Source organism: Onychostruthus taczanowskii, unplaced genomic scaffold (genome assembly GCF_017590055.1).
Source record: "Onychostruthus taczanowskii isolate IOZ18803 unplaced genomic scaffold, ASM1759005v1 scaffold56, whole genome shotgun sequence".
Lineage (NCBI taxonomy): Eukaryota > Metazoa > Chordata > Aves > Passeriformes > Passeridae > Onychostruthus > Onychostruthus taczanowskii.
The window spans coordinates 5,240,848-5,362,743 of NW_024503235.1; the positions used below are offsets into that span (position 1 = coordinate 5,240,848).

The following is a 121,896-nucleotide window of genomic DNA, read 5'->3' on the forward strand; positions in this document are numbered from 1 at the left end:
AAACACAGCAGGGCAGGGTGGAGGGGGTGGGAGCAGCACAGAGACTGTGGGGATGGAACACGGGAACCCCACAGAGGTCCCTGCAGCACCTGGATCAACATTTGGGTGGCACATCCATGAGATGTGAGGTAGGGATGGCACCAGCACCATCCACCCATGGCTCTGATCAAAGACCCCAGAGCCCATACACTGATTTATCAGCATTTTCCTGACCTGATTGCTGGGATTTTAGTGCCTGGTGTCCCTTCCAGGTCCTGCCTGTCCCTAAATGCATTGAGGTGCTCAAATGTGGAGGAATTTGAAAGGATTTTAGCAAATAGAGAAAAGAGAAGAGAAGAGAAGAGAAGGGAAGAGAAGAGAAGAGAAGAGAAGGTAAAGGTCAGGGCATGGTCCTGAGCTGATCCCAGCCAGGCAGGGACAGGCTGGGCACAGAGCAGGCAGCAGTGGAAACTCTGAGCCTACTGCCTGATTTATCCAGGCAGGAATTCGCTGCAGCTGGGACAGGACTGTGCTGCTTTTTCCAACTGTTTGCACAGTTTTGATGCTCAAAAGAGCAGAAATACAGAAAAGCATCATCCAGGAGGAGACTGAGTTCTCTGATGCAGGTTTCTCCTGTTAGCTGTTTTTGCAGTCTGTCTGCTGCTCATGTTTGTCCTAAAAAGGGTCTGAATCTTCTCCAGGCTGAGCTTGGAGCTCATTCCTTTGCGGCATGTTCCCACTCCCTCCCTTCCATTGTCTCTTGAGGATTTTGGGCACCCCATCAGTGCTGGGCACAGGAGCCCTATTCCCAGTCCTGTTCCGCTCTTTTTGGTTGATCCATCCTCCCTCTTTATGGTTGATTTTCCTCCAGAACCACGTGGCCACTTGTGCCCAGCTCCCACTTTTCCTGTTTTCCTTCCCCTGCCCAAGCTGTTCCTCTCATGCCAAGACCTCTCTGTGGTGCCTGGCCCTGGACTGAGGTCTGGTTCTGCAGATCATTCCTCCAACTTGGAATTCCCATCCTGTGGTTTCTGGCTCTGCAGATCATTCCTCCAGCTTGGAATTCCAGTCCTGTGGTTTCTGCTTTTTGCAGATCATTCCTTCAACTTGGAATTCCCACCCTGTGGCTTCTCCCAGTGCTGGATCCCTGGATCCCCTCTGCCACTCCAGCTGTGCCAACCTGTCTGTGCCAGCCTGGGCCAGAGCTCTTGGAAAGGCCAGCAGGGCACCATTCCCAATCCTGAGGATTCCAGGAGCTGCTCAGACAACCCCAAACCTTGTGGTGCTTTCCCAAGTCCTGTTGCCCACACCAGTGGCTGGAGGGTTTCTCTTTGCAGGGCTGTGACTGTTCCCACGCAGAAAGCAAATTCCCACCACAAAGATGCCAGAATTCCATGCCAAAAGTGCCTCTGGCGCTGATTTTGGGATGCTGGCCAAAAATCAGGAGTGATGCCATGGATTTCAGCACCTCCTGCCTGACACACACCTCGTTGAAAATTGCTGTGGGTGACAGAAGAATCAAGTTTAATTTGCATTTGTCAGACAAACAAAGAATGGAAAAAATCACCTTAACTGCTCTGTGTTTCATGGAGGAAACAGGAAAAAAGAGATTGGGGGTTGGAAGCAAATTTAGCCTGACTAAAATTCATAGGAGTAAAAATGTGTGGAAAAGAATCTGGAAGAATGGCCAAGCCGTTCATTCAACAGAGCTGCATTAAAGATCACAGAAAGGAAAGATGTGGTGATAGCCGTGTAACTCCTCTGAAAATAATTACTATATTGCCTTTATATTTAAAATAATCATTAGATTGCCTTTTAAATTTAAAATAATTATTATATTGCCGTTAAATGTAAAATAATTATTAGATTGCCTTTTAAGTTTAAAGTAATTATTAGATCTCTTTTTAAATTTTATTTTTATATTACCTTTAAATTTAAAATAATTATTAGATTGCCTGTAAAATTTTATTATTATATTATCTTTATATTTAAAATAATTATCATATTGCCTTTTAAATTTAATCTTTTTGGTCTTCCATTGATTTCCCTTTCTTAAAAAAAAAAAACCTTTCCTGATCCATCCCTTTATACTTCCCAAGTCCCATGTGCCTTGATTCATCTCAAGTTGTTTTCCCACTTCAAACCATCCCAATTTTTGTTCCCCTTCCAGGCAGTGCCATTTCCACCTGACTGAGGAGAGGCTGTCTTTGAGCTGAGCCCTTTCTGTAAACCCTGAGCACATTTAGTCCATCCAGCCAGATCCCTGCAGGAGTTTGCTGCAGTTCCTCAGCACCACGTTGCTGATGAGGTGTCTCCAAAGAGATCCGCAGCCTTTGCCGGGAGCTGGGAACCAACTGGAGCGCTGCAGCCCTGAGCTCTGCCCATGGCGTTATCCACGGCCATTCCCACGTGCCATGCTTGTCCCACCCCGTTCCCACCAAAGCTGGGCAGAGCTCCAGATCCCTGTCCTGACAGAGGCTCCCATATGGATTCTGTATGGGCAGGGATGGGATGAAAATCATCCTGCATTGGCCACCTTTGTTTGGTGGCTCCAAAGGTGAAAATCCACTCTCTGCCACATCCAATGGGGACAACCTTTTCCCTGGATCTGGATCAAGCTCCTGTGGGATCCACATTCTCTGAACCTGAGAGAAGCAGAGAAAAGAATGATCAAAACAATTCTTATCTCATTTGCTGCTCCTGTGTTGTGCCAAGGTAGAATGCAATACGAAGATTGTTTACCCAAAGTGATGGGGGTTTGTTTCCTTGGCCTATCAGCGTTGACACATTCCCTTCATAGAGAAAAGCAAGGCACAATTCTTCCCAAGAATATTTCTGAGATTCACATTCTCTGAACCTCAGAGAAAGGGAAAACACAATTCTTATCTTATTTGCTGTGTCTGTGTTGTGCCAAGGTAGAATGCAATATGGAGATTGTTTACCCAGAGTGATGGGGTTTTGTTTCCTTGGCCTGTCAGGTCCAAGCACGTGTCCAGACTGGTGGTCAGGACAGTCACGAGATTTTTGTTCAGTTGAGTTGAGTTCTTGTGCAGTTTCAGTTTAGATGTAGTATAATATAGTGTAATATAGCATAGAACAATATAGTATAATAAAGTGATTAATTAGTCTTCTGATATCATGGAGTCCTCCTCATCATTCCTCCTGCCAATCAGCCAAAATTACACCGATGAGCTCGCTCCAGGATCCTCTGCTCCATGGGGAACACTCTAAGTTATGTCACTGCCATGTGTCCTGTGCTGCAGTGACAGTGCCACTGTTGCCATGACAGCTGATCCCCATCCAGGGGTGGCACATGGAACCGACCCTTCTGCTTCTCCCATGGCAACCACGGGGACAGAGTCCCCTCTGTGTCCCCAACACTGCAGGGGCATCCAGAATGGAATCCCAGGATAGTTTAGGTGGGAAGGAACCATAAAACTCATCCAGTTCCTGGTGAGACATATCCTGGCCCAGGCTCTGGAGGAATCCCTGGCAATGTCACCAGTGCTGCTGTGACAGTGGATTGGGGCTGGTTTGGCTCCTCCACACTCCCACAGGCAGGAGGAGATGAGGATGATGCCTCAGATCTGCCCTCATTGTGTCCTTCCTGTCCCCTCCCTGTGGCCCTGCTGTCCCTGCTCCATCCTGGGGACACCTCCAGGATGGCCCGGGCTGGGCAGTGGGAGAGGGAAAACACAGCAGGGCAGCTTGGAGGGGGTGGGAGCAGCACAGAGACTGTGGGGACGGAACACAGGAACCCCACAGAGGTCCCTGCAGTGCCTGGATCAACACATCCATGAGATGTGCCTTCCACTGTCCCAGGCTGCTCCAAGCCCTGGCCAGCCTGGCTTTGGACACTTCCAGGGATCCAGAGGCAGCCACAGCTTCTCTGAGAATTCCATCCCAGCCCTCACAGGAAGGAATTCCTTCCCAATATCCCATCCATCCCTGACCTCTGGCAGTTTAAAGTGGGAATGGGAACAACTCAACACATTTTTACCCATCTGCTAGGATGAGGAATGAGCTGGTTTGGAAAGGGTCACATCCTGAGTCTGGGCAGGGCAGCGTGGCCATGCCTCCTGGCAGGGCTGCTGAATGTTTTTAGGATGTCCAGTGCTGCTGCAGGGCTGCAGTGCCAGGCTGTGCTCGCATCCAGCCTGACCTCGGACCTTTCCAGGGATGAGGAATCCACATCCTCCCTGGGCGAGCTGTGCCAGTGCTTCCCCATCCTTATATTCGGGAAGGACCTTGAAGGACGGTGGCACAAGTGTCGAGGGGATGGGATTTGTGAAAACCCAACCATTTTCCCCTGGAACGCCTCCCCTTTCCCAGCAGGGTTTATTTTGGACGGCCCTGGCTCTTCGGCTGCTGCATTTCTGCTGCTGCCGGCTCCCCGCTGCCTTCCCCTGCAGTGATGTAATGCTGGAGCGAGCACACGTTCCCAGGCATCTGCATCCGCAGCTCGGGGACACGTGCGGGGCCGGCGGGGGGTGAGGCACCTCGGAGAGGGCTCAGCCACCTTCACCTCGCTGCTCCTGCAGCCCCGTCCCCAGGGACTGCGGATCTCAGCCTGTGACGCACGGAAATCAGGAGAGTTTGGAGCCTGGAAATTGCTAAAAATGGGGCTTTTTGCCCGAGCTGGTGGCTTGTGGAGGGTGAACTGGTTCAGCTTTCAGACCCTGGTTTGGCTCAGCTCTGCTAAAAACATTCCCTGTTTTGGTCAGACATGCTGCTGCAGTTGTCCCCCCTCCCTGCTCTCTGTGGGGTCTGCAGGAGGGACCTGCACCTTCTCCCTGTCCCCCCTCCTCTCCTCTCCCACCCCACCAAAGGGCTGAGGGAGTTCTGTCCTTCCTTCCCCACGGCTTTGGTGTCCCATCTTCCCCTTCCCTCTCCAGGTCAGGCCCCCATCCCTCCTCTGCCTTCATCTTCCTCAGAGATTTGGGGTCTCTCCCTGTCCCAGACCCTCTCCATCCCACCCAGATATCACCTGGCACCTCCTCTCTGCCTTCTCACCACCTTCCCCCTGCATGGCTGCTCCTCTGGGATGGATTCCACACCTTCCCTGCATCCTGCCTCTCTCCAGGGGAGGGATGGGATGCAAGGATTGCAGGGAAGGGTGTAAGGATGGGAGGGGAGGATGCAAGGATGGCAGAAAAGGGTGTAAGGATGGCTCAGCTTCAGAGGAATAAACTTCAGGCCAGGCAGGAATTCCTGCAGCAGCCTTCAAACCTCTCCTGCAAAGAGCTTTATGTCCACAAGGATCCAGCTAGCAGAGCGATGCAGCTTTGCTGCCACTCCAGTCAATAAAATGCAGTAAATAAAACCTTTTATCATTTTAAGTGGCTCATTTTTCATCTGGAGGGATGTGGGAGTCCAAGAGGGCAATAAACTTCAGTGCCCGGTAAAATGCTTTTTTAGGCAGGTTAAAGAAAGCAGGTCCAGACCCAGCTTGTTCTGACAGGCACAAGGTGCAGATCAGGGAGGGAAGGAGCTGTTCCACTCAGAATCCAAGAGGCACAGCAGGATTTCATGGATTCAGCTGCAGCAGCACACACTTTACCCTGCCCTATCCCTTCCCGGCAGGATTTATTCCCCACAAAGCTTTGAGCCAGAAATCTGCTGAGATTTCCAGCAAAGAACCCATGAAAACCTGGTTTGGAAAATGTGTTCAGAGCTGGTGTTCAGTGGGGGCCGAGCGAGGAAAGCTGAGAGTGTTTGTCAGGATAGAGGCACGGACACAGTCACGGACTCATGGAATCAGGGAATCAGGGAATTAGGGATGGTTTGGGTAGGAAGGGACCTGAAATCCCATCTGGTGCCACCCCTCCCCTGGCAGGGACACCTCCCAGTGTCCCAGGTGCTCCCAGCCCCAATGTCCAGCCTGGCCTTGGGCACTGCCAGAGATCCAGGGGCAGCCCCAGCTGCTCTGGCAATTCCAGCCCAGCCCCTCCCCACCCTGCCAGGGAACAATTCCCAATTCGCAAGATTCCACCCAGCCCATCTGCTGAGGGCTCTTCCCCAGATGGGAACAGTGGCAGGAAAAATCTGCTGGGGCATTCCCAGTCCTCAGAGCACATTTCAGGTGGGGACACTGCCCACCTTGGGCTCCATCCCTGCCCTCTGTGCCCACAGGAGCCAACCTGTGCCTGGTGAAAGCCCCACAGGAAGAGGTGGTAGCAGTCCTAAAAGAGAGGTCCCACATTGTGGCATTCACATTCTCTGACCAGAGAGAGACATAATTCTCTCTCCCAGGATTTTTTCTGGGAAGGCAGTGAGAAGCACAGCAAGAAGAGAAAACAATTCTTATCTCGATTCACTGCTCCTGTTGTTTTACACCTGTGGAATGTGTTTACCGAAAGTGATTTTTCAATTGGATTCTGCTGAGGTTGTTTTGTTTCCTTGGCCAGTTGGGTCAAAGCTGTGTCCTGGCTGTCTCAGACAGTCACGGGTTTTTCTTTAGTATCTTTTGTATCCTACAGTACAGTATCTCTTTAGTGCCTCTTTAGTGTAGTATCTCTTTAATATAATATAGTTATAATATAGTATTAGTGTAATGGTATAGTGTTAATAAAGCATTTGTTCAGCATTCTGAATCGTGGAGTCAGAGCACAATGTTCCCAGCATTGGGGACGCCCTGCATCGACACCACATGGGCTCAGGGACAGCTCTGAGCCAGGGGGAGCTGACAGTGTACAGGTGAAGGTTCATCAGCTCAGCAAATGAGCAGAGGAACGACCTGAGAGTGTACCTATGAGCAGTGTGGTTGTCAGAGAAACAGAAACTGTGCTCAGGGAGATGGAACTGTGCAGGAAATAGAAGGAAAAGCCCATCAGGGAGCAGCAGTAGGGTTGCACTGCTGGTTTGAGATAGGTGCCCCCCTGGAGCCAGCCCCACCCAGCTCCCTTTGTGTGAAGGCAAAATCCTGGGTGAGCCCCCATTCCTGGAGGGGTTTAACAGCCCTGTGGAGGTGGCACCTGGGGACTCTGGTCAGTAGTGGCCTTGGCAGTGCTGGTGGATGGTTTGACTTGATCTTAAAGGGATTTTCCAACCTAAATGAATTTGGGATTCCCTGAGTAGGGATTTACCTGCTGTGCTTTGGGTGGGAGCAGAGGTCCCTGAGGTCTCCCGTGGCTGCAGGGAGAACATGATAGGGAGCGAGGCCAGAGCTCAGGGATCTGCAGTTCCTCCCGAGGGCAGCTCCCATCTCTGCTCTGGGACAGGCACAGCACCCAGGGCACGGCTGGAGCTGGGCCAGGGCAGCTCAGGCTGGAGATCAGGGCAAGGTTCTTCCCCCAGAGGGTGCTGGCACTGCCCAGGCTCCCCAGGGAATGGGCACGGCCCCGAGGCTGCCAGAGCTCCAGGGATGCCCAGGGTGGGGTTGTTGGGGGGTCTGAGCAGGGCCAGGGTTGGATCCATGATCCTGTGGGTCCCTGGAGCTCAGGATAATCTGGGATTCTGTGAAGCACCTGAGGTTGTGCATTCCTGCTTTCCCCCTCACCACGGGATGGTTTTCCAGATAAAATCCAGCTTCCACTGGAACGTGGACGGGCTGAGAACACCCCAGAGCCTGACCCAGACCACCCTCCCTCCCTCCAGCCAGACAAACTCTCCAACAGCTGTGGAACTCAGAGGCCAGGCCAGAATCACTGCCAGCCCCTGACAAGAGGTGATCTATGAGCAGTTCTGTGTTTGATGGCTCATGGCAGAGAGAATTCAGCTGAAGGCAAGAAGGGAAACATCAGGGAAAGCAGGGGAGCCCTGCAGGAGGCAGCTCTGTGAGTAATGCTGCCTCCTGAGTGAAGCTCTAGTGTTGCAGAAACAACAATAAATCCAGTCCCACTTCATCCAGAGGACGGAGCAGAGCCCACTTGGCCTGGCGAAGACAAAGCTGAGGGTTTCACCACCAGAAAAGCCTCTGGGAGGTTTGTCATTGAGGCCTGGGAGAGCCCTTCAGTGAGGAAACAGCTCCTGGATTTACAGCCCGAGGCTGGATGGGCCCTTCCTGCTGGGTGGTGTGGGAGAAGTGGGGCAGGATGAGATGCTGACTGGGACTGGGGCATGGTTCCATCTGAGCTTGTCCCCACTCCTGTCCCACTCACCTGCCCTGAAGCTCCTTGGGTCACTGTAAAGCTGAGACCTCCAGTTCTCCATTCATCCCTCAGCTCAGGAGGGACCTGGAGGGGCTGGAATGAGTCCAGGGCAGGGAACAGAGCTGGGAAGGGGCTGGAGCCCCAGGAGAGGCTGAGGGAGCTGGGAAGGGGCTCAGCCTGGAGAAAAGGAGGCTCAGGGGGGACCTTGTGGCTCTGCACAGCTCCTGACAGGAGGGGACAGCCGGGGGGTCGGGCTGTGCTCCAGGGAACAGGGACAGGAGGAGAGGGAACGGCCTCAGGTTGCACCAGTGAAGGTTTAGGGACATCTTTGGGCTTGGTTTGGGTCACACATTCATTTTTCTGGTCAAAAATGGGTGATTTTTGGCCAAGAATGGCACCTCTGGGGGTCAGAGATGGGATCAGTCTCTGGGATTCCTCCTTGGTGGAACAGCAAGGTTGGGTGAGGGTGGAGGTGTGGTGACCTGGAGGAGGGGTCTGTCTGGAGAATGGAGAAGGATCTCCAGAAAGATGCACAAGACACTGGACAGAATTTCTAGAACCAAAAAAAAAAAAAAAAAAAAAAAAAGGAGAATGAGAAGGAAAATCAAAATGAAAACAAAAAGGAAAAGGGAGAAGGTAAAAAAGGAAACTAGGACAAAGAAAAAGAAAGAAGAGGAAAAGGAAAAAAAAAAGGAAAAAAATTAAATACAAAAAGAAAGAAAAGAAAAAGAAAAAGAAAAAGAGAAAGAAAAAGAAAAAGAAAAAGAGAAAGAAAAAGAAAAAGAAAAAGAGAAAGAAAAAGAAAAAGAAAAAGAAAAAGGGAGAAAAAAATCCTTTATTTGTTTTCAGCCTAAAATTCTCAGATTTTGATTTTCTATGGGAAAAGATATTGAATTTCTCCCAATCCTTGCCCAGGGGACAGGGATTATAATTTTTCTGCCTATCTCTGTCACCCCAGCATTTGCAATCTCTCAGCACTCCCTGCTGGGGCAGGTCTGGGGCTCCCACCCTTCGCAGGTGCAGGGAACACCAGAACAGCCAAACCCAGCGGGGTCCTGGGCACCAGAATTGGGGAGAAAATTCCTAAAACTCCTAAAAGTGGATTTTGGGAGCTGGTTTGTGAGGCAGAGCCATAACTGGCCGAGGGGAGCTTGGCTTCCTCCCTGGAGAGCTGTAAATCCAACTGCTGGCCAGGAGAAATGCCAGATCATCCCTCTGCTCCCAGCCCTGGAACTGCATCCAGCGGGCACCGCCTCGGGAGGGAGGAGGATCAGCCAGGCCGGGACTGGTCAGAGGTCCCAAAAACAGACCTGGGCTTGTTTAGTCTGGAAGTGCTGCAGGGGAGACGTGAGAACAGCTCTGAGCAATGTGTGAGAGGAGGCTCTGCAGGGAGAGCAGACAGAGTGTTCTCCACATCATGGGAAGGGTGATTTAGGGTCATTTAGGATCATTTAGGGTCATTTAGGGTGATTTAGGAAGAAAACCCCGATGGGAGAGTTGGGGAGTCTTGGCTTTGCAAGTGGAGGTTGGTTGGGTTTTATTAGAAGTTGAGGGGTCCAGCCAGGCTGGTGTCCATGGGGACATGGGTGGGGTGGCAGGGCCACCTCCTGGCATGTCCCCAGCCCAGAAATCTTTGAGCCCACAGCTCCTCCTCAGAAATTTTGGGTGGTGAACCCCACCAGTGCCACTGTGATGCCCAAGAACTCCAGAACACAGCCACAGATCCCTGAGCTCCTCAGAGTTATGGGACAGAGAGGAGCAGCAGGGACCAGCCCCACCCCATGTCCTGACAGGTGAAAGGGAGTGGGAGGTGCGGAGGTCACGATGCCACAATGTCACATTGGCCCTGCAGGCTCAGCTGCTTCTGCACCCTGCAGGATGCCAGCAAGAAAAGCCCTTAAAAAAAAACTCTGGAAAGGGAAAATCCTGGCATTCCTAATTTCTGCTGTGTCCCTGTCTTCAGTTTCAAAATGTAGCTGGGGGTGTGTGCTCTGTCCCCCCTGTCAGAGCTGGGCAGCTGGCTGCTCTCCACACCCAGGCACATGAGGAGCAAACAATGGCTCTGGTTCTGAGTGGGGCTGCACAAACCATCAGGCACCTCATTAATCTTGTGGTTAATTCTCTGCAGGAGGCTGCCTGCAAGGAGGAATAAATTCTCCATTTTAATTACAGCAGGAATAACAAGACTGGCCTTTCCAACTCCTTTTCATTGCTGGTGGCAACCTGTTGTCAAACTTGTTGTCCCTGGGTGGTTTTCCCCTCTTTGTTGAGCCCTGCACAGCCAGGGAGCACAGACCAGCACTGATTCAATCACATGCTGAAATCAGTGCCTTCTAAATCCTGGAGAAAGCCAGGAAAACCCCTGGACACAGCTCAGCCTCCCCCAGCACCCCTGAGGCTGTAAACGCTCCAAATCCCCATCTCTGCCCTCTCCTCCCTCCCAGGGAGCTGGGAATGGCTCAGGGAGCTCGGGCTGAGCCAGTGCAGGGCTGTGACTGATGTCTCCAGGCTGTCACAGCTCTGAGCTCCAGGAAGGGCACTGCCAGGGCTTGGCAGAGGTCACAGCTTCACTTTCCCTAGGCTTCATCCCAGCTTCTGTCCTTTCCTAGAGCTGCACATTCGGAGCTGGCTCTGGATCCAAAGTACCCCAGCACAGCTCTGCTCCTTGTTCTGCCCAGCATTCCCGCTCCAGGCAGGGCTGGGAGCACCCAGAGCTGGGGATGGCATCAGCTGGGCAGTGCCCTCCTTCCAGCCCAGCAGGAGGCATTTCTGCCTTTGGGGCCTTTCTTTCTCTTCCTCTCCTCTGCTGTTTTGCTTTAGGAACTGACTTTAACCTGGCAAAATAAAGTGCAGCCGCTGCTGGAACGGGGCTGAGCTCGACACCCTCTGTCCTGCCTGGCCATGGGACCATGCTGTGGTGGTGGGGACACAGCCCAGCCTGCCAAGACAGGCTCCATGGGGCCAATTAATCAATTAATTAATCAATACAGCCATGGCTGCTCAGGCTCACACCCAGGCAGGAGCTGCTCCTTCTGCACAGACACAAACTCTGGGAGTGAGCACACAGAGGGAAGACCCAGAGGGGTCCCAGCCCTGAGCTGCTCCCCTGGGGAGCTCATGGGACTGTTCATAAATCAGAGTCACATCCCTGTGTCCCCAGAGTACCCCAGCTCAGCCCTGGCAGCCCTCATGCCCCAGAGCTGCCTCAGAGCACCAGAATCCTGAGGAAGCTTTTGTTAATGATGCTGCAGAAGAGGGGAGGGAAGATCATCCCAAGTTTCCTGCTGGGGGCAGGGGCACCCAGGGATGATTTAGGGTGGCTTTGAGGTGGTTTGGTTGGCAGCAAGGAGCAGGAGGACCTCACATGAGCCCAGCTCTGCTGAGACCGTGCATTTGTGAGGCTTGGTCTTAATCTGGCATTTCCTTGGCCCCTTCCCTTTCTGCCTCTGCTTCTGTTCTTCAGGTGCTGACAATGAACTCGGGGTTCTGCAGTGGGCAGGGCTGGGGGGAACTTCCCACTCATCTAAAAGATCATAGAATATTATAGATATAGAATATAATAGATATGGAATGTTATAGATATGGACTATTATAGAATATTAATATAACGGAATATTATAGGACATCCTGAGTGGGAAAGGACCCACAGGATCATGGATCTAACCCTAGCCCTGCCCAGACCCACCAACAACCCCACCCTGGGCATCCCTGGAGCTCTGGCAGCCTCGGGGCCGTGCCCATTCCCTGGGGAGCCTGGGCAGTGCCAGCACCCTCTGGGGGAAGACCCTTTCTCTCTTCCCCCATCATCCTTCGCTCAGAGGCTGCTAGAACAACCTGAAGAGGTTTAGTCAGGGTTTAAAGCTAATTTAACCCTGGGTAATTCTGATGTGAGTATGCTGTGCTGCCTCCTCTCCTCACAGCCCCATCAAAGACAATGCCAACCAGTAAAATGCTGTCTCAAGGCAGCCTTGGGCACAGCTTTGTCCCAGTTCTGTGTCCCAGAGCATCCCTGGGGACATTTTGGGCATGGAGGGCAGCCTTGGAAGGGTCTGGCAGAGTAGGGAGGGTGGTGGGTGCAGATAAATCATTCCCTCTCCCGATATTTTACAGCCCCAGGCTCACCAGGATCTTTCCCAGGGGCAGCATCAGCTGGAATTTCTCCTTTGCCTCCCAGCTGCTTCCTAAGGATCTCTCAGGACCCTCATTTCTGGGAGGATCTGCTCAGCTGCAGAAGAGAAAGCATCTTGTTATAGCCGGATAATGAGATGATTTGCTCTCACAATTAAGGGATAACTGTTGTGTCAATATTAATAGAAGCTTTAATGATGTATAGTTATGTTATTATAGTTTAGATGTCCCCTGTTCTCCCCTTAGTTCCCTTTTCCCCCTGTCTTGCTGCCATCAGACAGCCGGGGTTGTCTAGGACAGGTAAAAGAAGCTGTGCACGTGTCCCTTGTATGGGGCAGGTGGGAATGGAAAAGCTTGGTGCTTAGGGGGTGAGGCATGGCAACACCTGACCTCAAATCAAGTTAGAAGAAAGCAGTCTCCACCGAGAAATGGCAAAGAAGAGCTGACTGACAGACCCTGGGAGGGGCCAGGGCTGGCTGGTGCAACCCCCAGGGGTACAAAAGACAGAGCATCCATCTTGAAGATGAACTGGGCATGTGGTATCCATGAGGGCAGCTCTCAGCACTGTGAATTTTTCCTAACGTAGTCCTTTGTTGTAATTTTTGTTAAGGTTTAATAAACCTTTTTAAATTTTCAAAGTGAGCAGTTGTTTCTCACAGGCTGATCAACCCTTTCCTCAGAGCAGATCTGTATCTGTTAAACTCCAGCTCCAAATCAGAGCGAGCTGGGTGGAGGATCAGCCCCAGGAACCCCTGCCTGGGAGACTGAACAGTTTGAGGAGGGAATAGCTGGGAATTCAGCAGCTCCCTGCCTTTCTGCAGGGTGTTACAAAGGCAGGGTTGGGTTAAAATCCTCTTTGGGCAGAGACAAGGGATCAACACCTCGAGAGAAGAGCAGTGAGAGGGATGGAGAGGCTGGAAGGGAAAAAACAGAGCTGGTCTGTTCCTCCTGCTGCTGCAGGGTTTGGAGAGCATGGCCAGAGCTCTCTGCCCCCAGGCAGGGCTGGGAGATCCCACTGGGACTCACTGGGACTCCCTCAGGGCCAAATCCCCCTCCTCTGGGGTAGCCCTGTGTCCAAATGCTCCCTCTGCCCACCCTGCCAAACCCTCCCTGCTCTTGCTCCCCCCAAAGCTCCAAATTTGAAGAGCATTCCCCCAAATTTGAAGGGGGAAACCTCCAAAAAAGCTACCCCAGGCCACATTTTTATTTTTTTCCACTCTCTCCTTTGCCACACGTGGGTGTCTGGGTGTGCAGGATGAGCTGCTGGGGTTTAAAATTATTTCCAGGCAAAGCAAGCAGAGGAATCTCCCCCCTGTGCCTGATTTCACAGCACCCCGGAGGTGAAAGCAGGAAACCCCAACCTTGGGCACAAACAGCACCCAAAAACCCTGGGAAGAGAATTTCCCACTGGATTTTCCCCCTCTCCATGTGGATTCAGGCACACACGATGCTCATAAACTCCTTTTGCTCCTCAAATCACCAGGAACAAGGCACAGAGGGAAATCCCTGGAGTTTTTCCCCCTCTTGCAGCACATGGGAGATGCCCAAGCCAGAGCTGGAACACCAAGCACAGGTTTTGGCATGGAAAAAGAAAACAGTTCTATTTTTCCAGGGTTTTTTTTTTCCCACTCCTTTGGCTCCACCACGTTAATCACGAGGCTCTGTGGTCACTGCAAGTCTCACCAGAGAGGGGAAAGCGTCTCACACACGTCTGGAGAGGGGGAGGTTGGAGTTTTCCTCCACTCTGTGTCCACAGACACCTCATTTCGGAGCACCACGGGCTTTCCTGGCCACGCTGGGCCGCTGCCTCCTTGCCTCATCCCAGGGAAGCAGGTGATAATGATGTGCTGATCCCAAGCTCCAGTGAAAAACGCAGTTATTTGTTTTGGAGCAAACACGGAAAACTTGAGCCGTGCAGCCTCAAAGCCCAGCAGGCAGAGCAGCAAACAGAGGGTTGTTTTTGCCAGCTTTTCTTGCATAATCGCTGTTTTCTCCCAGATTGGGCTTGCAGGATTTGGGTGCTGCCGTTGGAGCTTCCAAACTTCCCGATGAGCTAGGACTTGGCTGAGGCTCACCCTGGAGAGCCAGCCCCGGAGCAAATCCTGTCACTTCTGCAGCTATTTTTATCAGCAACCAAGATCTCGGCTATTGAGTTGGCCTTTAAGGAGGAGGTGTGGGGCGTGTCACTCATTACTCCTGAATTTTTGGCTTGACAAATCAGGTTTTTTTGCTTCTTTCTCCCCTCACAAAGGCAAGGGGAGGATAATTTTCCTAACTCCCCTCCTGGTGTGAATTTACTGCAGGGTTAAACACTCTGGTGCTTTGCAGAGCTTCAGAAAGTCAGCGAGAGAGCCACGGGTTGGATTGTGGGGGAGTGTTCTGTGTTGGGGTCGGAAGGAGGGGGTGAGGCCTGGTTTGAGATTGTCACCGTGCCATGGACACCAGCCCAGCCGGTTAAACACGAGCAGGAGCCCTGAGAGCCACAGGATGTGGCCTTGGTGATCTGAGGTGTCCTGGAGCCAGGAGGGACAGCCCTGTCCTGGGAACACCAGGAACGGCCAGGCCAGGCCAGGGAGGGACTGTCCTGCTCTGGGCTGGGCTGGGGTGGCCTCACCTCCAGTGCTGGGGGTGCTCTGGGTGCCTCGATTTAAAACTGAGCCATTAGAGAGTGTCCAGAGGGTGGAGAAGGGTGGAGGAGCAGCTGAGGGCTCTTGGTGTGTGCAGCTGGAGCAGGGCACGCTGAGGGCAGAGCTCAGGGATCTGCAGCTCCTCCCGAGGGCAGCTCCCATCTCTGCTCTGGGACAGGGACAGCAGCCAGGGCACGGCTGGAGCTGGGCCAGGGCAGCTCAGGCTGGAGATCAGGGCAAGGTTCTTCCCCCAGAGGGTGCTGGCCCTGCCCAGGCTCCCCAGGGAATGGGCATGGCCCCGAGGCTGCCAGAGCTCCAGGGATGCCCAGGGTGGGATTACTGACACAAGCAGAGAACACAGCCTCCAGCTGCCCCAAGGGAAATACAGGTTGGATATTAGGAAAAAGATTTTCACAGAAAGAGTGATAAAGTTCTGGAATGTTGTGCCCAGGAGGTGGTGCAGTCACCACCCCTGGGTGTGTTTAACAAAGCCTGGATGTGACACTGGGTGCCAGGTTTGAGTTGAGGTGTTGGGGCTGGGTTGGACTCCATGAGCATGAAGGTCTCTTCCAACCCAATGATTCTGGGAATTCTGTGGGAATTGTTGGAGGGGTCTGGGCAGGGTCTGGGGTTGGATCCATGATCCTGTGGGTCCCTTCCCCTCAGGACATTCTGTGACCCTGAGTTGCTCTGGAGGGTGACAGTGACACTGTCTCTGCAGGAGTCAGGGATAACAAACCCAGCTTCTCAAGGCTGTTCTCAAGGATTCTTTCCCTGCCCTGTTGATTTCTCAGGATGTTTTTGAGAACTCAAGCCCCTTGGCCTCCCTGGTGCTCCAGGCTGCAGAGAGGAGAGCACAGAGCATTTCCAGCTCTGTGCAAACCCCTGCAGGGGCTGCAGCATCACTTCATCCCCTCTGCCCAGTTCCTGGGCTCTGAGGTGATCCCTGGAGTGTCCAAGGCCAGGTTGGACAGGGCTTGGAGCAGCCTGGGACAGTGGGAGGTGTCCCTGGGGGTGGCACTGGATGGGATTTCAGGTCCCTTCCCACTCAAATCCCTCTGGAATTCCATGAAGCAACAGCACTTCATGGCCCAGCTCTTCCCATGCATGTCCATCTGTGCCTTAACATTTATTTCTAGTTCAGTCTCTCTCTCATCAATGTCATCTCTGTTCTATAACCTTCTTAAGTCAACACACCTTATCTTAATGTTTGCATGCACATATAAAAAACATGTGAACTTTCTGTCAGATTTTAAAAACTATTTACAAATCCATTTCCCACACCTTTCCTTGGATATCTGCAGCTAACTGGATGCAGGAGCCTCCAAATCCAGACTCTGACTCCAAGATTTGCCTTCCAAACCCTCCACCCCCTCATTTCCCCATCTTTGTCTGTCATGCCAAAAATTAAACTTTAAAAAGGCTGATTTTTTTATTGAATTTTGATTTTTTTTTTAATTTTTTTTTTTATTTTGATGGGGAAAAGAGAATTTCCTACGGCTCTCGGGGGCAGCTAACTGGATGCAGGAGCCTCCAAATCCAGACTCTGACTCCAAGATTTGCCTTCCAAACCCTCCACCCCCTCATTTCCCCATCTTTGTCTGTCATGCCAAAAATTAAACTTTAAAAAGGCTGATTTTTTTATTGAATTTTGATTTTTTTTTTAATTTTTTTTTTATTTTGATGGGGAAAAGTGAATTTCCTACGGCTCTCGGGTGTTCTGGAGCTGCCCAGTCACCCAGGCTGCCCCATGGATCTGCTGCTGCCCTGAGGTTGTCACCCAACACCCGCTGAGGAAGTGGCACCAAAGGAGAGAAACCCCATCAGAAGAAATTCCCAAATTGTTTCTCTGCAGGTAATAAGTTAAATACAGATGGGAATTTTGGACTTGAGAGGAAATCCAGCCATTCCTGCTTTTTTTCCCTACTTTTTTTCTGCTCCTGTGTGCTCATGGGAGGGTTTAGAGGCAGTGAAAAATTCACTTTTTAATGGGGCACTTCTCCTCTCTCCTATTCCCACCTGTAGAGACACATGAAGACACTGAACTCCTTTGCTTCCCAGAGCTAAAAGAATTCTAATCAGGACCTTTTCTTCACAAAAATATAATTTTTAAATTGCCTAATAATAATTTATTTTGCTCCATTAAATGCTACAAGTGAAAGAAAAGGTCCTGAAGGATGCTTAGAATTGGAACTCTTAAAATTACTTGAAAAATATAAAATATATCATTAAAAAAACCCAAAACAACTTTTCCAAACTGGAAGAAATCTGCAATTATCCCGGGCCTCCCTCATTTTCCTTTTTTCTTTTAACTTTGGGGTTAAACCAATGGTGCTTTATCCCTTCACAAGGAAAAGAAAAATTACAGAGGAAAGTGGCTGAAAATGAGACATTTCTCTCAACAGCCCTGAATGAGTGGAATTCTGCTCAGATCTGTTGGTTTCTGTGCTGCAGAATGTTTTTTCTTCTCAAAAATATCAGTTTTAACTGCCTAATAATCATTTATTTTGCTTCATTAAAGAATGCAAGTTGGAGGAAGGGTCCAGGAGGATGCTTAGAATTGGAACTCTTAAAATTAAAAATTACTCTTGCAATTGGAACTCTTAAAATACTTGAAAAAATATAAAATGTACCATTAAAAAACCCAAACCAACTTTTCCAAACTGGAAGAAATCTGCAATTATCCCAGAATTTTCATTTTTTCTTTTATCTTTAGGCTTAAACCAATGGTGCTTTAGCTCTTCCCAAGGAAAAAAAAAGAGATAAATGCAAGAGGAAGGTGGCTGGAAATGAGAAATTCCTCAGAGCTGCCCTGAACGGGTGGAATTCTGCTCGGCTCTGTTGGTTTCTGAGCTGCACCAATTAGTGCTGGCTGAGGATTCTTCCCTGAGTTTCTGCCCTCTCTGATTTTTTCTTTAATTGCTGTTTCTGGCTATAATTGTGCAGAGAGGCCCATTAATATTCCCCAGTAAATCAGGGATTCACTGGAGCAGCTGCAGGGTCCTGGCCTATTAAGGAGCCCTGAAACTCCCGTTGGAAAGCTCTGCTTGGAGTTATAATTTTAATTTCCATCATTTATGCTGAGATTTTCTCTAATGGAGCATCCACCTCGGGCTGGTTTTGCTTTTTAAGGGTTGAGGGAGGGAGGGAGGGAGGGAGCTTCAGCCAAAACAATTCAGCTGTTTCAAAGAACCAAATTAGAAGGAAAAAAATTCTCTTGTTTTCCTCAGCCTGGTAATTCTGGCCAAATTTGTCCAAAATTTGTGAGCTCCCCGTGCTTCCCATGGGGGATTTTATTCCCATTAGTGGGGTCCAGATCCTACAGCTCCAAGAGCAGAGTCCTGGCTTCCCCTGCCCTGGAGGATTCACCAGTTTGGGGTCTTGAAGGTGAAAATTTTAGAGTTAAATCCACTGGGAACAAGGGGCAGGGTGGAGCATGGAAAGTGGGAATGTAGGAATGTCCACAGGGATTTGGGATTGGGAATTGCAGGGGTTGGGGTGGGACATGGAAATTGGTGTCTTGGGCAGGAAATGAAAGATGTGTCTGGGGTGTGTGTTCTGTCCCGCTTCCTATTCCCATATCTTTGCCTGAGAGTCCCTTAATTTCAAAATTATTACAATTCATAGCGAGGATCTTTACATTTTCCATTTCAGAGGAGGCTCCTGCCCTCCTTAGCAGACACCTGTCTGCTCAAACCAAGACACTTGGGAACAGAGTTATAGATGTAGGAATATCCACAGGGATTTGGGATTGGGAAGGGCAGGGGATGGACATGGAGCTGGTGGGGTGGGAATGGAAACTGGGAACAGAGTTATAGGGATATCCACATGGACTTGGGATTGGGAGAGGGGCAGGGGATGAACACAGAGCTGGTGGGGTGGGAGATGTGATTCCATCCAGGACCAGCTGCACAAAGGGATGGGAAGAGCTGCACTGGGAAAAACTCCTGGAGTGGGAGCCAGGGCACGGGGAGAGAGCATCCAGGGAAAGAGAAGGGTTGAACAGTGCCAGGGATTTAGGGATGCTCCAGGATGGAGGGGAGAGGGCAGGGAAGTGGCTGCAGCTTCATTGGATCATTGCAGGGGAAGATGGGTGAGGTTCCCGTACGGTAACCAAGACAGGAGAGGTCCAAGCCCTGCTCCTTTCCCTCTTTTTAGGAACATTTACCCTCTTTTTAGGAACATTTACCCTCTTTTTTGGAACATTTTCCCGTTTTTAGGATCATTTTTCCTCTTTTTAGTATCATTTTCCCATTTTTAGCAACATTTTCCCTCTTTTTAGGACTGTTTCCACTCTTTTTAGGACAGCTGGAGACAGGCTGGATGCCACTTCCATGATTCTGTGCTGTTCATCTGCATTTTATGTTGTTATCAGTCAATAAATTCCTGTGTTCACAGTTGGGAATTGTGAAGAAAAACACTTCAAAGTCATAAAAATATCTGTGGGGGAATAAAATCATAAAATATGAAGCAATATTTGAGAATTCCACACTTGGATATTCATGTTTTCCAACAACAAATCTGCTCAGAGAGGATTTTTTTCCAAGAGATGTTGCAATCCATATTTTTGGCATTCAAAAAAAGTGTTCCAGGAACAAAGTCCTTGTGAGCTCCAGCCAGTTTTTTCTTCAAATCATAAATGGGAAACTGAGGCCTGGGAATGGAGGGTTCCCCATGGTCCATGAGCCCAGAATTCCCACTGTTATCCCAGTAAAGCCAGTTTAAACAGAATAGAACTCCCCAGTAGAGGTAAGCGTTGCTTTTTATCTCCATCAGATGTTAAATATCCTCTTTCAAACCCATTCCTTTCAAATCCATTCCCTGCTCCTACTTCACTTGGGGAGAGATGGGAATTCTCCCTGATCACAGAGGAAATTGCTTTCCCTTTTGTTAGTAATAATTAGGAATGCAATTTATCCCCCCTTCCCTTAATTATGAGTGCAGGAAGATCCATTTGCCTCGTTAAATATTTATTGTTCCAGCCTAGGTAGGAAGGAGCACGGCCCTAGAAGTGCAGCCTTGGAAATCCATCCCTGTTTTCCAGAGTAATAACTTCATCTCAGATCATTTTCCCCACTCAACCTGCAGCACAAATCCGCCAGGATTTTATAAACTTTTACTGCTACTGGCTTTGGGGCTGCAAAAACCTGGAATTTCAGCCTCTTGGCTTGGAGATCAGGAGTGAAACTGAAGTGGGGAAGATCCCCGAGCAAGGCTGGGATTTATTGTGTGGGGTTGTCTATAAATCAAAGACGATTTAATGTCCATCCTGCTCATTCCCGTCTGGAGTTTGTGGTGGAGCCATCCAGAATTTGAGTCATGTGTGAAATATTTCTGTCCATCTGCTCCAACAGGAGAAGAACAACTCTTCTGAGAGCTGCTTTTGTCCAGAATAAATCTCCAAGGAAAGCCCAGCAGATGTGGAGGGTGGGTGCTCCATGCAGACCTTCGGCCACGTCCTGCATTGTTCGCCCAGGACCTCAGCTCCGAGGAAGATTCCCAGAATTCTTGGATTGCTTCATCTTGAAGCAACTGAGAAAACATCTTGGGCTGTTTGACCTGTTGGGTCGTGAAAATAAATATTTGGAGGGAAGGAATTTCTGTGGGATATTTCCCAAATCCAAGAGCTCGTGTGTTGCTCTGGCTCACGAGGTGACAGGTCCATGTCATGTACATGGCAGGGGGACCTGGGCACAGGACCACTGGTGGTTTTTTCAGCTGTTCCTCAAGAGGAGCTCCAGGGCAGAGAGCTTGGGGTCACCCTGGGAGAGAATTCCTCCCATTTGAGAAGGAGGGGATGGAGGGAATTTCATGGATAAAGCCCTGATGTCTGCTGCAGGAGCTCACAGCCGTGTGGCCCCGCAAAAACAACATTTCTGTGGGGCTGGGTTGAGTTTAGAGCTAGATCCTGCTGGCAGGGCTGCAGAGCTCTGCATGGGCACCCTGAGGGTGTCCTGCTGCCCATCTCACAACTCCCTGATGTGGAAGGGAACCTTTCCCAGGCTCATTTCCAAATTCCCCCTCTCCTCATCCCTGGCAGGGGCAGCTGATTGTCACTAAAATGAAAGTGTCAGGATTGTTCACATGGCAGGGATCCAGGGCTGGACCCTCCTTGTCAGAGGAGACCAGGGACAAACAGCACTGAGGGAGGAGGAGGAGGAAAAGGGAAAAGGAAAAGGAAAAGGAAAAGGAAAAGGAAAAGGAGAAAAATAAGAAAAAGGAGGAGAAGGAGAAGATGAAAGTAAGGCAGAGGCAGAGGAAGAAGCATCTGGAGGCTTCAGAAGGGCTGGAGTTTTGTCCTGATGGATTCTGTGTGTCCAGAGTGAGAAACATTCCATCATGATGGACTTGGAGGCTCTGTGGTGAGGGAATCAAAGGGTGGGAGGAGGAAATCTCCCTGGGGATGGTGCTGTGGGGTGGAGAATCACAGGGGTGAAACTGGGAACTCGAAATGTGAGAATGGGGGACACATCTGCTCCTTCCCTGGAGGACACGAGGCAGGTCAGGCAGGAATTGCAAACAGAGCTCAGGGCAGCCTCAGAGCAAAGCTGGGCCTTCCCTCGGTCCCTGCTCCAGTGTGGGCAGGATGGAGGGGCAGCGAGACAAGAACTGCTCACATTGGGAAAGAAAATCCTCTCTGGAATGAAAAGTGGTCTCACTGCTCTCCTTCCTCTGGCAGTGAGTGGAGAACCTTACAAAACCTGAGAAATCCTGAAAAACTCTGACAAACTCTGACAAAACCCTGACAAAACCCTGACTAAAAAAAACCCTCGAGCCTGTTCTGAAAAACCGTACAAACCCCTAGAAACCCCTAGAAACCCCTACAGACCCCTACAAACCCTTTAAAACCCCTAGAAGCCCCTACAAACCCTTTCAAACCCCCACAAACCCCAAACTCTTCTCCATAAACAAACATGGAATGTTCTCCTGAGGTCACCTTTACTGCTTGGCAGGCGTAAGGGCCAGAAAAAGGGAAAGGAAACCCCTGGGCTCTTGACAGCAGTGGGTTTGGGTTTTCCAAGGTTTCCTTTCAAACCTGCACTCTGCAAGCAACACTCAGATTTGTGCCATCAATCTCCCAACAGCTGAGCCAGCTGGGCCTAGGCAGCTGGTCCCAGAAATTCTGTGAGAATTTGCAATTCCAGGTGGAATCGTGGGAGATTCAGGAGCTCCTCCCTCATCCTCATGAAGCCAGAGCATTGTTTCTGTTGGTGCCACATTTAGAGGGGCTGTTTGCTGCCCCCTCTCTCTGCCCAAGTTGTGTTTCTGGTTTAAACTCCTTTTTAAAGGGTTTAAAACTGGACTTCAAACCTGCTCTAGGGTCTGCTGTCCCGTGTTTTTTATCCCTAGATTATAAATGGGAAACTGAGGCCTGGGGATGGGGAGTTCTCCATGGTCCATGAGGCCAGAATTCCCACTGTTATCCCAGTAAAACCAGTTTAAACAGAATAAAACTCCCTAGCAGAGGTGAGCACTGCCTTTTATCTCCCATCTAAATGCCCTTTGTCAAACCCATTCCTTCCAAATCCGGTCCCTCCTCCATTTTCACCATGTTTGAGCACTTGGAACCTCCTTTGCCCCATGGTCACCGAGGGGCTCTTGGAATTCTTCCTCGGCCTGATCCAGGATGCCTGGTGCTAGAGATGAGTCATGAGATGGTTGGCTCTCACAACTGAGGGGTGAATATTACGTGTATGTTAAGAGAAGTTTTGTAGATTGTTGGGAAAGATGAAAGTTTGACAAGAAAGTTTCACAGATGTGCTTGGCAGAAAGATCTCTGTATGTAGAACCTGAGAGCAGATCAGAGATGGAAACAAGTTTTGATATAGAAGAATGAGAGATGCCTAAATTGAGAATTGCTGAGCCATCAGAAAGATCTCTGTATGTAGAACCTGAGAGCAGATCAGAGATGGAAACAAGTTTTGATACAGAAGAATGAGAGATGCCTAAACTGAGAATTGCTGAGCCAGTCGTTACTGGACAATGAAGAAAGCAAAGGTTAAGTCAAGCTTGAAGGGGTTTTATGACTAGAACAAATGACATGTTGACCACAAACAAAAAAAAATGTTTTTACCAAGCAGAAATAGGTCTTAGGAAAAGCAGAAGATACCATAGGCAAACAAACATGCCAGTGTGGCAAGTAGAAAAAAGGTCCAAGAATTTTCCACTGCAAGAAAACTGAAAAACAACTTTAAGCTTAAACTGTAACACACTAACTCGTGTGATTGGATAGTATTGACCATAATATGGTAATGAGAGATAGGGCATAGGTAGTTGTTGGAACCCAGGGCACAGGGAATATTTATTTCTCTGCCTGTCCTGAGGGGTCCTGACCCCCAGAGAAGCACTGCTTTTAACCTTCTCCCGTGGAGAGGGCTTCCAAGACTTTGGGATGGAGTGGACAGGATGCCTGGTGCTAGAGATGAGTCATGAGATGGTTGGCTCTCACAACTGAGGGGTGAATATTACGTGTATGTTAAGAGAAGTTTTGTAGATTGTTGGGAAAGATGAAAGTTTGACAAGAAAGTTTCACAGATGTGCTTGGCAGAAAGATCTCTGTATGTAGAACCTGAGAGCAGATCAGAGATGGAAACAAGTTTTGATATAGAAGAATGAGAGATGCCTAAATTGAGAATTGCTGAGCCATTCGTTACTGGACAATGAAGAAAGCAAAGGTTAAGTCGAGCTGGAAGGGGTTTTATGACTAGAACAAATGATATGTTGTTCACAAACAAAAAAGATGTTTTTACCAAGCAGAAATAGGTCTTAGGAAAAGCAGAAGATACCATAGGCAAACAAACATGCCAGTGTGGCAAGTAGAAAAAAGGTCCAAGAATTTTCCACTGCAAGAAAACTGAAAAACAACTTTAAGCTTAAACTGTAACATACTAACTCGTGTGATTGGATAGTATTGACCATAATATGGTAATGACAGATAGGGCATAGGTAGTTGTTGGAACCCAGGGCACAGGGAATATTTATTTCTCTGCCTGTCCTGAGGGGTCCTGACCCCCAGAGAAGCACTGCTTTTAACCTTCTCCCGTGGAGAGGGCTTCCAAGACTTTGGGATGGAGTGGAGTCCACAAGTGTGTGAAATAGATAATAGAGAATAGTGTTGTTTGTCACAGGGTGAGAAATTTAGAGTTTTGGGGTTTTTAGTATGGAGGTAGATAGGAGACAAGATGGAGGATTGCAAGAAAACTGAAAAACAACTTTAAGCTTAAACTGTAACACACTAACTCGTGTGATTGGATAGTATTGACCATAATATGGTAATGAGAGATAGGGCATAGGTAGTTGTTGGAACCCAGGGCACAGGGAATATTTATTTCTCTGCCTGTCCTGAGGGGTCCTGACCCCCAGAGAAGCACTGCTTTTAACCTTCTCCCGTGGAGAGGGCTTCCAAGACTTTGGGATGGAGTGGAGTCCACAAGTGGGTGAAATAGATAATAGAGAATAGTGTTGTTTGTCACAGGGTGAGAAATTTAGAGTTTTGGGGTTTTTAGTATGGAGGTAGATAGGAGACAAGATGGAGGATCTGGGGCATTGTCTGAGCTTCTTCTTCTTCTTCTTCTACTACTCCATTTTCTGCAGTGTTGGTGGCACAGGGTGATCAGGTGAGGGAAGCTGCATTGCAGAGGTTACGTGGACAGACAAAGGATTACTTATTGGTAGAAAGGTAGAAATAAACTACATTTTAAGAGTTAATTGGATAAAACAGCTTTAAAATACCTTGGGACCATTTTTGCTGTACTTTCTTGCGCGCTAAGACTGGTGCAGACGACGTGCACATCTTTTGATAACAATAAACAGCAACCTAAAGACCAAAAAAAGTCCTGTGCATCTCTCAATCCTGGCACAGAACTGTTAAAAGGAGGTTTTCCCCCATCAGGGGAGCCTCTGGGGCCCAATGAGAGGCGCACACCCACAGGTAATAGTAAAGGTATTGATTGGTTGTTATGTATTAAGATGCTCAGCAAAGAATAATATATAATGCATTGTTGTGGCAGCTGGTCAGGGGTGTGGTGGCTCAGCTCAGATGCCCAGCCTTCCCAGAGAGAGGTCCCACAGGAGAGAATGTTCCAGGGGTCTCAGGCAGTCCTTCAGCTACAGGGTAACCTCAGCGAGGGGCAGGCAGCCCAGCTCTGAGCAGTGATTTCAGCTCTGAGCAGTGATTTCAGCTCTCAGTGATTTCAGCTCTCAACAGTGATTTCAGCTCTCAACAGTGATTTCAGCTCTGCCCTGTGAGGTGTCCCCAGGCCAACACAGGTACAAAGAGACAGGAGTGTTGTGGAGCAGTTCCACAGAGTTTCTTCATTCCAGCACCCTGAGAAGGACACCAGTGACAGCAGCTTCCCCCTGAACACTGCAGAAACTGGGAGTTTGTGGGGAAAAGCGGGGTGGTACAAAGGGGAAAAACTAATGAATCTACATGAGACCCCAAAGCGTGCTGGGAACTCACCATGACCAAGGAGGGTTTCTCAGTCCAGGAGGGTTGAGGAGATCTTATCCCAGTCCATTCAAGGACATCTCTCCAAGATTTGGCATGTTTGTCTGTCTCCACAATGCATTCTAACAGAGCTAAAGGGACTTCAGGCTTGCCTACAGCTGTAGGCAAGGCTCTGTCACCCATGACCCCAGACTGCTGTAATTTACAATAAACAGCATTTTGGAGAGCTGCCTGGAGTCCCACATCTCTCGGCTCAGGCTCTTACAGCAGGTGTGTGATTATGTTACTGTAGTGTGTCCTTCCCCCAGCATTGTTATCATGGCACAGCCTTGGTAATCTGAGCATTTGGGTATTGAATGTAGGATGCCCCTGATGCAGGGAAAGGTTGGTATGTGACTCTGTGATTTCCAATGTTGAACAATTGTTTTATTAAAACTATACTATATTACATTAATACTATATGATAACTATACTAAAGAGGTACTGTACTAAAAGAGATACTAAAGAAAAAACAGTGACTGTCTGAGACAGCTAAGACACAGTTTTGAGTTAATTAGTCAAGGAAACAAACAATTTTTAGTAGAATCTGACAAATTACTTTAGGTAAACAATCTTCTTAACACATTCCACATGTGTAAAAACAGCAGGAGTAGTAAGTAGAGATAAGAATCGTTTTCTCTTCTTCTCTTTGTGCTTCTCTAGGAAAAGTCTTGAGAGAGAAATATATCTGTCTCTGTTCAAAGAATGTGAATGCCACATCTGGGGAGGGCTGGCTCATTACTATGGCAGCACCTGACCGCCAGCCAAGGTGTAAGAGAGTGATCTCCACCACTGGACAGCAAGGAAGGAGTTAACCTGACAAGACTTTAGGAGGAGCTAGAAGTATAAAAGGTGGAGCATCCATTTTGAAGAGGAGAATGTGGCTGATAGTCAGGGTGGTTCCCAGCACTGTAATTTTTCCTTATTTAGTCCTTTTGTTGCATTTTTTGTTAAGGTTTAATAAACCTTTAAAATTTTAAAAGTGAGCGGTCGTATCTCACACTAGGGAAAGGGAAAGAGCAAGTTGAGCTGTCTGTCTGTTTAAGGAAAAAAACTAAATGATCCTGTCTGGGATTGCTGTGCTGTTTGCCTTTGGATAGGCAGGAATTCAGCCCAGCATGGGGAGTGTTTTGTACTCATGGGATGGTTTGGGTTCCAGCAGCTCCAGGTCCTCCTGATGTTGGTCCGGGGCTGAGGCAGCTCTGCAGGTGGGGTCTCACCTGAGTGGGGCAGAGGGGAGGGTACCCTCTCTCATCCAGCTGGCCATGCTGGGGGATGAGCTCAGGACAGGAACAGAATTCCCTGCTGGCTCTCCAGCCTGTCCTAAGAAACCATGAGGGTTGTTTTTTTGGTTTTTTTTCTATCTGTTTGCGGGCTTTCTCCCTGTACCCACCTGATTTGGGGTTGGGGGAACCCAGCAGAGCTTGAACGAGCTTCGAGGCCTCCTCAATCCCTTCCCCTCCTCCTGACCTGACGGATCCAAACAAAACACAAGGAGGCACAGCAGCTTTTTTTGGGAGCACAGCTGTTGGCACGCACACTGCAAACACACATCAAAGGCCTGGCGAGGCCTCCGTGCCTCTTGAAACCTGCCCCTGCTTTTCCTGGCTCCAAGGGCAGCTTCCTCCTCCCTGGCCAGGTGACAATTTCCCTCCAGGACCTGTTGCTGGGTGAAACAGCAAGATTTTATCAGCTCCCACTGTGCTCCCCAGGTGAGGCAGGCACAGCTGGCTTGGCTCTGCAGCTCCAAGAACACTTTCTAAGCACTCCTGATTTAATTTTCCGACAGTTGTTATCTCTCATCTGCAAACACCTCCAGTCTGACACTCCGTATCCTGCGGGTGAGGGGAGCAGCAGTGAAATCAGCAGTGTCAAAGTGGAAGTTTCCTGCTGGAGCTGCAAATAAAGCTCCCTCCATAGCCAGGGCTGCTGTCCTGATGTGACTCCAGATACCAAATCCTTCTGGCAACTTGGGAAGCTGCTCAGAGCCCAACATGAGATATTCCTCCTCCAGGTGACTTTCCAGCTGTGCTCTCCCAGTCCTCACTGCCTCCAGGATTGCTGCTTCTCCCTGTGACTGGCAGCAGTCAGATGAGTTCCTTCACATCTTCAGCATCCCTGGCAGTGCCCAAGGCCAGGCTGGATGGGGCTTGGAGCAGCCTGGGATACTGGAAGGTGTCCCTGCCATGGCAGGGGTGGCACTGGATGGGATTTAAGGTCCCTTCCAACCCAAATCATTCCAGAATTCTGGGATTCACAGGGGCAGCAGCTCTCATTGCTGGAATGTTCTGCAGTCCTGTGAGGAGAGGCTGAGGGAGCTGGGAAGGGGCTCAGCCTGGAGAAAAGGAGGCTCAGGGGGGCCCTTGTGGCTCTGCACAACTCCTGACAGGAGGGGACAGCGGGGGGGTCGGGCTGTGCTCCAGGGAACAGGGACAGGAGGAGAGGGAACAGCCTCAGGCTGGGCCAGGGGGGCTCAGGGAGGATTTTTGGGAAGAATTCTCCATGGAAAGGGCTGTCCAGCCCTGGCACAGATGCCCAGGGCAGGGGTGGATCCCCATCCCTGGAGGGATTTGACAGCCCTGTGGATGTGGCACTTGGGGACAGGGGCAGTGCTGGCCTTGGCAGGGCTGAGTTAAAGGTTGGACTCGATGATCTCAAATGTCTTTTCCAACACTGATGATTTTATAATTCCATAAAGGCATCAGAATCTGGCCCTTCTGATCCACGTCCAGTGTCCAGCTGGGCTCTGTGACCTCTCGTAAAGCCACCTTGGGTTCCTGAGGGTTCCAGGGCATTTTATCCTTGGAAACATCCAGTGCCACCACTCCCATCATATGAGACCAGCCCCTTCTTACCTCCTGTCTAAATACCCTGCTGGGTCCACTTCTGCTGCCATCCTGCCTCCCAAAATTCGAATTTCACCTCTGGACATGGGATAAGATTAATGATAAAGTCACATCTGTCCATACATCAGCAGAGAAAACAGCTGGATTCACACTCAGGAACATCTGCTGATCGTGTCTTATAGGAATATCATCCAGGAGTGATGATTTGACTGGAATCAAAGATAATGTGTTTAAAGGCTTGTAAAATCTGACCTGAATTGCTTTTGGACTGTTATTACTGCCAGAGAATTGAAGCTGGGAGCTGCTGACACCAAAACACAAGCCCCATAATTAGTAACAAACAGCAGCGTGGTGGGGTTTGTTTTATTGCCTCATAATTTGAACCAGAAACTGCTGGTGGTGTCTTCTGGGATAAAAAAAATAAAAAAAACAAAACAAAACAATGTTCTGCTCCAGACAGTTTGAGAGGAATACACTGGATTTGATGGCAGTGAAGGAACAGGCTCCAAGGCCTGGAGTTTGTTGATTTCTCTGCTGCTGTTATTTCCAGTTAAAGTGTCATCTCACTTGGATCTTCCATCCAAACTTCTTTGGGAATGTGTGAACCTCAGTCCCACCAGGAACTGTCTCGCACAGTGTGTTCCATGTCGGGAAGCAAAGCCCAGGCTGTCTCTCAGCTTTGCCTCAGGCAGCTGCTGCCAGCAGAGACCTCACAGAATCCCAGAATCCCTGAATCAGCTGGGCTGGAAAAGACCTTTGGGATCATCACATCCAATCTGTGACCTGACACCACCTTGTCCCCAGCCCAGAGCTCTGAGTGCCACATCCAGCCCTTCCTTGGGCACCTCCAGGGATGGGCACTTGAAACCCCCCTGGGCAGCCCCTGCCAAGGCCTGATCCCCCTTTCCATGGGGAAATTCCTGCTGTGCCCACCCTGAGCCTGCCCTGGCCCAGCCTGAGGCCGTTCCCTCTCCTCCTGTCCCTGTTCCCTGGAGCACAGCCCGACCCCCCCGGCTGTCCCCTCTGTCAGGAGTTGTGCAGAGCCACAAGGTCCCCCCTGAGCCTCCTTTTCTCCAGGCTGAGCCCCTTCCCAGCTCCCTCAGCCTCTCCTGGGGCTCCAGCCCCTTCCCAGCTCCGTTCCCTTCCCTGGACACGCTCCAGCCCCTCCAGGTCCTTCTTGTCCGAAGGGACCCAAAACCAAGCCCAGGATTGGAGATTCTGGCCTTGGCAGGGCTGGGTTAACAGTTGGGCTCGATGAGCTCAGAGGGATTTTCCCACCTCAGTGATTTTATTATTCCAACCATGGACACAAAGGGTTGTGCAGATGGATTTCGGATTTGGGGCTTTGAGGGGGAATGTTGTCCCTGAGATCACAGACCTGCCAGGAGGATTTGGCTCTGCAGGACAAGGCATCTGAAACCCAGCAGCCCATGCTGGGAGCTACCAGGGAACAGAGGATCGGGCAAAATCCTTTTTGTTTTATTCCAGAAATGGTCATTGCCATCACTCCACACTGGAAAGGTTTAACAATATCAACGTCCCTACTGTATCCACAAAAGAGCCAACCTCTGAATGCTGCCAGGGCTTGTCTGGAAGCCATGGCCTGGTTTCACACCTCGGTTTTCCCTCCTGGATGGCCCCAGTTGCTCCACCAGCCCCCCCACAGCTCCTCGGGGCTTTTTCACAGCACTCCTTGGGGTAGGAACAGATTTCCTGGAAATCTTCCAGTCCTTGTGGCTGTGGGCACAAATGAGGCCCTGCAGATGTCCATGTGCACAGAAAACCCTTCCAGCTGCTCCCAAGACACCCTTGCTCCAAGGCCTGGCTGTCTGGAGGTGGGGATAGTGGGGCACACAGTCCAAAGGGAAACCTTCATGTTTTCCTTCTCCAGGTTTATCCCTGCCATTGCTGGCAGCCCACAGCACCACCAGCCACCATCCCTGCCTCCATCTGGCCTGGAAAAGGCTCCTTTTAGCCCAGGATCCTGGGATTTGCTGCCAAGCCTCGTGCGGGGCCAGCTGGTCCTGCTGGGCTGAGCTGCTGGAGCAGAGGAGAGGATGGAGCATCCCTGCCCTGACCCTCCATCCCTGCCCTGATCCCCATCCCTGCCCTGACTCTCCATCCCTGCCTTGATCCCCATCCCTGCCCTGAACCCCATTCCTGCCCTGATCCCCATCCCTGCCCTGACCCTCCGTCTTTGTGGGAAGGGAAGGGAAGGGAAGGGAAGGGATGCCCATGTGTTTGGCATTAGTCAGCCCCAGCCTTTCCAGGGCTGGATCCACAAATCCCAGGGAAGCAGAGCTGCCAACAGCATAGCCAGGAATGAGTTCAGCCCCCTCTGGCAGCCAAGTCTGGCTGGCTTTGGAGGATTCCTTGGCTCTCCAGCTCTGTGCTGGTGGTTTGAAGGAGCTGAGCAGCTCTGCAGGGAGCTGATGTGCTGCTGGCTCCCAGCCTTCACTGGGGGGTTGGAAACTCCCAGGATGGGCCCCTCAGGACACATCCTGGGGAATTTTATTTGCGAAAAAAACCCAATCTTGGTGCTCAGTGTTCAGGATAAAACCTCTCTTTTATGGAAGCTGAGCTCAAGGGGTTTAGTTGCTGAGGGAAAAGGCACCTTCTATGGAAATAATGTTTTCTGCTGGGAAGATAAGAAGTGATTTCAGGTCAGGAAGTGTTTAGGTGGAAAATTCCTCCCTGTTGGAAAGGTTACCTTGAAATCCCTGGAGACTGGGGTGAGTTGAGAAGGGAAAAGGAGCAGCAGAGATTTGAACCCAGCTCTAAAAGAGGCTCCCAAAGGGGAGCAGCTCCCTCCCCATCGCCCCAGGGGCTTCATGGAAACCCGGATTGCTCCAGAGCAGCAGATTGCACGTGGGAAGAGCAGGATGGGGAGAGGAAGATAAATGTGGAGCTGGACTGTGGAGAGGCACAGCGAGCTGTCAGTTCATCTTCTGGCAAAACAGCTCCGTGCTTGCTTCCCTGTCCTTTCCATGGGGGGAATTCAGCCCAGGGTGACTGAAATGAGGGCAGGCTGTGGCACGTGACAGAGCAAAATCACCTTTATATGGACCCTGTGCATAACCAAGGTTGTTTTCTGCCACATCTGCTATTCCAGGGCTGCTGATACGGAATGGGAAGGTGAAAAAAGTCCCTCAAATCCACGGTCTCTCCCCATTTTCTGTGCAGGAGCAGTCTGCTGCAGAGCTCTGAGGAACAGGGAGGAGCCATTCCCATCCCACAACCCTTGGGAGAATGAGGATTTTTAGAGAGATTTGCCCTGGTTTGGGGCATGAAGGTGCTCCAGTGCCTCCTCCCACAGGAGCAGGACTGTCCCCATCCCTACAGGGGGCCTGACACCTCATGAGCCTCTCTCCTTCTCCAAGACTCCAAAGCTTTTCCTCACCACTGAGCAGCAGTGGAGGCTCCAGAACCACTTCCCAAAATTGCCAGAGGAAGAATGGTTTCAGTTTTGCTTGTTTGTGGACAACTACTGGCCTTGTTGGGCCTGTCCTGAGCCCATCTGCACACGAGCTGGGACAACCTGGCTGTCACCCTCACCAGAGAGCTGCTGAGTTGCTCAGAGGAGTGGGAGAGCCTGGGAGAAATGTCTGGAGAACTCAGGAGCCACGGATATGGATGAAAAGGAGATTTCCTGGAGCCACCCCATAGCCTAGGAGGCCTGGGAAGGATGTGGTGGCCCTGGAAGGAACCATGGCACTGCCAGCACAAACAACTGGGTCTCAGCAGGTTTGTTCCTGAGGTCAAGCACAGCATCCCCTGCCTGGGTCCTGCCAGCTGCTGGAAATGCTCCAAATCAGGGCCTTGTTTGTGCCTTTTCCATGTCTGGAGGCTCTCCACACATCCATCCCCCTTGGTGGAGGGGTGGGTCACTCGTCCCTTGCCAGTGTCCGTGTTTGAGCTGCTGGAAGAAGGCTCCTGGCGGGGTTCCTGGTGACAGGCTGCTTGTTCGTATCCATGCACAACTGCCCACATCCACGTGTGTGTCCGTATTCATGGATGTGTGTCCACATTTACAGATGTGTGTCCTTGTTCATGGATGTGTGTCCATATTGAGGCTGTATATCCATGTTCATGATGTCTGTCCGTGTTCATGGATGTGTGTCCACTATGGACTTGTGTCCACATTCATGGTTTTGTGTCCATGTGCATGGATGTGTGTCCGTCTTGATGGATGTGTGTCAATATCAATGGATGTGTGTCCATGTTTATGGATGTGTGTCCATATCCATGGATGTGTGCCCATGTTCATGGATGTGTGTCCATATCCATGAATGTGTTCCCATGTTGATGGATGTGTGTCCGTGTTCATGGATATGTGTCCACATTCATGGATGTGTGTCCATATCCATGGATGTGTGCCCATGTTTATGGATGTGCATCCATATCCGTGGATGTGTGTCCACATTCATGGATGTGTGTCCATGTTTATTTACGGATGTGTGTCCTTGTTGGTGGATGTGTTTGCACACGGATTGCTCTCCAGAGGGTCCCCATGACCTCTCCTTCCCAGGAATCCACCCCAGATTTGCTCAGATTCTCTCTGCCACCCCCCTGCCCCTGGGGACAGGGACATTTGTCACAGTTCCAGATGTTTCCAGTATATTCCTTGGGGTTGTTTTTAACTTCTCCCAAGGGACACTCATACAGTTTGGGTCTGGGACACTCAGTGTGTCATGAAGCACCTTCCATCTGTCCTCAGGAGGTGTCAGTGGTGTCAGAGCCTCCAGGCTGCTCCTTCCCTGACCTGAAATCACTTCTTATCTTCCCCACCTTCCATGGTCCATCCCTGCACGGGACACCATGATTGCTGGAATTTCAATTCCTATTCCAACCAGGTCTCCCAGGCTCTGCTGAACATTGGTGGCTGGATGTCCTCCACACTGGACCTTCAGAACTGTGGGGGGAAATCTGATTTATCTGGGAATGTGAAAGGAGGGATGTTTGGGACATACTGAATTCCTGCCTGTCCTAGAGTTCCTGAAGATGTGGTGGGACAGAATATTTTAGGGGAAGTTCTGGAGTGTTCCAGATCATTCAGAATCACATCAAGGCTGGAAAAGACATTCCAAGATCATCAAGTCCAACCTTTGAGTCACACCATTCCCCCTAAACCGTGGCAGAAAGTGTCTGCTCAGGTTTTGAACACTTCCAGGGATGGTGACTCCACTTCCCTGGATAAAGGAGCTGTAAGGACCGTGCCCCTCCCCTGTGACCCAGGAGAGGGTCCCAAAACAACGTGAGAGCTGTGCCACCAAAATCCTCCTTCTCTGCCCAATTTCTTCACCCTCAGGAGGAGAAAGGGGCCAGGAATAGCTCAAAGAAAGGAATTTTCAGGATAAAATGGGAAAGTGAAGGGAAAATCAGGTTCTGCCCATCAGAGGATGGCACAGAAGAGTCTCCTGCAGCTGTGATTCCCAGAACTCAGATCCCAGAGGCTCCATGAACCAGGTAAAGCTGAGTCCTGCATCCCACAGGCACTGGAGAAAGTTCACTGACTCCAGGGCCAGCTCTCCAAACTTTTATTGTCTGGGAAGGGTTGGGACATTTTGGAGTGGAGAAAAGGCCACCAAAGGCCACAATGTGCGGGATCACCCAGCCCTGCCCAGGGCTCCGAAGGAAAAGCAGGAAAACAACGAGGTGAAGATGGGATCTGCAGCAGGGAATGGTAATATTTCCTTTTTTTCACTGTTCTATAAATCATTTCCCCAATCCATCCCCTGTGGCAGATGAGGAGATGACTTTTATTGTCCCGCTGTGACAGTGCCATGACAGCTCGGCTGGGAGAGGATGGAAGGGAGGCAGGGGTGACTCACAAACACCTTTAGATTAAATAGAATAGAGAGAAAAAATCGGGTTTTTCACATTTTCCACCGTCCAAGGCCAAACTCCAGGCTGTGGTTAAAAGCCAGTCTTTATTTTCCATCTTTATAATTTGATTTAATAAAAGATGTTATTTCTTCCCCTGAAACATTGCCCCTTTCATTATCTCTTCCTCAATAAAGCACTCCTTGGTGGAATTTCAGGATAATTATTGGCTGCTTTGTTCCTTCTAAGCACTGCTCAATCACAGGAGTCACACAATCAGTGACAAACACATCCTTAAGGATGGAAGGAGCTTTATTTAAAGCAAGGATATGATTCACACTCCATTTTTATATTTCAAGTGCTTCAGAACATGGAAATACGTGGGGAACAAAGATCCTGCAGCCAGATTTCTTCAGAAGCAAAAGAAAAAGGGCAAAATACTGAAATTATTTAGATTTCAACTTGAGATAGACCATAGGAAAGCCGGGCAGATTCCTCGTGCCGTCAAGATGGACAGTCCAGCCACAGGAGCTCTCATGTGGGATTGAAGGAATTCCTGGGAATGGGAACAGCTCAGGGATTCAGGGGTTCCTGGGAAGGGGAACAGTTCAGGGATTCAGGGAATTCCTAGGAACAGTTCAGGGATTCAGGGGATCCTGGGAACAGTTTAGGGATTCAGGGGGTCCTGGGAAGGGGAACAGTTCAGGGATTCAGGGGATCCTGGGAACAGGTCAGGGATTTGGGGTGTTCCTGAGAAAGGGGAACAGTTCAGGATTTTGGGGTGTTCCTGAGAAAGGGGAACAGTTCAGGATTTCAGAGTGTTCCTGCGAATGGGAACAGCTCAGGGATTTAGGGAATTCCTGGGAACAGCTCAGGGATTCAAAGTGTTCCTGGAAAGGGGAACAGCTCAGGGATTTGGGGTGTTCCGGGAATGAGAATAGTTCAGGGATTCAGGGTCCTGTCAGGCCCGTCCTCCCTGGCACAGCCCAGAGTTCCTGGGAAAGGGGAACAGCTCAGGGATTCAGGAGGTCCCTGGGATTCAGGGAAGCCCTGGGAACAGGAATAGCTCAGGGTTTCAAGGAATTCCTGGGAACAGGAACAGCTCAGGGTTTCAGGGTGTTCCCAGGAAGGGGAACAGCTCAGCTGTGGCCACATCCACCTCCTCTCCCAGTGTCCACAGCAACAAATAAGCTCCAGCAATCCTTCCTGCCCACTTGCACCAATTTTCAAAATCATATTAGGACCCATCTCATCCTCACTTAAAAACAATGCCAGGCAGGAATATGAATCTGGGCTGATGCTCTGAGCTCCAGGAGGTTCCTTCTGGGACTGGATCTTGTGATTTGCTTCACTGAGACTCTGCCTTTGGAAAAGGCAAAGAGTTACAGCTTCACAGAAGGGTGGGAAGAGACCTGAAATCCCATCCCATCCCATCCCATCCCATCCCATCCCATCCCATCCCTGCCATGGCAGGGACACCTCCCCCCGTCCCAGGTGCTCCCAGCCCCAATGTCCAGCCTGGCCTTGGGCACTGCCAGGGATCCAGGGGCAGCCACAGCTGCTCTGGTAATTCCACCCCAGCCCCTCCCCGCCCTCCCAGGGAACAATTCCCAATTCCCAAGATCCCATCGAACCCCGGCCCTCATGGACACAGCCAGCAGAGCAGAGGGAGCCGGTGGAGCTGGGGAGCGGCAGCGCTGGGGTCAGAGCCGATCACACCCTGAGCGTGACTCAGATCGGATCAGCTGTCAGCCTGGGGCCCTGCAAGCAGCAAAATCCCTGGAAGACACAGGAAGGCGCCAGGCTGCTCCACGATGGGTGTTGGGGACACGACAGAGGCACCCAGGGAGCTGGGAGCGGTCCCTGCCGGGAGGGACAGGCAGGACACGGCTCCAGCAGCAGAGGGGATGAGCCTGAGGGGGATGCAGCATCCCCGGGGCTGCAGGGATTTAACTGTCTGCAGAATTTAATGCCCAGAGAGGGAAAGGTCTGTCAGGAGTGATTTATTTGGGGTCATCCTGGGCTCAGTGGGTTACAGATCCTGGGGGAAGCACCAGGAAAAGTCCAGGACGACACAAACAGGAGGGGAGCCGCCCGTCCTGTGCCTGCTGCAGCCGTGGTGTGACCCGGGCAGGCTCCAGAAGCTGCTCCAGCCGCGGAACCTCTGCCCCGGGGCTGTTGGTGTGCTCGGGGCGCTCCTTCCCACGCGGGGGATGCTCCCGCTGGCTGCGCTGGACCAGCCCCACCGCTGGCCGGGGGACGGAATGTGACCGCGGCCACATCCAGGCTGCAGCTCCCCCGGCGAGAGCCAGAGCTGCTCCTTTATTTTTGATATCCCCGTGACATCCACAGCGCAGGGCTGTGAGAACGGGGGGGCTGCCCGAGCAGCTGCTGTCCCCGGGGAGCCGCGGGGACAGGATCCGGGCACCCCCGGCAGGGAGGAGACTCTTCCAGCAGATTCCTTTCCCTGTTCAGGTCCCTCTCTGAAACATCCACCTTCCCTTACCTTTAGCTTCTGGGAAAAAAAAAAATCGAGAGCCAGAGCTGCTCCTTTATTTTTGATATCCCCGTGACATCCACAGCGCAGGGCTGTGAGAACGGGGGGGCTGCCCGAGCAGCTGCTGTCCCCGGGGAGCCGCGGGGACAGGACCCGGGCACCCCCGGCAGGGAGGAGACTCTTCCAGCAGATTCCTTTCCCAGTTCAGGTCTCTCTCTGAAACATCCACCTTCACTTACCTTTAGCTTCTGGGAAAAAAAAAAATAAGGTATTTCTGTTCCGTTCCCGGCAGCCGCGCTGGCAGCGGGGGATGCGCAGCCCCGCTCCCCGCGCCCACTGTCGCTGCTCGCCGTCAGCTGAGCCTCACTCACGCAGCCCCAGCTGCTTCGGCGTGCGTGGGGAGGCACCCCCAGCACCCCCAGAACCCCCAGCACCTCCAGCACCTCCAGCACCCCCAGCACCCCCAGCACCTCCAGCACCCCCAACACCCCCAGCACCCCCAGTGCCCTGCCCGGGGCTGCAGCAGGGGACAAAAGAGGCAGTGGAGTCTGGGACACGGAGAGTGTCACCCTGCTGCTGTCACTCAGCCCCGCAGCCCCGGTGGCCTCGGGCATCCCTCGGGCTGGGCCCCAGCAGAGGAGGGCTGGGGGCTCTGGTGGGGTGTCACACACAAATCTGTGCTTGCACGGGTTTAAGCAATTCGACAGAGTTCTCCTCCCCCGAAATCCGGGAGGAAAAGCGATGTGACACCGAGGGAGAGGGGCAAAGCTGGCACCAGCAGCAGCCAGACCACCCCACGAGGGACCCTGGGCACCTCTGCAGTGGCGTCGGAGGTGGGAACTCAGGGCATCCCTGCCAGGGTGGAACCAGCACTCAGCTCTCCTCAATTCCCAGCTTTATGCACCAGAAGCAACAAAACGAAGCTTGTAAATCCTCCAGCCCTTTGGTGCCTGAGCCTTTAAATCCTGCAAATCCTGGCTGCAGCCTTGCAGGAGCAGTGACTGCAGGGACACCAAGGCCTCTCCTCCCTGGCACAGCCCGGAGTTCTCCCTCTCCAGAGCCCCGGTGAGGACGTCAGGGCACAAAGGGACAATTGTTGACGCAAATGCACAGGGATCAGTCTGCATTCCTGCCCCAGCCCAAATCGTCTGCACACTGAGGGTCACTGCTTTGCACTGGGAAGTGTCCCTGAAAAAAAAATGCTGCAGGGCTGGAGCCCCTCTGGAGCCAGGCTGGGAGAGCTGGGGGTGCTGCCCTGGAGAGGAGAAGGCTCCAGGGAGAGCTCAGAGCCCTTGCAGGGCCTGAAGGGGCTCCAGGAGAGCTGCAGAGGGACTGGGGACAAGGATGGAGGGACAGGACACAGGGAATGGCTCCCACTGCCAGAGGGCAGGGCTGGATGGGATCTTGGCAACTGGGAATTGTTCCCTGGCAGGCTGGGGAGGGGCTGGGCTGGAATTGCCAGAGCAGCTGTGGCTGCCCCTGGATCCCTGGCAGGGCCCAAGGCCAGGCTGGACATTGGGGCTGGAGCACCTGGGACGGGGGGAGGTGTCCCTGCCAGGGCAGGGGTGGCACCGGATGGGATTTCAGGTCTCTTCCCACCCAAACCCTCCTGTGATTCTGTGATTTTGTGATTGATTCTATTATTTTTTCATTCTATTTTTCTCTGATTCAGAGGCTGGGATGGGACTGAAGCCCTGTGCAGCAATGACCCCACACATGCAGTAAAGGGTTCAGTGCATTCACCCCCTCCAGGGTGAGCCACACCACAGTGAGGGGTGTCCAGTGTGGCTTTGGGTGCCACAAATGCCAGCTTGTCACCGGGCTGGGTCCCTCTGTGGCAGTGGCCACATCTCCAGCTCTTGAACTCTCTTTAATGGGGTACAGACACCCCTTAATGGGGCTGGGCTGGTGGAGGCATGCTGGGATTTGGGGTGAAGTTGGGGTGTGAGGCTTGAGGAGGGGTCAGTGACTGGATTTGTGGGTCACTGTGTCCTTTTAGCCAAAGGGACACGGATGGGAAGGGGAGTGGATGGAAGGGGCTCAGGGATTTCATTCCCCAGTGTTGTTCTGGAGTACAACTGTCCCCAGAGGGCTCTGGGGACAGGGACAGGACTGGCGGCCACCAGGAGCTTTGCAGGTCACTGAGAAGGGTGGGGAAAGGCTGGCACAGATGGCTGCCATGGGACAACACTGCTGCCATTTGGGGACAAACCCCAGGGCTCACGGAGCCACCTCCATCCCTGCAGGAACCAATCCCTCTTTCCAGCCCAGCTGGGACAGTGGGACCTGGATGAGCCCACCCTGTCTCCTCCCCAGACACCAAGAGGGACAGCTCAGGGTGGTGCTAGAGCAGCTTCTCCTCCCTGCCATGTCTCCATCATGGAATCCCTTCGCCTGGAAAAGCTCATCCAGTCCATCCACAGTGCCCCATGAAACCCCACAGCCAGGGGACGGGGAATTTCTGCCTCAGCCCCTTGGAGATGAGCTGTTTGTGCCTGGCACTGGAATTCCCTGCTGGAATTGGCACAAAGGGAAGGAAATGTTCACTGTGCTGCATTCAGTCCCGTGCTGTCCCCAACCCCTCCCGCAGGACGTGGGGACCTGCACATCCAGCTGGAAGGACAGCAGGAATGAGTCAGGGAGGAAAAGGGGGAGGGAGGCAGCTCCTGAAAAGCCCTGGTTGTTACAGGGAAATGGGGAGGAGAAAAAAAAAGGGGGAAAGGGAAAAGGGAAAAACAACGCAGCTCTGGCACTGCGGAGGGGACCCGCAGAGGAGGGGGCGTGAGGGCAGCCTGTGCTTCCCAAAGCACCACCTTTGGGGCCAATCCCAAGGGTTCCCCACCTGCCCGTGCCCTACATGTGATCCCAAGGGTTTCTGTGTGATCCCAAGGGTTTCCATCTAATCCCAAGGGTTTCTGTGTGATCCCAAGGGTTTCTGTGTGATCCCAAGGGTTTCCATCTGATCCTAAGGGTTTCTGTGTGATCCCAAGAATTTGCCACCTTCCTGGGCCCTATGTGTGATCCCAAGGGTTTCTGTGTGATCCCAAGGGTTTCCCACCTTCCTGGACCCTATGTGTGATCCCAAGGGTTTCTATGTGATCCCAAGGGTTTCCGTGTGATCCCAAGGGTTTCCCACCTGCCCAGGCCCTACATGCCAAGTGGAGGATGCTCCTGGCATGGGGATCTCCAGGATCAGGGATGAGTCCTTGCAAAGCTGGGACAATGATGTGTCCCAGGATTCTGCTGTTGGAGCTGTAGGATCCCTGTAATGGGAAAATCACCCTACAGGCCCCACCATAGGAAGCATGGGGAGGGATTTTGGGAGGAGGAAAGCCAGAAAAAATGGGGAAAATTTGGTCCAGTGGAAAGAAGCAGAGGTCTGTCAGGAAAAGGTTTCCAATCCTCACTCAGCCCTCAGGGATCTTCAGAGCTGGGGGTTCCAGGGCTCCTTCGTGGAGCCAAATGAGGGAATTCTGGAGGATTTACAGCCTCGATCCAAGGGAAAGTGACAATAGATGTGTTGGGATCAGAAACACAACAGCTTTGAGGTGTGGGATGGAGAAATGGCCCCCTGAGGGCAGCCAGGCAGGGCCCCCCACAGCGGAGGGTCCTGGAGCGGGGCAGCCCCAGAGCAGCCCCGGGATTGCGGGATTTACCTGGGTGAGGTACGGGAGAGTCCTGAAAACTCTCAGAAAGCCTGGGAATGCAGGGAGAGGATGGGATTCCCCTCAGGGGACAGAGCAATGGGGAGGACCCTGTGTGCTGAGGAGCTCTGGGGTGCCCGGTATGTCCCTGCTATCCCAAAGCATGATATGGGATTGGGATAAGGGACTGGGATGTGGGATTGGAATATGGGATTGGGATATGGGATTGGGATAAGGGACTGGGATATGGGATTGGGATATCGGATTGGGATATGGGATTGGGATATCGGACTGGGATAAGGGACTGGGATATGGGATTGGGATATGGGATTGGGATATGGGACTGGGATATGGGATTGGGATATGGGATTGGGATATGGGATTGGGATATGGGATTGGGATAAGGGATTGGGATAAGGGATTGGGATATGGGATTGGGATAAGGGACTGGGATAAGGGACTGGGGTATGGGATTGGAATACAGGACTGGGATATGGGATTGGGATATGGGACTGGGATACAGGATTGGGATACAGAATTTGGATGTGGGATTGGGATACAGGATTGTGATATGGGATTGGGATTTGGGGCTGGGATTTGAGACTGTGATCCAGGTTTCTCTGAGCACAAACAATCCAGTCTGGAGGGATGGACGAGATCACTGCCAGAGTGACAGCGGGGTGGGGACAGCAGCAGGACATCGTGTCCCAGCAAGGACAGCCCCGCTGTCCCCCAGAGCCCCAGTGACCCCAGGGCAGCTGCTCCCCCTCGCTGGGAACGTGCTGCACACACGAGCACTGCCCTGCTTTATTCCTGTGTGATTAGAGACCAGTTTGGGGGTTTGTCCCCAAAATCTCCCGGCAGGCTGCGGAGCCCGGAGCGTGTTCGGGAGCATGTGCCGGAGCTGGAGCGGGGTTAGCTGGGGCGAGGCTGCTGCTGCCGCCTCGGGAGCTGCTGCAGATACAGATACAGCCTGTTCCCACTCCCAGCACAGATATTTATAGATACAGATGTTTCTCCAGCAGCAGGGTTCAAGCTGGAGGTTTTCAAATTTTTTTTTCTTTTTTTTTTTTTTTCCTCCCTGTCTTCCTTCCCATCCCTCCTTTGCTCTTCAAAGTGGTGCTGAAGGTAGAGACAGCAGCTCCGAGAGCAGTAGGAGGGCTGAGGCATCAATCCCAGCTGCAGGGGGCTGCAAATGAAGGTTGAGGTGTCCCCGTGTCCTTGCGCAGGGCCGGGGGCTTCTTCTCGGCACTCCCAAAGCACCCCCGGCATCAGGGCGGGGTTTGGGGTGGGGGCTGCCTCCGGGTGCTGCAGCTGGAGCGCCCCAGGGAGCGATTCCAGCCCCTGAGCGATCCCCAGGGAGAGATTGGCGAGGGCAGGAGGGGCGGAGCGCGGGGCAGGGTCCCGGGGCACCCCCGATGTCTCACAGGACCCCCCCGCTTGGGGCAGGGGCTGCGTGATCCTACAGAACAGGGATGTTTGGGGCTGTGTGGGGCAGCGCCCTTTGCTCCCCTCTGCAGGGGGGCTGTCCCCTCCGAAGGGTCTCAGAGTCCCCTCCGCGGGGTCCCCGTGTCCTCTCCCCGGTGTCCCCTCCGCTCCCCTCCCCAGGGCAGGGCTCAGCCCTGGCACTGCCATCATCACCCCCAGCAGCCCCCGCCGGTCCTCCTCCCCTCAAACCCCTCCGGGCAGGGATTTTCCAGCCCAGCTCGGCTCGTTCCTCCCATGGCTTCTACCCCACCACCCCCAGCACCTTCGAGGAACATTTTGGGAAGGAGAAAAGCTCCGGGAAATAAATCCGCGCCCCAGGGGAGCAGCGCCGGGCGTCGCTGCCTGCGGCCCCAGCGCTCTCTCTGGGGGTTGGGCAAGGGCTCTGCTCCACAATTAATTAATTATCCATGCCCTGTGCTCCGTCTGGGAGGCATTAACGGCTCCAGATGCGGATGGCGGAGCTCTGCGTGGCTCTGTAAACATGCTGCAAGTCCAATTTGGGTTTCCTCGGGTGCCTCATTTAAATGAATTATGTAAACGCTTTCTCCTCCTCTTTTGAGCAGGAGCCAGTCCGGCTGCTGCCCGATGTGTTAATCCCAGGAATAAAATAAAAAACAAGGGAGGCCATGCATTAAAGGGAATAAAAAGATGCTGGGGAGCCCCTGGAAGCACCGGGATCGCCGGAGCCAGGGTGGCACCTCGGTCCCCACCACCCCGACCTGGGTGTCACTGAGGGGTCCTCCCTTCTCATGGTCCTAAACACTCGGTGACCCCAGCAGGGTCCTGTGCCCAGCCCTGGGGTTAAATCCAGTTTAATTTGGGAACGCAGTGGTCACAGCCAGCTCCTGTGACTGCTGAATGGCTTTTCCTGGGCTCCCCAATGTCACCCTGACCCGCCCCATCCATCCCTCTGGGGTGGCCCCCAGAGAGAATAATTAGAGCAATTAAAGTCACCTGGGGAGATAATGGGGGGGGGGGGTGTCCCGGGTCTGATCCCACCTCCAGGCTGGAGCTGTGACTCGGGGCAGGGACAGGGAAAGGCAGGCAGGGAACCCAGCCCAGGGCGGTGTTTTCTGCTGAGCTGGAGGTGGCAGATGTTCGCTGATGAATTATTCACCCGGAAAATTATCATGGAAATAGAAGGGGTTGGGTTGGAAGGGATCTTAAAGCTCAACCAGTTTTACTCCTTGCCATGGCAGGGACACCTCCCAGGTGCTCCCAGCCCCAATGTCCAGCCTGGCCTTGGGCACTGCCAGGGATCCAGGGGCAGCCACAGCTGCTCTGGCAATTCCAGCCCAGCCCCTCCCCAGCCTGCCAGGGAACAATTCCCAGTTGCCAAGATCCCATCCAGCCCTGCCCTCTGGCAGTGGGAGCCATTCCCTGTGTCCTGTCCCTCCATCCTTGTCCCCAGTCCCTCTGCAGCTCTCCTGGAGCCCCTTCAGGCCCTGCAAGGGCTCTGAGCTCTCCCTGGAGCCTTCTCCTCTCCAGGGCAGCACCCCCAGCTCTCCCAGAAATGCAGCTGCTGCTGCCTGTGGGGATTTTCCCATTTGGAGGTGACAGTCACCAGATAAAGGAAGTTTTTAGTCCCTCATGGCTCTGTGCCCGTTGCCCTCTCCCAGATCTCTTGTGGCTCTTCCCTTTTCCATCAGCCCCGTGATGCCCAGCCCGGCTGGGGAACCCCAGGGGCAGCTCTGGGCACCATGGGCGGGGGGTGCCACCTCCAGGGGACTTGGGACACTCCTGCAGCCTCTGCCGTGACAGGCTGAGCTCAGCGGTGGTGCCCAGCTGGCAGGGAGCTGCTTCCCTCCCTCCTCCCCCCTGCAGGACACGGTGTTTGGACTCAGGTATGGATTGTACTTGCTGAGAAGCAAATGCAGAACAGCCACAACTCTGTGGAGAGTTCAGAACATTCCCAGAGAGGGAAATGAGGCTCAGACTGCCTGTGAGTACCACTCACATCATGCTTAGTTCTGGGGGATTTTGTGCCATCAATCCATCTTTTTTGGTTTTTTTCTTTTCTCTTTCTTTTTTTTTTTTTTTTTTTCCTTTTTTTAGCTTATTCCCAAAATACAGTCAGGAAGGCAAAAGCAGCCAGGCTTCCCCGTGGCTGGAGCTCCTCGGGGTGCCTTGCACAGCTCGGGATGAATGTGGGCAGATAAATCCAGAGGGATGGGCCAGATGGCACCGCGAATAACCTGCCCCTGGGGTGCTGCTCTGCTGGAATCCCAAACCCAGGGAAGCCACAGGCAGCACAGCCAGGGTCAACAGCCAGAGTCACCCCCCGTGCCCTGCCTCGCTTTCCTGGCTCATTTCAGGGTGCACAGAGCTTGGCATTGGGGTGGAGCTGCCAGGGGGTTCTGAAGGAAACGGGGAGCAAAGAACATTCTCCTGGAAAGAAATGGTGGAGGGAGACATGATGGGGAAATAAATCTGGCAATCCCGTCCCTGCCAGAACCTTCCCTGCGGAATGCAGGGTGAAGGGATACAGGACGTAGGGTGAAGGGTGAAGGGACACAGGGGTGCAGGGACACAATGGTGTAGGCTGCAGGGACACAGGGGTACAGGGTGTAGGGTGCAGAGGGTGGGGTGTGGGATAAGGGTTACAGGGAGCTGGATGAGATCACCGGGTGGAGCAGGATGGGGTCCCTGGGTGCCGGATGGGGTCCCTGGGTGCAGAATGGGGTCCCTGGGTGCAGGATGGGGTCCCTGGGTGCCGGATCGGGTCCCTGGTGCCGGCTCTGTGTCGCTGTCGCTCCGCGGGCTCGCAGCGCCATCGCGCGGCTGGAGCCGGCCCGCACGGGAACGGAACGGAACGGGAACGGGACTGGGAATAACGGGCGCACCAGGAGGGGCTGCACAGCCGGGGACCCAGGGCTGGGCACGGTGGGCAGCGGGCACTGCCGAGGGCAGCTCTCACCCGTACCAGCGCCGGCACCTCCCGCCAGGGAGAGCTCCCAGCCGGGGCCACCCCCTGCTCTGTGCCCCAGCACCGTGCGTGCCCCACACGGAGCTCACCCCATCCCCGAGTGCCCCTGGGCATGGTCTGCACCCCGCCTTGCGCACCCCCTTTGCTCACCACCACCTCTCGGGGTGTCACGGGCTGGCAGTGGCGTCCAGGGCTCCGAGTTTCCGTGCCCCAAAGCAATGCCAGCCCTGCCTGCAGCCCCGGGCAGCCAGCTGTGCCCCTGGCATGGGGTCAGTTTAAAATATCCCACTCCCTCCTCTGTTGGGCACCCACCCACCAGGAAAGACTCCAAACAGCCAAATCCAAATAAGCGGTGTTTATTCCAAACGAGACTTTATTAACGAGGCAAAGAGCTGGGGCCAGGCCAGTGCAGCCTGTGGGACACCTGACCTGTGCCCCAGAGAGGACAGGGAGCTGTGCTCCTGCTGGGACAGCCCCGAGGAGCTGGGGCCACCACCGAGGCTGGCATGCAGCAGGACCTCTGCCCCGAGCCAGAGGATTTGCTTCCCTCCAGGCTGTTTGGGGACACAACACCTGGGTCCTGGTACCCAGCCAAACCCCAGAGATCCCAAAAGGCACCAACGGGGACTCATCCCCCATGGGGCACCAGCAGCTGCTTAGAACCAAACCCTCCCCAGGCAAGGCAGCGGTGTCTGCTGGGCAGAAGGGTCTGGAGGCACTGCCAAAGGCACTACACAAACACGGAGATGATGAGAGCTTTAAAACCACTCTCAGGTCCCTCTCAGCCCTTAATTTTCTCTGCTTGGCACTTCATCCCTTTCAAATTAAAACAAAGGAGCTGCAAGAAGGCACAACCCAGCACAGCAGCTCCTGCGTGCAGAACTGAGGCTGAGGCAGAGCTGGGGCTGTCCCCAGCCTCGAGGGACAAAGCCACGATGGCAGCAGCACGTCCAGGGCCACCTCAGCTGAAGTCCCGGTCCGGCAGCAGCAGCGGAGCCACCAAGGTCCAGAGGTAGAGCAGGAGTCCAGCCCAGCTGGAGCAGATCTTCACCCACACGGCCGTCCAGGGGCTGCTCAGCACCTGCAAGCTCTCGTCCGGCCTGAAACAGCCAACAGGGTGGTGGCACCCATCACTGTGACACCCTGCCCGTGCCCCGGGAGGGAGGGGTGCCCCCAGGGAACATGAGGGTGCCCGGTGGCTGCTGCCACCCCGGGTATGACCCCAGCACTGCTGCCACCCCTGGGTATGACCCCAACACTGCTGCAGCCACCCCTGGGTGTGACCCCAACACTGCTGCAGCCACCTCGGGTGTGACCCCACTGCTGCTGCCACCCCTGGGTGTGACCCCACTGCTGTCCACCCCTGGGTGTGACCCCAACACTGCTGCAGCCACCTCGGGTGTCACCCCACTGCTGCGGCCTCAGCCTTGGTCCCTGCTCCCCCTCCTCCCAAGGGATCTGGGCTGCAGCAGAGGATGCTGACAAGCCCAGGCACAGCCCTAAAAATAATTAACGCCGATAAGGGAGCACATCCAGCAGCCTCACACCTCAGCGGTGCCCAGCACACGGGCACCAGCACCCCGGGAGGAGGGAACCTGCAGGAACGGGGACAGCCCTGGGTGTCCGTGGCAGCTCTCACCTGTACCAGTTGGTGAGGGTCATCATGATGTAGAGAGCGGCGAGGAGGAGGCAGAGGTGGAAGAAGGTGTAGCTGTAGGAGACGCCGTCCTGCTCGTTGTCGTAGGCGCGGCGCAGCCCGCCCTCCTCCGCCCCGCCCGGCCCGGCCCCGGCCCCGGCCCCGCTCTCCTCCGTCAGCATCAGCTTGTTCACCTGCGGGTGGTCCGAGGAGCGCAGGCTGCGGGCAGAGGGGCAGCGGGATCAGCACCACTTGTGCACTGCCCCCAGGACAGGGCTGTTGTGCTTGGGGCAGTTTGGGGGGATGTAGGCTATGGGGAAACCCTAAAAACGGTGACTGTGGTCCTTAACCAGCTCTGCAGCTCTCCTGCAGCCCCTTCAGGTATGGGTCAGGGCAGTTTGGGGTATGCAGGTTGTGGGAAAACCCCAAAATCTCTGTCACCCTGGTCCAAAGCCCCTCTCCAGTTCTCTCAGAACCCCTTCAGGCACTGAAGGCTGACTGGAACATCGTCCAGATCAACAAAGAGAATGAAGAGCAGGGTTTTGCCCCTGGGTAGAACAACCCCAGGCTCCAATGCGGAATGGGAACCACTCAGTTGGAAAAAAGCTCTGGGAAAGGCCCTGGGGGTGCTGCTGGGCACCAGGGGGGAACACGAGGCAGCAAATGTGAATGGCTGCAGAAGGTGAGAGGTGTCCTGGGTTGGTCAGGCAAAGCTCTGCCTGCAGGTCGAGGGAGGGCATCCAGTGATCCGTTCTGATAAGGCCACCCCATGGCAGGGGTTCTGTCCTTGGGGCCATCCCCAGGACAGGCAGAGCAATTTGGGGCTGTGGGGAAACCCTGAAACTGTGACTGTGGTCAGGCCTGTGTCCCTGGGGACAGGGATGGCTGGACAAAGAGCCTGTGGTGACAAAACCCCTGGACCAAGGTGTGACCTCCCCTCCAGCGGCCCCTCCCATGGCTCTGTGCTCGGGGCTGGGACTCAGGGCTGGGGCTCTGGCTCGGGGCTGTTTGTGGGGCAGGGGGATGTGAGGGGCAGCAAGGACAATTGCCATCAACCTGCAGCCCCTGCCAGCCTGCCCAGGGAGGCCGAGGGAGAACCAAAGTGCAGCCCCTGCCAGGAAAGTTCCTCCTGTGGGGGCTGCAGAGGCACTGCCCGAGCCCAGGGGACAAAGGCCTGGGTGCCTCTGGCCCTGCCAGCCCTGCCCAGCCCTGGCCATCTGTCCTGCAGGCTGTGCCCCCTGTGCGTGCTGCTGGCCGCATGCCCAGGGCACAGGAGCCGAGTGCTCACCTGATGAAGAGGGTGCAGAGGATGAAGATCACCAGCCCCACGATGCTCGGGGCGTCCCACCAGGTTGTCAGTGGCTCGGTGGCCGTGGCTGAGCCAGTGCTGTTCCTCACCAGCAGCGTGGGGTTACAGCGCTGGCCTGGGGGGACACATGGGTGAGCCCCCAGGGACACAGAGGGACAGGCACCCACTGCAGTGAGTGCTCCTGCCCCAGCCATCCCTCCCCAAAGCCCAGGCGGTGTCTGGCTTACTCGGCACGTTGGCCAGGGCGGCCCAGGTGACGTAGATGGTGTAGAGGGTGATGAGAGATGCCTGCAGCAGCCCCGAGTGTGGCTGAGCCTCCTGCAAACACAACAGTGGGTGCTGGGGGTGCTCCTGTACCCCGGGGTGACACAGCTCAGGGTACTCCTGTATCCTGGGGTGACACAGCCCCGGGTGCTCCTGTACCCCAGGGTGACACAGCCCTGGGTGCTCCTGTACCCCGGGGTGACACAGTCCCAGCTGCTCCTGTACTCCAGGGTGACACAGCCCTGGGTGCTCCTGTACCCCAGGGTGACACAGCTCAGGGTACTCCTGTACCCCGGGGTGACACAGTCCCAGCTGCTCCTGTACCCCAGGGTGACACAGCCCTGGGTGCTCCTGTACCCTGGGGTGACACAGCCCTGGGTGCTCCTGTACCCCAGGGTGACACAGCTCAGGGTACTCCTGTACCCCGGGGTGACACAGTCCCAGCTGCTCCTGTACCCCAGGGTGACACAGCCATGGCTGCTCCTGTACCCCGGGGTGACACAGCCCCAGCTGTGGGTTGGTCTCCACTGCCTCACCTGGATCTTGGGCAGGATGGACACAACCGAGACGATGAGGCAGAGGATGAGATTGATGCTGATGAAGGCCTTGCCCTCCGTGCAGCCCTCGGGCTTGGTGTAGTAGACGTAGAGCAGCACAATGGCTGCGATGGAGGCGGCATAGAAGATGAAGGTGACGGTGCAGAGGGCTGGGGGAGGACACCAAAGAGGCTGGAGCAGAGCCCCCAGTCCTGGCCAAGCTCAGCCTGACCCGGCCCTGGGATGAGCTGAGCCCCAAAAGCACGGGAGGTGCCAGCACACCCACCTGCGTACCAGCCCTTGGCGCTGCCCTGGTCTGCGTTGCGCAGCCACCGCTGGCTCCAGGAGTGCGCGAAGTCGATGAGCAGCACGAGCTGGATGAGGATGAACAGGAAGGAGCCGACCACACCGAAGTAAAACCAGACTTGAGGGGACGAGAAAAACCAGCTGAGAACAGGACAAGTGAGACTCAGGGGCACAGCCCTGGCTTTGATCCCGTGCAGAGGTGCCCAGGAGGGCATGGGCAGCTCCTCACCTGAGGTGAAGGTGCCGTCGGGGATGTAGAAGGCCCCCACCGTGATCCCCACCAGCACCAGGAACTTGAGGAACCAGAAGCTGTGGGAGGAGAGAGGAGGCACGGTGTGCACCTGGCAGGGACAGGGATGGGGGTCCTGCCCGTCCCCACCCCAGCACGCAGGGACCGTGGGCCCACACGCACCCGTTCTGCAGGGCAGCCCGCGGGTCCTTGCTGCTGCGCACGCACACCATGAGCACGGCGAAGAGGAAGAAGAAGGCGGCCATGGCGAAGCCCATGCGATACACGGCCTTGTGGCCCAGGAAGCTGCTGCAGTCCACGTTGGTCTGGACCCCCAGCACCGACCCACTGCCTTCACAGAAACCGGGGAGCTGAAATAGTGACGGGAGCGTGAGCATCACCTCAGCACATCCTACAGGGATTGATGGTTGTAGGAAGGTCTGGATCAGAGATCTACTGGTTGGATCAAAGATCAGCTTCTCCATTGTGAAGCAGCCTCATCTGTGTCTGACCTGGACCTCTGGAAGTGTCCTAGGCCAGGTTGGATGGGGCTTGGAGCAGCCTGGGACAGTGGAAGGTGTCCCTGCCCATGGCAGGGGGTGGAAAGAGATGGGCTTTGAGATTCCTTTCAACCCAAACCATTCTGTGATTCCACACCCATCATGAGCCCTGGTGCCACCAAGGATGGGCCAGACCATGATTGCTCCAATGCCACTTGTCTGAGGTGACACAGACAGAGCCACCCAGCTGGTCAGTGGAAATCTGGCATGAAACCAGGTTTTCCCCAAAGCCCAGCTCAGCTGGCAGAGCTCTGCTCCTTCCACCTCTCTGACTTGCAAGTCACAGTTGAACCCCAAAAAACAGGATGTAGGAAACTTTCCAGGGAGACATCTGGGAAAACTAAATATTCCATTAAATGATCCCACTGCGTTTTCCCCTCGGTGGAAAACCAGGGCTAATATTGCTGGCACCCAGTGAGATGCTCAGAAAAAAAGAGGAACAAAAGCACATCATGACCCAAAAATTCACTTTTTTCGCTTCAGCCCCAAGTCCCCACCACAAGCTGGGTTGTTTCTTCCCAGTGACCTCCAGGAGTTCTTTACCTTGTGCAACTCCTTCTCCACGCCCGGGATTATCATGATGATGGACACGAGGGTGCCGAGGAAGAGGAAGAAGGTGAAGAGGAGGCGGGAGATGGTGGAGTTCTTGGCCGAGGGGCAGCAGCCGCAGAGCAGGCATGGGGCAGAGCCACAGAGACACGACACCTGCAGGGAGACCAGCCCGTGATGAGGGGGAGAAACTGGCCCCAAAATACGTGTCCAGCTCAATCCTTAAGGAGATCAGCCTGGGAATCCACACTGCTGCCTAGAGCGACTTGCACCACAATCCACAGCCCACAGGACCTCATGGAAATGGCACCAAATTCCCCAAAAATGTTGCTGAAAACCGAAAGAGCTGCAGGAACAGCCAGTGGAAAATGACACCCAGAGTCTGCAGACACCCTCATGTTTTTTGCTCCATGCAAGGATCTGGTCAAAACAAGCCCTGCCCTGCAGGAGCCTGATTTTTGTACAAAAATGAGGTTTACAAAACAATTTCAGGCTGCCCTTTCAATCCAATCCAGGATGGGAAGATATTGATATCAGCACCATGGGGGAAGCAACTCATCCTGCCGTCCTTCCCCTCTGCAAAGGCCACTTGACAGGTGGGGAAACTGAGGCACAGCATCTCCTAGGGTCCCCAGTGGGTTCTGGCATCCCAAATCCAGCATAGGCAGTGCTGCCAGGTGCACCCCATTGCAGAGACTCCCACTGTTGTGCCAGAGCAGGGAAATCCTGGCTGAGGAAACCCAAATTCACTGATAGCAAAGCATTGGTGGGAGTTTCCCGCTCAGGGACAGTGCAGAATAAACCTTGTTCCCTTGGAACAGCTCCTCCCCTCCTGGACTTCAGCACAGCAGGCAGGGGGAGGGCTCTGCTCTCTCCTGCTCTTGAGGGATGTGCATGAGTTGTGTGTTTATTATGGCCACGTGTTTCCAAATCAGGGCCTGAGCTCAGTGTTAATTAAAGATGGCTCGGTATTGACTCAAATGCATTTCTCACTGTTGGAATCAGCGTCAAAAATGGACATGGCAGAAAACAAAAGCAGGTGTGGAGCTGTTGTGTGTGGCTCCCTCAGCACGAGCGACCACTTTGATGCCCCCAAATCACCAAAGATAGCTTTGAATATTTTTTAAGCATGAGTACACCATTACTTGAGGAAAATCCCCTCCTTCCTGACTTATTTCTCTTATCCCATGTCAGCCCACATCCCTGCCCCATGAACAGCTGTGTTGAGCTGATGGCACCCACAGGAGCTAGGGTGGGTGAGAGACCCAGGTGATCCCAGGGGAACTCTCATCCTGCCCTTCCAGGAGCTGCTCAGAGGCATCATGTCGTGTTTTCAACTTGGCAGCATGGGAAAATGGCTTTCAATTAAAGACTGCTTCATTTCAGCCTCATTAAATGCACCACGTGCATCAGAGTGCATTAAAATGCACCAGCATTACTGTATTTCCCTTCAAATTAAAAAAAAAAAAATGCAGAGCAACAAAAATCCCTTTAAATGCAGAATTACTGCATCATCTGATGCAGCAAAGCCCCTCAGTGCTCCATCCACACCTCCAGCTCCTCCTCTTTCAGTGCCAACTGAAACAAAACGCCCCAGTCCCAAAATCAGTAGATCTGGACAGGAAAATCATGAGGTTTGGTGTTGCTTAGGAAGGTTTGGATTTGGGGGTTCAGACCATCCCATTCCACCCATGCCCTGGCAGGGACACCTCCCCCTGTCCGAGGTGCTCCAGCCTGGCCTTGGGCACTGCCAGGGATCCAGGGGCAGCCACAGCTGCTCTGGCAATTCCAGCCCAGCCCCTCCCCAGCCTGCCAGGGAACAATTCCCAGTTCCCAAGATCCCATCCAGCCCTGCCCTCTGGCAGGGGGAGCCATTCCCTGTGTCCTGTCCCTCCATCCTTGTCCCCAGTCCCTCTGCAGCTCTCCTGGAGCCCCTTCAGGCCCTGCGAGGGCTCTGAGCTCTCCCTGGAGCCTTCTCCTCTCCAGGGGAGCACCCCCAGCTCTCCCAGCCTGGCTCCAGAGGGGCTCCAGCCCTGCAGCAGCTCTGTGGCCTCTTCTGGACTCTCTCCAACAGGCACAAGGTTTTTGGGAGCCCACAGCATCCCTGGAGGTTTGTTTTGCAAGATGACTCTCACACAGCCAAACTCCCTGGCTGTATCTCAGGTTTCACAGGCTCTTGCAGCTGCTGAGGTAACGGGATACAGCATCTCCATCCCACTGCTCTGCTCCATCACACAGGAATCCTGTGGATTCCTTTCAAGATATCCTTTTAGGATCACTCCCTGAAAGCTCCTTCGCAGTGAAGCCGAGGAACCCTTTGTGCCACACACTGACCCCTCCAGCTGCCTGGGCACTCCTAATTTCAGTCTTTCTCTTTAAAAAACAATGGTTAACAGCAAGGAAGACACTCCCAGCAGTGCTGGGCACTCTGATTCTCCTTCCAAAGATTTTTAAAGTTGCCCCAAAATGTGAACACGGTGAAGGGACAGAGAGCAGGATGGAAAAAGCCAGTGAGGGAAATGGCTGCAGCAGCAGGGGAGCCGGGGGTTAATGAGGAAGTGTCGGTTTTCAGCTGCTGGTGGATGATTAAACTCTCCGGTTTCACTGTCGACTTCCTCCTTGAGTGCAGCTCACCTCAGCGGGACTCGCACGTCAGGGCTGCTCCCATCCCTGCTGCCCGGGGCCCGGGAGAGCGTGGCCAGAGCAGGACCGGGGAAAGGCCACATGGGCCCCAAATACAGCCTACAGCAACAGCACCCCAAAATCAGCACCCCAAAAACAGCACCCCAAATACCGCCATACAGCAACAGCACCCCAAATACACTCATACAGCAACAGCACCCCAAAACCAGCATCCCAAATACGCCCGTACAGCAACAGCATCCCAAACCCAGCACCCCAAATACCGCCATACAGCAACAGCACCCCAAATACACTCATACAGCAACAGCACCCCAAAACCAGCATCCCAAATACGCCCGTACAGCAACAGCATCCCAAACCCAGCACCCCAAATACCGCCATACAGCAACAGCACCCCAAATACACTCATACAGCAACAGCACCCCAAAACCAGCATCCCAAATACGCCCGTACAGCAACAGCATCCCAAACCCAGCACCCCAAATACCGCCATACAGCAACAGCACCCCAAATACACTCATACAGCAACAGCACCCCAAAACCAGCATCCCAAATACGCCCGTACAGCAACAGCATCCCAAACCCAGCACCCCAAATACCGCCATACAGCAACAGCACCCCAAATACACTCATACAGCAACAGCACCCCAAAACCAGCATCCCAAATACGCCCGTACAGCAACAGCATCCCAAACCCAGCACCCCAAATACCGCCATACAGCAACAGCACCCCAAATACACTCATACAGCAACAGCACCCCAAAACCAGCATCCCAAATACGCCCGTACAGCAACAGCATCCCAAACCCAGCACCCCAAATACCGCCATACAGCAACAGCACCCCAAATACACTCATACAGCAACAGCACCCCAAAACCAGCATCCCAAATACGCCCGTACAGCAACAGCATCCCAAACCCAGCACCCCAAATACCGCCATACAGCAACAGCACCCCAAATACACTCATACAGCAACAGCACCCCAAAACCAGCATCCCAAATACGCCCGTACAGCAACAGCATCCCAAACCCAGCACCCCAAATACCGCCATACAGCAACAGCACCCCAAATACACTCATACAGCAACAGCACCCCAAAACCAGCATCCCAAATACGCCCGTACAGCAACAGCATCCCAAACCCAGCACCCCAAATACCGCCATACAGCAACAGCACCCCAAATACACTCATACAGCAACAGCACCCCAAAACCAGCATCCCAAATACGCCCGTACAGCAACAGCATCCCAAACCCAGCACCCCAAATACCGCCATACAGCAACAGCACCCCAAATACACTCATACAGCAACAGCACCCCAAAACCAGCATCCCAAATACGCCCGTACAGCAACAGCATCCCAAACCCAGCACCCCAAATACCGCCATACAGCAACAGCACCCCAAATACACTCATACAGCAACAGCACCCCAAAACCAGCATCCCAAATACGCCCGTACAGCAACAGCATCCCAAACCCAGCACCCCAAATACCGCCATACAGCAACAGCACCCCAAATACACTCATACAGCAACAGCACCCCAAAACCAGCATCCCAAATACGCCCGTACAGCAACAGCATCCCAAACCCAGCACCCCAAATACCGCCATACAGCAACAGCACCCCAAATACACTCATACAGCAACAGCACCCCAAAACCAGCATCCCAAATACGCCCGTACAGCAACAGCATCCCAAACCCAGCACCCCAAATACCGCCATACAGCAACAGCACCCCAAATACACTCATACAGCAACAGCACCCCAAAACCAGCATCCCAAATACGCCCGTACAGCAACAGCATCCCAAACCCAGCACCCCAAATACCGCCATACAGCAACAGCACCCCAAATACACTCATACAGCAACAGCACCCCAAAACCAGCATCCCAAATACGCCCGTACAGCAACAGCATCCCAAACCCAGCACCCCAAATACCGCCATACAGCAACAGCACCCCAAATACACTCATACAGCAACAGCACCCCAAAACCAGCATCCCAAATACGCCCGTACAGCAACAGCATCCCAAACCCAGCACCCCAAATACCGCCATACAGCAACAGCACCCCAAATACACTCATACAGCAACAGCACCCCAAAACCAGCATCCCAAATACGCCCGTACAGCAACAGCATCCCAAACCCAGCACCCCAAATACCGCCATACAGCAACAGCACCCCAAATACACTCATACAGCAACAGCACCCCAAAACCAGCATCCCAAATACGCCCGTACAGCAACAGCATCCCAAACCCAGCACCCCAAATACCGCCATACAGCAACAGCACCCCAAATACACTCATACAGCAACAGCACCCCAAAACCAGCATCCCAAATACGCCCGTACAGCAACAGCATCCCAAACCCAGCACCCCAAATACCGCCATACAGCAACAGCACCCCAAATACACTCATACAGCAACAGCACCCCAAAACCAGCATCCCAAATACGCCCGTACAGCAACAGCATCCCAAACCCAGCACCCCAAATACCGCCATACAGCAACAGCACCCCAAATACACTCATACAGCAACAGCACCCCAAAACCAGCATCCCAAATACGCCCGTACAGCAACAGCATCCCAAACCCAGCACCCCAAATACCGCCATACAGCAACAGCACCCCAAATACACTCATACAGCAACAGCACCCCAAAACCAGCATCCCAAATACGCCCGTACAGCAACAGCATCCCAAACCCAGCACCCCAAATACCGCCATACAGCAACAGCACCCCAAATACACTCATACAGCAACAGCACCCCAAAACCAGCATCCCAAATACGCCCGTACAGCAACAGCATCCCAAACCCAGCACCCCAAATACCGCCATACAGCAACAGCACCCCAAATACACTCATACAGCAACAGCACCCCAAAACCAGCATCCCAAATACGCCCGTACAGCAACAGCATCCCAAACCCAGCACCCCAAATACCGCCATACAGCAACAGCACCCCAAATACACTCATACAGCAACAGCACCCCAAAACCAGCATCCCAAATACGCCCGTACAGCAACAGCATCCCAAACCCAGCACCCCAAATACCGCCATACAGCAACAGCACCCCAAATACACTCATACAGCAACAGCACCCCAAAACCAGCATCCCAAATACGCCCGTACAGCAACAGCATCCCAAACCCAGCACCCCAAATACCGCCATACAGCAACAGCACCCCAAATACACTCATACAGCAACAGCACTCCAAAAACAGAACCCAAATAACAGCACCCCAAAAACAGCACCCCAAAAACAGCACCCCAACAATTTCACCCCAACAACAGCACCCGTACTCTACCAGCCCAACTACACCAACACCAGCCCAACACAACTGATCAAACTACACCAGTCCAACACCACCAGCCCAAAAATATCATCCAGCAACATCACCCCAAACCCACCACCCCAACAACACCACCCCAACACCAATCCAAAACCACCCACCTAACACCACACCAATGACACCAACCTACACCACCAGCACAATTACATCGTCCCAACAACACAACAGCCCAACTACACCAACACCAGATCAACTACAGCAACCCAGCTACAGCAACCCAACTACAGCTACCCAACTACACCTGGCCAACTACACCTGCCCAACTATACCAACCCAACGACAACCCAACCACAGCCCAACTACACCAACGCCAGCCCAACACGACTGACTGAACTACACCAGTCCAACACCAAGCCAAACCACCAACCCAACTACACCACTCCCATTACATCATCCCAACTCCACCACCACAACACCAACCCAACATCACTCCAAGAACACCAACCCACCCCACCAGCCCAACTACAGCAGCCCAATTACATCATCCCAACTCTACCACCCCAACAGCCCAATTACACCAACACCAGCCCAACATGACTGACCAAACTACAACCAACAACACCAACCCAAAAACAGCCACTCAACATCACCGCAACAATACTGACCCATACCAGCAACCACATTACACCACCTCAATTACATCATCCCAACCACACCATCCCAAAAACAACAGCCCAACTACACCAGCCCATCACCCCAAAAACTCCAAACCAACACCAACCTGCCTACAGCACCCCAATAATATCAATTCAAACATACGCACCCAACATCACCCCAAACCACCAAGACACACCACCAACCCAACTACACCACCCCAACAACAGTCCGACTACACCAACACCAGCCCAACACAACCAACCAAACTCCACCAGCCCAACATCAACCCAAAACCACCCAGCCAACATCATCCCAACTCTATCACCCCACACCATCACCCCAACAACACCAACCCAAGAACACCAGCCCCACTATGTCACCCCAGTACCAACTCAAAAACACCCCCCAACATCACCCCAATACCACCAAGCCAACCCCAATTTATATCACCCCAACTACACCAACCAACGTACAACAGCCCAACAACATCACCCCAAAAACACCCACCCAACATGACCCACAGCACCACCCCAACAACACCAACCCAACTACACCACCCCAATTACACCACCCCAGCTACACCACTACACCTGCCAGCTGCCTTCACCCTGGCAGTCCCAGGTACACCCAGAGTGAGTCAACCCAGAGCGATGCCGAGCAGCCAGCGTTTCTCTGCTGCCAAATTAATGAGCAGGCAGGTTAATCAGCACCCATCCCACCACATCCCCACAGCCTGGGAAGCTGGTGGCCTTCCTGCCTGGCAGGCATTGGATTGGTGCCACGAGGTTGAGTGTCCCCAGGGGGTATCTAAGGTCTGTCAAAGCCTCCAGGGTTTGCTCTGGCTGGGGCAGCCTTCTGCTGGTAAGCCCAAGCCTGTCACGCAGGAAGGGAGCTCAGAATGACCACACTGCTCACGGCAGCCGTGGGCAAAGCCTGGGGAACCACAGGAGGCAGGGACAGAGAAATTCTCCTTTTGTGATTCAAGGTTTCATTCAGGAGCAGCTTGTAGGGGAAAGCGCTGAAGGAAGGGCTTGGCAATCTTGTGGTGCTGTGACTCAAGGGATGCAGGCAGAGCAGAAGGAGTTAGTCAGGATGTTCTTGTTAAAAATAACAATTAAAAAAAAAAAAAAAGACTGGGGGGTTGTTCAGTTTGGTTTGGGTTTTTTTTCAGTGTTGTGGTTTTTCAGCTCAGACTGGTGCTAGAACAGCCCCTTCATCAACCAGGTCCACCAGAAGGAACAACAAAATTGAACAAAAGCTTGTTAAAAGTAATTATTTTTAATAATTACACAGACTAGGGGGAATGTTTCAATCAGTTTGGGGTTTTTTCAGACCTGTACAAAACCAGCCCCTTCATGAACGACTTCCACAGGAAGGAACAGGACAATTAAACCTATACAGTGACTCTACTGTTACCACAGTCTGAGCCACAACCGTTTTTGGGGAAAAAAAAAAATCCAGAATTCATACAGAAACCTCCACAGCCCTGCTCTTGAGTAACTCCCTCCTTTCCCAATACCTGTCCATAAGGAGAAACACAGGAATGTGTTACAGAGGGGGGGCCTTGCAGGCCACCCTCCCTCCCATCCCTCATTTCCAAACATCCTATTCGTTAAACCTCCAGCACGCAGAGGTCAAGCTGCAAAACAGGTCCCATTCCCAGGTTTCCAGGCTGGCAGCTCCCAGGCTGGTTCCACTGCCCTGCCCTGGCTCTGTGCCCAAGGTGAGGCACCGCCAGGGCAGGAAGTGCTGGTGTGGGCAGGTGCCTGCGTCACCCAAACCACACACTCCACGTCACAGGGCACAGCACCCCGAACACACAGCCTGTGCCTGCCCTGGCCCATGGCACCCCAAATCACCCGCCCTGAGCCTGCCCTGGCCCATGGCACCCCAAATCACCCGCCTGCAGCCTGCCCTGGCCCATGGCACCCCAAACGCACAGCCTGCACCTGCCCTCGGCCATGGCACCCCAAATCACACACCCTGCACCCACCCATGGCATCCCACACACGGCCCCCTGCACCCCTATCCTAGTTCCTTCTCTTCCTGCATCCCCAGTCTGGGGTTCAGCAGAGGGAACCAGGCAGGACCCCCAGCCTCTCATTGCATTCTGGGGCCAGAACCCCCCACTCCTCCTGGGCCAGCAGGACATGGCTGCTCTGGCTTCCCACCTCCCCCAGGCGCCCTGGGGTGTGCCACCCACCCCATTCCCCTCCACCAGGGGCCCAGAGCTCTCTGGAGCGAGCTCTCTGTGTCTCCCATGGATACCCCGGCTGCAGTGGGACCCCCTGCTCCGACAATGCCCCACACCCCTCCAGCCACCGAGGGATGCACCCCTGAACCCCCGCATATCCAGGGGTGCAGCCCCTGGGTGTGCCCCACATCCCACTTGTACACAGGGGTGCATCCTCCAGGGGTCGGGTCCCCTGAATCCCCCCGGCTACACAGGGTAGGGAACATTCTCTCGGGGGTCCCCTGCATCCCCCCATTTCCAGGGGTGTGTCCTGCGGGGGGGGTCCCCCGTATCCCCTTCGTAGTGCTGCATCCCCCAGGGGTACCCTGCATCACCCTCCCGGCATCCCTTGGACCCCTCCGCGTCCGGGTGTAGCGGGGCACATCCCCGGGCTGTCCCTCACCCCCCCCCGGCTCTCCCTGGCCCCTCCCCCGGACGCGCGGCGGCCGCGACTCGCCCGCCCTGGGCCGCGCCCGCCGCTGCGGCCCCGCGACAGCGCCGGTGCCCCGCGCCCCGCTCCGGGCGGGCACTCACGCAGCTGAGCAGGGAGCAGACCCCGAGACAGGCCCCCATGGTGCTGCCGCCGCTCCCGGCTCCCGCTCCCGGCTCCCGGTCCCCTCCGCCACCGCCGCCGCCGCCGTGGCTCCCCCCGCCCCCGCCGCCGCCGCCGTGGCTCCGCCCGCACCGGGGAGCTCGGGGCGGCCGCGCCCGCCGCGCCTCCCCCGGGGCGGCCCCTGCGGCGGCGGAGGGACGGCGAAGGGGGTCCTGGCCCCCTCCCGTCCGCAGGGGAGTCCCTCCATGGCTCCTCCATCGTCAACCCAGCCTCCTCTCCATCCTCTCCATAGCCCTCCCTCTCCCTTTCATCGTCCTACATCTCCCCTCCGTCCCCGGTTACTGCGGAGGGGACCCCACCCGCACCATGGGGACATCGCCAGGACTGGGGGGATGGCCAAGAGCCCCGTCTGGGCTGGAAACAGCCCGCGGGAAGGGGTCATGGAATTCCAGAAGAGTTTGGGTTGGAAGGGACCTTAAATCCCACCCAGTGCCACCCCTCCCACTGTCCCAGGTGCTCCCAGCCCCAATGTCCAGCCTGGCCTTGGGCACTGCCAGGGATCCAGGGGCAGCCACAGCTGCTCTGGCAATTCCAGCCCAGCCCCTCCCCAGCCTGCCAGGGAACAATTCCCAGTTCCCAAGATCCAATCCAGCCCTGCCCTCTGGCAGTGGGAGCCATTCCCTGTGTCCTGTCCCTCCGTCCTTGTCCCCAGTCCCTCTGCAGCTCTCCTGGAGCCCCTTCAGGCCCTGAGAGGCTGACTGGAGCCTCAGGAAGTTCAGCAAGGTGAAAAGGCAAAGTTTTGGCCCTGGGGAGAACAATCCCACACTCCACTATGTGGTGGAGGGCATTCAGCTGGAAAAGAGCTCCGGGAAAGGCCCTGGGGGTGCTGCTGGGTGAGGGGGGAGCACGAGGCAGCAGCGAGTCCCTGCTGCAGAAGGTGAGAGGTGTCCTGGGCTGTGTCAGGCCGAGGGAGGGGATCCCATGGCCAGCGCTGGTGAGGCCACCCCAGAGTGTTGTGTCCAGTTCTGGGCTCTCCAGAATCAGAGAGATGTGGGCGAGCTGGAGAGACTCCAGGAAAGGGCCACGAAGGTAATTCAGGGTCAGGAGTACCCCATGGAAAGGGTCTGGAGTGTCCCATGTATGAGGAAAGGCTGGGAGGCTGGGGCTGATCGGCCTGGAGAGGGTTTGGTCAATCTCACTGACATATAGAAACACCCACTGCTCCACCAAGCCACTGGAGGAGTTTGTCAGGTTAGCTGAGCTTGGCTTCCCCTTATCTGTCATCCTTAATGTGCCCGGAAATGCTTCCCGGGGATTAGCTCCTTCACCTTCCTAGGGACTGAGGAGAGGCTGATGTGTGCACAGCTCCCTGGCTCCTCCCTGCCCTTCTGGAAGGTGGAAGTGACATTTGGTTTCCCGCAGCCTTCCAGACTCTTCTCTCCATCCCCAAGATCGGTGAAAGGTTGTTGAGAGCAGCCTCACAGTGCCACCAGTCCCTCCCTCACCCCTCGGGGCGTCCCAGCAGGACTGAAATGGTTTTCAGTTTGCTGAAGCATGCCCTGGTCTGAATCCTCTCCCGTGGGGGATCTGTCTCCCCTGGTGCAGCCTTTTCCCGTGGGATCTCTGAATTCTCTGGAACCTGAAGACCAGGCTGGCAAGGGGCAAAGGCAGCATTCCTTTTCTCAGCCTCAGCCACTCCCCACCTCACAGAGCAATGGACCCGTGTTTTACCTCATCTTGGCCTTTCCTCCTGCAGGAGCCCTTCTGCTGGATTTGACACCACACCTTCCAGCTCCAGCATTCCCCCCACCCCCAGCCCACCCAGCAGCCTGAACCCACTCCCCTGCAGGGCCAGACCCGGGGCAGGGGGCTGAGGGTTGCACAGAACAGGTTTTTCCTGCTCTTCCTGCCCAGCCAGAGCCTGGCATGACCTCCCAGGGCAGTGAGTGCTCTGCCATGCATAATTCAGGGCTGGGATAAACCGGGAGGTGCCAGCTCTCTTCCAGACCCTAAATTTAGGCAGAGGAGAAAGTCCGTGAGTATGTGACAGCAGCAGACTCGGGGGCACAGGGCTGGGGCCACATGTCCCCTGTGTCCTTGAGGAAGAGGAGGGTGTCACACTTCTTGCTCCAAGGTAAAGCTCCGGGGTTTGGCGCCTGATCAGCAGTTGGCACAAATCAACAAACGATTATCTGAGCCTCTGTGGGCTCCCAAAATCCGTTGGCAGGGCACAGCCCTGCAACAGGAGAGGTCAGCACCCGAAAACTGCGCTCTGATCTCAGCTGCTCTCAGGTTTCTCCTTTCCGGAGGCGCTGAGCGAGTGCGAGCTCATCCTGCCCCGGGCACGGGTCTGGCAGCGCCCCGCGGCCCCGGGCCACACCGGGCTGGCTCTGACACAGCCCCGGCACGGCTCACGGGGGTCTGGCAGCTCCGTCTCCTCCTGGCTGGGTGCCAGAGCCCTGTGACATCCGCAGCGGGAATGTCCTTCGGTCCCTGTCCCGTCGGAAGGACACATTGGCCGGGCAGGTGTTTGTCCCCTCGGTCCTGCTGTCCTCGCGGGCACATGAGCTCGCTGGCACTCCAGGAGCAGGAATCCTTCCATGTACCCTGGAGGGACCAGTCCCGCCCCCGTCACTGTCCCTTGGTCCCTTTGATGATGCCACCAGATGGCAGTGCCGGAGTGAGGCCCTGCCGGACACCGGGGACGGTCACCGAGCTCCGCTCCCGGAGCGCCACGGGCACGGCTGCCAGCAGGGAGAGGGTCCCCACCCGCCTGGCAGCGGTGTCCCCCACCAGAGGCCACCCTACTGCCACCACCCCTCGCATCAGCCCCCCGGTGCCCCCATCTCGATGTCCCCATCTCGATGTCCCCTTCCCGGGAGGGGCCGTGGGCAGCGAGGGCCGCCCCGGGCCGGGCGGGACCAGCGCTGTGACAGCCTTGTGACAGCAGTGTCACAAGTGACAGAGCCGTGACGGGCCCCGCACAGACCAATTTCACTTACCCCACACAGGGAGATGAGGATCGGGAAATGTGGGATGGCACCAGAGCTCAGGGACATGGGGCTGCCTGCAGCCATGCCAGCCCGTGTCCCACTGCTGGGAACATCCCTGTATCCTAAGAAAACTCTTTTTTTCTCCCTCTGCTTCTTCTCCTGCATCCCTCAGCATCCCCCAGGCATCTTTCCCCTGGTGTGATTCATCAGGGAACCCAAAACCTCAAATATGGTTCATGAGGGGCTCAGGGCCCCATTCCTGCCCCTGTGGGGGGCTGTAGGGCTGGGGGAGCAGGGCCAGGAGCAGCTTGCCAGGGATGCCTGGGAAAACAAATGCTCTCATGTGAGTGTATCTGGGACAATACCAGCTTAGCTGTGGGGGCAGCCAGCAGGAATCCTGCTGCTCCCGAGCCCTGCTAGTCATGGATAAACCTACATTAGAGCAATTAATAATAATTAATAATTAGGACTGCATTTGGAAATGCAGCTAAACCCAGCAATGCTCTCCAAAGCATTGTCTAGACAGAGAAATGCAGCCGTGGCACAAGGTACAATTTTGGGGTGGTGGGTTTGGGGTTGACAAAGCCCTGGTCTGTGGGGCTGCCCTGCCTTTGGCATCCTCGGGGCTCCGGGGTGGGATTTAGGACACACAGGACCCTTCCCCTCAGCCCGCAGCTGCAGTCAGGCACATCCCAGCCTTGGGGCTTCGAGTCCCCTCACCCACCCTGTGCTGCAAGGAGGGGCAGGAACGGAGCCCCCCAGGTGCCTTTGCTCAGCTCTGCTGCCTCCCTCGGGGTCTGAAGCCCCCAGGTGAGAATGGGGACAGGCACAAAGCCAGGCTGGGACAGGAAGGGTGGGTGCAAAAGGGCTGAGATGGAAGCACTCCCTTCCCCTGGTGCGAGGATGCCTCTGAGGCGGGTGGGGAATTGGTTTTCCTCTAAGCTGCTCTGTGATAAACAGACACACACACAGGAGCAACAGGCAATTTCTGGGCCTTTAATTACAGCCAGCCAGGGTGTTCAGGGTCACAGGAGCCAGGATTCAGAGCCAGGGAAAATGAGGGGGATGATTTTCAGGAGGAACACTGCAGGAATGTGCAGAACCTTCTGTGCCTGAGCTCCTTTGTTGTCCATTTCATCCACCAGGACCCTCCTGTCTTCCCACTCCAGAATATCTCAGATCCCAGAATTGTAGATAACAGAATATCCTGAGCTGGAAATCCACAAGGATGAGTGCAAGGGACCCACAGGATCATGGATTCCAACTCCTGCCCAGACACCCCAACAATCCCACCCTGGGCATCCCTGGAGCAGTGCCCAAATGCTCCTGGAGCTCGGGCAGCCTTGGGGCCGTGCCCATTCCCTGCGGCACCAGCCCTGCAGAGCTGCCCAGCACAGGAGCCTGATGGAGCCCCAGAAAACCCCCTGAGCCCTCTGACAGCCTTCCCACCCCCTGGCATTGCTTCTGGCAAGCTCACTGAGCAACTGGGACCCTTTTCAAGGACCTTTTGCCAGTTTGAGATGTCTCAAAGGCCACTGGGGTGACGCAGAGGCTGAGGGACTGTCACTAAACCTTGTGGTGTGCTGGGGTCTTCTCCCCACAGCCCTCCCATCCAGGGGGATGAAGGGCTGGAAATGCTGTCCTTGAATCCTGCTTTGTCCTGGGCTTCCAGACACAGGGACAGCTGGGAAAGCTGCGGTGCCTCCCCACTGAGCTCGGACAGATGCTGTTTGTCTTTCTCTTGGCGGTGCCCAGACGCCTGCCTGGTGATGGATGGCAGTGTCACAGCAGAGATTCTGCGCTGTCACAACCACTGGGCCTCTCATGGGCTGGAAGATCTGCAGGGTTACTCCACCATGAGCTGCATTTCTTCCCCAAGGGTATGAGTCACAGAGGTGGTGGGGTGGGGAGCCTGCATGGGGAAACAGCAGGGTGAGACCTTGCTCTGAAGGTGTCCTTCACCCACCTGGCAGGAGGAGCTGCTTCTTCCCTTCCCTTCTGCCTGCTCCTGCTTAGATTCTCAAGCCCCTCAATTTTCTTTCCTGGTATCCAAAGCCACCCAACATCACTCAAAGCCACCAAAGCCACCCAAATTCACACAAAGCCACCCAACATCACCCAAAGCCACCCGGCCTTCCTCCAAACTCCCTCACGGGCCTCCCTGAGCCCTTCCATGCATTCCCCACATCCCCTGGCTGACAGGATGTCTCCAGTTGGGTGCACAGGAGCCAGGACAATGCTGTGGGGATGTAAATTTGGGAGAGCTGCCTGAGGCACGTGTGGTTTTTGAGCCTCCTCTTCTGCAGCCTTGACGATTCTCCCTCTCGAGGAAGGGTTAATGAGCCATGGAGATCCAATTAGACTTCTCTGCTCGACCTTTCACCTCCTTCTTGCCAGTTAAAACCAAAAACAGAAAAAAAACCCACAAGTGGCTGCGTGGAGACAATTAGATCAGTGTCTGCTTAATGAGTTCATGGATCCAGCAGAAATATCTCTGTTTGACAGGAGAGGCAGGAGCCGAGCCGAGCCCACCCCCGAGCCCTGTGCCCTCTTTGCAGAGCCTTTGTGGGGTGCAGATGAGCCCTCCGTGGATTTGGGGCTTGCTGCCTGCACCCCGTGGGCTGCCGGGGCTGTTCTTTGTTAGCCACAGCAGCCAGCCGGGCTTTCCCACCGTGTTTTTTCAGGATCAGGGATCCTAACCAGCTCCAGATGCTCCAGATGGGTGGGAGCAGCGCGGAGACCCGCGGGGTGGGAGCAGCCCTGGCGCTGCAAGGCGGGGAGAAGCGGCCGGACCCCGCCGGGAGCACCAGCGGTCACCTGGTGACAGATGCCACCAGCGCGGAGCTGGCGGTGTCCCCCCGGTGCTGGCAGCCCCCCCGGCCCGGCGTGGCTGCGGCGGCGCTGCCAAGCCCCACGTGGCCGTGCCGAGCAGATTTTGCTTGGCTGCCTGGGCTATATTTAGCCGCCTGTAAAAGGGGTTAGCGAGCAGCGCTGGAGCCAGTGGCACAGCTAAGAATGTCAACGTAAGAGCAGCCAGGGATAAAAAAAGCCCAGGCCGGGCGCTGGGAGCTTTGCACAAATCCCCGTGGCTGCGGGAGGTGGAGGCGGGCAGGGCTGCGGGCGGTGCCCGCATCTCCCGGTAGCACCGGGCCGTGGACACTCCCTGTCCACCCATCCCGAGGTTCCTCACAGTTTTGGGGCTGGTTTGCAGCGTCCCTGCGCTCAGCTGGGCACTCAGGGGTTGGAATCGGGTGGGTTTGGTGAAACCCCCGAGTTCGGGGGGCGGGTGTGCCCCTCTGTGCACAGGCAGGAGGCACAAGGTGCTCTCCGGAGCTGGGAGGTGTTTGTGAGGCTCCACATCCCCATCCAGGCATCTGGAAGTTACTGGAGCATGAAGAATAGATTTGAGTGCTTCTTTTTTTGCCCATGAACACTTTTTTTGGGGATGCTGCCTTTCTGCCCGGTTAACTCCAGCACACCTTTCCTTGCAACACTCCCCTCACTGCCCTGATCTGACCCCTAAAGCAAGAACGGGGCAAATCCCATCCCATCCCTGCTCTTCCTGCCACATCCCAGCTCTTCCCACCCTATTCCAGCTCTTCCCATCCCATCCAGCTCTTCCCAGCTCTTCCCACCACATCCCAGGTCATCCCACAGCATCCCACATCTGGGGAATGTGCCCAATCCCATCTTCTCCCACCCCATCCCAGCTCTTCCTGCCCCATCCCAGTTCTCCCACTCCATCCCAGCTCTTCCTGCCCCATCCCAGCTCTTCCCAAGCCCTCCTGTGCTGCTCTGAGCTGTCCTGACCTTGTCTGGGCTCACTCCTGCCTGTGCAACCCAGGCTGCTGCCCAGAAATGTGGGATTTCAGCCAATCCCAGAGCCAATGCACAGGCAAGGTGGTTTCCTGAGCTAATGCCCAGAAATAATTTGCACGTTCTGCTGGTCCACTGGGGCAGGGGATGAATATTTTGGTGGCTGAGCCCCGAGAGAGGCACTTTGAGTCATTCAGTGCCCCTTTTTTCCCCCAGCTCTTGTGATGAACTGGCAGCAGGATGAGCCTCGGGCTGGGATTGCATCTGGCTGCGGGATCTACCTCACCTTTGGGTCAGGATGGAGCTTCTGCTGCTGCAAAAACAGCAACAAATCATTCTTTTGGTTGAAATTTTCCATTCTGCCGGGGACAGCAAAACTGCAGATGAGTTGCAAAGACCTGTGCAACTCACTGCAGATATTCCAGCTGCCCTGACGGCCTGAAATAGGGAATAAAATCAGGAAAAGCATCTCATGTGCTGTCCCCCAGAGAGGCAGGATGCTCTGGGCTGGGCACACGCTGCGGGGGGAGGATCTCAAAAAGCTCCTTGATGTCCTGGGGGCAGAGGAAACTGCAGAATCCTGTGCCCTGCAGATCTCCAGAAGCTCCCTGATGTCCTGAGGGCAGGTGGAGCTGCAGAATCCTGTGCCCTGCAGATCTCCAGAAGCTCCCTGATGTCCTGAGGGCAGGTGGAGCTGCAGAATCCTGTGCCCTGCGAAGGACAGGGCGGAGCAGCACACTGGGATGCAGATGGCAGGGTCCTGGAGGGTGCCTGGGAAGGGCACTGCTGCAGCTCCGAGATGTCCAGACTCTGCTCAGTGTGACGCCCCAGCCTGCCTGGTGACAAATCTTCTCCCTGGGAGATCTTTGCTGGCATTTTCCCTCTGCTTTGAAATCCTGCAGGCAAGGAAATGCTCGCTGCCTTTGCCCCTGAGATCGCACAGGCAGGAAGGTTTTCCCCAAGGGTGTTTCCTGCAGATCCATCCCTCAGGAGCCACCTCCATCACTCCAGGGTGGCCTCGAGGCCGTGTCCTGCTAGAGCTCATGGAAAGACCCAGCCCTCAGCCAGGGAACAACTTGCAGGTCCCCAAACCCTGTGACCCATGTCCCAAAATAGCCCCTTAAGCGAGCACTGACGCAGCCCCTGGGCTCAGGAATAACCTTCCCTGCACGTCACCTGTGTCCCCAGCAGGCAAGCAGGGGCTCAGCCGGGCTGGAAATGAGAAGGTGCATCTAAAAGAGGAACAGCAAAGGGCTGCTCTGCCCCAGAGTGACTTTTAGGCCAGATCAAAGCCTGCAGTGCTGGGCAGGGGAGAGGAAAACAGCTCTGCTCCCTCCAGGAATGCCAGGAGCTGCCCCAGACCTGCAGCTGCCCGAGGGTCCGTGGGGTTTATTGACCCTCCTGCCCCAGGGGGATAAAGCAGCTGGGCAGCAGCAGCAGCAGGAGAACAGATTCTTCCAGACTGATTTTCTCCCAGTTCTGGAACCTGGGTTTTTAGGGGATAATAGGATTCAGAGCAGAGCAGAGCAGGGAGCAGTCTGAGCCCATCCTCACTGGCTTCACATCCCTGATGGATCAATCAGGGGCTCTCCCAAAGCTCACGAGGCACAAATGATTTATTTTCGGCCCCTCATCAGCAAGGGCCCATCATCCTGCTGGGAGCATCCTGGGAAGAGGATCTCAAGGTCTGCAAAGCCCCAGAGAAGCAGCTGAAGGAGCAGAGGGAGTGCAGAGAAGCCTTTGGCCTCACACTGGGGCAGCACCAAGCACCACAGCCCTGCCCTGGACCAGCTCCCAATGGGAGCTGCCTGAGCAGGGAATAATTTTGGAATAATTTTGGAATAATTTTGGAATAATTTTTCCTTTCCCAGCTGCTGTCCTGAATCCCTGGGGTTTGTGCCCAAGACTTCTGGGAGCTCCAGCTGGGGCTCTGGGCTGCTGCTGCTCAGCATGCCCTGGATGCAGGGTTGGGAGAGGTTATTCCGTGTCAGCAGGAATATGGATGCAGAAATATGGAATCACTGGCAGGATATGGAGGCACTCACACACTTCTGGTGTGCCTCAGTTTTCCCAGCTCCCCCAGCCCAGCCATCCTAAAGGATCACATTGGGGAGGAAATTGTTCAGCCTTGGAGGAAATGGATGTGTGTGGTGTGGCCGCCCTTCAGCCGTCCCAGGGCAGAGCATCCGCCGGCGCCGCTCGGCAGCTGGAGAGAGGGAGAACTCTCCAAGGTGCTCCGCAGCACAGCGGGCTCTCCTCCTGTCCCTTGCCATGCCCACAGCATCCCCTCCCTCGCTCCCAGCCGTCCCCTCGGTCCGCGACAGCAGTGTCACATCCGATCGAGTGCCAGGCAGGATAAACATCGCCGCTGCTCGGCCCGAGACTGCTCCGGAGAGGGGAGACAGTCAAGGAGAAAGCGAAGCGTGAGCAGCTAAAAATAGCGGCTGGCGAAGGCTGGGAGCTGCCACCCGCCCGCCACCAACGAGAGCGGCCAGCGCCACCCGTGTCCCTCCCCTGGCTGCCGGGGACGGCGGCCGCAGCCCCTGCCGAGGTTTTGGGGTACGGGGGTGCAGCCACGAGCAGCGGCCGTGTCCTGGTGGCGCCTGTCCGTGTCGCTGTCCCCTGGCGGGGCGCGGGGCTCGGGGAAGCATCGCCCGTCCCGGGGCAGCAGCACCGCTGCCGTGTCCCCATGGACGCACGGGCTCCAGGGGCAGGGACGGGATGGACACCGTGCTCCAGGTGCTCAGCATCGCCCGTGGCCATCGGCAGAGGGAGGAGCTTGGCCAGAGCCGGAATTTGGGATCACGCCCCAGCCCCGCTCCTGCTGGGAGCAGCGTCCTCTTGCAGGGATGGGGAGCAGGGACCCCCTCTCCCGTGGGGGTCCCTCCCAAAGTACACCCCGCTCCCCCAGCCCTGGGGACAGCCGCCTTCAGGGCCAGGAGGGACAACCAACACGCGTTTCCCAGCGGCAGGGATGCCGATGGAAGCGTTGGGAGGTTCCTGCTCCCGGGTGGAATTCTAGTCTCTTAATTCCCGCTCTGCCTCCCCCACCTCGCTGCCCTGACCCAGCTCGGGGGTGGGGTGAGAACCCCCATCTCACACCCTCGGCGCTGGCCGTGTCCCCCCCTCAAGGTGACACCGGTGTCAGGCCAGGAGGAGCCGGTGGCATCTGCTCCGCGCCCAGGCTGTGCCAAAGCGTGAGCAGCTAAAAATAGCGGCTGGCGAAGGCTGGGAGCTGCCACCCGCCCGCCACCAACGAGAGCGGCCAGCGCCACCCGTGTCCCTCCCCTGGCTGCCGGGGACGGCGGCCGCAGCCCCTGCCGAGGTTTTGGGGTACGGGGGTGCAGCCACGAGCAGCGGCCGTGTCCTGGTGGCGCCTGTCCGTGTCGCTGTCCCCTGGCGGGGCGCGGGGCTCGGGGAAGCATCGCCCGTCCCGGGGCAGCAGCACCGCTGCCGTGTCCCCATGGACGCACGGGCTCCAGGGGCAGGGACGGGATGGACACCGTGCTCCAGGTGCTCAGCATCGCCCGTGGCCATCGGCAGAGGGAGGAGCTTGGCCAGAGCCGGGATTTGGGATCACGCCCCAGCCCCGCTCCTGCTGGGAGCAGCGTCCTCTTGCAGGGATGGGGAGCAGGGACCCCCTCTCCCGTGGGGGTCCCTCCCAAAGTACACCCCGCTCCCCCAGCCCTGGGGACAGCCGCCTTCAGGGCCAGGAGGGACATTTTGGAGCCTCTCACCAACCCCACGCGTTTCCCAGCGGCAGGGATGCCGATGGAAGCGTTGGGAGGTTCCTGCTCCCGGGTGGAATTCTAGTCTCTTAATTCCCGCTCTGCCTCCCCCACCTCGCTGCCCTGACCCAGCTCGGGGGTGGGGTGAGAACCCCCATCTCACACCCTCGGCGCTGGCCATGTCCCCCCCTCAAGGTGACACCGGTGTCAGGCCAGGAGGAGCCGGTGGCATCTGCTCCGCGCCCAGGCTGTGCCAGGATGTGCCCAGCGGTGCCAGCCCCCGTGCAGGGCACAGCGCGGGCTGTGCCGTGATCCGCTGGATTTGCCAGCCGCAGTCAGGGTCTCCCAGCCCCCCCGCCCCCCACATGCCACACGGGTGCAGCCACGGATTTTTTAATTCTTTTTTCCCCCCAAAGATTCGGAGCCTGTCATTGATTTTGGCCGCACTAAATGGAGCTGTGTGCGTTGGGGTCAAATTGTCCTGGTGGTGGAGCAGAGCCCCCTCAACCCACCCCACCCGGGGGGCTCTGCAGCCGGGGAGCCGAATCCAGAGGAAATCGGAGAGGAAATTTCCCTTTTCCCCGAGCAGGGCTGGTGGCCACGCCGAGCTGCGAGCCCCCCGCCCGGGCTGGGGGCTCCAAGCGGGGCAGAGTCACCCGGAGCTTGGGAGCCGGGGGGATGTCACAGCGCTCCCTCCCCTTGTGTCAGCGCGGGGGGACGCGGGGACACTGGGCGGGCGGCGGCGGCGGCGGCTCGGCCCCGGGTGCCCCAGGGCCGCCTGGAGCCGGAGGCTTCGCCGCGGCTCCTGCCGAGCGCGGAGCATCCTTCCCCCGGCAGCCGGGCTGGCACCGGCACCGGCATCACCGTCGGCACCGGCAGCGGAATCAGCATCAACAGCGGCACCGGCATCGCCCCCGGCACCGACATCCCCATCGCCCCCGGCACCGGCAGCAGCATCAGCACCGGCAGCGGCAGCATCACCTTCGGTGTCACCGTCACCACCGGCCTCGGCACCGGGATCGCCGCTGGCACCAGGTGAGGGGCCGGCGGCTGCTGGGGGCAGGTGACGTGGTGGCACCGAGGCCCTGGGCCACCGCGGAGGGTGTCCTGGGCTCAGCGGGGCGAGGGACCAGGTGCCCACCCCCGGGGCTGGGTGCACACCCCGGGAAGGAGGTGCCCACCCCGGGCACCTCCCTGGGAAGGTGGAGAGGCCGGAGGGTCAGGGGGTGGTGGTGGCCTCGGGGACAGATGGGTTTTTGGGGGGATGAAAGTTGGCAGCAGCTGCGGTGGGGTGTGTCTCGAGGGCTTGGGGTGTCTGTGCCACCCCCCAGGGCCAGGGGGCTCAGGGGAGGATTTGGGGGAGCAGTGCTGAGGCACCGAGCAGGGCTCGTCTGTCTCCGGGTGGGCACTCAGATCAACCCTCGTGGCGGCACCTCTGTCGCAGCCTGACACCCACCTGGGCCACCGCTGCCCCCTCCCCCTCCCCGCTGCCCTGTCCTCCTCTCAGCTACCGCTCCTACCCCACCCCCAGCTCCATCCCTCAGCTTCCCGGGTTGGAGCTTCCCAGACGATTTGGGCCCGGGGAGCTGCGGAGGTCCCCAGGCACGGGGAGCCCCCCAGGGCTGAGCACCCCGTGCAGGGGACACGCTCCTGTGGTGCTTCCTCCCGGGAGGAAAGGGCTTCCCCCAGGGACAGCCCCTCCTCCCCGCCTTCGGGGCATCGTTTTGGCAGATTGCCCCTGCAGATGCTTGGATCGGGTCCCTTTGGTCCCCGGAGCTGGCTGCTGTCCCCTGGCCGGGTGGCAGCGCCACCGAGGAGGTGGCAGAGGCAGGATGTCCCGCGCTCACCCCGAATGCTCCCAGCCCATGACCTTGGGGTGTCCACCAAGAGACACCTCAGTCCTGGATGCCACAAGGGGACCCAGCCCTGCCACTGTCCCCTGTCCTCACCCTTCCCCTGCTCAGCACCATCTCCCCCCAAAAGTAGGAGATGGGGGAGAGGAAAGGTGGTGGCAGAGCCACGTTCTCACTTTGGATTGAGGGAATCCCAGCGTTTCTGCCCGGACTGGGATGCTGGGAGGCAGAGTGGGGATGCTCTGGGGGAGGCTCTGGGTGTTTGGTTGTGAGGACACCTTGGGGTTCAGCTCCTGGGGCAGCTGGAAGCGCTCTGCTGGGTGCTCCAGACCTTGAGGGACCTGGCACAGTGAATAGGATGGGGACCCCGGCCCTGCTCTGCCCTTGGCTCCTGGAATGGGCAGTTCCAGCTCCTGGAATGGCAATTCCAGCTTCCTTGGCTCCTGGAATGGACAGTTCCAGCTCCTGGCTCAGCCCTGGGCCATTGGGACCGGCTCTGCTCCATCATGGATTTCCAGCCGTGCCTCTGATCCCAGAGCACCTGCCCGGATTTCTTCCCTCCTCGGCTGTTGGTCCTCTCCCTGCCAGCTTCCCGGGCTGGGGTTTTGTCCCAGGGCGGTGGCAGCTGGAGGATCCTGATAGTGCTCCCACCCTCGGTGCAGGGAGACATCTGGATCACCTCCATGCAAGGCCTGACCGCTGGGTGGGGGTTGCTGCCTCAGAGCTGGGTGTCCTGGAAGTTCCCACCTCCCCTTGGCTGAGCTGCAGTGGCAAGGATCTGGCATCCAGGGGCTGGGGGAAGCCGTGCCCAGGGCTCCCTGGAGAGCTAGAGCTCCCAGGGAAGCTTCATCTGCCTCTGCTCCCTGGAATTCTGGCTGCCTGCACTTATCCCAGTGCTCTGGCAGGGCTGGGAGTCTCTTCCAATCCCAGCTGGACCAAGGTCCTCCCCAGGTGCCACCAGGGGCAGATGGAGAAGGAGCTCCTGCAGGGAGATGAGGTTCCCGTGGTACCCGAGCTCTGCTGTCACCCAGCCCGTGGCACTCCCGGCATGGCACAGCCTGGGACGTGCTTGGTGGCACCCAGCTGGCACCCTGTGACAGCCCACAGCTCCCTGGGTTTCCCCTGGCACTGATCCCGGTGCCACCCACGGCTCCACAGGCAGGAGAACCGAGGGTGTCCCTGTCCCCATCCCCGGATCCTGTCCAGCAGCTCCACCCGGGGCTGGGGCAGAGGCTGAAAACCCTTTGGGGAGGAGGGAGCCGGAACGTGGCGGGGAATGGAACTGCTGTGCATGTGGGTGACACGTTTATTATGCAAAATTACCTGGTTTTATTATGCAAAATTACAGTTTGTGGCATGTTGGAGCAGGGAACTGAAGGTTCTGCTGGGAGCTCCATTACCAGGGCTCAATCACCCTAATTACCCTCATTAGATCCCTTCCTTCCCCACGGAGATGCAGAGCCAGAGCTCTGACTCCCAGAGCAGGGCTGGGTTATCCAGGCTGGGTTATCCAGGTTATCCAGGCTGGGTTATCCAGGTGCCAGCTCCATCTCATGGGGCTGGGGGTGGCTCCCATCCCCCTCAAAGGTGCTGTGCTGTTTCCCCCTTGGACTCAAAAAGGAGCCGGATGCAGCTGATGGGACTGAGGAATGTGGGGAAGGGAGGCTCACCCAGCACCTTTGTAGGGTCCCTGATGGGCACCCAAACTCCCCAGTAGGAATTCCTGTGCTCCTCCCACCACTCCAGCTGATTACCTTTAATCAGTTAATTAAAGGGAATTAACTGATGGGGGTGGAGGATGGAATAGGAATAGCTCTGGATCAGGTCACGGCCTGCAGTCTGGAGAACACCTGGCTGGGCTGGGAGTGGCTGGAGCAGCTTCCATTCCTCCCTGAGATAGGGTGGGATCCTTCCTTCCTTCCTTCCTTCCTTCCTTCCTTCCTTCCTTCCTTCCTTCCTTCCTTCCTTCCTTCCTTCCTTCCTTCCTTCCTTCCTTCCTTCCTTCCCCTCCCTTCCTTCCTTCCTTCCTTCCTTCCTTCCTTCCTTCCTTCCTTCCTTCCTTCCTTCCTTCCTTCCGCCACTTCCACCACTTCCTTCCCTCCCTCTCCCCATCCCCCCCCAAACCACTGTGGGGTGAGGGTCTCTCCCTGCTGGTCCCAGGTTGGATCCCAGAGCTGTCCCCTCCCCCTGGCACTGGGAATGAAGTGCTGCCAGCCCTTGGGATTTGCCGTGTTCCCACAGGGAATAGCCATGGCTGGTGGCTTCTGGGTGCTTTTCCCATCCCAGTGCTGCAGAGGGGACACTGCTGCTGTCCCTCCCTTGCTTTACCCAGCACACGGACCAGGGCTGGCCAGGGAGCTGATCCCTGCCAGGGTGCCCTCCTGCCAGGCAGCTCCATCGCCGCCAGCAGAGCCCCGAGTGCCTCCTGGCAGAGGGGCCTCGCCCCTCACAGCCCCACAAACCCTGCTCCATGTGCTGGGAAAAGCCAGAAATCCTCGTTGTGAGCACAAAGTGATGGAAACATTCCCCAGGGAGAGCAGCAGGGGTGGGCAGCAGTGATGTGTGCTGGGTTGGGAGCCTCAGAGGGTGGGGAAGAGGAGCTGGGATTTGTCCATTCCCTCTCTGGGCGCCGTGGGCAGCACAGCTGAGGCTCTCCAGGTTTTTCATGCCCTCTCCTGGAGGTTTGGGATGCAGGATGAAGCCCTGCAGTGTCAGCCCATGTCCTCGTGCCTCTGAGCCTTTGGTCCTTTGCTCTTTAATTAGAGGAACTCAGGCCTGTCCAGGGCTGGAATCCAGGGTGTCCAGAGGGAATCACACATCCAGGTTTGCCTGCTGCTTTTCCAGGATGCCCCAAGCGCTGCTCCCAGGGGAAAACCACCTCAATTCTATCCCAGTGTGGACTCATAGGAGATGCTGAGCTCAGCAGGGTTGTGCCAGGAGGAAACTGCTGAGTCCTCTGGAGCGCTGTTCCCTGCCCAGTCCAGGCCTGTGGGATCCTGGGGGGATTTTCTCTGGGGTCACTGCCCTGTGGAAAATCCAAGCCCTGATGTGGTGTGAGCACCCCCAGGTCTGGAAGCACCTGGATTTGGTTGGCAGAGTTTGGGTTTGCTCAGGGAAATTTAGGATTGGGATGTCCAGGAGCACAAGAGGTTCACTCCCACACTGGAGCAGGGCTTGCTCTGGTTTGTGTTTCCAGCACTAAAAGCCAAAGGGACAGTTTATACAAACAGCCTGAAATCCCTTCTGGACAGACTCAGCTTGGATTTTAGGCACAGCTGAACTCTGCCATCATGCCCCTGAGTGACAGAGAAATAACAGAGCCTCTGCTCCTGCCGGCGGCTCCATTCCGCGGATGGCAGCAGCAAACCCCTCCTCCCGTGCACATCGCCCTGCTGGAAGCCGGGAATTGCAGGGAATGGAGATTACCAGCGTCCCATTTCAGAGCCCTTCCTTCTCCTTGCCTTCAACAGGAATTTAGGTCTCAGTATCCCACAAGCCCAGCTGAGCCCCTGAAGAGAAGGGTTTATGCTCTGCCTAGGCTGGTATTAGCTGGGACACAGCTCAGGTTTTGTGTGGATAAAAATTCCAAGTCCTAAAAAAATATGTCATAGAATCCCTGGTTGGAAAGGACCTTAAATCCCACCCAGTGCCACCCCTGCCATGGCAGGGACACCTCCCAGCCATGGTCCCAGTGTCCCAGGTGCTCCCAGCCCCAATGTCCAGCCTGGCCTTGGACACTGCCAGGGATCCAGGGGCAGCCACAGCTGCCCTGGGCAGTGAGACCCTAAATTGTGCAAAAGGAAGCAGAGGATGAAGGCTGATCTTTAAAAGGATCCCTGGGAAGAGGCCTGGTGGAATAATTCAGGATTTGGGTGTGAGCAGGCGTGGGACTGAGCCTAAAGCTGGTCCTGGCCATCTGCAGGGCAGTGATGGGGACCAGGCAGAAAGCGGGGGAAGGGATGTGAGGATGATGGAGGGGACAAAGAGACCCTTCAACATTTCCCAAATCCATGGGTGAGACAATCCAAGCACAAACAGGAGTGGTGGAGAAGAGAGAAAGACAGTCTGGATATGAGGATGAGTGTGCAAGAGCAGGAGGAAGGTGACAGCTCAAGGCAAGACACAATAGGAGGGGGCTTAGAGGGTGATGGGAATTCCTCTGGAAGTGGAATTATCCCAAAAGGGGGATCTGCTGCTCCACGGAGTGGGAGCCACTTGTCCAAAGCCTTTGGAACATGGGGTTTGCTGGGAAGGGAATCCTAGGGAAGAGACAGCCTTGAGGGTACCAGGAACTGCCAGAGCTTTGGGGAGCTGCCAGTGTCACCCCTGCTTAGAAATCCCACTGGAACAATTCCCCAGAGCTTTGGGAAAGAGCCAGGGAGGAAAAGAGCCAGAGGAAAATTGGGGGAAAACCAGTGGGAGACCTTGCTGGTGTTCCAAGCAGGATGCAGGTTCGCTTGCATCCCTGCACTGCTTCACCCCAGATCATCACTCCCAAGGTGCCAGAGAAATCTGAGCTGGCCCAAATTCCTGCCTGGCCCACCTGGAATCCTGGGGATTTAGGGATGAAAATGCCAGGCCATGGTTGGAGAGGTTCTGCTGCCCAGGGCAGGCAGGGGGGTGCCAGCAGCCCATGGGAATAGTTCTGGAAGCTGCATCCCTGCCAAGAGGGATCATCCTCTCCAGACCTTCCCGGTGTGGAGCAAAACCTGTTCCAAAAGTCATTCTGCACCTCCACGTTCAATATTCCTGCACCAGCCCACATTCCTGAAGCTTTTTTCCCCTTTCCCAGGAAACAACGTGTTCAGGACAGTATTTATCCTCCTTCCCTCTCCGTGGGATCCTGGAGCTGTCCGTGGGCAGGTGACACAGCCCGTTCCCACCTGGCTCAGCATCCCTGGGGCTCCAGCAGCCTGCAGCCACTTCCCTGGAGAGGAGCTGAACCTGCTGCCTCCCCAGGAGAGCTCCTGGCTCTCCAGATTTTATCCTGTGTTTAATTATTGCCATCTGCTGCTCCCAGCTCCGGGGCTGCTCGGGCTGTCTGGTGGCTGTTGGGCTCTGGTTAAGCCAAGCCCATTGGATTTCCCTCCCGTGTGGACTCCTGGCTCATTTTCCTGGATGATGCTCCCATTCCCTTCTGACCTGGGGCATCTCTTTCCTTCCCACTCCACTCAATTTTAGAGTTTCATCTCACTAAATCCTTCCCATTTTTCATCGTGTTCATCAGCGTTGAGGGGCTGCTGGTGTATTTTTGGAGGGTTTGTTCCAGGCTGCAGCATTCCCACCACAGATCCCATAAAATGTTGAATTAAACGAGCAGGAGGAACCCCCCAGGGAGAGACAGCCAAGATCATTAAATGCCCCAAACTCCCTTCCAGAGGAGCTCCTGACCCACTAACAACTCAGAAGCTGAAGAAGCAAATCCTTGTGATTAAATGAATCCTCAAGATTCCTGTAACACCTCCCAGGCCCTAAATTCCTGGAGCATTCCTGGTTTGCTGTCTCTGGTGGGGGGAGAGTTCAGCTGGCTATCCCAGCACACATCAGAGGTTTGTGTCCATGGTGGTCCCTGGGCTCCAGGTGCAGTTTGGGGTCCCTGCCACCCCCAGCAACCCCAAAAAGTGGTGTTGGAGGGGACACACTGATGCTTAGGGGATCCATGCAAGTGTTTGACCCTGACCTGGGTTCCTTTGACTGCTCCAGCCCCAGGTGGGTCTCACCTTTCTCTGCCCCTTCAGCACCTTCCTCCCCTCCTGCAGGGCTCTGTGTTCCCAGGGAACCTGACCAAGGAGCTCATCCCTGGCCATCTCCTCCCTCCACCTCTCCCAGCACCTTCCCTGCCCATCTCCAGCAGGGATTAAGGTTTATTTCTGCCCTTCCCTCCTCTATCCCATTAGGGGCATTAAAGCAGGAGCCAGCAGCCCCGAGGACTTTCCATGTGACTCCAGGAGCTTTTTTAGGCTGAGACCACACTAAGCCACCAAAACTGTCCCTGCTTAGAGGGGGAAATCCTCACTCCCTGGGTTTATCCAGTGGGATTTGCCCCATTTGGGTTGGAATTGTCTGTGGGACCTGGAAGTCGTGGCACGGGGCAGGTGTTGGTGGCTTGGCCATTGTCCCCAGGGGTGCAGGGACAGCCCGATGGGCTCCTGGGACAGCGATGCTGCATCCCAGGAGAGCTCAGGGTAGTGACAGCCCCGGGCTGGGTCAGCAGCAGGGTCCTGATCCCCCTGGGGCTTTCAGAGCGGGGTCCGACCCCATCCCCACCGCTGGGAGCCGCGGGAAGGGCCCGGGCAGCATCCAGCGATGCCGGGGTTCGGCATTCCCGGCCCAGCGCCGGCGGCAGCGGGAGCGCTGCGGTGCCGGGAGGAGCCTTGATCCGGCCGGGGCTGCGGCTGGGCTGTCTGGGGCAGAGAGTGAGTGTGTGTGAGTGTGAACACGGGTGTGTGAGTGTGTGTGAGTGTGAACACGGGGGTGTGAGTGTGTGAGTGTGTGTGAGTGTGCAAACATGTTTGTGAGTGTGTGTGAGTGGGAACACGGGTGTGTGAGTGTGTGAGTGTGTGTGAGTGTGCAAACATGTGTGTGTGAGTGTGTGTGAGTGTGAACACGGGTGTGTGAGTGTGTGTGAGTGTGAACACGGGTGTGTGAGTGTGTGAGTGTGTGTGAGTGTGCAAACATGTTTGTGAGTGTGTGTGAGTGTGAACACGGGTGTGTGAGTGTGTGTGAGTGTGAACACGGGTGTGTGAGTGTGTGGGAGTGTACAAACGTGTGTGTGAGTGTGTGAGTGTGTGTGAACATGCAAACGTGTGTGTGTGCACACGTGTGTGAGTGTGTGTGAGTGTGGGTGTGTATGTGTTAGTGTGTGTGCACACGTGTGTGTGAGTGTGTGAGCATGTGTGTGTGAGTGAGAGGGTGTGTGTATGCAAACGTGTGTGAATGTGAGTGTGTGTGTGCACACGTGTGTGTGTGTGTGTCTGTGTGTGTGTAAATGTGTGTGTGATTGTGACTGTGCACACTTGTGTGTGAGTGTCTGTGTGTGTGTAAATGTGTGTGTGATTGTGACTGTGCACACGTGTGTGTGTGCACACGTGTGTGTGTGTATGTGTGTGAGTGTGCAAACGTGTGTGAATATGTGTGAGTGTGTCAGTGTGTGTGTGTGTGAGGGTGTGTGAGTGAGTGTGCACACGTGTGTGTGATCATGGCATCAGGGATCTGTAGGGATCCCCAGGGAATCAGGACGTCCTTGAGCCTGGAACCCCCGAGATCAGAGCCCAGCCGTTCCCTGAGCCACCCCCTGTCCCCAGGTGCCACATCCCCGTGGCTGCTCGGTCCCTCCTGGTGGCTCCTGCACAGCCCTTCCCGTGCAGGATTTCTGCCTAAAATCCCCAGAACCTCTGGAAAGCGTGTGCTCGTGTGCTCACACCGCCACACACAGGTGTGTGCTCCCAAACATCCCCGGGACACGGTGGGACACCCCCAGGCATGTCACACGTGTCCCCATGGCAGGCTCAGGGCTCCCCCGGGTGCTGCTGTGGCACAGGCAGTGCCAGGAGAGGGACGCGACCTTGAGCAGCGGGGGATGGGACAAACTCCGGGACAGGGAGGTGACACGGCTGTGGCACTGGGAGCCAGGAAGTGCCACACGTGCAGACACAGGGACAGGGAGTGTCACACGGCGTGGCAGGGGGTGTCACACACGCACAGGCTGCCAGGGAGTGCCACACATGCACACAGGTGTGACAGGGAATGTCACACATGCGCACACCTGTATGGCACATGGAACAGCCCAGCCAGAGGTGACACACACAAACACAAACATGTGTGACAATTCACACACTTGTGACAATGCACACACATGTGGCAATGCACACCTGTGACAATTCACACACATGTGACAATGCACACACATGACAATGCACGTCTGTGTGTGTGTAAACACACACGTGACAATTCACACACACATGGCGCTGCACACACCTGTGACAATGCACACCTGTGACAATTCACACACCTGTGACAATGCACACAGATGTGACACTGCACAGACATGTGACAATGCACAGACATGTGACAATGCACAGATGTGACAATTCACACACCTGTGGCACTGCACACACCTGTGCTGGAGCAGTGCAGGTGGCTCCAGAGGGCAATGGCCGTGCAGTGTACAGGGAACCTTTGTCCCCACCCCTGCCTTTGTCACCGCCACCCCGGCCCCCGTGCCTCAGTTTCCCCCCTGAGCAGCACCCGGGTCCTGCCCCTCATGGCACAGCCACCCCACCCAGCACTGATCACCAATTAACGAATCACTAATGACCTCCCGGGTTAATAATTTCTTTCTCCCCCTCCCCGCAGCTGTAGCCACCCCTCCTGTGCACACAGCACCTGCACCCAAGGACCTTGGCTCGTCCTCCCTGCACTGATTCCCAGCAGGAATTCCCAGTGACTCCCAGTAGGAATTCCCAGTGACTCCCAGTGACTCCCAGCACTGATTCTCAGCAGGAATTCCCAGCTGAAGCCAGTGAGTTCACACCCCCACCACCTCCAGCTTGGGGACACCAGTCCCAGCATTGCCACCAACATGTGGCCCGGAGGGGATGGGGTTGCTGGGGTGCTGGTTTGGGGTCCCTGTGCTCTGTGGGGGGTGGAGGGGATTTGGGGGGTGGAGGGCCCCTTGTCCCTGCCAGGTCCTGTGCCACCCCTTTGTCACCCTTGTGCCACCCCTGTGCCACTCCCACCTCCCATGGCAAAAGCCCAAAATGTTTCCAGAGCTGAGCAAACACCTCGAGAAGGTCCCAGCAGTGTGGGGATCTGGATGGCTCCATGCCAGTTGGATTTTCCTGGTTCCAGGGGCTTCCCAGGAGTGCCCCTGCCCACCCAGGGCACCCCAGCATTGCTGCTGCTGGCCTGGCTCAGCAAAAGCCATTCTCCAAGGGACACAGTGATGTCCCCAGGTTGGGGACTCCATGCAGTTCCCTGGCAGCACTGGCTCAGCCTCCCTCCCTGTCACCTCTGCATGCCCATCCCTGCTCTTCCGCTGTCCATCCATCCATCCATCATCCATCTATCATCCATCCCTCCATCCATCATCCATCCATCATCCATCTATCATCCATCCCTCCATCCATCATCCCTCCATCCATCCCTCCATCCATCATCCCTCTCCCTTCCATCATCCATCTATCATCCATCCCTCCATCCATCATCCCTCCTTCCATCCATCCATCCATCCATCCATCCATCCATCCATCCATCCATTCCACCATGAAGGAGGCTCAGGGTTTTGTGGGTGCTCCCATGGGGTCACAGCCCTTTGTCCCCCCCCAGACTCGCTCTTTGCTCCCTTTTCACCCCCCTTGCCCCGGCCCCATTGGTGATCCCCTGCTCTCCCTCCCCCAGGTCAGAGCCAGAGGGGACCCAGCCAGGACAGATCCCTGTCCCCCGTGGTGTCCCTCACCTGGGCACGGGGCAGACGCAGTGCCAGGCCAGGCTGGAGGGTGCCCGGTAAGGCTGCCTGGGCTGGGGGGGCTGTGGGACCCTGGGAGCCCCCTCCCTCCACACCGCAGTGACCAGCGGAAATCAAAGCACCCAAAGGTGCCAGGGTGGCGGTGGCGAGTCCCAGGGGCAGCAGGGAGGCCCTGCCTTTGCTCCTGGGGGAGCAGAGGGAGTGCTGGGGGGAGCAGAGAGCACCAGAACACCCAGCCGGGAGCACAGCCGAGTCCCTTTAGCTCGCCGTGCTCCAGGGGTGACAGAGGGGACATCTCTCGCCAGGGTTAGCATGACCGAGGTGGAACCTGTGCTGGACTTCGCATCCTCCGGCAGGACGGGCCGGCGCAATGCCCTTCCCGACATCCTGGGCTCACCCGCCGGCGTCAGCCCCGCCGACCTGCCCCTCAAACTGGCCGAGATGTCCCTGAGCGCAGGTGGGTGAGCAGGAGGAGCGGGGAGGATGTGGGGTGAGCAGGGACAGGGGTTCCCGTGTTCATCTCGTGTTGAGGGACAAGGAGACAGAGGGGCTGGAGCGTGTCCAGGGAAGAGAACGGAGCTGGGAAGGGGCTGGAGCCCCAGGAGAGGCTGAGGGAGCTGGGAAGGGGCTCAGCCTGGAGAAAAGGAGGCTCAGGGGGGACCTTGTGGCTCTGCACAACTCCTGACAGGAGGGGACAGCCGGGGGGTCGGGCTGTGCTCCAGGGAACAGGGACAGGAGGAGGGGGAACAGCCGTGGGAGGCTCAGGTTGGATATTGGGGATAATTTCTACTTGGAAAGGGTGTTCAGGCATTGGAACTAACTGCCCGGGGGGGGGTTGGAGTGCCCATCCCTGGAGGTGTCCAAGGAACGCCTGGTCACTGGGCTGGGGACAAGGTGGACATCGGGCACAGCTTGGACTCGGTGCTCTTGGAGCTCTTTTCCAGCCTCAGTGATGCCGTGATTCCATGCTCTGCCCCCATGCCATGACCCTCTCCCCGTCTCTCCCGGCAGGCAGTGCCCAGGACATGCAGTCGCCCTCAGCGGAGGTGCCCCCTCCGCAGCCCCCCAGCCCCGAGCTGAAGGACACGTCCTAACCCCGCCCGGGGGGACATTTGTGACCGGCGGAGGAAGGAGGAGGCTGTGGGGCACCAGCCCAGCTTTCCTGGCTCAGCCGGAGTCCGCTGGGATTTCCTCGGTGCTGCGAGACCCCGGAGCGTCCCCCTGGCCATGGGGGAGCAGCGCGTGGCGGGGACATGAGGGGACATGGAGGGGACCTGCCGTGACCAAGGGGCGATTCCCACCCACGCCCTGGGCCAGGACTCGGGGGTGGGGGGGATGTTTTGGCCTCCCCGGGGGGAGGAATATTTTTCTTCTATTTGGCGGAGCCGAGCGCGGGGGGGTCCCGGGGGGCCCTGCTGGCCGCAGGAGCAGCCACGGGTGTTTCTTGCTGAGTGTGGTGTTCACTGTGATGTTTTTGGGTACCCCCTTGTCTCCTGGCATTTCTTCTGGGTGATTTAGGAGCCACTCCCAAGTTTTGGAGGGGCGAGGTGGGGAAACACAGCCCGAGAGCCCCCCAGCCCTTAAGCAACGCTGCCAGCACGTCTCTGAGGGATCCCACTGAGGAGCAGAGCACCCCAGAGTGGTCCCCGCTCCTGGGGACGGGGGATGCTGGAGACTTTGGGGGTGGGAGCAGGGCGATGCTGTTCGGAGCACCCCCAGCCCCCGAGCCGGGTCACCCACTGTCCCCACGCCGGCTCCTCTCCCCAGCCCCGGACGGGGCCAGCAGGGTCCTGCGGCGTTTGGGAACGCAGGGGACACGGAGTGGGGCTTTCCCAGGCTCTGGCCGTGCTCCCCAAATCTCTGCTTCTGCCAGAGGGCGGGATAGGACCCTCCTGCCAGGGCACTGAGGGACTGAGGGAGGGCTCCTCCGCCGGCTCTGGGGGTCGCCGGCCGCTGGCCGGATCTGGAACTCCTGGGAAGCCCCTGGAATCGGGAATTTCCAACTGGCAAGGAGCCATCTGGATGCCCGCGCTGCTGTGACCTTCTTGAGGCCTTTGCTCAGCTCTGGAAACACTTCGGGCTTTTGCCATGGGAGGTGGGAGTGGCCCACGGGTGACACGGGACCTGGCAAGGACTGGATGGTTGGACGTGGAGCTGGACCCACCCCATCCCTCTGTCCATCCCATCCCATCCCATCCCATCCCATCCCATCCCATCCCATCCCATCCCATCCCATCCCGGTCGGTGACCTATAGCTGTCGCTGTGGGACCAGCAAAGGAATCCCGCAGCCCAGGTCCCCTCTGGCCGCGGCCCGCGGACCAGGAGAGCCGTGCGGGGCCACAGGCGGGGCCACCGTCCCCGGCACCCCACGGTGTCCCGGCCACCCTCGGGCTCCCGGGCACCTTGGCGTGGAGGGCAGTCCTGGATGGGAGGGAGGGTTGGGTGTGAGTGGACGCGTGCAGGGGCATCCCTGGGTGTGGGTGTCCGTGTGTGTGGGCATCTGTGGGTGTGGGCACCCATTTATGGGGCATTCGTGGGTGTGGGAACCCGTGTGCGTGGGCACCCCGTTACATTGTCATGGGCTCTCGTGTGTGTGCATCCATGTGTAGGGTCATGGGCACCCCCCACACACTGGAATCGCTGTGTGGGGGCATCTGTGTGCTCATGGGCACTCGTTTATGTGGGCATTCATGGGCATGGAGTCCCGTGTGTGCACATCCCTAAGTGTGGGCATCCACGGGCACCCATGTGCACGGGCATCCGTGTGTGTGTGCATCCATGTGTGTGTGCTCTGTGTGTGTGCATCCGTGTGTGTGTGCATGTGCAGGGACATCTGTGTGTGTGTACCTCCCTGTGTATGTGCTCTGTGTGTGCATCTGTGTGTGTGCTCTGTGTGTGTATCCATGTGTGTGCGCATCTCTGTGTGTGTACATGTGTGTGCAGGGATATCTGTGTGTGCGTATCCATGTGTGTACATCCATGTGCATGTGCACCCGTGTGTGTGCAGGGACACATTTGTGTGTACATATCCATGAGTGTGTGCATCCCTGTGTGTGCTCTGTGTGTGTGCACACAGATGTGTGGTGATCCATGAGTGTGTGCATCCCTGTGTGTGCTCTGTGTGTGTGCACACAGATGTGTGTGCATCCCTGTGTGTGCGTGCACCCATGTGCATGGACATCCGTGCGCACAGGCATCCATGTGCATATGCAGGGGCATTGCTGTGTGTGTGCATCCGTGTGTGCGCAGGGATGTCTGTGTGTGTGCACATCTGTGTGAATGGCTATGTGTGTAGGTCAGCAGGGATATCTGTGTGTGTGTGTACATGGCTGTGTGTATGTGCACACATGCAGTGGCACGTGTGGGTATCAGTGTGTGTGTGTGTGTGTGTGTGTGCATCCATGGTCATGGACACACATTTACATGGGCACTTGAGGGCATGGGCACACACGTGTGTGTGTGTGTGTGTGTGTGTGTGTGTGTGTGTGTGTGTGTGTGTGCATCACTGCAGGTGGGTGGGTGGCCGGGTCCATGGGTGCTCCTGTGGGTGGGTGTGCAGGGGCAGCCAGGTGGGTGTCCCTGTGCCCAGGTGTCCCTGTGTCCAGGTGTCCCTGTGCCTGTGTGTCCCTGTGCCCAGGTGTCCCTGTGTCCAGGTGTCCCTGTGCCTAGGTGTCCCTGTGTCCAGGTGTCCCTGTGCCCAGGTGTCCCTGTGCCCAGGTGTCCCTGTGCCTGTGTGTCCCTGTGCCCAGGTGTCCCTGTGCCTGGGTGTCCTTGTGCCTAGGTGTCCCTATGTCCAGGTGTCCCTGTGCCTGTGTGTCCCTGTGCCCAGGTGTCCCTGTGTCCAGGTGTCCCTGTGCCCAGGTGTCCCTGTGCTCAGGTGTCCCTGTGCCTGTGTGTCCCTGTGCCCAGGTGTCCCTGTGAGGGGCAGCCAGGTGGGTGTCCCTGTGCCCAGGTGTCCCTGTGTCCAGGTGTCCCTGTGCCTGTGTGTCCCTGTGCCCAGGTGTCCCTGTGCCCAGGTGTCCTTGTGCCTAGGTGTCCCTATGTCCAGGTGTCCCTGTGCCTGTGTGTCCCTATGTCCAGGTGTCCCTGTGCCTGTGTGTCCCTGTGTCCAGGTGTCCCTGTGCCTGTCCCTGTGCCCGGGTGTCATTCTGCATGGGTGCTTCTGTGGAAGGGTGACCCTGTGGGTGGGTGTCACCATGCGTGGGTGACCCTGCCCCCAGGTGCTCCCTGTGGATTGGTGTCCCTGTGCCTGTGCGTCCCTGTCAGTGGGTGTCCCTATGCCGGGATGTCCCCATGCCTATGCGTCCCTGTCAGTGGGTGTCCCTGTGTTGAGGTGTCCCTGTGCCTGTGTGTCCCTGTCAGTGTGTGTCCCTCTGCCAGGGTGTCCCTATGCTGGGATGTCCCCATGCCTATGCGTCCCTGTCAGTGGGTGTCCCTGTGTTGAGGTGTCCCTGAGCCTGGGTGTCCCTATATTGGGGTGTCCCCATGCCAGGATGTCCCTGTGCTGGGGCAGCCGCTCCTGTCAATGCCCCCATCTCACGGTCCCATTGTAGAGGGAGCACCCAAGGGGACAGGGCTTGCAGGTTTGGGACACTGACACCCAGGTGAGGGGACAGAGGACAGTCCCTCTGTGTCCCCCCAAGCCATGGGGGCTCTGTCTCCCTGGGGAATGCATTGTCCTTGTGGCTGTGACAAGCAGAGCCCTGCCCGATGTCCCAGCCAGGACAGGGAACACCCATCCCACGGGGACAGGTCCTGTGCCCCCAGGACACGAGGTGAGGGGTCCTGCTCGGTGGCAGTGTCAGCAGGAGGATGCTGAACACGAGCTCCGGCTATTTTTGGGTGTCTGCGATGTCACACAGGGGCCGGAGACAGGGAGAAGGTGTCCCTGGTCCCTCACGGCCGTGGTGCCTTTGACCCCGAAGTCCCCAAGACAAGGGGACATGCTGCAGCCACGGGGCTCAGGGACACCTGAGCCCCCAGCTGGGTCCCTCCACGACCCGGGGGTGGGGGCAGGAGGGCGCACTGTCCCCTGGGGTCCAGGGGACACCGAATGCCATGGCCAGGTGTGACCTCACCCACGCTGGGAAGGGGCTGGGGATGCGCTGGAGCCCAAAGCACGGGGGACATGGGGGGGCCTGTTGGGGGTCCTACAGCCCCGTGCCTGGCCTTGTCCCCAGCGTCCCCCCCACCCAAAGCACCACTGGTGGCACACACATGTGTCCCCGCGCACGCGGGGAGGGGACAGGGTCACACACGTCCCCACACACACAGGCACACCGAGCAGGGACCGGCTCATGCGACCCCACAGACATGGAACTGAGGGGGTGTCACACATGTTCCCACACGCTCATGGAGTCCCCAGATGTATTCCCACACCCCTGCCGGCGCTCCCTGCTCCCCGTGCCTCAGTTTCCCCAGCTCAGCTCCCTGCTCCCCGTGCCTCGGTTTCCCCAGCTCAGCTCCCCTGTCTCCGCCACTCGTGTCCCTAAAGGGCATCACCACTGTCGCTGTCCCCACGCCCTGACCGTGCCCAGAGGCAGCACCTGCCCCTCCCCACTCACCCACGGGACCACCTGGGCTGGGCACACAACCCCCGTGCCCGCCTCAGCTCCCCCCTCCCCGCCGTGCCCCGCAGAGCCCGGGCACAGCTCACGACGCCAGTGCCCCTGTCGCTGTGCCCAGCCCTGCCCCAGCCCGGGGGTCGGGGCGGGGGGCGGTGGCCGTGGGGGGGTGGCCGGGCCGGGGTGGCCGCTGGCAGCGCTGCCGGGGAGTATTTCTGGAGCGCGTTGTGCTCTTTCCAATCATGTGATGAGGACATTATTTAAGGCGGCTGCGGGGCCGGAGCAGCTGCAGGCGGTGCCACGCTCGCAGCCGGCCGGACCCCCGCGCGTCTGCGGCCCCCCCGCGCCCCCTCGCCATGGTTGACGCCTTCGTGGGCACCTGGAAGCTGGTGGACACCACCAATTTCGATGAGTACATGAAGGCGCTGGGTGAGTGGGCGCGGCTGGGAGCGGGCTTGCAGTCACATCAGCCCTTTTTTTTTTCTTTGCCCCCCCAGTTTGCCTGGTGAACTCCCGCCCCACCACGGGGGACTGGTTGGGGGCTGCAGGCAGAGGAGGGGTCGCTGCTGCCTCCGTGGGTGGTTTAGGGGGGGCTCTGGGCTTTTGTGCACGTGAGGTACCACGGGGGACTGGTTGGGGGCTGCAGGCAGAGGAGGGGTCGCTGCTGCCTCCGTGGGTGGTTTAGGGGGGCTCTGGGGTTTTGTGCACGTGGGGCTGGGCTGGGTGAGGGGGTCTCATGCTGGGTGAGGGGTCGCGTCCTTCCCGTGCCCCCCCCGGGGGCAGCCTTTGGCAGAGGGTGGAGGGATGAGATGCCCCCCGTGGGTGCTGGGGTGCTCAGGACCCCCCAGCCTTCCCCAGCCCCCGAGCCCCCCATCAGCCAGCCGCAGCATGGTCAGGGGGAGTCCCCCGGCTCAGAGCAGGGCGGGGAAGGGGGGACAGACACCAGTCCCCCCTCACCCAGCTCAGGGTGGGTGGGTGCTGGTCCAGATCCATCCCTCCTGGGCGCCCCTCTCTGCTCCGGCCCCGGGGGCGCAGGGAGCCCCCCAGGAGCATGAACGAGCAGCAGTTCTGGGGTTCACCCTCCACCAGCACGGGGAGGAAGAGCTCGGGGGCGCTGCCGGGGCTGGGCGGCTGCACCGTGCCCCGCCGCACGCCCTCACCCCTCGGTCCCCAGGCGTGGGCTTCGCCACGCGGCAGGTGGCCGGCTTCACCAAGCCCACCACCATCATCGAGCTGGACGGCGACAAGGTCACCGTGAAGACCCAGAGCACCTTCAAGAACACCGAGATCACCTTCAAGCTGGGCGAGGAGTTCGACGAGACCACGGCGGACGACAGGCACGTCAAGGTGAGCCCCCCAGCCCCGCCCCGCCCCGTGGCACCCCCGAAAGGCTCTGTGGGCTCTGGGGGATCGTTCCGTCAGCCCCTGGGCTCCGTCCTGGCCGCCTGTGCGAGGGGAGCACCTCTGTGCCCGCCGGGGCTGCTGCTCCAGCCTGTCCAGACAGCCCCCCCGAATCAGTTCTGCAGCGCGGGTGCCCCGGGGCAGGACGGAGCTGCCGGGAAGGTTGAGCAAGAGCCGGGCTGGCGGGTGCCAGCTTGCTCAAGAGGAGGCCGGCGGCCGTGGTGGGGTGGTGGGAAGTGTCCTTGCTCCGGGGGAAGAGGGGCACCACCCCTCCTTTTTGAGCCCACTCCCCTCTGTGCCTGCCCTCCCAAGCAGGCCGGGCTGCAGGGATGGAGACGGGGACAATGCCAGCTGCTCGGTGCCACTCCAAGGGCTCATCCCAGGGCTGCGGCTCCCTGGGGAGCTCAAAACTTCCCAGGCCAGGCTGCTCCTCCCTGTAAGAGCAAGGAAAAAATCACCTGAGGGAGAGCGGTGACTTTCCTGGCCTCTCCCACCCTGCAGGGACATTTTCCCTCGCAGGAATGGCCCAGCTCCTGATTTTTCCTAGATTCCAGCTGCCGCTCCATGCACGCAGCAGCTGGCAGCTCTGTGCCCCACACCCAGCGTGGGGGGCACCTCGGGAGGAACCTGGGGGCTCTTTGGCCACAAAACCCTTTGGTGGCCCCAGAGCAGGAAGCACAAAGGGCTGGGCTGGAGTGAGGCTGGGGGAAGGGGCTGAGCGTGAGCTCCCTCCCCGCCGCGCTCCCTCCCGCCCCAGCTCCTGGCCGCTGTTCAAGCAGCAGGAACGTGTGACCGGCCTGGGGCTCCTGCCACGGCCCGGGACGTGCCCTTGGGGTGTCCCTCGGCCGGGCCAGAGGGCACGTGATGGGCAGCAGGGCCAGGACGGGTGCCCGAGGCACTGGGCTGGACAGGATGGGGTCAGCCGTGGGGTGCCAGGAGCTGTGGGGTACCCAGGGTAGCATGGAATGGTCTGGATTGGAACAGACCTTAAAGTTCATCCAGTGCCACCCCTGCCATGGCAGGGACACCTTCCAGGTCCCAGGCTGCTCCAAGCCCCAGTGTCCAGCCTGGCCTTGGACACTTGCAGGGATCCAGGGGCAGCCACAGCTGCTCTGGCACCTGTGCCAGGGCCTCCCCCCCTCCCAGGGAGGAATTTCTCCCCAGTATTCCATCCATCCCTGCCCTTTGGCTGTGGGGCACCCAAACCCTGTGGGTACCCAAACTTTTGGACAGCTGAGCAGTGGGGGGGACCCAGCTATGGGGAGAACTGGGGTCTGAGGGAGCACCCAGAGCCTTGTGGGGATCTGGGGCACACCTGAGCTCTGGACAGACCCCAGCCATGGGGACACCCGAGGGGCAGCCCCCGGCTCAGGAGGGGCTGGCTGGGGGGCACAGGGCAGGATGGGGACAGGCAGGCGGTGCCAGTGCTGGTGCCAGTGCCTGTCCCGGCACAACCGCGCCCTGCGTGCTGTGGCCGGCGCTGTCACAGTAACCTTGGCACGGGCCGGGCTCTCGGGGCTGAGTCAGCAGAGCGCTGTGCAAACAGCAGCGCGGCGAGCACAGGCGCGTTCGCTGCATCAGCCGCTCCAAAAACTCTCGGCGGGCCCTGCAGGGCAGGGAAGCTTCGGTTCCAGCCCCGATCCCTGCCCCGCCTCTCTGGTCCCCGCCGGAGCCGGCGAACTGCGCTTGGGAGCCCCGGGGCACGGAGGGCAGGGTGACCGTGACGGTGGCACCTGGGGTCACAGGGGGACAGCCGAGGCCGTGAGCCAGTGCAGGATCCAGGCCGGGCTGAGCGCGGCTGACCCAGCCAGGCGGGGATGGTGCCAGCTCGGCATCCCTGCAGCAGCACCCCCAGGCTGATCCCGAGCCCTGCGAGGCTCCAGGGTCCCCTCTGAGGGATAAACCCCGGAGAGGAAAGTAACTGTGGGTCTCAATCCCTCCCTGCAGTCCTTGGTCACACTGGATGGAGGCAAACTCGTCCACGTGCAGAAGTGGGAGGGGAAGGAGACATCGCTGGTCCGGGAGCTGAAGGATGGGAAATTAGTTCTGGTAAGGAAATGGTTTTATTCTGACGTTTCCACCTCGGAAATGGTTTTATTCTGACGTTCCCACCTCGGAACTGGTTTTAATCTGACGTTCCCACCCAGAAATGGTTTGAAGTGGGAAGAGCTCAGCTCGCAGCTGGCCAGGGCAGCACTAACTCCCCCCCACCTCTCTGCCTGGTTTTAATCTGACGTTCCCACCCAGAAATGGTTTGAAGTGGGAACAGCTCAGCTCGCAGCTGGCCAGAGCAGCACTAACTCCCGCCACCTCTCTGTCCCCAGACTCTCACCATGGGCAACGTCGTCTCCACCCGCACCTACGAGAAGGCGACATAGACGCTGTCCCAGGTCCCCTGCCTGTCACCCGGTGCCACATCGTCCCTACCTCCTGGCCCCGTGCCAGGCACGGCTTCCCTGGGCTCGGAGCCGCTGCCCCACCGGGGCCGCCCCTGCCCCGCCCGGCGCCTGCAGGGGCTCGAGGGGCTCGGGTGGGGGTTTCGTGGTTTGTTGTTGGGCTCTTTTTTAACTGATAGTGGGAAAAGTCACATGGAAAAATAATAAAGGTGTTGTTACAGCTCTGTGTTCGGTTTACTCGGGAAAAAGAGTTTTTGGCACGTGCCCACCCACAGGGATGGCAGGGATGGGGTTAATGGCCAGTGGTCCCAGTAGCCCATCCCAGCCCCTTCTCCACGCTTCAGGGATCAGTTCTTCAGTTCTGGCTGGCCATGTGCTCTCCGGGAATGCCCCTCCCAGCCAGGCCGATCCCCCAGGGCAGGAGGGAGCCCCACAGCCCCAGCAGAGGGACAGGCTCCCCTGGAACCAAGGTCCTGAGCTCCTGTGGGCGGGTTTGGGAAGGGAAATGGCCCCAAAGGGGGAGGCAGCCATGGGGAGCCGGAGCGGGAAGCACAGGGAAGGAAAAAGGGTAAGGGGAGGCTGCAGCAGCAGTCCCAACTCTCCTGCCACACCAACAGCTGCCACTCCCGGCTCCCTGCAGAGCCAGAGGCCGCAGGGGCGGCTCCTTCCCCCGTTCACATCTGGCCCAGCAGGGCCGAGCTGCTCCTGGCACCCTCCCCCTGCCATCCCTTCCCCTGACCTTCAGCTCCAGTTACAAGATTTATGCTCCCTCCAGAAGGCTTCTCCTATGGGTTACCTCACCACACACCCCCTTCCCACCCCAGGGAACCTGGGGAAGGAGCCAGAACTTCCCAAAAAAAGCCCTTTCCCATCTCCTCCACGCAGCCAATGTTGTTCTCCCCCTGCCCAAGATGAAGTGTGGAGGGTACAGAAGAAAGGAGCCGGTACAAAGTACAGCTGGAGAGAGCAGAGATTTATTTTCCATCCCTTTCCAAGGCAGCAAACACTCCACAGTCCATGTTTACTCCCAGTATCTCCACTCCCCCATTTGCTCCTTGCTCCTCCACTCCCGGTGTTTGCAGAGACCGAGGGAGCTGGGGCAGGTTTGCAGCCCAGAGCTCTGTGCCAGGGGGCTGAGGTCCCACCAAACCCTGTCCCCAGCACGGCGCGGGCCTGGCTGTGCCACCCCAAGCTCTGCAGGGCTGCTGTCCCCCCGCTGTCACAGGAGCTGGGACCTGGCAGTGCCCAGGCTGTGGCACAGCAGGGGCGCCCTGCAGGGTGTCACGAGCCCGTGCTGGCAGCAGCTGTGGGACAAAGGGGCAGCCCGTGCCCAAGGTGACAGAGGACAGCTCGCAGCCAGGTCAACACCTGCAACACCACATGTCACTTTGAAATAAACTCCTTGTCCCTGGAGCAGGAGCTGCTGGTCCCTGCTGGCTGCACCAGGGAATGGCTGTGGCAGCAGCCCAGCCTGCCCTGCTCACCCCAGGGCTACTTCTTGTGCTTCTTCTTCTTCTTCTTGGGAGCCTTGCTGGGTTTCCTGGCGTGCTTGGGCCTCTTGCTGCAGGGCTGAGCTCCATCACTGTCCGAGGCCGAGCTGTCTGAGTCTGACTCCGAGGACTGCCTGGCCTTGTGCTTCTTCTTCTTCTTCTTCTCCTGGGACAACACAGGAAAGTGGGAATGTGGGAATGCCCTCCCTGGTGCTCACCAGGGCAGCACGAGCCTTTCTGGGCCTGTTCTGCTTGGAAAGGGCACGGTGCCTCAGGAGGCAGGAGTTAACCACCAGTGCCAGCCCTCAGCTGCAGGGCAGGGCACAGAGCACGGCAGGAATTGGAGCAGAGGGGCAGCAACATGGAAATCCAAGGCTGGAAAACACTGGATAAGTCATGGAAGGAGAGTTCTTGCTCTCATTCCATTATTTCATTGTTCTTTATTAATAAAAGTTGGAAGGATGAAGCACTTTTGCCCAAAAATTGGGTTTCTAAACCAGCCATGAGCACCATCCCCACAGCCTCAGCCCACCACCAGCCCCAGCCTGCCAGGACAGGAGCACTGGAGCACCCAAACACTCCCAGCTCTTTGCAGGAGAGCCCAGTGGAGCTTCCCTGGAGCAGGACGAGGTCCGTGCCCTCCTGCAAGATGTGGCTCCTTGCACAACCTCCCGAAAGATTTCACCACCCCCTCCTCTTTCCCAACTTCCTCCGTGCCCCTTCCTGCTCCTCAATGTCCTCTGCACCCCCTCCTGCTCCCCAGCTTCCCACTGCACCCCTTCCTGCTCCCCAGTTTCTCCTGAACCCCATCCTGCTCATCTTCCCATTGCATCTTGTCCTGCTCCCCAATTTCCTCTGCACCCCAACTTCCCACTGCACCCCTTCCTGCTGATTCCTTCATACACTCTCCTGCTTCCCAGTTCTCCTTGCACACCCTCCTGTTCCCAAACTTGTCTTCCACCCTCCTCTGCTGCTCTCTCCCTCATGCTGTGCATCTGCAAAGCCCTGAGCCAGAAGCTCCAGACTGACCCTCAGCTGCAGCACGAGAACAGCTGGTGTTGGAATAAAGTCCCTGAGGAGCTCTGAAATGGATCTAAACCCTCCAATTTGTGACAAAGCAGCAGGCAGGGATTACCCTGAGATCAGGCCTGGGGGGCACTGGGATCACCCCAAGGCAGACCAGCAGTGTTTAATGATGCAGGATGGCAATTTGGGGATATTTAATCAGGACACAGGCCTGGGGAGAGGATCTGACTGATGCCAGAGTTCATCCCCGGCATCCCCTTCCAGCAGGGAGCAGGAATGCTGCCAGCAGCTCCCAAGGGCCTGACAAAGCCCATCCTGCAAAAACTCAGGTGTTCCCTCCCCTAGGCTCTGGGAAGTGAAGGGAAGCAGCTGAATGGGCCTCTAAAATAACTGCACCTTGCACATGGTTAATGCACAGCTGCAGCTTTCTGTCCCAGCACAGCAGCACCAGGCTCCAGCAAGGATCCACCAACTCCAGCCATGGCCAGCCAGTGCCTGAGAGACTTTCCTGGCAAAAGGCTCTGAGGATCACAGAGTGGTTTGGGTTGGAAGGGAGCTGAAAAACCACCCAGTTCCACCTCTGTGCCATGGCAGGGACACCTCCCCGTGTCCCAGGTGCTCCCAGCCCCAATGTCCAGCCTGGCCTTGGGCACTGCCAGGGATCCAGGGGCAGCCACAGCTGCTCTGGCAATTCCAGCCCAGCCCCTCCCCAGCCTGCCAGGGAACAATTCCCAATTGCCAAGATCCCATCCAGCCCTGCCCTCTGGCAGTGGGAGCCATTCCCTGTGTCCTGTCCCTCCATCCTTGTCCCCAGTCCCTCTGCAGCTCTCCTGGAGCCCCTTCAGGCCCTGCAAGGGCTCTGAGCTCTCCCTGGAGCCTTCTCCTCTCCAGGGCAGCACCCCCAGCTCTCCCAGCCTGGCTCCAGAGGGGCTGATCAGGAATTTTTGCGCTATTTGAGGACTCAAGCAGAGAAGCCAAGGAGGGTTTCAGGGAGCAGAGATGGCCCCTGAGTTGACCAAAGCTCTGGGACAGGCTTAGACAGCCCCAGTGAGGAATGTGGCCCATCAAGCTCGGCTCAGAGTTCTGACTAACCCAGCTTTTAAGCACGGGTGCCCAAACTGGATTGGGTGTCCAAACACCAGACCCAGGGCAAAAAGGAAAGGAGCTGGCAGCTGATTTTTAATCAAACAGAACAACTTTTTTAGGGAGCTGGAAGAACAAAGACAACACCCAGAGCTGAGCATCCAGCAGAGTCCTTTGGGATCCCAGGGAAGGGAGCAGAGGATGGAGTGGCTCCATACCCACCAGACCCTTGGCACATTTTAGCTCCATAACACCAAATAATGTCATCCAAAATTGAGTCTGTTTTCCTGTGGGGTAACAACAGACTCACCAAAAGTCCCTGACCCGCAGAGGAAAGGCAGAAGCAAATCCTCCCAGTCCTAAGAAGATGGGAAGGAGTTAAATCCTCCAGAGAAGGGGATGCAGCAAGGAGAATTTTCTCAAGCTTTTCCAGCCCATGCACATGGTGAGGAAGTTTGACAGGACCTTCACAACCAAGAGTTTCATTCCAGAGCTTGGGAAATTTTCTCAGGATGTGAGGGCTGAAGGCAGGACAGGATGTCACACACACTCCTGGGGATGGAGCAGGGGACAAAAAAGCACACATGGGCATTGTGCTGGCTGGAAAAAAATCAACAAACCCTCACTCTCCCCTTTTTGGGAGCTCCTAACAGCCAAGATCACTCCAAGAGAGACAAATCCCTTTTCTGGCACACAGTGGGGTTCTTGGGGTGTCCTGTGCAGGGCCAGGAGCTGAACTAAGTGATCCCTGTGTGTGTCTTTTCCAACCTGGATATTCCAGGATTCTCTGATTCTTCCAGGGCAGCAAATCAGCACAGCCTGGGCTGGAAGTGCAGCAGGAAACACGGAGAGCTGAGCATTCCCAGAGGAAAAAATGTGGCTGCTCCATGGCTGGAAGGGCTTTGGAGCAGCCTGGGACACTGCAAGGTGTCCTGCCCATGGCAGGGGTGGCACTGGATGGCATTTAAGGTCCTTCCAAAGCTTGGGAAATTTTCTCAGGATGTGAGGGCTGAAGGCAGGACAGGATGTCACACACACTCCTGGGGATGGAGCAGGGGACAAAAAAGCACACATGGGCATTGTGCTGGCTGGAAAAAAATCAACAAACCCTCACTCTCCCCTTTTTGGGAGCTCCTAACAGCCAAGATCACTCCAAGAGAGACAAATCCCTTTTCTGGCACACAGTGGGGTTCTTGGGGTGTCCTGTGCAGGGCCAGGAGCTGAACTAAGTGATCCCTGTGTGTGTCTTTTCCAACCTGGATATTCCAGGATTCTCTGATTCTTCCAGGGCAGCAAATCAGCACAGCCTGGGCTGGAAGTGCAGCAGGAAACACGGAGAGCTGAGCATTCCCAGAGGAAAAAATGTGGCTGCTCCATGGCTGGAAAGGCTTTGGAGCAGCCTGGGACAGTGCAAGGTGTCCTGCCTATGGCAGGGGTGGCACTGGATGTCATTTAAGGTCCTTCCAACCCAACCCAACCCAACCCAACCCACTCCATGGTTTTATGATTTTCAGTAGCAGGAGGCAGAGCTGCTGCAAAATCCTCCTGCAGGAGCAGCATCCTGCCCCAGACCTTTCCTTCAATGCAGCAGCCCAGCCCTGGGGGACCAGCACTGAGGACACCAGGGAACTCAGTGTGCAGGGGGTGTTTGCAGCTCAGGGATTGCCCAGGTTTGTGCCTGCAGGGACACCCTGAGCTGCCAAGGCCCTCCAGCCCTGCTGGATGGGGCTCAGCTCAGCTCTGGCACACCCAGCTCAGCTCTGGGCACACCCAGCACTCCAAACACTGCATTTAGGGGCAATATTTGGAGAGGATTTGGCCCAAGCAGCTCTCAGTGCAGAGGGCTCCCAGCACACAGAGCTGCACTTCACATTTCCTTGCACATCCTGCCCCACCTATGCAATTAGCACACCAGAACCCAACAAAAGTGCTCCAAAATCTCTCTCCAAGCCCCTGCTGGAGCTGCCAGCAGGACAGCAGCAGGCTGGGCTGGAGCCTGAGTGTTGGTTTTCATGGAATTCCTTCCCTACTGCTCCAGAAACTCCTCCAAGAGGGGCCCCTCCAGCACTCCAGGCTCCCTCCTGTCCTTTGTGAGGAAACTGCTCCAGGCTGTGCTCTCAAAATGTTACAACAGCTCATTCCTCCTAAAGGTATTTGGGGCTGAGATAAGAGGGGAGTGCCCAGGACTGTCCAAGAAGTTGAAATATTTTTCACCAGCCCCTTCTGAGGAGTTAAGATCCCATTCCAAGACTTAGTGTCTTATCCTTGTGAAAAACTGGAATGGATTCCTAATGTCTGTCTGCATCCCCAGGGGTGTGCCAGGAATCCTTCTAGGCTTTTTTATTTTATTCTTTATCCTCATTCCACCAGCCAATTTCATTCCAAACAAGATTCATTACACCAGTCTAAAGGTGTTCTTGCATCCTTTGTTGGAGGAGCAGTCAGAATGAAGCTGAGGAGAAGAACCCAGCTTAGAGCCAGTAAATAAAGACAGCCAGATTCAGAAACATTTCAATGAAGACAATGTGTGAAGGGCTGTGGCCTCTTAATGCCAGAACCAGTAAAACCAGTAAAACTGAGGATGGACCAAGGCTGGATGAGCCACAGGTCACAGAACAAACATACTTAGGCGTGGTTTTAACATGAAGATCTGCAGGAAGATCTGGGAATCTTCCACGATGTGGAGAAAAAAGCAGCAAAGTCATAGAAAAGCCCCAATCCCAAAGGCCACCCAAAACCACCTCAGGAATGAGCTGTTCCATGTGGAATAAAGCTCATAAGGAACTCTGAAATGGATCCAAACCCCCAAATTTGAGGTTGTGTGAGCAGAAGATGGGATAAACTTGGAGCATTTCAATGTAAGGGGTTATCCCTCAGTCAGCACTGCAGGTTTTTTCTTGGAGGACAAAGGCAGCAGGATGAGAAGGGCTCAGCCATTCCCAGCCTCCTGCCTCCCACACAAGACCAGCAGGGACACTGCTGTTCCCACAGGAGCTCCTTCACCCTGTGACCCCAGGAGAAGGGACACAGAGCCTGGGCCTGCCCAGCTGTCCCAGACAGCTCCAGGGCTCGTCCCTGGAATTGTTTAGGCTGGAAAAGCCCTCCAAGATCAGCCAGTCCAACCTTGGCCCCAGCACCACCAGCAGGTCCCCAGGTGCCACATCCACGTGGCTTAGGAGGGGTGGGGACTCCAGCACTGCCAGGACAGTTCTATCAACCCTTTTTGTGAAGGGATTTTCCCAAATATCTGGATAGGATATGGGTATAAAAAGGGAAAAGCAGACAAGGGAGCAAAAACTTCAAAGTCAGGGGGCAGGGGGGAGAGCACCTCCATAAATCTTCAAAACATCCAGACTGCTGAGGGCAGGGAAGCCAGGAGTGCTTTGAAGCAGAGATGGGGTCAGAGTAGGTGCAATCCCCCTGCCCTTTCCTGCTCCAGGGGAGGGTAAACATGGGGATTCTGCACCAGTGGCTCAGTGTTTGCTGACTCTTACTTTGCACTTCAGTGCAATCTTGCCCTGTTCTGGGGAAGAGGACAAGGGAGCAGCTACACACTCTTGTGCTGAAGGCACAAGGATGGGGGAGAGCAGCCATGTTACTGGGCTGTCAGGCTGCACTCACATGGAAAACCTTCACATGTCTATTTTTTCTAACTTCCATGGGCTGAGCAGTGGCTGCCCTAAACCTCCCTCAGCACAACCTGAGGCTGTTTGCTCTCACCCCTCCCCTCATTCCCTGGGAGCATCCCTCAGCTGTCCCCTCTGGTCAGGAGCTGTGCAGGGCCAGAAGGGCCCCCCTGAGCCTCCTTTTCTCAGGCTGAGCCCCTTCCCCAGCTCCCTCAGGATTCTCCAGCCCCTTCCCAGCTCCATTCCCTTCCCTGGACACGGTCCAGCCTCTCTCCTTCTCCCTGCATCACCCATTTTCTCAGGGATTACAGGAGACAGGACAGGGCTCAGTGCTGCCACCCAAGGATGTGTCACTGTCACACCAGTGCCACTCCCGAATCCAGCTCCAGCCTGGGAATACTGAGGGAATCAGGCAGGAGGGAAAACAGGAGCTGGGAAGCACTGGGAAGGCAAGTTGAACAAAAAAAAGGGGGGTGAGGATCCTGGGGGAATCTCTGGGAAGAAGAGAAAAACCCCAGAAACTGCAAGGAAACATCAGATCCAGGAAAGCACAAAATGCTGATCCTGAACAATCACAAATATTAATTTTATTGCTTTGACACTCAGTGGAGATGGAATCCTTTGGGAGCTGGCAGCTCCCTCCTCTCATTTAAAAACCTCAGGGCCACACTGGTGTCACACATGGGAGGGGACAGGTCAGGAGGAGATGTCCCTGAGTCCAGGGAGCTATTTCCACGTGCTGTGAATCCCTGGAGCTCCAGGCAAGCAGGGAAGCACATGGTGGCTCCCAGACAAGAGCACAGCAGGCACTCCAGACTACAAGGGAACCATTCATCTCCAGGATCCCACATCCTGCCTCCAAAAAAGCTCCAAGTTTTATTATTCCAGCTCTGGAAAACATCTGACAACTTTTGATGTCACCCTTGAGAAGGGAGGGAGATCAAAGGAACAAGTGAGATTTCAAGGAAAGCTATTAATCCACCAAACAAAAAAAAAAAAAAATCAGGAACAAATTCAGGACAGTGACCCACAATTTCCTGTAGTGTCATCAGGGCAAGACTCCACTGGGAATCCCCATGCTGGTGGATGGGCAGGGGTAGGATAACAAGCTGTCTGTGCACTTCTTTGTGTAATTTTTCCCCAAAATTTTTAAATAACTTGAGTCTTTTCTGCCTGTTGCCGGTCTCCAGGGATACAGAGAGGCCACAGAGCTGGAAGGAGGGGAAAAAACAGAGAAAGTATTTTGGAAGAGTAATTAAAAGTGGGACTGTGAAGGGGCTGATGGAAGAGCTTGTTTATTTATTGAAGCCTTGAACTGGATTGTGGCTGCCCCTGGATGTGTCCCAGGTCAGGCTGGATGGGGCTTGGAGCAACCTGGAACCATGGCAGGGGTGGGATGGGATTTAAGGTCTCCTCCACCTCAAACCCTCTGGGATTCTGTGAATACTCATCCCTGAATAAACCTGACCACCAAAAGCTCCTGGCTTGGGTTCAACTCTCACCTGTGTTTTATTTTATCTCATCCTGCTCCGAGCCAGAGGTCAAACACAACCTGGGAAATGTCTCTGATCTGGTGCCATTTTCACAGGGACAGAAATTGCTCTGGAGCCTGGGAATGCTCCCTGTGCAAACACAGCCAGGGATTTTCCCCCAGAGTGTGCAGATAAACCCAATTCCCACAGCTCTGGCAGGGTCAGGATACCCCTGGAGCCAGCAGGGCACTGAGTCCAGATCAAAGAAGGGTGTGAGGGCAGGAAAAGAGGAAAACAGGAATCCAGGACACTGAAGCAATGCCTGTAGAGCCTCACAAAGACCAGGAACAACAACAATCATCTTTTTCTCTAAGAACATCTTTTCAGGGCTGCGTGTTGTAGCACAAAACCAGCTTGAAGGGAACTTGACAATAACAGGAGAAAATCTAAGAATTAATAGGAAATCTGCAGAGGAGGTTCCTGTTTTGCTACAGAATCTGCCCAAAACTGAGGCATCTTCTCAGCTCACACCACCTTGCTGGAGTAACTCAGGTGTAGCTACAGAGCAAATCCCCATCCCCCATTTCCTTTTCCAGGCCAGCCAGAGGCCACCTCGTACCTTCTTCCTCTTTTTTGAAGACCCCTCAGCCTGGCTGATCTTTTTGTCCCCTTCACGTCCTGCTGCTGCCCCCTCCTCTTCCTCCTCCTCTGGAATGAGGCTGTATTTGGTTCCTCCAGGCTGCATGAAACACTCCTTGGCAAAGTGACCTGGAAAAAAAAGGTGTTTGAGGGAACAACCCAGCCCCTTTTCCTTTTCTTTTTTTTGTTCTTTTTTTAACAAATGCATTTCATACACCTGAAGTGCTGCCAAGGCTCTCTTGATTATCAGTCACAAGGAGAAAATCTACACTGGACGTTTTTTATCCTGAAATTTCAGCTGGTTGAACATGCCCTGATTACACAGGACAGGGAACAAACATAACCCAGGTCATTCTGGAGGGATTAGTTAGGCAAAAGAGAAAATATTCTTGTCCCAACAAGTAAAAATCTGTCTCTGCAGGGGCTTAATCAGCCCAGAAAAGAATGGAGGAAAGGTAAATTGGTGTGATTGGCACCTGGAAAATGAGCTAAAGCCACAAAGACAGAGAAATTCAGCTCTTCTGGTTCTACCCTTTCTACTCTGGAGAAATCAAAGCTGACCTACTAAGAGCTGCAGGGAAAATTTGGAGAGCTGGCACTTGCTGTTAGGAGGAGATGCCATTATTAAAAAGCAGATTGGAAATAGGCATAATCCTGATTTTTGGGGTTCTTTAAAATAATGTTTTATACATAATAGTTCTTTAAATAGAAATAATCCTTTAAAATAGTATTTTAAGGCTATTTCTCTACTACTACAGAGCCCACACTCAGCATTAACCTCCTCCAGAACAGCACGAGCCCCATTAACCATTTCCTCTAAATAACACAAGTAGGGCACAGCAAAAACTCCTGCACAAAAAAACTACTTTGTACCTCAGCAACTTGAATAAATCTACTGAAAGGCACCACAAAATCATCTCCACACTGCTGAACCAGGCAGGACATCATTTCAGCAGGCACAAACTGGGTTTTAGCTCTAAGACACAGCTCCATTGTCCCACCAACTGAGCTGGAGCTTCCACTGATGGTTGTCCACAGTGGGATCACCTGCTGAAGGTTTCTTAAAAACCAAAATCAGAGTAATTACCTCAAATGGGACTCAGCAGTGGGGATGGTCCATCCTGCACTTTGCTGAAACCCCAGAGATCAGGTCCATGCACAGCACGGGCTGCTCCTGTGCCTCTCCTGTGCTCACCTGTCCCTCGGTGTCCCCCAGTGCTCTGGAACGTCTACGGGGACTGTGACAACTTTGCCACCCTGAAGGGACACAGCGGGGCTGTCATGGAGCTGCACTACAACACGGATGGCAGGTGAGGGCAGGGGCTCCCTGCAGCTCAGGGAACAGGGCTGGAGCCCCAGGAGAGGCTGAGGGAGCTGGGAAGGGGCTCAGCCTGGAGAAAAGGAGGCTCAGGGGGGACCTTGTGGCTCTGCACAACTCCTGACAGGAGGGGACAGCCGGGGGGTCGGGCTGTGCTCCAGGGAACAGGGACAGGAGGAGAGGGAACGGCCTCAGGCTGGGCCAGGGCAGGCTCAGGGTGGGCACAGCAGGAATTTCCCCATGGAAAGGGGGATCAGGCCTCGGCAGGGGCTGCCCAGGGAGGTTTGGAGTGCCCATCCCTGGGAGTGTCCCAGGAATTCCTGGATGTGGCACTCAGAGCTCTGGGCTGGGGACAAGGTGGGGATGGGGCACAGCTTGGACTTGATGTTCTTGGAGCTCTTTTCCAATCTCAAGAATGGTTGCGTTGAAGGAACCTCTGGAGATCACCTGGAGCAGGTGACACAGGGACACATCCAGGGGGTTGGGATGGCTCCAGAAAGGCAGACTCCACTCCCTCCCTGTTCTCTGCCACTCCTCATGTATAGAGTTTTTTCCTCACAGTGAGGGCATTTACTTTCTGGCCATCAGTTCTTGTCCTGTCCCTGAGCAGAGGCTGCACCATCCTCTGACACCCCCTGGGGATATTTGTGTGGATTGATGGGATTCCCTCTCAGTTTTCTTCTCCATAGCAACCAGGCCCAGCTCCCTCACTCTCTCCAGTCCATCATCTTTGTGGCCTCCACTGGTCCCTCACCAGTAGCCCAAAGTGCTGTGATTTTAAGCAATAAACTTTTAAAAAATTTTTTTAGGGACTTGAATTAAATCTCTTGGTTTTGTAGCAAGTGATAAAAAACTCCCTCCTCTAAAGGAGGAACATGGAACCAAAATTCAGTCCTTACAGCAATGTATTCACAGGGGCTAGGCCATAGCGGGCACCAGCCAGCCTGCTTCTGAGTTTGTTATCAATTCTCAGGGATTCCTCAAGGCTATTGGAACATAAATTGTGCAAATTAAGAAAGAAGAGGCTGAGAAACCGAATACCAAGACCACAAGAACTGGATAACAGAGGGCTGTGAAACACCTGCACTGTAACCAATCACATACTGTGAGAAATGCAGGCAGAAAACGAGGGAGCAAGACAAGGCACCAACCAAGCAGTGTGTACTTAGTAGTTTGCAGAGTCTATAAAAGCGTGTGTAATGGGAACAATAAAGGCTTCTGCTGGATCACACTGGTCAGTTGTGCAGGAGTCCTGGATTTCCCACAACAGTCTCCCATGCAAAACCAGGACACTCTCAAAGTAAAACCTTCTAAACCCAAAGAGCAGAGCTGACCTGGCCTGGACACCTCCAGGGATCCAGGGGCAGGCACAGCTGCTCTGGGAATTCCATCCCAGCCTCTCCCCAGCTCCCAGCAAACAATTCCTTCCCAAAATCCCATCCATCCCTGTCCCCTGGCCGGGTAATAATTAGCATTGATTCCACGATTCACAGAAGGCTGAGCAATAATCTGTCTTTTTCAAGAAACCAATTGCTTTTATAGACAGTTACAATACAGACAGACTTAATTGGTCCTCTAATCAAAACACCACCAACACTGGTTAATTAAGAAACCACCCTTTGGTAAACACATCTCCGTAACACATTCCACATGTTCACAAGTGCCCCCCTGGGCAGCCATGCCCTGTGCCCCCCTGGGCAGCCATGCCCTGTGCCCCCCTGGGCAGCCATGCCCCGTGCTGCTCCCCTGGGCATGAACACCTTGTGCCCCGTGTCCCCTAGGCAGCCATGCCCCGTGCCCCCCTGGGCAGCCATGCCCTGTGCCCCCCTGGGCAGCCATGACAGGAACAGCCCCAGCTGTGCTGTCACACTGACAGCGGGGACAGGAACAGCCCCAGGTGTGCTCTCACACTGCAGCTCCTCAGGGCATGCAGGGAATGCTGAGGGGCATGGGAAGAATGTGCAGGGTTAACAAATGAATCAATAAAATTAATAAAATAATTATTAGATAATTATTAAATTAATTATAAAATAATACATAAAATCAAAAATAAATTAATATGTAAAATTAATAACATTAATAGAATAAAATTAGTAATAAAGTTAATAAAGTAAATTAAATTAGTAATAAAATAAACTAAAATAATAACACTCATAAATCTCATTAAGAAATGTAATACTAGAATTAATGAAATTAATTAATAAATTTAATGAATAAATTAGTACGTGAAATTTTAAATGGACTAGTGTTTCATCCTCTGCTCATCCTTTTTTTGAGTTCTGTACAGACACTTCTCCACTGAACCTCGGATTTGCAGTTTCCAAAGTGGCTTGGAGCAGACAATCCTTTGGGGTGAGGGAAGAATGTGGCTTTATACCATTAATAAACATAATTTTAAAACTATTATTTTAAAAACGTGAAATTTAAATTCATTTTTATGGATATTTACTTACATTTATATTTACATATTTATACTCTATTTCAATTTATTTGCTATTTATATTTTATTTTTCATTTTAAATTTACATTTATTATTATAATTTAATTTATTTTTAAAACTTTATTTCTTTAACTCATTTTGAATTTCTATTTTTTGATTATTGTTTATAATGCAGGTACCACCAGTAAAGCTGTAAATATTAACAATAAGTACAAGTAATGAATATATTTATAAATAATAAGCACATTCATAAATAATAAATATATTTATGAATAATAAATAATAAGTACATTTGTGAATAACATATTTATTAGTAATAGATGTATTTTGGAGGGTGCTCCAATTTAACTGCTGAGACAGGTGACACCACTCCAGCCTGGACTGGAATTTGGGTACTGACTGTGGAGAGGAGGGTTCTGCAACTAATAAATATATTTATAAAAAAGAAATATCTTTAGGAATGATAGATAATAACAAATACATTTCTGAATAATCTATTTATTAGTAGTAGATGTATTTTGGAGGGTGCTTCAGTTTTTGAACTGCTGAGACAGGTGACACCACCCCAAACTGGATGGGAATTTGGGTGAGCAACAGTGGAGAGCAGGGTTCTGCAACTAATAAATATATTTATAAAAAAGAAATATATTTCTGCATAATAAACAACAACAAATGTATTTGTGAATCATATATTTATCAGTAATGGATGTATTTTAGAGGTGTTCTGATTTTTTAACTGCTGAGACAGGTGACACCACCCCAAACTGGATGGGAATTTGGGTACTGACAGTGGAGAGCAGGGTTCTGCAAGTAAGAAATACATTTATAAAAAATAACTGTATTTATAAAGTAAATAAATATACTTATGAATAATAAATATATTTGCGAATAATATATTTATTCACAAATGTATTATATCATTCACAATATATTTACTATTTAGTCACAATATATTATTATTAATAACATTATTATACTCAACATATTATTAACAGAAGTATTTTAGAGGGTGCTCCAGTTTTTGAACTGCTGAGGCAGGTGCCACCACCCCAGGCTGGCCTGGAATTTGGGTACTGCCAGTGGAGAGCAGGGTTCTGCACGTGAAAAATGTGTGAAAAATGTGTGGTTTATGTTGGGCTTTTCACAGATATTCAAATGAATATCGTATGTGTTATGTTAGAAAGTTATGCTCTATTATTTCTGCAGTAGTGTGTTAAACACAGTTGGAGGTTACAACATAATGTTCAAAGAGAAACCATGCCATGGAAGACACTTTTTTTAAAGAGAGGAATGAGGTACTCGTACCAGCCAGCAGCCCCAGGACACCTGAATCTCTGAGAGAAAAAGAATTTACTGCTCCCTTGTCAGAAGAAATTAACTTCTTCCTGCCCCCTCAGCCCTGAAGAAGAGGAAGAAGCTGAACTGCCCAGACAGAATCCTGTGTTTGAATGGAATTTCTGGATGAGGTGTATGAACAGGCAACAGGCTGTTGCTCTTAAGGGTTAATCCTCTGTTAACCTTTGCCACCCAAAATCCCCCTGTTTCACCCAAAATTCCCCTTTTTCACCCAAAATCCCCCTTCTCCTGCCCCATTTCCCCCTCAATCCCCCCAAATCCCCTGTGTCTCCTCTTTCAGGCTTATTTTGCCCACAAAGAGGTACCTGGACAGTCCATAACTCTTTGTTGTGATTGTCTCCTACAGTCCAAATCCTAATTGTCCTAATTTTATTACTCTAATTATATTGCTATTTTTACAACCATTTTATTACTATTAAACTTTTACAAATATAAAAACAAGTGACTGGTGTTTTTCACATGCAGGAGGAGCAATCTGGGAGCAGGTGGCTGCTCCAGCCCCACTCCAAGGTACCTTGTGCCTCCCCAAAATCCTGCCCAAAATACTGCAGGGAGCAGGGAAGGGGCTCCTGGGGGATGCAGCTGTCCCACAGTCACACACAGCTTACAGCTCATTTTCCACTTCTTTGGATTTCATTCATTTATTGTGTTTCATTTCTTTTATTGTTTTAGTCTTTTTTCTCCACTCATTTCCACTGACCATTAAAAGGAGGAAATTGGGCAAACTGCAGAATTTCCACAGTTCTGCTATCACCTTCAAATGATTCTCTAAAATATTCTTATTTTAGTTATCAAAACCTCCACTAAAAGATTCTGAAGGTACCAAACGTCAAAATATCCAGAATTTACCAAAATCCCACCCCAAATATCCTGAAGTTACCAAAAACTCCTTTGAGTCTTTTATGGTAATCATGCAAAAGCCCATCATATTCTAAATGCTTTCCAAATTTCTTCCTAATTTAGGAAAAATTCATTTCCTGATTTTTTTCTGACAGCCTTTAATTCTGAGCTGGCTGCTTGCCTTGGCCACACCAACAACGAAAAAAATCTCACAGACACCAACCTTGTTTCCTGCAGCCTGGGATTTTGATAAAGGCCCCATAGTCTGTCACTGCAGCAACCTGGGGAGAAAACCCAGAGGAGAGCTGGAGGAAATCCCTTCCCAAGAGGGGAGGATCTGCACAACAAACCTGCCCAGCTCACTGACCTGGAGACTGGCACAGAATCAGGGAAGGGGTTGGGTTGGAGGGACCTGGAATCCCACCCAGTGCCACCCCAGGGACACCTCCCCCTGTCCCAGGTGCTCCCAGCCCCAATGTCCAGCCTGGCCTTGGGCACTGCCAGGGATCCAGGGGCAGCCACAGCTGCTCTGCCAATTCCAGCCCAGCCCCTCCCCAGCCTGCCAGGAAACAATTCCCAATTGCCAAGATCCCATCCAGCCCTGCCCTCTGGCAGTGGGAGCCATTCCCTGTGTCCTGTCCCTCCATCCTTTTCCCCAGTCCCTCTGCAGCTCTCCTGGAGCCCCTTCAGGCCCTGCAAGGGCTCTGAGCTCTCCCTGGAGCCTTCTCCTCTCCAGGGGAGCACCCCCAGCTCTCCCAGCCTGGCTCCAGAGCGGCTCCAGCCCTGCAGCAGCTCCGGGGGTTCCTCTGGGCTCTCTCCACCAGCTCCAGGTGCTGCTGCTGTTGGAGTTCCGAGCTCTGCAGGTGGGGAATCACCTGAGTGGGGCAGGGGGACAGAATTCTCCCCTCTCCGGCTGCCCCCACACGAACAGCAGCCGCAGGGCCGCAGGTGTGTGCAGCTGTACGGAGCTGGCCGCCGCCCACACCTGCCCTGAGCTGACCCCGCCTGAACCAAGAGAACGAATTCACGCAGAGCCCGGCCCCGGCCGCTCCGCACCTCGCCCTGGAAGATGGAGTAGAGCTCGGGGAGCGGCTCCATGGCGTCCCTGGGTGCCGTGACAGCCAGCGGGATCCACCCCACGCTACCGCATCTCCCCCGGGATGCTGAGAAAAGAAACATTTCATTAACGCCCGAAAACCCCCAGAGAGCCCTCGGGGCTCAGCGGCTTGAGCAGCGCGGGCAGGGACCCGAGCGGCAGCCGCAGTGCCCGGTGCAGGACTGACCCGGGCAGGGACCCGAGCGGCAGCCGCAGTGCCCAGTGCAGGACTGACCCGAGCAGCGCGGTCAGACAGGACGGCTCCTCCCGAGCCCGCGGGGCGGTGGGGACTCGTCAGGGCCCGCGGCAGCAACACCAGCGCGCCGCCATTGCCGCTCACGCTGAGAGGCCGCGCTCCCCGCCAATCACAGCGCGCGCTGTTGCCGTGTGCCGGCCAACAGCCAATTAGCGTTACCCATGCTACCCAGCGCCCTCTCTCCCCCAATCAGAGCGAGGCGCGCCAGAAGGCGCCGATCTCTCCGCTGTACTCTCGGCGCGCCGGCACGGTGTCGATGGGCGGGACATCCACGGCGCTCGACCAATCAGCGTGGCGTGCATGGAGCCGACAGCCAATGGGGTGCGAGGGGCGGGGCCAGGCGCCCGCCATGATCGAGCAGCAGAAGCGGAAGGTCCCGGGCCCCGGGCCTGGCCCCGGCGCCGCTCCCGCGCCCGGCCCCGACCTCCCGCTCGTCCCCGTGCCCGCCAAGCGGCCCCGCCATGACCTGCCGGGGGCGCCGGGCACGGGCGGCGCAGGGGGGCAGCCTGCGGCCGGAGCTCTGCTGCAGGCGGTAACGGGGGAACGTGAGGGGAGCGTGGGAGGAGAGCCGGGTGGGATGGAGGGGTGAGGGGAGAGGGCCGGGGGTGGCTCCAGTGGGAGGGAATGGCCATGAGGGTGTTGGAGCTGGGCACTGCTGAGGCACCTCCTGCGCTGCGTGCGGGTCTGGGCCCCTCGGTTCCGATGGGGCTGGAGCGGGTCCGTGCAGTGGGCTTCCCTGCCCCAGCCCCTTCTGGCAGGGAGCATTTGGAGCTGTTCCCCCACAGCTCCAAACTCCTCACACCAACAGAAAAGGAGCTCTGAAAGTCCTTAAAATTCCATTTTTGCGTATTGGGGGAAAATGTCTGCATGGAAAGGGTGCTCAGGCCTTGGCAGGGGCTGCCCGGGGGGGTTTGGTGCCCATCCCTGGAGGTGTCCCAGGAATTCCTGGATGTGGCAGTCAGAGCTCTGGGCTGGGGACAAGGCGGGATTGGGGGTGTCCCAGGAATCCCTGGATGTGGCACTCAGAGCTCTGGGCTGGGGACAAGAGGGGGACCAGGCACAGCTGGGACTCGATGATCTTGGAGCTCTTTTCAAGCCTCAGTAATGCTGGGGTTCTGGAATTCTGGTGGGATGTGCTGTGGGAAGGTGAAGATGCACAACAGGGGTGGCAGGCTGGCCATCCCCTGGCCTTGTCCCTTGTCCCCTGACTGTGTCCCCTGTGTCCCCAGGGCCCCCCGCGCTGCTCCTCGCTGCAGGCCCCCATCATGCTGCTGTCAGGACACGAGGGGGAGGTTTACTGCTGCAAGTTCCATCCCAATGGCAACACCCTGGCCTCAGCTGGCTTCGACAGGCTCATCTGTGAGTGGCACTGATGTCCCCTGCTGTCCCCCGGGCTCAGGCCCTGCTGCTGAGGGGTTTTAGCTCAGCCCTCACCTGGCTTTCCTCACCTGAGTTTCCCCAGGAAGCTTTTCCCAGCTCCTCAGGGAGGTGCCATCCTGGTTGTGCTGGAAATGTGCCTTGCTGGTGTTATTGTTACATAAATTGAAGGGATGGGAGTAAAACTGGGTAAAAGAAATTTTATTATTTAAATAAATATCTGCCCCAGAGGTTGTGGGATTTTGAGACAGCAAGCAGTGGCCGTAGCTCAAGATAGTCACAAGTTCTTTGTTGCAAGGCAGTATTTCACTTTCTAACCTTGTGTACAGTCACCACAGAGTGCATTTGGCTTTTCTAACCTGCCACCTTTACTTTTACTGCAATGTGGTTGCTTTTAACCAATAGGCTGTTATGACATGTACACACATATGCTTCTGTTATAACATTAAACTTATTCTATACAATTACACCCTTACATTGTAAACCCTCCACCATCTTATCAGTACAGTTTGACACTTAAGGCATATTCGTATTTATAACTACAGAAGCATAAGTTTATGATTTTTCTTTTTAATTTCTGCATCTTTTATTTTCACATCAATCCAAGCCCCTTCCAAGGCTGCAAATCAAACTTTCCTGTGTCTGTGGCAGTCTCTGTCTTCCACTGGTGCAAGCTGTGACAGCCCTGTATCCCTGTCACACGGCTTCCAAGTTCTGCAGAAATGCAGTTTTTAATGCTTAGGCTTGCTGAAGCAAAGATTTTTTTTCTTAGTAAATTCACCTTAACCAAGATCCCTGAAGCTCCTCTGCCCTGGGGCTCACCTGATGCTTTGTCACTGCTGGGAATTGTCCCAGCTGGACTCAGCAGTGGGGATGGTCCATCCTGCACTTTGCTGAAACCCCAGAGATCAGCTCCATGCACAGCACGGGCTGCTCCTGTGCCTCTCCTGTGCTCACCTGTCCCTTGGTGTCCCCCAGTGCTCTGGAACGTCTACGGGGACTGTGACAACTTTGCCACCCTGAAGGGACACAGCGGGGCTGTCATGGAGCTGCACTACAACACGGATGGCAGGTGAGGGCAGGGGCTCCCTGCAGCTCACCCACCCCTGGGGGTGTCCCAGGAATTCCTGGATGTGGCACTCGGAGCTCTAGACTGGAGACAACTTGGGGATCAGGCACAGCTTGGACTTGATGACCTTGGAGCTCTTTTCTCACCTCAGTGATTCTGGGATTGTTGCCCTTGCTCAGTCCATGGACACCAGGTCCTTGTAGTGTGGGCAGAGGGTCTGGGGGCACCTGTGAGCCCCCAGTGCCATTGATGCAGTTTTGGGGCCCAGAGGGACGTTTGTGTTGGGTGCCTGGGTGTCACTGGGGCGGAAGAGAGACAACAACTGGTTAATTTCCAAGGCTGTTCCACCATTGCTGCTGAGCTTTGTTGGGCTGTGCTCATCCCAGATGCTGCTTGAGGAGGCAGAAAAACAATTTCTAGCAGGGATTAAGGGAAGTTTGTCTGTGCAGCTGTTCCAGTGTCAGTGTTTCAGGCTCCTCCAAAACACCAAAGGGGGAGGTTCTTCTCCCCCTGGTTACTCCTGAAAGAGCGATGGGAAGGGAGCTGAGCCCTCACTGTGCTTGTTGCCTGCAGCATGCTCTTCTCAGCATCCACGGACAAAACCGTGGCTGTGTGGGACAGCGAGACGGGCGAGAGGGTCAAGAGGCTCAAGGGCCACACGTCCTTTGTCAACTCCTGCTACCCTGCCCGGAGGGGACCCCAGCTCGTCTGCACCGGCAGCGACGATGGCACGGTCAAGGTCAGCGTGTGCCCTGGGCAAAACCTGGGGAAAGAGGTGGAAATGTTTTAGGATCTTCCCATTTAGCTGGGCTGATTTCAGCTTTTTCTTACTCGTTGCATTATCGCTCTGAGTTCGGAGTCAAAACTCGACTTCTCGGGGGGTGGGGGAGGTTGAGCTGCTCAGCTGGGATTTTTCTGCTGCTCTGGATCTGCACAACTCCTGACAGGAGGGGACAGCCAGGGGGCGTTGGACTCTGCTCCCAGAGAACAGGGACAGGAGGAGAGGGAATGGCCTCAGGCTGGGCCAGGGCAGGCTCAGGGTGGGCACAGCAGGAATTTCCCCATGGAAAGGGGGATCAGCCTTGGCAGGGGCTGCCCAGGGAGGTTTGGAGTGCCCATCCCTGGGGGTGCCCAAGGAATTCTTTCTGGTTAGAAATCAGAGTTTCTTTCTGGATTAGCAAAGCATGTGAAAACTATTCCTGAAATCTGGGCTGGCCCCTTTTTCTTTCTCCTGTAATCTCCTGTACTGATTCCTTTTTCCCTCTCCTGAAATCTGTGCTGGCCTCTTCTTCCCTCCATTCATTCCTGTGCTCTAAACACAGCAGATTCAATGTTTTTTATAAAGATCTCCAGATCTGATGTTTTTTATGAGACCTACAAAGGGATTTCAGGAGAACAGGCTGAGTCTCTGCCAATATCTCTGCAGTGTTTTTATTGTTAAATGTCTGTGCCCACCTCTTACAAGTACCACGTTTCTTTCCAGCTGTGGGATATCAGGAAAAAAGCTGCTGTCCAGACATTCCAGAACACCTACCAGGTCCTGGCTGTCACCTTCAATGACACCAGTGACCAGATCATCTCTGGAGGCATCGACAATGACATCAAGGTAGGACCCTGTGTCCCTTTCCTTCCTGTCACACCTTGTGTTGGTCAAGGACAGCTGTGGGTGCCGCCTGCTGAATTTTACATCCCAACCCCCCTGGGCCTGCTGTGTCTGTCCCTGCTGGTGGTACAGGGCCAGTAAAGTGACAGGGAGCAGTGACAGCCTGGCAGTGACAGAGTGGCATTCGGGTGTCCCAGCACTGCTGTCACCTGCCAGAGCCAGCATGGAGTGCTGGCTGTGCTGGCAGCCTGGGACAGAGCCATGTGTGTAGGTAAGCTGAGGAGAACGTGGTGACACGTCCCCTCTGTGCCCTCTGCCCCAGTTTCAGCTCCCCTGGCACCTGATGGTGTGGAAAGTTCTTATTTAACAGTGAGCTCAGCGTTTCATTCAGCTGATTGCCCTGGGGGCTGCAGGGCTCAGCTGTCCCCATGGCCTCAGCCTGTCCCAAGCCTGTCACAGCCAGTGCTCCGTGTGACACTGGCACCAAAACTGCCCTCAGTCTGCCAGAGCTGTCCCCAACCTGTCACAGCCAGTGCTCAGTGTGGCACTGCCACCAGAGCTGTCATCAGCCCCTGCTCCAGCCTGTCCCCAGCCTGTCACAGCCAGTGCTTGATGTGGCACTGCCACCAGAGCTGTCATCAGCCTGCCAGAGCTGTCCCCAGCCTATCAGAGCCAGAGTTTGGTGTGGCACTGCCACCAAAACTGCCCTCAGCCTGCCAGAGCTGTCTCCATCCTGTCACAGCCAGTGCTCAATGTGGCACTGCCACCAGAGCTCTTCTCAGCCTGTCACAGCCAGAGCTCAATGTGGCACTGCCACCAGAGCTGCTCCCACTGCCCCTCTTTGGGAAGAACAGCCTTCTGTGTTCTGTGGGAATTGGGGAGCTCCTGCTCTGTGCCAGAGGGAATTGGAGGATTCTGGGGCCAGTTCAGGAGGAATTCTGCAGGCCTGGGGCTGCTGGCATTGAACTCCTTGGAGGTTGAATGTATTCACTTAGAAATGTTCTAAAAGGCAAATTCTGTCTTTCTAGAAACCCATAAACTTCCAGCCTCATGTTTTCCTAGAATCATGGAGTGGTTTGGATGGAAAGGATGAAACATCATCTCACTGCACCCCTGCCATGGCAGGGACACCTCCCCCTGTCCCAGGTGCTCCCAGCCCCAATGTCCAGCCTGGCCTTGGGCACTGCCAGGGATCCAGGGGCAGCCACAGCTGCTCTGCCAATTCCAGCCCAGCCCCTCCCCAGCCTGCCAGGGAACAATTCCCAGTTCCCAAGATCCCATCCAGCCCTGCCCTCTGGCAGTGGGAGCCATTCCCTGTGTCCCTGTGTGGGGCTGCTGCTGTAGAACTCCTTGGGGCTTGAACACGGCCCTCTGGCAGTGGGAGCCATTCCCTGTGTCCTGCGTGTGTGGGGCTGCTGCTGTGGAACTCCTTGGGGCTTGAACACATCCAGTTACAAAGCTAAGGCACAAATCCCATTTTCCTACAACTCCATCAGTCTCCAGCAGCTGGAAGCCACAGCTGGTTGATCAGAGCCTGTGTGGGGTGCTGTGGGAGCTGCAGCTCCAGCATTCCTGGCTGTGTTTCCGTGCCAGGTGTGGGACCTGCGGCAGAACAAGCTCACCTACACCATGCGGGGCCACGCCGACTCGGTGACGGGCCTGAGCCTCAGCTCTGAGGGCTCCTACCTGCTCTCCAACGCCATGGACAACACAGGTACACTGCTGAGCCTCCAGGGACACCTCTGGCTGTTCATCCTGGGCCAACAGCACTGAGCTGGGGTGGGCTGCAGGGAGCTTGGCTCCAGAGCTGAACCAGGAGTTTGGGTCCTTGAGGGGAGAGCAGCTGCCTCAGGGGAGTTTGTCCCAGCTCCTGCAGGACACTGGGGACAAGAGTCGTGGCACAGATGATCCTGCAGGACATTGGGGACAAGAGTTGTGGCACAGGTGATCCTGCAGGACACTGGGGGCAAGAGCCATGGCACAGGTTATCCTGGAGGGCCTGGGGACAAGAGCCGTGGCACAGGTTTGTCCCCTCAGCAGGAGTGACAGCCCAGCCTGCTGCAGGACACTGGGGACAAGAGCCATGGCACAGGGGATCTGTGCACTCTGGGCCTGGCTCGTGTCAAGGTGGCTTGGCTGTGTCCCCTCAGCAGGAGTGACAGCCCAGCTGCCACCCTGCCTGTCTCCTTGTCCCTCAGTGAGGCTGAGCCCATCAGGGCTGTGCCCATGGGATGTGTCAGGATGAGGAAAAGCCTCCTGTGAGGAGCTGGTGGCTCCATTTTGGAGGAGGTTGGGAAGTTTTTGTAATTCCAGGTTGCTGCTGTTTGTGCCAGAGCAAAGCCTTCTGCAGGGAAAGCTGCTGGTTCCCCGTGGCCTCTGGGAAGGGAGGGGTCAGGGAGCCTGTCCTGGGCACGGGGGCTTTGCCAGGCCTGCCTGTCCCTGTCCCCCTCAGCTGCTGGCTCTGCTTCTGTTGCAGTTCGGATCTGGGACGTCAGGCCCTTCGCCCCCAAGGAGAGATGTGTGAAGATTTTCCAGGGAAATGTCCATAATTTTGAAAAGGTGAGTGTGCTCCACTCCTTGTTCAATTCCCTCTGCTATTAACTGTTCTCTAAATTGTTTTTTTCAATTCAAGCTTAGGCCAGAAAGGCTTTAATAAGAACTCAAAGAAATATGAATCCACAAAGTGGGTTCCAATTAAAGCCTCAGTAACAAGATTTCTTTGCTCAGTTCATTTGTAATTAGTTGTAAATTAAGTATTTTCTACACTTACCATCTACTTTGTGTAAAATAACAAGGCTGTTTCCAGCAATAAAATAAAATCTGTAATTACCATCTCCTCTTCCAAGGGAGATCATTAAAGTGGTGCTGGTTAAAGTCTCGTGGTGATTTGAGTTCAAGGAGAAGGGGGAAACTAAATAGGTCTGTGCATGTTCTTTTGTTTTAGAACCTTCTGAGGTGCTCCTGGTCCCCAGATGGCAGCAAAATTGCAGGGGGCTCTGCTGACAGGTGAGTTGCTCCTGCATTCCTCTGTCCCCAGCAACCCCTGCTGGATTTGCAGCGTTCCTGGATCAGAATCTGAAGGCTCAGGGTTGTGTGTAGAGGTGGGAAATCCCAAACAGCCCTCGGGGAGTTTTCCTGGTTTCACCAGGGATGTGTTTCTGCTGCTTTGGGGGTCTGTGGAGGAGCATCTGACTTGTAAAATCTGGAAGTTTTCCTGGTTTCACCAGGGATGTGTTTCTGCTGCTCTGGGGTCTGTGGAGGAGCATCTGACTTGTTGTAAAATCTGGTTATTATTGTCAAAAGCTGGCTGAGGCTCTGCCCTGTCCCACCACAGGATCCCACAGCAGGTGACAGGGACATCTTTGCCACTGGCTTGGACCTCTGGGTGTCCTGGCAGAAGCTTGGGGGGGTCTTTGAGAGCAGGGTCTGTGTGTGGGGTTGGAAGATGAGGAGCATGAATCCCAGTTAAATCCCTGCATGGTGGGATTCCAGGGATCATTAATGACTCCTCCTTTAATTAAGGAGAAAAAAATCAATTGTCACATCTCAGATTTGTAAATGAAAGATTCTGTGAAGTGAGCTGAGGAGTGGAAAGGGCAGAGGGAGGATGGTCCCTGTGAAGGACACCAATGTCCCCTGGAGCAAATCCAGGCCCAAATCCAGTGCCAGGGAGGCAGGAATTCCTGCAGGCCAGGGGCCAGGGCATGGAGCAGCAGTAATCACCAGATTAATGAGCTTCTGATAGCAGAGACAGAACTTGAGCTCTCCCTGTCCAGATTTCGTGGGGCAGCTGTCCCAGCATGAGCTGGGGCTGTGACTGCCCGCAGCCCTGCTGGGCTCTGAGTGGAGAGGGAGCATTCCTGCCTGGGAGAGAGCAGCTCCTGTCTTGGGAAAGCAGCTCCTGCCCTGGGGGAGGGCAGGAATTCCTGCCTGGATCCCTGTGGCCAGGCTGAGCCCTGCTCTGGGCAGCTGTGCCTGGAGTTTGGGTCACTTGGTTCATTCTGAGGTGCTGCTGGAGCTCTGGCAGCTCCTGGGGCTCCCAGCAGAGCTTCCCACAGCAGACTCAGGGATTTTGGGCTCGGTTTCCCCCACTCTGAGACAGTTTTTAAGAGAAGTGTGAGAGCTGAGCTGTGCCTGGTGCCCCCAGGGGAGGATCCTGGGGGTTTCTCAGCGCAGGTAGGGGCTCAGGCAGGGTGGGTGAGGCCTGGCAGAGGGTGATCAAAGGGCTCAGCATGATCCCATCACTCCTTAATAAATGCTGGCAAGTGGCTCACGTGGCACAGGAGGAAGAAATCCATCTTTAGAGGTGCTGGCTGGGAGGGGCTGCAGTGCAGCAGGGGCTGGGGGGCTCTGGGCTCCTCACTGCCAGCCCAAGGGGATGCCTGGATGTGCACAGAGTGTTTGGGAGGGTGAGACCCCTCCTCCCCATTCCCAGTGCTGATTTGCTCCCTTTCCCTGCACTATCAAGGATTTTTTTTGGTCTCACAGCTTTCAAATCCATCTCTGTGCCCTGAGGGCTGAGGTGCACTGTTGGCAGTGATGTTTTTGCCACTCTTGACTCCTCCCTGCTCAGCCTCTGCTCTCCTGGGCCTGTCAGCAGCATTTTTCTCCTGGGAAGTTCCTGTTTATCCTCACAAAGATCATTCCAGCCAGCTGCAGAACCACCTGGGGTGTTGCACAGGTGTTTTGCTGGCCCATGCCTGTCCTCACCAGGACTCTGTTGCAGGTTTGTGTACGTGTGGGACACCACCTCCAGGAGGATCCTGTACAAGCTGCCTGGCCATGCTGGCTCTGTCAATGAGCTGGCCTTCCACCCTGAGGAACCCATCAGTAAGTGCTCCCCACCTCCCAGGGCAGCAGCTCCAGGGCTCACTGAGCTGCTGATCCTCTGGGAAGAGGCCCCAAGATTGCCAGAGTGGCTCAGAGTCCAATTATCAGATTTAGGGGTGGCAGAGCCTTGTTTGCTCATCTGCAGTTGGGTGGGGGCAACCTGGGCTGAGCACGGGGACTCTGGGACTGGGCTGGGGACACCCAGAGGGCACCAGGGTGGCTCTTGCTGTGAGCTGGGGGTGGCTGCCACTGCCCAGGGGCCATGAGGAATGGGTTTGGAATAGCTGGGATGCCAGGGGTGTCACCATGCATGGTGATTCCATGAGGACATGGATCACCTGGGAGCCTGGGGGGTCCTAACTGCTGTAGGAAGCCAATCAGAGAATCACAAAATCACAATCCCAGAATGGTTTGGAAGGGGCCTTAAATCGCATCCCATCCCACCCCTGCCATGGCAGGGACACCTCCCACTGTCCCAGGTGCTCCCAGCCCCAATGTCCAGCCTGGCCTTGGGCACTGCCAGGGATCCAGGGGCAGCCACAGCTGCTCTGCCAATTCCAGCCCAGCCCCTCCTCCCCCTCCCAGGGAACAATTCCTTCTCAAAACCCCACCCAAAGGAAGCTCTTGGTGCAGGGGATTTGAGCCCTGTTCTGGAGGTGGCACCACACTCAGAGCTGGCTGATGCAAAGCTCGTGGTGGCTTTTCAGAGCCATTTAAAGCTGGGACCAGGTTCCATTGCCATCTCCTGGTCCAGCATGGGCTGGGCAGCACTGCAGGGTGCTGTGTTTCCATGGAAATGCTCACCTTGGCCTGGTCAGCAGCCAAAACTCACCAGCAGTCAACCCCAAAGGCAAGGCAAGGGACAGGGAGCTCTGGGTAGGCTGGGGCTGTGCTGGAGGAGCAAAGCCAGCTCCTCTCTGGGTGTGGGGTCCTGTGCTCAGCTCCTCTTGGGTCATCAATCACTGGGCTTCAAATAACAGTTTAAAAACTCCTTCTAAAAACCCCTTGAGTCATGTAGCTGCTGGCTGGGAGCTCCTGGGGTTGTTAATCCATAAATCACTGCAGGATTCTCACCTGCACGGGCAGCCAGGCTGTGCAGGGTGAGAAACACTGGGCTGGCAATTGGTGCAGAAACCCCCAGAGCTCTCCTGGACAGGGATGAAACCACTGTTGGTGACTTTTGGGTCATTCTTGTGAATTCCCTGAAGAGGAGAAGGGTCTGGAGCCCCAGGAGGGGCTGAGGGAGCTGGGAAGGGGCTCAGCCTGGAGAAAAGGAGGCTCAGGGGGACCTTGTGGCTCTGCACAACTCCTGACAGGAGGGGACAGCCGGGGGATCGGGCTGTTCTCCAGGGAACAGGGACAGGAGGAGAGGGAACGGCCTCAGGCTGGGCCAGGGCAGGCTCAGGGTGGATTTTTGGGAAGAATTCTCCATGGAAAGGGCTGTCCAGCCCTGGCACAGCTGCCCAGGGCAGGGGTGGATCCCTGTCCCTGAAGGGATTTAACAGCCCTGTGGATGTGGCACTAGGCAACATGGGCAGGGCTGGGTTAAAGGTTGGACTCCATGATCTCAGAGGGCTTTTCCAGCCTTGATGGTTTTATAATTCCACCAAGACATCGGAATCTGGCCCTTCTGACCTGTTTCCAGCTTGCCAGCCCTGCTGGTGGAGTCCCCTTCCCTGGAGTTGTTCAGAGGACCTGGGGAGGTGGCACTGGTGGGCAGGGGTGACCCTGGGGTGCTGCCAGGCTGGCACTTGGGTTTGATGGTCTCGGGGATGTTCCCCAAGCTCAGGGGTCCCGTGGCTGTGGCTCAGGGCTGCTGGGAGCTGGGAACCATTGGCTTCTCCCTGTTCCTGCTGTCCTGGGGACACTTCCCTGGCCAGCTGTGCCCTCTAGTGGCACTGGGCGCTGGCAGAGCCCGGGCTGGAGCTCAGCCCTCCCCGGGATGGAAACCCCACCTCGGGAGCCTTGCAGGGCTGTTCATCCACCTCCCCTTCCCCTCCCAGCTCAGCCGTGCCCAGCAGCTCGGGGACAGGGGGTGGCAGCCACCAGCACAGCCTGGGCTCGATGGCACAGCTCTGTTCATGGCTGGCTTGGGAAGCAACTGAAACCTGCCTTCAAAAAATGAGGAGTGTGGGCTGTGTCCTTAGGAGGGTCTCAGACCACTGGGGGCATTTTTGTATTCTAGTGCAGTTTTTATATTCTATTTTAATTTTTGTATTCTGTTGTGGGTTTATATTCTGTTTTGGTTTTTGTATTCTATTTTGGTTTCCATATTTTAATTTCGGTATTCTATTGCAGTTTTTATATTTTAATTTTTGAATTCTATTGCAGTTTTCGTATTCTATTTTAATTTTTGTATTCTATTTCAGATTTTATATTTCAAATTTTTTATTCTATTGCAGTTTTTATATTCTATTTTAATTTTTTATTCTGTTCTAATTTTTATTTTCTGTTTTAATTTTTGCATTCTATTTCAGTTTTTCTATTCTGTTTTAATTTCTTTATTCCTTTTTTTCCTTGCCCCTCAGTTCTCTCTGCATCCAGTGACAAAAGGCTCTACATGGGGGAGATCCAGTGAGGCCCACGAGGAGCTGCTGGGATCTGTGCCTCAGGGTGCTGGGTCTGCAGGAGTTGGATGGATTCCCCTCCCAGTGGAGCAGGTGACAGCAGCTCAGTGTGACAGCCCCCCAGTGCAGGCTGTCCCCTCCACATCTCACTGGGCAGCTTTTTCCACCTCCCCTTTCTTTGGGGAGGCAGGAAAACTTGGAATTGAAAGGAATTTTGTTTTGGCTGTGCCATTGACAACGAAACCCTTCTCCAGATCCCTTGAAATTGAGAACTTTTGGTTCAGTTCCACACGTGGCCTGTATATTCCATGTCCTGTTTCCTTAGGAGTTTTTTTTTTATACAGTTAAAACTGCAATAAATGGCTTTTTTACACAGCTCAGTGCCTGGGGTTCATTGCTCTGTGTCCTGGTTTGGACAGGTGTCTGCTGAGGAAGGCAGGAGCCTCCCCTGAAATGGAAAATGCAAGCCCTTTCCTCTGAATTACTGTAATTTTGACATTTAAGGGCTCTCAGGTAAAGATATGGGAGCAGGAATAACAGTTCTGTACTAGGAAAACTGAAAACACAAATACAGTAGTGCAAACCAACCCTGCCAGAGTCAGAGCAGGCGCTGAGCCCTGTGGGTCAGGGCGGTGGCACAGTCCCATCCCAGGGGGGCTCAGCCCTCCTGCAGTGCCAGCTGTGCTTCTGCTGGAGCAGGGATCCTGCACAAGGCTGGAGTTTTCCTCTGAAGCTCCAGGGCTGCTGTGGATGGGCCTGCTCTTCCTCTGGGAATGCAGGGCAGGAGAAAGCTGCTCCTCTGGGAATGCAGTGGGCAAAGGCTGCTGTGCTGTTCCAGGCTCAGATTGTATCCAGGTAGGAATGCTTGGCTCCTGCCCTGGGCGGAGCATCTCCCAGTGGGATGCTGGAATTTGATCAGCCATGCAGGGACACTCAGTGGCCATGGACAGCAGAGATCTCCTGGAGGGAGGATTGGCTGTGGGAGAGATAAAGAAACCTGCCCAGAGAACAGCAGAGAACTGCCTCATCAGACAGGAACAGAACACACCCCCATTTCCAGCCTGAGACACTCTGGTTGTTTTTCTGTTCTCCAGTTTTAAATCCAGGTCCTCACCTGTAGATAATCAGGGAAATCATTGAGGTGGAATGATGGAATCATTGGTGGGATGACTGAACTCATGGAATGGTTGGGGTTGGAAGGGACCTTAAATCCCACCCAGTGCCACCCCTGCCATGGCAGGGACACCTCCCACTGTCCCAGGTGCTCCCAGCCCCAGTGTCCAGCCTGGCCTTGGGCACTGCCAGGGATCCAGGGGCAGCCACAGCTGCTCTGGCAATTCCAGCCCAGCCCCTCCCCAGCCTGCCAGGGAACAATTCCCAGTTCCCAAGATCCCATCCAGCCCTGCCCTCTGGCAGTGGGAGCCATTCCCTGTGTCGTGTCCCTCCATCCTTGTCCCCAGTCTCTCTCCCAAATCCAGGGAGGGTTCTCCAGGTCCTGGCAGCTGCCCACATCCCCCTCCCATCCTTCCCCTGACCCCATGGGGAATGGCAGGCAGGATCCCATGGGAATGGCTGCTGCAGCCCTGGGGCTGTCCCTGGAGGTGTCCCTGGTCCCCTGGGGTGTCCCTTGGTTCCTGCCCTCAGTGGATGAGTGGCAGCAGCCCTCAGGGAGGTGCTGGTCAGACCCGGGCAGATCCATCTCCAGATCCCGACGGATGAGCAGCTCCAGGCAGACAAAGCCCTCCCTGGAGAGGGGCAGGCAGGGCTGAAGGCACAGGAGGGTTATTTTACTTACTTTTTAAAGATTTTATTTAGTTTTATTACTTTATTTACTTTTATTTATTTTATTATTTATTATTTTATTTTATTATTTCTTTATTATTTATTTTATTATTTTAGGGGGTTTTTTTACTGCCAGGAGGGACCCTGGGCATTCCTCGTGCCAAGGCTGAGCCCCTTCCTCTTCCCCTGGCTGGGGAGGGGCTGCCCCACAGATTTAAGGTTTAATTAGAGCCTGTTATAATCCCAAGGATTTATGGGTTTATTTGGATCTACACCTATGTGCCAGAGGAGAGAGACCCTGGGGGCTGATCTGTGACAGCAGTCCTGAGCCTTACTGAGTCCTGCTTCATTAAAGAACCAAAAAAGGGTTTTGTTCCTAATTCCCACCCCAGGAACCAGCAGGCAACTGAGGGAGGGGCATCATTGCTCTGCTGCCCTGAGTTCTGGGCAGTCCTGGGGCTCCTGGAGCCAGGCAGTGGGGGCTGGATGGATCCACACCCCTCCCTGGGGTACCTGGGGGTCACCCTGCTGTCACCCCCTGTGCCTGGACACCCCCCATGGCCTGGGCACAAGGGACACAGAGCCGTGACCCAGATCGGGAAATGATCCGGATTAAGGGGAAATAAATCCCTGGAACCAGGGAGCAGAGGGGAGGAGAGATAGACCTGGATGGACAGAGCGGGCCTGGATGGACAGAGCCCAGCCTGGATGGACAGAGCCAGACCTGGATGGACAGAGCGGGCCTGGATGGACAGAGCCCAGCCTGGATGGACAGAGCCAGACCTGGATGGACAGAGCGGGCCTGGATGGACAGAGCCCAGCCTGGATGGACAGAGCCAGACCTGGATGGACAGAGCGGGCCTGGATGGACAGAGCCCAGCCTGGATGGACAGAGCCAGACCTGGATGGACAGAGCGGGCCTGGATGGACAGAGCCCAGCCTGGATGGACAGAGCCAGACCTGGATGGACAGAGCGGGCCTGGATGGACAGAGCCCAGCCTGGATGGACAGAGCCAGACCTGGATGGACAGAGCGGGCCTGGATGGACAGAGCCCAGCCTGGATGGACAGAGCCAGACCTGGATGGACAGAGCGGGCCTGGATGGACAGAGCCCAGCCTGGATGGACAGAGCCAGACCTGGATGGACAGAGCGGGCCTGGATGGACAGAGCCCAGCCTGGATGGACAGAGCCAGACCTGGATGGACAGAGCGGGCCTGGATGGACAGAGCCCAGCCTGGATGGACAGAGCCAGACCTGGATGGACAGAGCGGGCCTGGATGGACAGAGCCCAGCCTGGATGGACAGAGCCAGACCTGGATGGACAGAGCGGGCCTGGATGGACAGAGCCCAGCCTGGATGGACAGAGCCAGACCTGGATGGACAGAGCGGGCCTGGATGGACAGAGCCCAGCCTGGATGGACAGAGCCAGACCTGGATGGACAGAGCGGGCCTGGATGGACAGAGCCCAGCCTGGATGGACAGAGCCAGACCTG

The 121,896-nt window shown here is 55.4% G+C and overlaps 5 protein-coding genes and 1 long non-coding RNA gene across 8 annotated transcripts; 3 read left to right on the forward strand and 3 right to left on the reverse strand.

Moving 5' to 3' along the window:
- Positions 1 to 44,877: 44,877 nt before the first annotated feature.
- Positions 44,878 to 59,417, reverse strand: SERINC2 (serine incorporator 2). 2 transcript variants are annotated; one of them, XM_041417682.1, is made up of 11 exons: positions 59,296 to 59,417; positions 52,561 to 52,668; positions 49,921 to 50,082; positions 49,001 to 49,188; positions 48,818 to 48,897; positions 48,569 to 48,706; positions 48,283 to 48,452; positions 47,710 to 47,800; positions 47,462 to 47,597; positions 46,177 to 46,392; positions 44,878 to 45,637 (listed from the first exon to the last, which is right to left on the reverse strand). In XM_041417682.1, the coding sequence occupies exons 3-11, from the start codon at positions 49,954 to 49,956 to the stop codon at positions 45,499 to 45,501; spliced, it is 1,194 nt and encodes a 397-aa protein (XP_041273616.1). In that variant the 5' UTR covers positions 49,957 to 50,082; positions 52,561 to 52,668; positions 59,296 to 59,417; the 3' UTR covers positions 44,878 to 45,498. The 2 variants fall into 2 exon arrangements, with proteins under 2 accessions (XP_041273616.1, XP_041273615.1); XM_041417681.1 differs by lacking the exon at positions 52,561 to 52,668 and having other exon boundaries at positions 59,296 to 59,412.
- An 11,154-nt stretch (positions 59,418 to 70,571) lies between these two features.
- LOC121342850 (cAMP-dependent protein kinase inhibitor beta-like) lies at positions 70,572 to 82,647 on the forward strand. 2 transcript variants are annotated; one of them, XM_041417565.1, is made up of 5 exons: positions 70,572 to 70,886; positions 80,060 to 80,225; positions 81,104 to 81,208; positions 81,476 to 81,627; positions 82,182 to 82,647. In XM_041417565.1, the coding sequence occupies exons 4-5, from the start codon at positions 81,483 to 81,485 to the stop codon at positions 82,262 to 82,264; spliced, it is 228 nt and encodes a 75-aa protein (XP_041273499.1). In that variant the 5' UTR covers positions 70,572 to 70,886; positions 80,060 to 80,225; positions 81,104 to 81,208; positions 81,476 to 81,482; the 3' UTR covers positions 82,265 to 82,647. The 2 variants fall into 2 exon arrangements, with proteins under 2 accessions (XP_041273499.1, XP_041273500.1); XM_041417566.1 differs by lacking the exon at positions 81,104 to 81,208.
- A 4,298-nt stretch (positions 82,648 to 86,945) lies between these two features.
- On the forward strand, positions 86,946 to 90,752 carry FABP3 (fatty acid binding protein 3). The gene is made up of 4 exons (XM_041417587.1): positions 86,946 to 87,164; positions 87,910 to 88,082; positions 90,084 to 90,185; positions 90,461 to 90,752. The coding sequence occupies exons 1-4, from the start codon at positions 87,092 to 87,094 to the stop codon at positions 90,512 to 90,514; spliced, it is 402 nt and encodes a 133-aa protein (XP_041273521.1). The 5' UTR covers positions 86,946 to 87,091; the 3' UTR covers positions 90,515 to 90,752.
- Positions 90,753 to 91,490: 738 nt separating this feature from the next.
- Positions 91,491 to 100,679, reverse strand: ZCCHC17 (zinc finger CCHC-type containing 17). Its single transcript, XM_041417318.1, has 3 exons — positions 100,634 to 100,679; positions 99,849 to 99,997; positions 91,491 to 92,188 (listed from the first exon to the last, which is right to left on the reverse strand). The coding sequence occupies exons 1-3, from the start codon at positions 100,677 to 100,679 to the stop codon at positions 92,024 to 92,026; spliced, it is 360 nt and encodes a 119-aa protein (XP_041273252.1). The 3' UTR covers positions 91,491 to 92,023.
- A 3,726-nt stretch (positions 100,680 to 104,405) lies between these two features.
- LOC121342930 lies at positions 104,406 to 107,280 on the reverse strand. Its single transcript, XR_005953618.1, has 4 exons — positions 107,154 to 107,280; positions 106,879 to 106,985; positions 106,046 to 106,103; positions 104,406 to 104,430 (listed from the first exon to the last, which is right to left on the reverse strand). It is a non-coding gene; the product is annotated as an uncharacterized LOC121342930 (long non-coding RNA).
- A 243-nt stretch (positions 107,281 to 107,523) lies between these two features.
- SNRNP40 (small nuclear ribonucleoprotein U5 subunit 40) lies at positions 107,524 to 118,986 on the forward strand. Its single transcript, XM_041417693.1, has 10 exons — positions 107,524 to 107,706; positions 108,404 to 108,533; positions 109,530 to 109,623; positions 110,194 to 110,359; positions 111,104 to 111,226; positions 112,817 to 112,937; positions 113,700 to 113,782; positions 114,168 to 114,229; positions 115,950 to 116,053; positions 118,582 to 118,986. The coding sequence occupies exons 1-10, from the start codon at positions 107,524 to 107,526 to the stop codon at positions 118,629 to 118,631; spliced, it is 1,116 nt and encodes a 371-aa protein (XP_041273627.1). The 3' UTR covers positions 118,632 to 118,986.
- Positions 118,987 to 121,896: the final 2,910 nt, after the last annotated feature.

Coding starts and splice junctions, on each gene's coding strand:
- SERINC2 (XM_041417681.1), bottom strand. CDS start 59,334: ATGGGGGCCTGTCTCGGGGTCTGCTCCCTGCTCAGCTGC. Junction 47,801..48,282: donor CCATCCTGCCCAAGATCCAG/GTGAGGCAGTGG, acceptor TTGTGTTTGCAG/GAGGCTCAGCCACACTCGGG. Junction 46,393..47,461: donor CTCTGCACCCTCTTCATCAG/GTGAGCACTCGG, acceptor CTCTGCCCGCAG/CCTGCGCTCCTCGGACCACC.
- LOC121342850 (XM_041417565.1), top strand. CDS start 81,483: ATGACCGAGGTGGAACCTGTGCTGGACTTCGCATCCTCCGGCAGGACG. Junction 81,628..82,181: donor CGAGATGTCCCTGAGCGCAG/GTGGGTGAGCAG, acceptor CTCTCCCGGCAG/GCAGTGCCCAGGACATGCAG.
- FABP3 (XM_041417587.1), top strand. CDS start 87,092: ATGGTTGACGCCTTCGTGGGCACCTGGAAGCTGGTGGACACCACCAAT. Junction 88,083..90,083: donor CGGACGACAGGCACGTCAAG/GTGAGCCCCCCA, acceptor CCCTCCCTGCAG/TCCTTGGTCACACTGGATGG. Junction 90,186..90,460: donor AGGATGGGAAATTAGTTCTG/GTAAGGAAATGG, acceptor CTCTGTCCCCAG/ACTCTCACCATGGGCAACGT.
- ZCCHC17 (XM_041417318.1), bottom strand. CDS start 100,679: ATGGTTAATGGGGCTCGTGCTGTTCTGGAGGAGGTTAATGCTGAGT. Junction 99,998..100,633: donor GGAGGAGGTTAATGCTGAGT/GTGGGCTCTGTA, acceptor TTTTTTTTCCAG/GTCACTTTGCCAAGGAGTGT. Junction 92,189..99,848: donor CTTCAAAAAAGAGGAAGAAG/GTACGAGGTGGC, acceptor GTGTTGTCCCAG/GAGAAGAAGAAGAAGAAGAA.
- SNRNP40 (XM_041417693.1), top strand. CDS start 107,524: ATGATCGAGCAGCAGAAGCGGAAGGTCCCGGGCCCCGGGCCTGGCCCC. Junction 108,534..109,529: donor TGGCTTCGACAGGCTCATCT/GTGAGTGGCACT, acceptor GGTGTCCCCCAG/TGCTCTGGAACGTCTACGGG. Junction 114,230..115,949: donor GCAGGGGGCTCTGCTGACAG/GTGAGTTGCTCC, acceptor ACTCTGTTGCAG/GTTTGTGTACGTGTGGGACA.